We start from the raw sequence: 121,896 nt of genomic DNA, 5'->3' as shown, positions 1-121,896 counted from the left end.
TAAGCTTCAGCTACTTAAACCTCACCAGGTAGCCCTGGCTTCCCTTACAGTGAGGTCCAGCCATCTGCCTGGCTCTGGGTGAGCCTTAGATCCAAGTGAGGATGCCCCACGCTGAGCTGGTAGGCAGTTCTTTCTCTTTCAAATGTGAGCTTGGGCCGTGGGCATGCGCAGAGGCGCCTGGGAAAAATGGGTCCCTAGCACCTAGCTGAGAGGGGTGTAACTCCAGCCTGCTGCAGCTGCTGGCTCAGGCTTCTCACCAAGGTGCTCCTGGCCTGCTAGGGATTCCAGATCACCCCAGGAGGACAGTCTTCACTGTTAACCAGCCTAGAATGCCTCCTGAATGCCCCAGGGAAATTTGGGAAGACCTTGTCTTCTTTCATTTTCATTTAATCGGATTTGGTGGTGGGTCTTGTTGTTGCTGTTTGTGACAGAAGGTCCCACTGGGAAGCCAGGACTGTCCTAGACCTCGACCTGTACCAGGCTGGCCAAGAACGGACAGGGATCCACCTGCTTGAGCCTCCTGAGGGCTGAGAACCTAGGCAAGCACCAACAGGAGGGTGGAAATAACTCGGAATGCTCCCGCGACAGGCCAGTACACTCCAGAGGAGACAAGGTCCAGAACGCCCCATTCCAATGCTCACCACCACTACCCTCAGGCTGAACTCAAGGGAAAACCATTGTTCAGAACCTACCAGCAGGCTGATTCCAGGCAGCAGGAATGCATATGTTGAATTTCCCTGTCATGGGAGGTCACCCCAACAGAGGACCACACCTGAAGACAGGGTTCACCTGCCAGGATCTAGTTCCCATAGTCCAGCTCGGCCTGGAAGTACAGGCCAGCATTCTGCTGTCCACTTCCCCATGCTGGCTGTCTAGGCCAGTGCCAACTGTCCGGCCAAAGCTCCTTTGCCATGGTTCTAGATATCTACGGGTACCAGGAATAAGAACTTGGGATTGAACCTCACCCTCTTGGCCCTTTGCATCTCCAGTTGTGACCAAGATTCCCGAGAAGGCAGCCTATCTATAAGCCTCAGAGCGGCACAAAGCACAGGAGGTCAGACATGAACAGGTTCCAGCTGGCAGAGAAAAGGCCTTGGAGGCAGGATGACAGTGAGACCTCAGCCTCTGACCACTGAGAGCCAGTCTAGACTCTGGGAGGGGTCATCAGGACAGACAAGAGGCGTGGGAACCTTGTGGAATTTGTAGAACACCATAAGCTACCGTAAGACAAAATGCTCAAGACACAAGCTGGCTTGGACAGTGGGAGGCAGGTGTGCCATCTCTGCCTGTGTAGTCATGGCAGCTCAAACATCTCCTAGAAGGATGATGAGTGTGAGCTCCCTTTCCCAGGTGCCATGTTTCTCTTTGGTAGGAGGACAGCACAACCATGATATATGTGAGGTAAAGTACAAGGTGGTGTGACTCCACAGTCCTTTAGCTGTCTTTGACACAAGATTCATCCACAGGTGCCCAAGCCTCACGTGGAATTTTCCTGATGTGTATAGAGGCACTGGAATTCTTCCGTGAAGTGCATTGTGTGCCACACCTGTTCTACGGAATGACTGGCATGGTTTTGTACTTGTGTCTGAGAGGACTGAGTAAATATCATAACTGGATCCTCAGTCTTCTGTCACAGTTCAGGCATCAAGTTCATTTTTCTGAGACTGATCATGCCATACTTTTGAATAGCCTTAAAGGACAATCCATCTCCAATATCCCCAAATGCAAGGGTGAAATGTCTTGGTAATGTATCTACCATAGTCAGAATGTAGTAGACTAATTTGACTGAGCCACAGCTCAAATAATGACAATCCTGGGTCTCCCAGTCCTGCCAAAAACAGAAAAGCTGTAGCCTTTACTAATAACCCCTGACTAGCCTTGCCCATTAGAACATACTAGTATATTTGTCACTTGCTTAAACCAATCATATCAGTGGTGACCTAGCTGCCCTAGGATCTCCCCTTATCTGTGCTGAAAAGGAGTCTGCAATGTCCTCTCTGTGTAGTCACCATTTTGCCTTCATGTATGATGGTGGGCCCCATCATGCCTGAATCTTTCTTGATATAATAAACACTCTTGCTGATTGCATACATGGATCCTAATCTCCTGTGGGTCTTCTCAAGTTACCTATCAGAGATGTCTGTGACCTTGGGCCCAGCCAGTTCAACAAACTCCTCACAGGCAAAGCCAAGTTTCACGGTGAGACTAAGTCCACAAGGAAAAGCAGAAGTAACTCTGTGTGTTTCTCTATGCATTGAATGCCATGAGCTTCATTCAGAAACCTGGGGAAGGGAGAGAAATCAGTCTGGAGGTGAAGAGATGCCTTTGTCAGTGAGGGAGCATTCTGTGCAATCATGGGGAGCAGAGGTCTGACCTCAGCATCCATGTTTAATGCTTGCAAGTAACCTAGCAATGTCAAAGGCTGAAACTGGAGAACCAGAGGAGCAAGTTGCTGCCTCACATACCCTCCTGCAGTAAGCGGCAGGTTTTTTTTTTGATGTTGTTGTTTTGGTTTTTGTTTTTTTAGACAGGGTTTCTCTGTGTAGCTTTGCGCCTTTCCTGGAACTCACTTGGTAGCCCAGGCTGGCCTTGAACTCACAGAGATCCGCCTGGCTCTGCTTCCCAAGTGCTGGGATTAAAGCTGTGTAACACCATCGCCTGGCGGCAGTTTGTTTTTAAATGAGTTATTGGGCTGGGGAGATGACTCAGTGGGTTAAGAATGCCAACTGTGCTTCCAGAGGTCTGAGTTCAGTTCCCAGCACCTACATCAGGTGACTTCTAACTTCTGTTACTCCAGCCCTGTGGGATCCATGGGCACCGCTCAAACATGGTGCAAAGAAATACATGCAGGCAAATACTCATCACATAATTTTTAAAATGTCAGTTATGATAACATCACAATTCTAGGAAGTCATTATTAAGAAAATTGTATGTGAGCATGGTGGGGCATCCTATAATACCAGCCCTGGAGAGGTAGAGGCAGGTGGATCTGTGTGTTTTAGTCCAACCTGGACTACATTGTGTGTTTCAGGCCAGTCAGATCTACAAAAAGTCTCATGAAAAGGGAATCTTTACCTTGTATGAATTATTATAAATTGCTATGGTTCAAATATGGTCTTTCCTTGATCTCATGCAAGAGTTTAACGCCCAAAGTTTTATGTTAAAGGAATTAAGAGGTTTAAAAAAATGAATCACATGGTGGTTAGAGGTGCCGGCCTTTGGGAAGTGGTTAAGGTAGGATATAAGTTCACTGATGGGGCTTAGTGGCTGAAGCCTGAAGCCTTATATAAAACTAAGGAAAGACCAGACAGACAGACACACATCACGATGTAATGTGGCCTAGGAGAGTCCTCAACAGAGCCTTCACCATGCTGTTTCATCCTGAACTTCCAGACTATAAGCCAACATAAACCTCTGTTCTTTAAAAAGGAGCCTGCCTCATGTACTTTGTCATAGTAGCAAACCCAAACTAATTCATAACCCTTGCACATATTGTTATGCAGAAGTCAGTGTTTAGTCAACTGGTAAGTTTAGCAAGTTGGTCATCCAAAGAACTTGCCTGAAGTTAATCAGCACATTGGGAGAATCCTCACTGGGCTGTTATCTGCAGGCTCTTATCAGTAACTGACTCCTCTCCATAGAGAGTATATATATATATATATATATATATATATATATATATATATATATATATATATATATATATATATATATATGCAAAAGCCTGGTCTCCCCTGGACACTATGCAGGCCACCTACCCCCGATTCTTCCCAAATGGGCTGAGGCTGAGTCATCTCTGCACCACAGTCCAGGGCTTTTTGTATTTCCAAGATGAATCCAACAATCTAGACAGGAGCAGAAGCAGCTGATAGAGCAGAGAGGAAGTGTATCCCAGAGCCGCACAGTGGACCTCATGTTTCTCAACATCTCCGTGCTTCTGCTTGCCTGGTCATGGAAACAGGGAGAGCCCAGTATGCTCTTAGTTAGTGGTGGTAAGGCACAAAGCCTGGCTGTTGGCATATGCTTGTGGCGGCAGCGGAGACGGTGGTGGCGGTGGTGATGGTGTGTGTGTGAGTGTGTGTGTGTGTGTGTGTGTGTGTGTGTGTGTGTGTGTGTTGTGTGTTGATGTCTTCCTTTATCTGTCCCAACCTTGGTTTTTGAGACAGGATCACTTGCTGAACCTTGCTGATTCAGCTAAATGAGCCGGCTACTGAATGCCAAGGACCCTCAGTCTCTGTCTCCCCAGCACTGGGATTACAGATACATGCTTCCACATCTGGTCTTTTTAAAAAAAAGATTCTTTTTCTTTTTATATGTGTATGAGTGCTTTGACTGCATATTTATATGTGCACTTTGTGTGCATCTGGTGCCCACGGATACCAGAAAAGGGCACCTGATCCCCAGGAACTGGTGTGAGCTGTCATGTGGGTGCTGGAAGCCAAATCTGGATCCTCTTCAAGAGCAGTCAGGTTCTTAACTACTGAGCTATCTGTCCAGGCCTATCTTTACCTTTTAGATTTATTTTATGTGTGTGTGTGCATGTGTGTGCGTGTGTGTGTGTATGTGTGTGTGTGTGTGTGTGTGTGTGCGTGTGTTTGCCTTCATGTACACCACATGTGTGCTTTGTGCCTGAGGAGACTAGAAGCAATTAGATCCCCTGGAACTAGAGTTATAGATTCTCGTGAGTCACTGTGTAGGAGGTGGGAACTGAACCTGGGTCTTCTGAATGATTAGCCAGTGCTCTTAACCATTGAACCATCATTCCAGCACCAATGTTTCATGTTTCTAAGTTTTAAGTGAAGGCTTCCTGTGTAGGAACATCAGGAAACCCGAGCACCATCACAGGCACCTTGTTCTTTAGGTGACAACTTTTATTTATTGATCCATCTTGTCCCTGTCAGACCCCAAGTCAAAGCTCTTTTCTCTGCACCTGCTGTCTGTACTGTTCACCCCATGCATGGCACTTAGCCACTGTGGAGTCATAATTCTAAGTACCCTTCCATCCTGAGGCACCTTGGGGAGGAGTTCACTCACAGCCTTCTCTGAGATTCTAGAAATGGGCCAGTGCCAGCCTCTAAACCCAGCAGTAAAGTCCCCAAGATTCCCCGAGCCTGAGCATGGAGAGTGTCTCAGGATGCAAGGCAGAGTGAGAGGGGAACATTCTAGAAAACAGAAGTCATTTGAAAGGATACTTGTAAATTTGAGCAGACACCAGACAGGAGTCCTCTGTCAGGCTTTCATTTCCACCTGTTCCCTCACCCCGTGAGACTCAGAAAAGGAGGCACAAAGCAGTCATGGAACAGTACCCTTCCAAATGTCCTGTTTAAGGTAAGCATCTCATTTGGACAGAGCATGCACACAGGAACGCAGACACAAAAGACCAGCTTTTACAGGGGTTCCTACTTGCAACACGCATTGAGGCTTAACATTACACTTTAAAATATAAATCACAACCAGACTGTGGTGTAAGTAAAACTGGATGCTCTTGTGCCTTCAAAAGGATTCACTTAGCATGTGTGACTAGAAATCACACGGTCTCACAGAAAGAAACCACATTGTCCCTTCCGAAGGTCACCCTCTACGGACACAGATGTGCTCCATGCCAGCTGCTTGAGAAACTGTCACCTCTCTTGGTGAATACCATGAGTACTTGACAGGATGCATTATTATTATTTTTTTTCCTTTTCGGAGAAAACTGGTGACAAGGAGCTGGGACCACACAACTTTCTCATCCCCAGCTTCTCACAGGAATGTCAGGAGACATCAGGAAGCTCATCTCCCTGCTGGCTTCTCAGTTTCTCACGGCACAGACCGGACCTGCTCATGAGAGCCCCCTGGTGGAGCTTCCGAGAAACAAGCCTCTGGCCTTTATTTTGCTTTGCTTTTAAGACGCAACTGTTCAAAAACCACTTCCTCCTCCTGATTTTTGAGGTCAGTTCTTGTCACTGTGTGTTGTTGTTGTTGCTGCTGCTGCTGCTGCTGTTGTTACCATTTTAAGAGCCAGAAGGAATTAGGAGTTGAGAAGGATGGACTTGCAAGCTGCCTAATTTCCTAGCAACTCTGAGACACAGGTAAGGCAGGTTCCAGGGTGGGGCAGACCAGACAGCCCTGGAGAAAGCTGTAGGAGAGGCTCAGAAGAGCTGTGTTCTGAGAAGTGGTGGATGCAGTGGAATAGCTGCCATGCCTCTCCAGGTGACCCCTGGGAGGGGACAGCATCTGTGTGTATGTCTCTGCAGTCACATAGCTCTTGCTTGGGAATTCTCCGAGTTCAGGCTTACCCTCTAGAAGAACTCTGCCACACATTCCCCTGATTTGGTTACTAAGGAACTCACTCACATCACAGAGCCAGACTTCCCATGAGCACCTGAGACACCCACAGTTCCTGAGGGCCAGGCATACTCTGCCAGGTCGCTTCTTTCAAATATTCTGCTTTCTACCCGAAGTACAATCTTCCTGCCAACCACCGCCACCTGCTCTTCTTCTGACGGTCCCTGGGAATGCCTCCATACTGCTCAGCCCAAGATCTTAGATTCTATTCCCCAACGCCCAGGGCCCTAGTGACGCCCATGCTTTCTTCCTCTGGTTCCCTCTTGGACATCAGACGCTGTCCACCCACTATGTGGCATCCTCTTGCTGTGCCCTTAGGAGCGAATGTGCAGAATTTTCTTGAATGTCTTCTTGAAGTTCTCATTGCACAGGGGGTAGATGAGGGGGTTCAGCGTGGAGTTGATATAGCCCAGCCAGATGGTGAACATGTGCACGGGTTCGCTGCAGCAGCTGTTGCAGAAGGCAATGACCATGAAGAAGATGAAATAGGGAATCCAGCAGAGGATGAAGGCCGCCATGATAAAACCCAACTGTTTGGCCGCCTTCCGCTCTCGGTTCAAGTGCAGCCCAGACACATACTGTCTGGAATGTGAGCGGAACCTCTTCCAGGTGATCTTGATGTAATCGAGGCCACTGTTTGACCCGCTTCTCAGTTTGTCTCTGCCCAGCCCTGGCTCTATGCTGGTGTCAGAGTCTGTGGTCCGGGAGAAGGACTGTCGATCCACCAAGGTCTGGTCCTCTGATGTCTCACTGATCCGCCGGCAAGTATTCAGGTTCTGCTCATCCCTTTTGGGCTGGCTCAGGGCCTGGCCAATGGCCTCTGAGCCTCTGCCACCTTCCTCGGCCATGGTCTGTGTCTGCATGGTGTCTAGATGGAAACAGTGGTGTGTGACTATTTCCCTATCCTCCCCCTGGCTGAAGACAGTGGGTGAGTTTATCTTCTTGGGGTCTTCGGAGGTTGACTTCTGATCCATTCCTCCACTAGTGTCTCTTGATGGCCTTTTCAGGACCCCCCAGGGTGACTCTTTCCCAGGTTTCTTGGTACTCTCCTTGACATCCTCTGACTTCAGCTTGATTTCTAAGAAGGAAGGGAGGGAGCCATTGGTGAGCTGGCGGTGTTGACAGTGTCGCCGCACAGCCTTGTAGATCTTCACATAGAACCACAGCATGAGCACAGTGGGGAGGTAAAAGTTGATGATGGCGGTCATGATCTTGAACCACGTGACATTGTAGAAATCTGTCTCACACTTGTCTTCCCGAGGCTCTAAGGCCGGGGACATGAAGTGATGCCAGCCAAGAATGGGTATAACCCACAAGAAGGAGAGAAACCAGGCCCCCAGGATGGTGGCCGACGCCCGGGTCTTGGTTCGATACCTCAGGTACCGGAGGGGTTGCTGGACAGAGCGGTATCGATCAATGCACAAGATGAAGACACTGAAGATGGATGCTGTGCTGGCCACATAGTCCATAGAGAGCCAAAAGAGGCAGAGGGGGCGGCCCAGGGACCACTTGGTCATGATGAGATAAAGGATGTTCATGGGCATGACAACTGCACCTACGATCAGGTCTGCTACCGACAGGCTGACAATGTACAGGTTGCCCACGGTGTGCAGCTTACGCTCACTGTGTACGGCATACAGCACCAGCAGGTTGAGACCTACTGTGACCAGGGAGATGCTACTTAGAACCACCACCAGGGGCAGCAGCTGAGGGCTGGCCATGGCGGTCCTGTTCCCCTCACACATCTTGTCTTCAAAGGCTGAGGAGATGTTGGGAAGGCTCATTGGCGCAAGGGCAGCCTCTAACGATGGCTTCCGCCCTAGGAGAAAAGACATGAGATCAAAGTCAGCGATCACCTAAGATCAGGCTGGGAGATACTGGGGGCAGTGGATACCCACTCCGCCCTCAGGACACATGTATTCACTCTATGTCCTCACATTCCATCAGTGAGTAGTTGTTGATTCCTGGCATTATTCTGAATATCAGAGATTTTCGTGGAGTTTGCCTGCCAGAGTTCCTTGTGCAATCAGTACCTTGTGCAAGTCTTATTTCAAACACGTCCTGATTGACCTGAGCTTCGTCTTGTCTTCTATGTCCTCTTTGCTGGTTGCTGGTCCTGAGACAAAACTGTGGCCAGAAAGAGGGAGTGGGGCTCACAAAGCATTCTCTCTCTGTGACAGATGCCAAGCTATGAAAACCACGCTTTCCCCTCTGCTCTCTTCCTGGAAGGAAGTGAGGACGGGTGTTTCGAGAATGACAGTAGTTTGGAGGTGCTCAGGGAAATGTTAAGAGAACCTCAGAGGCTCCAATTTAGGGTTCAGTTGTTACTCAGCTGCTGAAGTGACCCCAGAATCTTGGTGAACACTAAAGTATAGCAGCTAAATTCTTTCTTTGCTTAGGTGACTACCCAGGGAGAACAGACCTGTAGCTATGAGCATCCCTGATTGGGTGAGATCCTGGGGGATGGGAGAGGTACAGAGACATGGGCTGAATCTAGCCTAGCCCCAAGAAGGAAGGTCCTTGCACTACGGATATAGTTCAGGGATAGAGGTGTGGCTAGCACCATCAGGGCCTTGGCTTCCATCCCAGCACCACAAACGAGATGTTTGTTTATTTACCTATCTATTCACCTATTTATTTACTTTTGTCTGTCTGTGTTTTGGAGACAAGATCTTGGTATAGGCATGAATGGTATGGAACTCTCTGTGTAGATCAAGCTGGCCTTGAACTTGCAGAATCCCCCTACTTCTGTCTCCCCAGTGCTGAACTGCAGGTATGAGCCACCATATCTTATTGGTTAAAATATTAAGGCAACTCCACATAGTTAAAAGGGAGGTTTATTTTGTGGGGTAACTTACAAGTGAAGGGATAGGTTACAGGGTCTGGGAAAGGTGTAGTGCGATCCGGCTGTGTTCTCTGGAGAACTCTGCTCAGTCTACCTCCAGTGTTCAGGGTCCAGGAACCAAGAGAGCTCCCCCATCAGGATCTCGGGTCTTCAGGGGTCCTCTCTCGGCTCCACCTTGTAGGCGTGACAGTTACTGAAGCCTCAGAAGGGGTGGTATTTCTAGGTCAAAGCTGGAACGGCTACCCACTACAATATCTGGCTTTAAAATGTCAATGTGCTTATTACTTTATGAATTGTAATAAGCAAATTAATATAAATTTTAATTTGCTTACTACATACAGTTCAATACAATTTTTTAAAAGGGGCTTAAATAGTCTAGGCTGGCCTCAAGTCACCAGGTAGATGAAGACGACTTTGAACTTCTGACCCTTCTGCCTCTATCCCTTGAGTGCTGAGATTAAAGGGTGTACCATGCCCGGCTGATGCATGCTGTGTTCTCCATCCCCCTTCCTCCTTCATATTTGTGGAATGTCTTTTATGCAAAGAAAGGAACAAAAGCTGCTTAGCATGCAGGGAAGCCTCACCTCCATCCTTAGCAAAAACCAAACCAAACCAAACCCACAAACCAATAAATGAATATGGTAGTATCAACTGTCAACCTGACAGACTCTAGAGTGGTTCTCGACCTGTGGGTTGCAACCCCTTTGGGGGCCGACTATCAGACATCCAGCATATCAGATATTTACATTACAATTCATAACAGTAGCAAAATTGCAGTTACAAAGTAGCAATGAAAATAACTTTATGGTTGGGATCACTACAACGTGAGTAACTGTATTAAAGGGTCCCAGCATTAGGAAGGTTGAGAACTGCTCCTCTGGAAACACAGGCCTCTGAGCATGCCTGTGAGGGATTATCTTCTTTAGATTAATGAATGTAGGAAAGCCTAGCTCCACAGAGGGTAGCCCATTCCCTGGGTAGGGGACCCTGGGCTGTGTAGAATGCAGAAAGCTATCTGAACACACATTCATTCATTGCTCTTGGCTTCTTGGCTGTAGATACAATGTGTTCAGCTGCTTCCAACTCCTGCTGCTGTGACCCACCCGCCCTGCCCCCAAAAGCTGAAAGCAAGAATTGTTGAGCCAAAATAAACCCTTTCTGTCTTAAATTGCTTTTGTTGGGGTATTTGTATCACGGAAACAGAAACTAAAAAGACAAATAACTGTATGTGAGATGAATGAATGAATGAATGAATGAATGAATGAATGAACGAATGAATGAATGGTAGTAGGATCTGGCTCAGTGGCAGTACACTTGCCTGGCATTCTCTATACCATCAAAAGTAATTGAATAGGGCTAGAGAGGCGGCTCCGTGGTTATGAGTGTGTGCTGCTCTTCCAGAGGACCAGAGTTCTGTTACCAACAACTACACTGGGTGGGTCGCAACCCCCTGTAACTCTAGCTCCAAGGGAACCAATGTCCTCTTCCGGCCTCTGAGGACACTGCACTCATGTGGACACACTACCCTCCATATATAATTAAAAAAATAAAATCCTTACAAATCAACAAAGAAAACAAAGGTGTAAGAGGCAGCATGCTGTGAAGCATTTTAGCTCGGAGAGCTTATTCATTCAGCAGCCCACACTGGTTGCTGTCGGGCTCCTTTACATCCTGCTGACCTAGCCCACAAGCAAGAAGGCTGCTTTGCCCTGCAAAGCTGCAGGCCTGGGAATAGAAGCTGTTGGGAGCTGAGTGTTTGGTGGGGAAGCTGTTGGAAGTAGGGGGCTGTGGGGGGCAGCTGCTGTTGGAAGTAGGGGGCTGTGGGGGGCAGCTGCTGTTGGGGGGAGCTGTTGTTGGGGGAGCTGTTGTTGGAGGAGCTGCTGTTGGGGGAAGCTGTTGTTGGGGGAGCTGTTGTTGGGGGGGCTGCTGTTGGGGGGAGCTGTTGTTGGGGGAGCTGTTGTTGGGGGAGCTGTTGTTGGGGGGGCTGCTGTTGGGGGAGCTGCTGTTGGGGGGAGCTGTTGTTGGGGGAGCTGTTGTTGGGGGAGCTGTTGTTGGGGGAGCTGTTGTTGGGGGAGCTGTTGTTGGGGGGGCTGCTGTTGGGGGAGCTGCTGTTGGGGGGAGCTGTTGTTGGGGGGAGCTGTTGTTGGGGGAGCTGCTGTTGGGGGGAAGCTGTTGTTGGGGGAGCTGTTGTTGGGGGAGCTGCTGTAGGGGGAGCTGTTGTTGGGGGGAGCTGTTGTTGGGGGAGCTGCTGTTGGGGGAGCTGTTGTTGGGGGGAGCTGTTGTTGGGGGGAGCTGCTGTAGGGGGAGCTGTTGTTGGGGGGAGCTGTTGTTGGGGGGAGCTGTTGTTGGGGGAGCTGCTGTTGGAGGAGCTGTTGTTGGGGGAGCTGCTGTTGCGGGGAGCTGCTGTTGGGGGGAGCTGTTGTTGGGGGAGCTGTTGTTGGGGGAGCTGTTGTTGGGGGAGCTGCTGTTGGGGGAGCTGTTGTTGGGGGGAGCTGTTGTTGGGGGGAGCTGCTGTAGGGGGAGCTGTTGTTGGGGGGAGCTGTTGTTGGGGGGAGCTGTTGTTGGGGGGAGCTGCTGTTGCGGGGAGCTGCTGTTGGGGGGAGCTGCTGTAGGGGGAGCTGTTGTTGGGGGGAGCTGTTGTTGGGGGAGCTGTTGTTGGAGGAGTTGCTGTTGTTGGGGGAGCTGCTGTAGGGGGAGCTGCTGTTGGGGGGAGCTGTTGTTGGGGGAGCTGCTGTTGGGGGAGCTGCTGTTGGGGGGAGCTGCTGTTGGGGGGAGCTGCTGTTGGGGGAGCTGTTGTTGGAGGAGTTGCTGTTGTTGGGGGAGCTGTTGGGAAGCATGTGCATGTGCATTTGCAGAGAAACCCCTGTGCTCAGCTCACCCTGAGGAATGCCTGCAGTTCCATGGAAGTGGGAAAGCCTTGGGGAACTCTGGGAGCCGGCTGGGAGCCCAGAAAAAACTGGCCACACAAGGAGCAGGGCAAACAGCACTGGCCCTGCACAGGCTGAGGCAATTCCAAGAAAGGAGGCGGAGCCTTAGGGACAGGCTTGAGGGATGCTGGGGACTTCTCAGGAAAAAGAGCTGCCTCACAGGCCCATGGACTCTAGGCCTGGGGTCTATGGTCACACAGGGAGCGCTGCAGAGGGCCCACAAGAGAGATTCCCTCTACTCCATGTCCCACTCAGGACCAGCTACTTTATTGGTAGTCCTAATAAAAATGAAAGAAAACAAAAGAAAAATGTTTTTTAATACTGGGGATCAAACATACAGCTTCACCCTTCCCGGGCAAATGCCCTAGCACCACGCCTCACAGCCCTAAATAAAAATGTTCAAATGATTGCAGAACATCCAGGCATCTGGGGATCATTCTGAGTGCAGGTGCTGGGCAGCTGCAGGGTCACAGGGTCACAGTGGCTGGGAAGTATCTGTGCTATATCCAGCCCTTAGACAGGATCCAGCTTGGAAATAACACATCAGTGTGCTTCTCCCCCCTTTTGGACCAGCAGTTTGAAGAGCAGATCCATAAGCAGTTTCTAAAAGAGGGCCAGACGCTTGTGACAAGAGGGTGAGACAGGCCAGCACAGCCCTCATCCAGCCTCACAGCCCACAAAGACTACAGAGAAGGTGGAAGGCACGACCCTATCCAGTCTTCCATCTCAAGAGAGACTGACAAGAGGGTGGGGGACACACAGAGCAGAGACCCCCATCTGGCCTCATATCCCACAGGGGACTGAAGAGAATGTGGGGGGCATGGGCTCCCATCTGACCTCACAGACCACAGGGGACTGAAGAGAAAGTGGGGACATGCAGAGACAGGGGCCCAGGGCCCATCAGGCCTCAGAGCTTACAGGGGACCGCAGAGAGGGCAGGGGAGGGGACTCGGATCCTTCACACCCTTATACACCCTCCTTCCCCAGTGCCCAGGAGACTGAGCAGCCTAGAGCTCTAGGAAGGCATCCTTATATTAAAAGCAGGAAAAATTGCCTCCCTCTTCCCTCTCCCCGCTTCCCTTCCTTTACTGCTAGGTGGGGGAGGCACGGAGCTGGTCAGCTGGTCTGGGCAATGAGGATCCAGGGAAAGGCAGCGGTGGGCACAGCGGACAGGGTGACATTCTTCTGAGTTACAGTGGTGGATACAGACCAAAGCCATCAGCAGGCGCAGGCTCTTTAGCCATCACAAACACTATGATCCAACCAAGTTCAAGTACTGTGAGACAAGCCCAGGGTCAAAGTTCCTTCCACACTCCAGACCACAGAGAGGAAGAAGCCAAGCTCTGGGCATCTCTCACACATCAGTTATATTAACCTGAGCAGCCCAAGCTCAGAGAGGCCAAGTAACTCACTTAAAGTCACACAGCTAGAGAGCAGCACTTCCTGAAGACTGTAGTCTAGGTCTGCTCCCTTTGGGTTTCTCGCCTGAGTACCACTAGCACTTGGGGGAGAGGCCGCTCTGTGGTGGGGGCTTCCCTGTGCCTGGCCTGTACAAACATCTCCAGCTTCTGTGCTTGGGACACCAGTAGCAGATACCTCCCAGCGTGACAACCACATGTCTGATGGCAGATGTTCCATGGGGGACAGAAGAAACTGTGACCAGAGCTATGACACATTTGTCTAACCTAGGACACAACATGCATCTCACAGTAAGGGGGACTTGCTTGCATTGTGGGTTTAAAAGGGTGTGTGTGTGTGTGTGTGTGTGTGTGTGTGTGTGTGTGTGTGTGTGCCACCCATGTGCAGGTACTCTCAGAGGCTAGAAGAGTATACTGGATCCCATGGAGCTGGCATTATGGGTAGTTGTGAACTGCTGGACTTGGGTGCTGGGATCCTCTGTAAGAGCAGTTCGTGCTTTTTGTCACTGAGCCACATATCTCCAGTCCTTGTTTCGTTTTTTGAGACAGGGGTTCATGTAACCCAGGCTAGCCTCCAACTAAACACCCTATATAGCCAAGGATGACTCTGAACTTCCGATCCTCTTATCTCATCACCGATGTGCTAGGATGTGCCACCATGCCCAGCTTTATGCGGTGCTGGGGACAGAACCCAGGGCTTTCTGACTGCTGCCAACTGAGCCCCATCCCCAACCCCAAGGTTGGCCTTTCTCAAGTCAGATCTTATCTAGCAGAGTAAAGAGTTACCTTGAGTGATCTAAGCTCCCTCTTCATGGGAAGCACATGACAAGCAGTAGCTTCCATCTGCTCTAAATTAAAAACCATCCATCTTTCTCAAGGCCAAGGATCTAACTAAAACCTGCAGATGGTGGTTTCAGGTGTAGCATTCAAGGCACCTAGTACTATGCCAGGTATATAGGAGGTGCTCAATTATTGCAACTTCTATATTTTCCAACAGCCAAGCTGCCCCAATCTAGCTAATGGGACCACCATTAGCTATAACAATAACTTCTTGTTATTACTGTGGCATTTTTCTATCTATCTATCTATCTATCTATCTATCTATCTATCTATCTATCTATTTATTTTAAAGGCAGAGTCTTACTATGTAGACCAGGCTGGCCTTAAACTCACAGAGATCTGCCTGCCTCTGTCTCCCAAGTGTTGGGCATGTGCCAGCACCAATTTGAACATTAGATATGATTTATCTTATTGATGAGTACTGTTCCATGCCTTTTAGACAATTTGTCTAGCCTTCCCTGGAAGCCTCAGAGTTAGAAATATGTTTCGCAGTAATCATCCACATGAACCAATAGGCCCAAGGTGGATAATCTCACCACCTTAAAGGTTGAGATGGGACAAGAGTTAAAGGTTATCTTTGGCTATTACATGACCTCAAAAAAAAAAAAAAAAATCCAAACCAAAACAAATCAACAAGCCTCTGAGCTGATAGCCACTGTGTTAGTCCCGGGGAAGACTGACTTGTGGCTGTGTGGTTTGGATATGGATGCAGGGCATCCTATAGGGGCTCCTAATTGCCAACATGGGGAGGAGCCTAGTAGGGTCTCCACCCCCTTGGGGGTGGGGGAAACTGCTTATCCTGGGTATCCAGGTAACTCTCTGGGACCTTCAAATCTTGGAAGAACAGGTTGGTACTGAAACTTGAACCTGACCCTGGCTTTCTCTGGCTTCCTATTTCACATGGTGTGGCTTTTACCTTCCACATGGGCTCCAAACCCATCCCCACCATCGGCCACCATACTGGGACTGCTGAACCTTGGCCTTTTGGTCACCTGAATTCTGAGCTGCATCATTTTTTTCCTTTATAGCTAACCTGCCCTGGACATTTTGTTACAGTAACTGCAGAAGAGAACATCACATAGTCACTGATACCCAATCTAAGACCACTCATGACAATATGGGAAAATCTTAGCACAAAATTAAATCTTCTCGATATTATCTGTACAGGCTGGTGCCAATTCTACTAACCAGAAGGCTCTGGGAGAGGGAGGACCTCTGTGTGCACACAACTTTCTCTAGGCTGTGGAAAATATTATCTTTTTTTTTTTTTTTTTTTTTTTTTTTTTTTTTTTTTTGGTTTTTCGAGACAGGGTTTCTCTGTGTAGCTTTGCGCCTTTCCTGGAACTCGCTTTGGAGACCAGGCTGGCCTCGAACTCACAGAGATCCGCCTGGCTCTGCCTCCCGAGTGCTGGGATTAAAGGCGTGCGCCACCACCGCCCGGCGGAAAATATTATCTTTAATAATACCTTTAACAGTAGGAGTCATGGATGAGATCTGCCTTAATAACAAGAAAAATAAAAACTTGTCAACCATGTTTGTTTTTAAAAACACAATAAAATAAATTTCATTAAAAAAATACTAAAGCAATGTTTTCACAGGTTTATTTTCTCTATAAGAAGTGAGAATTCAGGATTCCATTTTGGCACACTCCAAACAGCTCCCTATCCCAGCCTGCTCTCTTCATTTGTATAGATGCCACTTCTGGTTGAGTAAGCCAAAACATTAATTTCTTGGCTCCCACTCCAAGTAAAAAGCATGGCGGGCAAGGGTATGCCAAAGACAGCAGAGCCTTGTCAAGTCTGGGAGGGCATCATTTCCACAAAGCCCCAACCATGGCAATGCTACCTTCTGCGTCCACAGAGCAGATGCCAGTGGTGGATACCATTTGAGCTCTGACTCAACCTCAGTGGAAGAAGCAGTTGGCAGGTGTCCTTGAGCTTGGGCAGAGGCCCTCAGGGACCTTCTGAGGGTGCAGGTCTATATGCTGGTGTCTGGGGCTTGGAGAAATGGCTCAGTGGTTAAGAGTGTTTACTGCTCTCAAAGAGGACCTTAGTTCAGTTTCCAGCACCCACATGGAAGCTCAAACCATCCAGTTCCAGAGGATCCAACACCCTCTTCTGCCTCTGACAACACCAGGAACACACATGGTGCACATTTTCACACATGAAGGCTAAACAGCCATACACATAAAATTAAAATAAATAAATCTTTAAAGGAAATATACCATTTCTTAGATATTGTACTAAAGGCTCAAGCCTGAAAGAAGAAATTGGTATGCTGGATTTAAGAGTCCAACAAAGAGCCCAGCATGGTGTGGGGTGTTAGATTACACTAGATTGTGTAGCAGGAATCTTAGAAGGTCTTATTAATAAAATCAAACCTGAGGCCAGTTATTGGGGTGAATGCTGAAAGATCAGAGAAGCAGAACAAGCCACAGCTACCTCGCCTTGCCAATTCCTCAGCTGATCCTGTTTCCTCAGACTGGAAGCCTCTGAGTCCTCATCCAAATGGGTCTCAGCTGAACTGCTGCTCCAAAGCCTAAAAGCTTAACCAGCCAAATGCTTCTAGTTCCTGGTCTTCACGCCTTATATACCTTTCTGCTACCTGCCATCACTCCCTGGGATTAAAGGCGTGTGTCACCATGCCTGGCTGTTTCCAATGTGGCCTTGAACTCACAGAGATCCAGAGGGATTTCTACCTCTGGAATGCTAGGATTAAAGGTGTGAGTGCCACCATTTTCTGGCCTCTGTATCTAGTGGCTGTTCTGTTCTTTGACCCCAGATAAGTTTATTAGGGTGCACAATATTTTGGGGAACACAATACCACCACAATCTAGCACTCATAAGGCTGAGGCAGGATGATCACTATGAGTTCAAGGCCAGCCCGAGCTACATAGTGAGTGCCAAGCCAGCCCTGGAAAAATAAGGAGATCCGGTCTCAAACAATCATGGGAAACTCTGTGTTTCAAAAGAAAGTGTAAGGTTGCAGAATGGGAGAGGATACTTTATATTTGATCTGTATGTAATATATCCGGATATGCCCACAATTCACTGTGCCTGTGACCGTGGTCACATAGGAGTGTGTAGACAAGTGGTGGAACTGACCACTTTGGGCAAACATACCATACTCACATGAATGAAACCGCCTGACAAATCCTTTCTCAGACATCAACATCAGGAAGGAGCACATGATGACAAAAAGAACCCTTCCCACACAACCATGGGAAGATGAGAAACGATCCCATTTAAAAACCAGAAAAGGATCTGAACAGACATTCCACCAAAGAGATAGGATGTGCCTTAACACATGAAAATGTCTGCAACAGCGAGTCACCAGGGAAATGCAAAGCAGAACCAGAGTGACACACAGGGTTGTGTCTACTCTGCTGATTAATAATTAAGAACAGCGGCAAGTTCCGCACGTGGACAACTTCGCCTCCAGGGCTGCAGGGAAAACGTGAAGTGGCGCAGGTGCTGGGGGAGGCAGCTAGATGTTATACACAGCCCAGAGAAACCAAGACCGTGTCCGCAGGAAAGAAGCACACAAGCGCTCACAGCAGTACTCACAGTGGCCCGGAGAAACCCAAGGCCAGCAGCTCGTGACTGCATCCTGACCACACAGTCTGTCACGGAAAGGGTCACGGTATGCCAATCAGGGAGAGGGAACAAAACGGATAGGCTGAGCATGGTGGCACACACCTTTAATTCCAACACTTGGATGGCAGAAGCAGGCGGATCTGTTTGTGAGTTTGAGGACAGCCTGATCTACACAGCAAAGTTCCAGAAACCTTGTCTCAAAAACCAACCAACCAACCAACTAAACAAACAAACAAACAAAAAACCCACAAAAGAACAACAACAAAAAACCCACAGTGAAACACAAAGGCAGTGATTATCCAGAACCAGCAAATCAGAGACAGACAGACAGACAGAAAACAAGCAGAGACAGAGAGAGAGAGGAAGTTTGTAACCACTCCGAGTGGTCCGGGAACAGGAGGGAACTTTGGAGAATCATGGAGCATGCTGCCACTGACTCTGCTAATGAGAAACTGCGAAGTTGGTAACTGAATTTTTATTTTTAGATTAATGTTAATTTTAGGTGCAGGAGTGTCTATATGTGTGTGTGTGTGTGTATATATATATATATATATACACACACACACACACACATGTATATATGTGTAGTGTGTATGTGCCTGGTGCCTGGGAAGGTCGGAAGAGCACACCAGCTCCCTTGGAAATGGATTTAAAGATGGTTCTGAGCTCCCATGTCGGGGCTGGGAATGGAACGTGGGTCCTCCAAAAATCAGTCAGCACTCTTAACTGCTGAGCGATCTCGCCTAGTATTTGAACTGTATGCCTCACTTTATGAATGAGCGAATTTTATAGTATATAAATTATAACTCAATAACATTGTTGAAGAAAAATTTTTTAAATTCCTTGGAAGCAGAAGGATTGCAACTTCAAAGACAGCTTGGGCAATGTAGTAAGACCCTACCTCAAAATCAAAACCAAACCCAGAGAAATATCTTAACAAGTCAATGCTTAAGAAAGAGGCTGCAGGGCCAGGTGCAGAGGCATGCACCTGTTACCCCAGCCCTCAGGAGGCAGAGGCTGCCTGGGGCTCTAGATCTATGCATCTGTTAAAATCATCCTCTCCCTATCAGCGTGGAAAACGGTGGATTCTAATATTCTTAGGACCATTAATTTATTCATCTACTTAAACATTTTAAATTTGCATTTTATGTGTGTGAGTGTCTGCGAGTATGTACACCGTGTGTGCCTAGCCTGGGAAGATCAGAAGAGGATGCTGGATCCCCTGGAGCTACAGATGGCTGTGAGCCCCCATATGAGTGGCTGGATCCTCCGAGCCAAGGGTGAATGGGTGAAGACAGAATGAATGGACAGATGGATGAACACAAAACTGGGTGAATGAACATCAGCTGGCATCCATAGCCACACTGGTTCCCACTGCTGCATGTTCTTGGTTCTGAGCCAAACCTGGCGATGCTGAGGACCCCCAAGTGTGGGAGCAGGGTGACAGCCTGTTGGGCCCCAGGTTACTCGGCTGAGGGACACACACACGAGGGAGTAAAGACCTGGATCCTCTGGAAGAGCAGACAGTGCTCTTGCCTGCTGACCCATCTCTCCAGCCTCTCAGTACCATTTCAATGACAGCCAGCTCATTGGTTAGCAGGACGATAGCTTCAGCCAGTACCAAGACTTACCCGCTTCATGGGTAGTGGTAGAGCACATGAGCACATGCCTGGCACATGTGAGGTTCTGGGTCAAATCAAACAAATAAAGCACCTGTGTGTACACACACACACACACACACACACACACACACACACACACACACACACTTCATTAACCTCATAGCTTCCTGGTAAAGGGGACACAGTGAAATGTCACAGTTAACTTTTGAGTTACTCCTCAGAATTTCTCCAGTCTTCCCATGTCACGGTGATATAAGGGTTTAGGAGTTGGCAATTGTTTGCCTGTCTGGCCCATCCCCACAGTGACAGCTGAATGCTCAATTCAGCTGTTTCTTCCCCCTGTGTTTGGACATTAGTGATGGGAAGGCAGATGGACCCGCCAAGCTGGGGAAGGCCCTGTTTTCTCAACCCTCATTCTGCTAGTGGTCTCCCCTAAATCAAAGATGTAGAAACTGAGGCTGATAGAGCTTGATGCCAACACTAAGAGACCCAAGGTGGGGAGACAATGAGCTTGGGTGTGACTCAGCAACAGGGTGCTTGCTGAGTATCTGGGGCCCTGGGTTCCAGCCTCCAGCTTCAGAAATACAAAAGTCCAGCAGCCATGAGAGTAAGTTTCACTCGAAGGGCCACACCACAGCACGCCCATCTTCTCAGACCTTTTGGCGACCTTTGCTCCCCTCACTGCCAGACTTCCTTTTCCTTGGAAGAGAGAGAAGGAAGTAAATGCTTTAAATAAAAATATTAGGGAATGGAAAATATGAACATCTGTGCTAAGGTTAGGCAGAACCAGTGAATGCAACACGCAACCCAGCATGTGACTGTCATTTCAGGATGCAAGGAATGAGGTTTCCTTTTTTCTCAAATCCCTGAAGATTCAGTTTTGAGAAAGACACTTCCAAAAACCAAAATCACCCAGAATGTTCTCTGCTTCAGAGGAAAAACAATAACAATAAAACAAAACAAAAAACAGACTTACAAAACTGCAGTAAGAGAAAAGAGGTGGGGTGATGCTTAGGGACGTGCCTGGGATTAGGCACTCTCTCGTGTCTGTCTCCCTCAGCCGAGTAACCTGGGGCCCAACAGGCCGTCACCCTGCTCCCATGCTTGGGGGTCCTCAGCATCACCAGGCTTGGCTCAGAACCAAGAACATGCAGCAGTGGGAACCAGTGTGGCTATGGATGCCAGCTGATGTTCATTCACCCAGTTTTGCATTCATCCATCTGTCCATTCATTCTGCCTTCACCCATTCATTCACAAAACCTTTACTGAAGGAAATTTTCCTCATGAATAGATGGAAGAACATCTGAAAAGCAGACCCAGCTCCTGCTGTCCTGCAGTGGGCAGCTCTTACCAGTAGCTCCCACCCCTGCCTTCCCAGACTGCATCTCACTGTTCTGAACCTTCTACTTCCTGGTGATGGGGTGGACATGTTTCCCCCCCTTCTTTACTAAGCACAACTGGAACCCTCTGGACATGTTTGCAATGCTCCATTGTTCCAGCTACCTGGAAGGATGAGGCAGGGGCATCACTTGAGCCCAGCAGTGTGAGATCCATTGGGTAATATCATGAGATTCCATTTCAAAAGCAAATGAGCAAATAAACCAATCCCCAGAAATCACTCTATATTTTAGTCTTAATTATATGTACGAATATGTGGGGTATGTGCACCTAAGTGCAATTACTCAAGGAGGCCTGAAGGGGGCACTAAACTCCCTGGAGCTGGAGTTACATGTGGTTGTGAGTTGTCTGATAAAGTGCTAGGAACTGAACTTGGGTCCTTTGCAAGAACAGTACTCATTCTTAGCCACTGAGCCACCTCTCCAGCTCCAAGACACTGATTTTTTGTGTGTGTGTGTGTGTAGATTTTTTGTTTGTTGTTTTGTTTTGTTTTGTTTTTTGTTTTTTACACAGGGTCTCACTATTTTGCCCTGGCTGTCCTAAAACTTGCTACATAGGTCAGACTGACCTTGGACTCACAAAGATCTGCCTGCCTTTGCTTCCAGAGTGCTAAGATTAAAGGTGTACAATAGTACACCCTGTCCAGATATTCTTAAGATAAGCACAAGGCTGACAGGTCTCGGAGAGGCCAACTAACCATGAAAGTTGGAAGCCCAAGAGTGACCGGAGGATGAGTTCCCTGGACTCTTGCTTGGCCACACAAATAAAAGTATGAGGTACAGTCAGGAACCAGGGGTGCAAAGAGCATGAGAACTTCCAAGCAAAGCCCACTGTGTCTAGTCCAAGGCCCTAGAAAGGGAGAGTCTGGCAAAGTGGAGAAGCCTTCCAGTCATAATTGACTCTACTCCAGCCAAGCCCTGCAGAAGACCCTGAAACATACGCTCACTCTTGCCAGTAAAGAGACACCAACACAACTTAGCTCTTCCACATGGTTCTCTACTGTGGTGATTTGAATAAGAATGGCCCCCATTGGCTCATATATTTGAATGTTTAGTCATCAAGGTGTGGCACTACTTGGGAGGGGTTGGGAGGCATGGCCTTGTTGGAGGAAGTGTATTGCTGGCAGTGGGTTTTGAGGTTTCAAAAGTCCAAGCCAGGCCCAGAGTCTCTTTCTTCCTGCTGCCTGTGGATCTGGATATAGAACTCTCAGTGACCATGTCTGTTTGCACACCACCATGTTCCCCATCATGATGACAATAGACTAAACCTCTGAAACCGTAAGCCAGCCCCAATTGAATGCTTTCCTTTATAAGAGTTGTCATGGTCATGGTGTCTCTTCACTGCAATAGAACACCAACTACAACACCTACAGACACCACTAGAGAGCAGGTCTCTCATCTCCATTGGGGGTGACAACCCTGTACCCCCACAGTGGTGGCACTTGGGAGCAGGAGCCCTCAGTCTCTTCTAGTGTCAGCAGAAACTGAGTGGGGTGAGTTCACTTCCACCTGGAGCTAATGCAACACATCTCCCTGAAATGGCCCCTTCTGCCCTAACAGGGTCATATGAGACCAGAGTCAACAGAAGCCTGAAATGCGACCAGGGCCCCCTAACATAGTCCGGAACAGTGCCCACATTTTCATCAGCAATCACTTGTGGGGCAACTGCAAGTAAAAGTTTAAAAGGTAAAAGCCGGGCAGTGGTGGTGCACGCCTTTAATCCCAGCACTCGGGAGGCAGAGGTAAGCGGATCTCTGTGAGTTCGAGGCCAGCCTGGACTACAGAGTGAGTTCCAGGGAAGGTGCAAAGCTACACAGAGAAACCCTGTCTCAAAAACAAAACAAAAAAGATAAGAGCTGGGGTTGAAGAGATGGCTCAGATGATTAAGAGAACTTGCTGCTCTTGCAAAGCCCTGAGATTGGTTTCCAGCACCCACACTGGACATATTACAAATGGTTGTAATTCCAGTTCCAGGGGATCTAATGCCTTCTGTTGGCTTCTGTGAGTACCAGGCACATACATAATGCGCGTGCACACACACAATATGTGTGTACATATAGACAAAATGCATACACATAATATAAAAACAAATAGATCTTTCTATTTTTCTTTTGGCCATGGGCTGAGGACGTAACTTAGTTATTACAATGCTTGCCTAGCATTTGAGACCTGGGTTTGATCCTAGCACTACCTAAGTCAGGCATGGTGGTACAGGCCTGTAATCCTAATCCTGGTACTTTGGAGGTGGAGGCAGGATGATAAATTAGAATTTCAAGGTCATTGTTGACTACATGTGGGTTCAAGGACAGCCTGGAATACAGGAGACTCTCTTCCGGAAACAAGCAAACAAAAATGGGGGCCAGAGAGACGGCTCGCTGGTCAAGACTGCTTGCTCTTCTCTCAGAGGACCTGCATTCCTTTCCTAGCACTCATGTGGGGCAGCTCACAATCACCTGTAACTCCAGTTCCAGGGGATCTGACACCCTCTTCCAACTGCAAGTCCCTTCCAGGAACCTATACACACACACACACACACACACACACACACACACACACACACACACACTAAAAAATATTAAAAATTTAAAGAGACAATAAACAAGGAACAATAGAAAGATACAAAAGTCTCCCGATAGTCTGAATTTTTTTTTTTTAAGAATTGTCATAAAGTGTTTCAGGGTTCAAATGTGAACGTACTTGACATAAATACAAAAATATTATCAGGAAAAATAGAAAGTATAAGGAAGAGCTGGATGGAGATTTTAGGATAAAAATATTTGAAATGCAAACTCCACAGATGAGCTCATCAGCACAGTGGAGGGAACAGAGTAAAGACAGGGAACTGGCCGGGTAGCCATGTCTATAAACCGAGCACTTCAGAAGCAGAGGCAGAAGGACTGCCACAAGCTCAGGGCCAGTCCAATCTACCACAGGGAACCAAAACCAAACCAAAACAGAGAGAGTGAGTCAACTGGGAGATTAATCAATAGAAACCACTCCATTTCAACACCAGAAAGGAATCGACTACACTTAAAACAATGAAGCAAGCTCCACGGAGCCATGGAACTAATACAATAGATTTCATACTTATGTAATAACATTGAAAGGATATAAGACAGTAAAGATGAATTGTACCGGGGGGGGGGGGGGGGGAGGGAACCTGCTAGATTTTCCTAAATTGACAGATGATGCAGAATGCGTTCCTGAAACCTGACAGAAACAACTGATGGGAACAAGGTTTATTCTTGTTCACTGTTTTGAAGGGATTTCAGTCCATCAGAGCAGGGCAGGGGGGCATGATGGGACAGCTCCCTGGAGGGAGACCATATAAGCTCATCCCCATGGTGATGGACCGGTGGCCTCTTTCCACCAGGCAGGCTCCATTTCCTAAGGCTTCCAGTGTTGCAATGTGTGTGTGGGGGGGGAGACAAGCACTCGCTCTATAAGTTCACAGAGGACATGTTTACTACATGAGCCTGTGAGGGACACTTCAACTTCACATCATCACAGGTAGACCCAGCAAATCCAGACCCAAAGGGATCTTAGCCAGGACACAGCCCCAACAGCTCCTCAGCAGGACACAGGACAGTGAAATCACTGACAGCTAAGCACAGAGGGAAAATCTGGACAGAGCCCAGGGACATACAGTCTTGCCATAATGAGAGCATTACTTCTCATCAGAAAACACCAGAGAAGAGAGTGGTGGGCAGTGATGCTCAGAGGGTGACATGTGGAAGCTGGGAGCCCGGAATCTTAGAGATTGAAGGGAACCAACATGTCCTCAGATAAAGAGCTTAAACAAGACTTTCATGCTGGAACAGCCACATCATAATGAAAACAAACAAATAAATAAAGCTGTAAAGGAATGGAGACACCCAAAGCCCACAGATGAGGAGGCTCGGCACAGTGAACAGTTCCCCCAATGAGGTGTAGGTTTACTATAGTTACCCTCAGTTCACAGGAAGAAACCTTACTCATGTGGATAAGATTGCTGTAGGGCTGGGGAAATGGCTTGGTGGCCAAGAGTGCACTCTGCTCTTCCAGAGGATAGGAGTTTGGTTCCCAGCACCTAGGTCAGGCTATTCATAACCATCTGTGATTCCAACTCCAGGGAATCTGACGCCCTCTTCTGGCCTCAGCAGGCACTGCACTCATGCAAGCATAACTGCATGTGTGCGTACATGCAAGTACACATAATGACAAATAAAAATTAAATAAAAGGATTATTCTAACATGTATGTGGCAATGCAAAAGAACTAGAATAATGAAAACATTTAAAAGATTACACTATTTATTGATTGATTGTGTATGAGGGGTATGGGCATGCCACAGCATGTATGTGAATTCAGATGGTCAGGTTTCACATCACTTGTCTTTGCCCACTGAGCCATCTCACTGGCCAGGGTCTCATGTAGCTCAAGCTGGCCTTGAACTCACTAGGTAGCCGAGGTTGACCTTGAATTCTTCAGTCACCACCTGCCAAGTCCTGGGATTACAGGAATATGTGCTACCACACCTGGCTTGAATGAAACATTCTGAAAAAAATAAAACAAGAGAAACCTGCTCACCCAGTTTTGAGATGTCACAGGGCAGAACACTTATAACTCTGACACAGGTGGGGGAGCCATGAACAACGGAGCAGATCAGAGACCAGCAAGCAGACTCCAGACACGGCAGAGGAGCCGAGGCACCGAAGGAAGAGCAGAGGGGCTTTTAGCTAACGGTACTGAAGCATTCCCGAGCCCTCAGACAAGAGAGCATGAACCTTGACCTAAGCCTCATGTTGGTTTAGATATTAAACTGTAAAATACAAAACTATAAAATTTTTAGGCTAGGCTAGGGCATCTTAGACTTGATGCCAAAAGCAGGGCACAGGAGGAGAAAAAAAAAATGACAAAGTGGATCTTATCAAAATGCTAAACTTTGGAAAAGACCACGTTAAGAGGATGAAAAGCCGAGAACACAATGTGCCAACCGCATAGCTGCCAAGGACTACACTTGGTATACATAAAGAGCTCTTCCAAGGCACGGTGGCTCATGCCTGGTGGCTCAGCACTGGGGGAGTAAAGACAGGAGGATCACGCCGGGCGGTGGTGGCGCACGCCTTTAACCCCAGCACTCGGGAGGCAGAGCCAGGCGGATCTCTGTGAGTTCGAGGCCAGCCTGGGCTACCAAGTGAGTTCCAGGAAAGGCGCAAAGCTACACAGAGAAACCCTGTCTCGAAAAACCAAAAAAAAAAAAAAAAAAAAAAAAAAAAAAGACAGGAGGATCAAGTTCAGGGGCACTGAGAGTTTGAGATCAGTTTAGGTTACACGAGATCCTGCCTCATAAACCAAACCAAATCAAACCCCAAGCCAAACAGACTCTCAAAACTCCACAGTAAAGAAATCTGATTAGGAGACAGGGAAACACTGTGAGAAGATGTTTAACCAAGAGATAAACAGAGGGCCTATCACACACACACACACACACACACACACAGTGAGAAGATGTTAAACCAAGAGATAAACAGAGGGCCTATCACACACACACCCTGCACACACTCGTAAAAACACATTCAACACCACTGGCTACGAGGGAAATGCCACAAGGAGACCCCACTGCACACCTATTGAATGGATGAAATAAAGAACAATGGTACAAATGCTGCCAGGGTGCAGAGACGGTACCATGCTCATCTCATCTCCCAGTGGGGACAGGAAACGGTGCAGGCACACAGAAGAGAGTACAGCTGTGACCTAAGAGTCCTAAACGTGTGGCTCCCTACAGCTCAGCAACGCACCCCTGAGCATCTGTCCCAGAGAAAAGAAAGTGGTGTTCCCACAAAAACCCACTCGCCGATCATCCGGTGGCTGTGTTGCTAATAGTCCCCAAATGTAGCACAGCACAGAATACCACTCAGCAACAAGACAGGAGCTCGCGGCTTTGGGGGTAGCCCAGTGGTAGGCTGTATTCTTAGCTTCCCAGACGCCCTAGGCTCCATCCCCTCAGCAAAAGAAGACAGGCTGCTGATCGACACGCAACGTGAATGATGCCCCAGAGCATCCTGATGAGAGAAGCCAATCTCAAAAGGCTGCTTACTGCCTAATTCTGTTTATGTAACACCTCTGAAAGTAATAAAGATGCAGACAGCAGACGAGTGGCCTCCAGAGGCGAGGGATGGATGAAGGGTGTTGGAAAGCAGAAGAGCGGCTGCAGGATCCTGGCATGATGCACTCGGATGCAGTGACGTCAGGATGCTGGCTGTGGTGCTGGGCAAGAGCTTTGCAGGCAGCTCCCATGGAAGGAAACTGAGGAGAGAGACGTGAGATCATTCCGCATGCTTTCTTTGCTCCGTATTCATGAATTTATTTATTTAATGGGTACTGGGTCTCATGTTGGCCAGGCTGGCTTCCAATTCTTTCTGAGGATGACTTTTGAATTTCTGATCCTCCTGTCTCCACCTCCTAAGTGCTGGAAGGACAGGTGTGCACTAGCAGCCTGGCTTAAGCAAGTGCTTCATGTACACACAAACATTTTCTGAGGCTCAACTTAAAATGTCTCCTTCAGTCTGAGGCACCACCTAGACAATGTGGTAAGGCAGAATCTCATTGTTTTTAAAGATTCATTTATTTTATTTTACACGTATGAGTGTTGTGCCTGCATGCGTGTTTGGGCACTGTGTGCATGCAATACCCATAGAAGCCAGAAGAGGGTGTCAGATCCCTTGGAATTAGAGTTCTAGTGGGTGGTGAGCAGCCACGTGGGTACTGGGAATTGAACCTGGGTCCTCTGAAAGAGCAGACTGTGCTCTTAACTACTGAACCATCTCTCCAGCTTTCAAAATAACAAATTTTAAAAAGAGCACTTTGCCAGTATGCACAAAGACCTAGGTTTGAACCCCAGTACTGAAAGAAAATTAATGAATGAGTGAAAGAGAGAGAGAAGGAGAGGGAGGGAGGGAGGTGATAACAGGAAAGGGGAGAGGAGAAAGGAAGGGAAGGGAGGGGAGTGGAGTGGAGGGAAGGTGAGAGGAAAGGAGGAAAGGGGAGGGGAAGGGAGGAGAGGAGAGGAAAATAAAATTAAGACATGACAATCCTTTACCAGGCTGGAGAGACGCTTGGTGGGTGAGTGCTTGCTGCTGAAGCACAAGGACCTGAGTTCAGATCCCAAACACCCAAGTTGAAAAGCCAGGTGTGACTAGGCAACCCCAGTACTGAGAGTGCGGGCCAGCTGAGACAGAAGGATCGCTGGAGCCTACTGGCCAGCTAGCCTAGCAGGGGTGGGGGGCGTGAGTGCACTCCAGTGAGAGACTATCTTAAGGGGACCAGGTGGAGAGTGATGAGCAAGACACCTGGCACTCTCTTTTGGCCTCAGCACAGGTGCACATGTGTGAACTCACCTACACACACGTGTGCACGTACACACAGGTGCACAGACTCATACATCACTCAAGAGCAATAACAATTAAAATATTACTGCTAATAAAAGGTTCAAGAATAGCTCGATATGAGAATGTTTGCCAGACATGTGCAAACCCCTGTTCTCCAACGCTGCAGGGAAAAGATAAAGGAAGAGAGAGAGACACAGGGAAGAAGACATCCGTGGGCTTCTATTTATCTGACAAAACCCATCGTAAAAATTTCCTCCATTCATTTATTTGATGAACGTGTGTGTGTGTGTGTGTGTGTGTGTGTGTGTGTGTGTGTGTGAATGTTACATAGCACATGTGTCGTCAGAGGACAACTTGTCCATGGGCTCCCAGGGATTGAACTCAAGTCGTCAGGCCTGGCACCAAATGCCTTCACCTGCTGAGACACTTTGACGGCGCACCCACAGGGCCCATCTTCTAAGTTCCTTTCTCTTCAAAGCTTCCCTGTGCCCTTCAGCAGGCTCTGAAGTAGACTCAGAAGATGAGAGAAGTAAGCTATGGAAGAGAAGCATTCTCTCATGGTGCTATTTTCATACTCAAGTCAGAGTCCTGAGTGCTAGTCACTCTGCAATGGAATTCCAATTCTCTAGTCAGGCTTCTACACTCTGCTCTGCTGAATGAATGAATGAATGAATGAATGAATGAATGGAGTCTCATGGACTTTTGTCCTCACATGAGCAGGGGAAATGAGACATTTACTTGCATCTCCAGCACCTGGCCCAGTGGCTCTCAGCCTTGTCCGCTATTGAGGTTATACAGTGTGATGGTTTGAATAAAAATGGCCCCCAAAGGCTCACAGGGAGTGGCACTATTAGGAGGTGTAGCCTTGAAGGAGTAGATGTGGCTTTGTTGGAAGAAGTGTGTCACTAGGGGGTAGGATTTGAGGTCTAAATACTCTCATGCCAGGTCTAGTGTGACACTGGCTTCTGCTACCTGCCAATCAAGATGTAGAACTCTCAGCTCCTTCTCCAGCACCATGTCTGCCTGCATCCCACCACGCTTCCCACTACAATGATAATGGACTAAACCTCTGAACGATAAGCCAGCCCCAATGAAATGTTTTCCTGTTTAATGGCCATGGTGTCTCTTCACAGTGATAAAACTCAAACTAAGACACATGGGTGAGCTTTAAGGGGGACTGTGGCATGAGTCCTGCTTGGGACACAATTCTAACTTAGTGGGCCCAGGGTATAGTCTAGGACTTGGGGTCCTTAAAAACCCTCTGGATGACTCCAATGTAGCCCAAGACTGTGATCTGCCAACCTAACCCACCACACAGCAGGCCGAGAAGCCCAACAGTGATTCCCGCATTTGACTCATCCAGCGCTCATCCAATGACATCCATTACAGGGTTTCATGTTATGTTAATTCATTAATATATTCAGGAACTATTAATTAAGCAGTAACATGGTAGCAGGTGCTATGCTTGGCTGAGCTGCTGGAGATGGGGCCATAAACATGACGCCCACTTCTCTCCCTGCTCCCTTAAGCCTTAGGGAGCATGGGGGCCTTGTGCCACCCAGCTCTTCTAAGAACTTTCTGTCCTGCTGGTTAATTGGCCAGGCTCACCAGCCATCACTTCCCTGGCTACAGGCAGCCAACCTCACTCACTTTGGACTGTTAGCTCTTGCAAAGGTTATGTGAGGACAGACCATATTCACTTCAGGAGACAGGAGTTCCTGGATGCTGGACCAAATATAGAGCAGCTTAGCCCAGATGGACCCACAGGCTACAGTAAGATAGGTGAGTCAGATGCCAGGCTACAGCCCTGTGCAGCCAACAAATACCTCTCTCTGGGAGTGGGTTTACACAAAGAAATGTAAAGGTACCAGCAAAAGATCCAGATCTTAATTATCCCACAGGCTGAAGGACATTCCTGGCAGCAACTGTCTTGGTGCTCAGCCTTACTTGAAATCTCTACACATTAAGTTAAGTGCACCATGATCCCAGAACCCACCATGATCCCAGAGCCAGGAGCATTTCAAGTTCCAAACCATTCTGGGCTCCATAGGGAAGCCTTGCCTCAAAAAACCAAACCAAACCATAGGCAGCAAGCCTGGGTGCCTGGAGGACAGAGAGGCAGGCACCTGGCCCTCCCTACCAGCAGAGGGTGAAGCAAGGCCTTCCCTCAAATCCTCAGCTGCTTCCTCACTGGACTGCCCACCCCACCCATCCTCCACACAGAAACCGTGTCCTTACAGCCGTGGCTCTGTTCACCTTCGTCTACTGAGTCTTTTGGCTTTTCACTGTCAGGTTATAATGGAAACCCGGCTATATGTAAACGAAGGTGAGCATGTGAGGCAAGGTTGTCTGGGCTGCAGCCACTTCCCACCCCGGGTGTCAAGAGAACTGAAGTCCAACATCAAGTTATAAATATGCAGAGAGACACATATTTGTACTTATATATACAGATATATATATACATATATATATACATATATATACATACATACATATATATATATATATATATATATATATATATATATATACACATATACTTGAAGTCACTAAAATCTCTACTGGAGGGGCTGGAGAGATGCTCGACGGTTAATTTACTGCTCCTGCAGATGACCCAAGTTCAGTTCCCAGCACCTAAGTCTGGTGGCTCATCACTGCTTGTAACTCTAGCTCCAGGGGATCCAATGCCACCTTCTGCCCTTGGCAAGCACCTCCAATCACATACCCGCCCCCAGATTCACACATGTCATATACAATTAAAATAAAAACATAATTCTAAAACCTATTTAAAAAACCCTGCTGGGGACTCTTAAAGAGGTGGGACCCTGATGTCCTATAGGGGACCTCCCCATCGTGGGTCCCCCTCTACTCACTCTACCATCTGCTCGCCCTCAAACCTCCCTCCGTTCTCTTCAAACCTTCAGCCTGCCTCAGTGTGTCCCTTGGACTTTCTCTTCCCCTCCCCACTTCAGTCATTCTGATCCTTGGAAGGGCACCAAGTCATGTGTAAAATGAATCAACTTGGCTTTCCCCGAGCGCAGTCTCTTTTTCCGTTCTCTACTCCTATCCGCGACTTCAAGCCCCAAAGACAAGCATATGGACTCCACTCAGAGGAAGGGTCAAGGGCACAGAGAGGGGCTGCTCCCCCACAAACACTTTAGGTCACCTAAGCTTCCACTTCCCGTCCCATCAAGTGGACCTCGCCACCTACCTGTGTCTGTGCTGTCCTCTCTGCCAGGAACATCAAGGTCTTCCTGAGTTCCTAACCCCCAGCTCTGACATCACTTCCTGTTGGGTATGCCTTGACCTCCCAGGCTAGGTTCACCTACTTCCTTCTCTGGGGTTTTCTCGGTTCTGTATGCTTTCGGTTCTAAGCCTTGTCAAGCTGGGCCGTAATTGCTTAATTGCTAAGCAGACTTGCTCATAGTGTGTGGGTGTTGACTGGAGGGCTGAGTCATGTCTGGGTCCTCGATGCCAGGATCCCAGGAGGCTCTCCCTGGGGACTCCCGTGATCCCTGGTGGTGGCTTCACGGGCAGCCTGTACCCTGCAAGAATGTCCCTGTCTTCTCTTTCCTGCTCACTCTCTGGAGAGGCCTGTCCTGACCCAGGTGCCCACAGGCCTACTTCTCAGGTGGTTCTCAGCAGGCGGCCACCCCAGGGAGAAGAGGTAGTTTCCAGGTTACAAAAGTGGAAGTCAGGCCATCCTCTCACCATGCCTGATCCTGTCCATGACTCCAAGGAGAACCCTTGCTGAACCAAGTGAGCTCTGGGGTTCTGGTTTGGGGTGGCCCCCAAAGGCCTCAGAGGCACTGCTCTGACTCTGGCATGGTTCATTAACATTTTCAAGTGCTCCATCCTCCATACAGCTGGGCACGAGCAGGCACGGGGCTCTTCCACTCCATCCTCCCCTTATCTCCAAGGTCTAGAGTGAACAGTCACTTCTAAGAAGGCACAGAGCCAGACCGCTGTCCCCTCTTGCTTCCTTTGGTGCTGAGGATGGGACACAGGACCTCCTGTCTGATAGGTGAGCGTCCTGCCTCTGAGCCACATTCCCTGCTCAGCTTCATCCCCAGCCCCTGCATTATCTCTTCCTTAATTAACCCTCAGCCATATTTTCAGGGCCTCCCCCCCCCCCCCCCGCCCCTTGACTCTATGAACTGAAGCGGAGCTGCAGACCTCTATGCCTCTGACATATCCTTAACCTGAAAACTATACCAGAGAGGTGCTGAGCCCATACTCCTACTTGGGAGAGATACCTCCTCTCTCCCTGACCTAAACTGCAGGACAGCAAGTGATCAGGCCCCTGGCCAGGAGCAGTACCAGTTCATACCAGTTCATGCACACGGCTGCACTGTCCTTGCTCAGCTAGAAGAGTGCAGTAAGTACTAAATAGCCTCACACACTGCAGGGTCTCAGAGAGGAATCAAGATGGCAGAGGGGCATGGCTACTTCTGTCTCTGCTTATGTTAGGGCGAGGATGAATGGGGGCGGGGCTTCTCCGTCTGCTCACAGAGCCTCACGTTCCCCAGTGGCTGCAGAAGCACCAGCTCATAATTTTATCCCCTTCTTCCAAACTCTTTGTCGAACATGGCGAGAGACTTTTCCCCTCTCCCTCCCCTTTGTCTTGGTAGTGCTACTGGTGTTTCATGTCAATGTTTACCTAAAGCAGATGAACAAGGACCGCCAGGCTCAGAGGGCAGGGTTCGGAGCCCCGTGTTCTGGCTCGTCCCCACCTTCCTTGTCCTCTGCTCCCCAGAGAGCACTCGGAGCAGCTTAGGAACACTGAGAGGGGCTTTAAGGGTCCTCAGCACAGAGGGCGGCTCCCCCGGGACGCCTGCACTTCAGAGGACAGCCCTGGAAGTGGCTGTTCTTCCAGACCAAGCCTTGAAGTGCTTGAAGGGAGGCAGGCAAGGCAGCTTGCTGAGAAAGAACAGGCTGGGCTGACTCAGGAAGGAGGGAGGACTTGCCCAGTGCCTTCAGCTCATGCTGGGCAGGGGGCCACTCGTCCTGTCTTCTCCTTGAGTGGCATTTGGCTACAGAGCACATTGCAGTCAGCAGCTTGGGCCACTACACCTTCCTGCCTGCGGCTTTTGAAATAGGCAACCCAACTTTTCTCCATTTTTTCTGCTGCTTTCCCAAACTAATGAAAACCTCCAGTGGGTAAAAACAGTTTAAACCACATGGTGAACTCCCTGGGAGAGGTTCATAAGTGCATAGATTTGTGATAGGCAAACAGGCCATATTTGGATATTTTAAAACCTAACAAGACAGTGTGCTGTCCAACCACACAGTGACCATTCTGCCTCTTAGGGAAGTGGCTGCAGATGCCAGGAAGGGAAAAGTAATCATCCTTTTCACAAATGGCTCCCGGGAGAATCTCCCAGTGCAAAGAGTTACTACTTCAAATATCTAGCCTGTTAAAACCCCTTGTCCCAGCCCAGCCCAGCTGCCCTCACACAGGCCCCGCCTCCAGCTATCCTGGAACCTTCTAGTCTCTAAGCCATGGGCAGGGCTTAGGGAAGCTGCCAGCTGACTGCGGCACCTATTTGAGACACTTCCCTGGACTATCAGGTTACATAAGGATGACAGGATGGTTTTCTGGGATGTGCATGGAACCCAGGGCTTTGCAGCTAGGGAAGGACTCTACGACACAGCTACAGCTTTGAACTCTGAGAAAAACCACATACACGGCAGCGCCACTCACAGCAGCCAGATGGAGAAACAACCCACAAGTCCACGACAGACGAGATCGGTCCCAGTGTGGTTCCAACATACAGGATGTGATGGCCAACATTGACTGCCACCTCACAGGACCCAGAAACACCCAGGAAGCACACATCTGGGCACATCTGTCAGGGAGTTTCTAGATTAGGTTAACAGATACAGGAAGGCCCATCCTAACAGTATGTGTCACCACCCTGTGGTTTGGAGCCCCAGACCGGATAAAAAGGAGAAAGCCAGCTGAACATCGACATCCAACTCTCTCCACTCCAACGTAACCCGCTGCTTCACACCCCTGCCACTGCATCTCACTGTCAGGACACACCCAAATCTCAAAAACAAAGCCTCCCTTCCTTGAGCTGCTTTTGTCTTGGGTGGTGGGTCACAGGAAAAGTAACTCCTCCACGGTGGATTTGGTCTTACAAAAGAAAAGCTGTTCTGCTACAATGCAACAGCACAGAGGCCCTTGATCATACCATGCAGGGCCAACTGCACAGAGCTCAGTGGCAGAGCACCTGCTTAGCACATGCAAGGCCCGGAGTTTTAGCCCTTGCACCAACAAAAAGGAAAAAAAAAAAAAAAAAAGGCCAAGGACTAGATGAGTCCACCTTAAATTTTCTTTTATTTAAATTTTATGTGTCTGTCCGTGTGAATGTATACCACCTGTGTGCAGGTACCTGCAGAGGCCAGAGGGTGCCAGATCCCCTGAAACTGGAGTTACAGATGGCTATAAGCCATTCTCTGGGTGCTGGGAACAGAACTCAGGTTCCTCTGTAAGAGCAGCAAGTGCTCTTGACCACTGAGCCATCTCCCCAGACCCAACAGTCCACTTTCGTGGACTAATGAATTCTCGGAGAGAAAGATGGATGGATGCAGAAGGCCATTAGAAAGGGGATGCGGAGAATGGGGAGCTAGTGTCGGAGGGGACAGAGTTCAAATGTGAGAAGGAAAAGCAAATAGAGATGACCTGGGCAGGCAGCTGCATGTGAACACACCGCATGTCACTAAACCACACAGCTAAAGTCCTTAGGACCCTAAGTGTTGTGTTGCTCACGTTGAACCACAACTGCAGAGGCAGGAGAGGCCTGGCAGCATTGGAATGGGGCTTGGCTCCTCACACCGATGACATTATCAAGGTGAGGAAAATTCCTAGAATCCGGGGAAGCAGATTGCCAGGAACTAAGTGGATCCAGTATACCCCGGAGGCACTCACTATGCATGAATATACCCTGGAGGCACTGACGAACGCATGAAGTCACTCTCCCTGTATGCTAGACACTGTACCCACCCCAACCCTCCCACACACACCCTATCTCTCTTCTGCACTTAGGACCCAAGGCCTGGAAAACAGTCTCCTTGGGAGAAGGAGCATTCTGAATGAAATGCCAGCGTAAAATGTGAATGTTTTTGCTCTATTTTGTTTAACAACTGAGGTGGAGCCCTATTGAAAAATATGGCTCACGGGCTAGGGTACGGCTCCATGACAAAGGACTTGCCTCGCACACATGAGGTCCCAGATTCCATGCCCGAAGAGGACAGACAGCAAACGATGCATACAGACAGAAAATGGAAGCCGGTGAAATGGGATGGGAGCAGCAGGCAGCCATTCCCAAGTTGCTATAGTAACCTTGAACCGTCTGTTCTTAGCTTGCTATAGTGACCTTGAACTCATCTATTCCTTGGAGTTTGGCTCAGGCTGTGGGAGGGTGGAAACAGGGTTTGCAGTTTAAGATTAGGAGAGAGAAGCCAGCTTGACTTTGACACACAGGGTGACAGAAACCAATTTACTGTCTCCGCTGTGTGTCGAGCACATATTTTCACCTGCAGGTGCCCACAGGAGGCTGCACCACACAGCACCTTGCTTGTCGCCGCTTCCCCAGGAGATCAGCAGGCCACGGTTTATTCCTACGTGCTCCTGCTGCAGCGAGCAGGTCACTCAAACTCCGTATCTCTGCTCACGCTGGGGACCGGGGTCATCAATACAGAGGCACGTGACTTCAGACAGAGGCCACTCTACCAGGAGCGACACAGCATGTCACAGGTCAAGACTGGAGCTAAAGTGGTGTTGGTGACCTCATTGCCAAGTCCTCTTCCTGCCACCTCATTAGCGCTGCTTGCTTGGGGTCAGACACGGAGCCTAAGGTTTCTCTGCATTCTTATTAAGTTCCCACCACAATGCCAAGAGTTAATTACTGCCACAAATTACTCTTCCAGACAGGAAACAAGGTGTGAAGAGGTGAAGCAGCTTGCTGAAGGTCACGAAGCCGACAAGAGGGCCAAACGCGGATTGGGATCCAAGTCCTTGTGGTGACTGTTTGTGTTCAACACTTCCTTCCTTTACTCCAAAGGTTGCTCTTTTGTTTTCTTTAAGAAAAAAAAAATACAGAAATACTGCACAAATGTGGCATGAGCTTGTAGATTATTGTAAGATGAAGACCTGGGAAGAAATATTTGGCATCCACTCCCTCTCACCTATGGCTCCCACGAGTGGCAGTTATTCAGACTTTAAGGACCCCTAATGTCTGCAAAAATGCACCCCAAGGGACTGGAGAGATGGCTCAGTGTGTGAAGAGTTTGTTGTGTAAACTCAGGGACGCCAGCCTCCCAGAAAAGCCAGCTGTGGCGGTGTGCGCGCCTGTGATGCCCGTGCTGAGAGGGTGGAGGCAGGTGGATGTCTGGGGCTGTCTGGTTAGTGACTGGTGAGCTCCGGGTTCAACAAGAGACCCTGCCTCGAAAAATAAGGTGGGACGTGATAGAGGAAGACCCAACCTCAACCTCTGGCCTCCACACATGCCTATGCACACATATGACCAGGCACCCCACACACACAGGAGGGAGGGAGGGCAGGAAGGAAGGAGAGAGGGGACTCCAAGACTCTACATTCTTGCCTATTTATAAGACTTAATATGGCTTTTTAATGTTTGAGGTGCCAAGATAGAACCCAGGGCAGTGCTCAGACTGGGGAGGCAAGTCCTCTGCTGCTGAACTACATCTCAGCCTCTAACTTTTAAGTCAGACTTAAGAAAAAAAAAACAACTTAATAATGTGTGTGTGTGTGTGTGTGTGTGTGTGTGTGTGTGTGTGTGTGTGTGCAGTGCCCTTGGAGACCAGAAGAGGGCATCATAACCCTGGATCTGAGCTGCCATATGGTGGCTGGGAACTGAACTTGGGTTCTCTGGAAGAGCAGCAAGTGTCCTTACCCATGGGGTTTTATCTCTATCCCCTTTTCTGTCTGTTTTAACTTGTGGGGTTTTCTCTTCCATACATTTTACTTCCTTATTCTTTCTGGATGGGAAATGATGGGGTTTGAGAAGATGGAGATGATGGGGTCGGGCATGCAGGCTCTGCACCTGGCTCATTGTCACACACTGCCCTGTCCCCTGGGTGTTCTGCGGGTCGGCTCAGACTCAGGTCTGACACCTTGGGTAGGAGCTTGCCTTCTCTAGGAGACATGGGATGGCTGATTATATTATATTCCCATGCTCTTAGAAGCTGTTAGAGCTCTTAGAGTTGTCTTTTTCTTTAAAAACTTAAAAAAAAATTATAAAATGCTCGGCATCAAATGTGCCCTCCTCACCCTGCAATTGCTCGGTTCATCGATGTTACGTCTTCATAGTGTGCAGCCAGTTTCCAGAACCCTCCACCCTGAAGAACTGACATTCCATATTTATTAAACAATCCCCCATCCCCCGGCTCCTGGCAACGCCATTCTACTTTCCATCCCTGAGAACCTGACTACCTCATGCTGAGTCACACAATCCTTGTCCTCCTTGGGCTCACTGGCTTTATTATTTTTTACATGTATTTATGTGTGCGTGTGGTACCCCATGCCATAGAATATACGAGAGATCATGGGACGGAGGACATAGGTCAGTTCTCTCCTTCCACCCTGTGAGTCCCAGGGACTGAACTGGGGTTGGGAGCCTTGGCAGCCAGTGCCTTTACCTGCTGATCCGTCTCCCTGGCTGTGGCAGGCTGATTTTTACAGTCTACCCACTTTGCAGCTGTGGCAGGGTTTCCCGCCACTTAGAGCCTAAGGAGAGAGGTTTTACGAGAAGCCTCAGGAGGCTGAAGCAGGAAACTATAGGTCAAGGCCAACCTGGGCTACCGAGCAAAGACCCCGACTCAAAAAGAGCCCCCCACAACAACAAAACCAATAACTATGAACAAACAAAGAGAAACTGACATGTGAGTTCGTCTGGAGGTCCTGAGAGACAGGCTGAATGCTGGGGACAGGCAGTAAACAAGTGGAGGCGGACGGGACAGGGAGCCACCTGTAAAAGCCTGTCTGTGGTGTACATTGAAATACTACGTAAAAAGTAAGATGTGCATATGGATGATGCAACCAACTACCCAAGTGTCATGCCAATGAAAACACCAAATAAACCTTGAACAGTGAAAAAAAAAAAAAAAGCCTGGGGACAGCACTTCCTTGAAGGGACCTAGCTCATGGAGTTCTCACTCCGAGGCATCCATTCTCATCACATTCATTGTTCCGAATTTTCACAGCTCTCTACAGCGAGTTATTAGCCTCATCACACATGCCAATCGTGCGGAGTTAGGAAATTCTGCTCTTCTATGTTCCCCGGCAGGGGGGGAGCCTAGTGCAGGCAGAGGCCAGCTCACTGCTGCAAGGGCGGGGGTGGGGGTGGGGGTGGGGGTGGGGGGGTGAGCCACCGTCTCCCTGTCCTGCTTCCTAATGACAATCCCACCACCAGGTTCCTTCCTTCCGGGTCTGCACTGGGGGCTCAGAAACCTCCTCTGGGTGGCAAACCAACCGGAGCGGACACAAAACTGGAACCTACCAGAAATGGCCTCTTGCGGGTCTCTTCAATTAGAGACTTTTTCCCTCCAAGTAGAAAATGAAACATAGACCCTGGGGCAAGAGTGCTGAGCCTGGGATGCCCACCTGAACACACTGTTTTGGACACAGTAAGATGCTCCGTGTTGGCTGAGTAGATAAATGAATGGATGGCAAAGGCAGAGAACTTCTTCGTTCCTCTCGATTCCCTCGTGGACTGGCCTCCCAGGCTATAGAGCAGCAGCATGCCCAGCATGCCCGGCATGCCTGGTGCCCAGAAACACCACCAGCAGCAGCAACTGGTTTCTTCTGGATGTGAGACCTCATCCAGGGCTACTTGCAGGTGACCCCGGCATTACAACAACAAGCCTGTGGTGTTTTCTGCTCCCCTCCAAACGGGCTGTGACAGTGAGCAATGCGACAGTCAGCCTCGGCTTCCCTGCTGCGGAGCCCTCTGTTCTGAGGCTCAGAGCCACTCTGCCTCTTTGAGTTCTGTTGACTCTGCTTCCCAGAAGGCACCAGGGTCTTCTTTTCTCCCACAAAGAAAAGCATGCCTCCCTTCTCTCTCTGCTCCCTGCTCCTCGCGTTCTGGAAGTATTTCTGCCCAGCCCCACAGCACTCCCCCTTCTAAACCTCCTGTACCACCATCTCACATGCTGGGGGGAGGGGTCAGCTCAAATGCCACATCTACCCAGAGAAAGAAGCCTTTCCACTTGAGCACATGACCAGACCTCTGCCATCTCTCAACACCACAGTCCCCTGAGGGCCTCTTTCATTTTCCTTAGCATGTTCTGTCCTAGTTCACTGGTCTTTGTAATGACCTAATGACAGCATTTTCTGGGACTGAACATACTGAGCGCTGTGTAGCATGCTAGGATGTGTGTGCAGTCATCATTTGAACGTGTGCGTCCCTCCAGGCAGCCCAGCAGGAACTTAGATCCAATGGCATTCCGAAGTGGATCCAGGCTGGGGGGTGACTCAGTGGCAGAGCACATGCTTGGTGTGTTTGAGGCCCAGGGTTTGAGTCCCAGCACCAAGGACAATAACCGTGACAATGGTAAGATGACATGGCGCCCTTCAGAAGCAATGAGACCATGTCAACTCCTCCCTCGAGAACAGGAGCAGCAACTTTATAAACAAGGCTCAAGAAAGCTACTTGACCCTTTCACCCCTGTGCCACCTGAGGGCACCCAGGGTCACCTCTGAGAAAGGGGTCCAGATAGGAACTTGCCAACACCTTAACCCTGGCCTTACCAGCTCTACACTGTGAGAAATAAATTTCTGTTCTTATAAATGACCCAGCCTCAGGCATTTGGGGACAGCTATACAGAAAGATGGATACATTATATTGTCTGGTATGGAACCTCTCTAACCATGCCCATTTTATGATTGTACAGGCTGAGGATCAGAGATGCCAATGAGCCCAAGGTCACACAGCTAGTCAAGAGCAGAGCCAAGCATTCAGTCAGTCAGTCAGCCAAGCAACCCTGATTATGGTCCTACAGTGCATTAGACATATGGGAAAACAGGAGAGGCCCTACCTATAAGTGCTCTTATTCTAGTGGGGAGACACAGGCCACAGAGAAAAACTCAAGTAAATTAATGCCGGGTAGTGAGAAATGCTATGGGGTATTACTGATAGATTTAAGTGGTCAAGGTGAAATGGTGCCATCCAAACAGGGACCTAAGAAATGAGGAAGTTAATGATGCCAACAACTTTGGGGGAAAAAACATCCCAGAAAGAAGACACAGTAGGTGTAAAGGCCCTGGGGTGGACATGCCCTGGCATGTAAAAGGAACAGCAAGGAATTAGGTGTGGCTAGAGCTGAGAGCGAGGGGACTGGAGACATAGTAAGAACTTCGTTTTTGACCTGAGTGAGGTAAGGAGCCCCGGAAGACGATTCCCTGGATCCACGCTCTTGAGTGCTATATTCTGCTACTGACTGACTGTAAGCATGAAGATCAGAAGGAGCCTGGGGCCTCTTCTCATCAAAACCAGCAGGCTGGCGTCCTGAGAATTCCAGAGAAGCCAGATCTGAGCAAGCAAGGACCCTCCCCTCAGCTGCAGGAGTCTCCGTGGCCTTCCTTGCAGGGCTAGGTGGGGTTTTGTGGTAGCAGAGAATCAATTTCTCAGGACTGTCCCCTGGGACGTGTTCTGTGAAATCTGCCCTGTGCTAACATCTGCGGTGACTCACCAGAAAGGGATGAGAAGTGTGTCCAAGCTGGGAAAGAATCCATTTGAAAGTGACACATTTGCCTCAGAACAGACAGAAAGCCTTTTCTTTTTCCCTCCCCATTTGAAGGAAGGCAGAGCCCTGCAGACAATCGCCTCACAGCAGGCAGAAACTGGCTTCTGAGATTCCTGTTGCAAATCTCTCTGAGGCAAAAAATATAACTGTGGCCCTGTGGCTGCCACCAGGCTCACGATGAAGTGCCATTTGACGGCCAGATGCAGGCACGCGCCCTGGCGCTCCCCGGGGCAAATTCTTCTATTCTGATTGGCTGTCCACTTGACCCAGCCCTTCTCAAAATTTGTAGGGCGAGAGAACCCCCTGGGGTGGCCTGTGAAAGCTCAGAAGCCGTGTGGGTGGGCACATGTGCTAACCAGAGGGGTCGTCTTCAGTCCCTCTCCGCCTCACTTTTTCAGAGACAGTCTCTCACAAAACCTGGAGGTTGCCAGCCCGAAGGTTAGACAAGCTGGCCAGCAAGCCTGAGCTCCTCCCGGCTCTACCTCGCCAGTGCGGGGCTCACACTCAGCTCTTACATGGGTGCTGGAGATGGAACGCAGGTCCTCAGGCTTGCACAGCAAGCGCTCTACCATCAGGCTACCCCCACAGCCTGCTGCTTTTTTACATTTTTTTTTTTAATTTTTTTTTTAATTTTTCAGTGTTGAGGATGGAACCCAGGGCAAGCTCCTCCTACCAAGTGAAAAAACTCAGCTCAGCGGTGCTTGTTACATAAGTAGCCTCAGGCTGTCTGAGCGACGCTCCCCAAATCCCAACAGCCCCAGGAGCAGGAGGGTAGGTGCAGTCCGTATTCCACGTGTTTTTGGTTTATGTTTCCTAGCTTCTGATGGACTGGTCAGATGTGTCGCACCGCACAGGCACTTAGCTAATATTTACTGACTGACTGAGCGAGGAAGCCATGTGCTCTGAGAGCGCAGAGCCACACCTGTCTCCATGGTACCCTGCTCACTGGATCTAGGGGTCATCTTCGCCCTCTAAATGGATGGGACAAGATAATGGCAGTGCTTAATTTATACAAGCAGTGTTATCTCAGTCCTGAAGGCAGCTTGACAAGGTAGAGGTTAGCCCCATTTAAGAGGCAAGGAGACAGGGGCTGGCGAGATGCCTCAGCAGCTAAGAACACTTGCTGCCTTTGCAGAGGGCCTGTGTTCGTTTCTCAGCACCCACACCACAGCCCACAGCTACCTGAAACTCTAATACCAGGGGATCCACTGCCCTCTTCTGGCCTCTATGGGCACCAGGCACACACACACATACATGCAGGTAAAACACATACCCTTAAAATAAAATACATCTTTAAGAGAGACTGTTCAGTGGTTAAGAACACTTGATGCTCTTCCAGAGGACCCGGGTTTGGTTCCCACAGCCCATGGCAGGAGGCTCACACTCATCTGTAGGTCCAGCTCCAGGGGATCAGAAGTCTGGCTCCCACAGGCACCATCATTCACATGCATATGTCTACCTGCAAACACACACCTACACCCACAGAATTAAAAAATAATAAAGATAAATCAGAGAGCGAGAGTGTGTGTGTGTGTGTGTGTGTGAAAGAGAGAGAGAGAGAGAGAGAGAGAGAGAGAGAGAGAGAGAGAGAGAGAGAGAGAGGAAAAGAGCAAAGATGAAGACAGCCAGAAGGAGGCAGAGCTAGGATTCAAGCTAGCTCCCTCGTGCAGAGGTCATCACTCTATCGAACGACAGGTTTGGTGTGACACCTCGTGCAGACACTGGCGTGGGATTCGGGAGATCAAGCCAAGGTTCCAGTTAGAAATTCAGTCTTCCTGGACAGGAGAGCTGAGTGAGGAACAAGAGTGAACCTCTAAGGCTGTGCTCCTTCCCCTCCAGCTGAGCCCATGTTCTCTTCTGTAAAACAGAGCTAACAAGGCTTGCACATGGTGAGAAGCGGGCCTGTAAGGCTGGGTGGACCCACACTGAAGCCTGTTTACCTACCACAGAACCTGACGCATAGTAAATGCTCAATAAATAACCGGGCTCACTGGCTACCACTAGAGAGCCAAGACGCCCACCAAAGCGGAGAGTCGGCCCACTAGCTCTCAGACCCGCCCTGTGGACTGGATGCCATGACCCCTCCTTGCCAAACACACATGTTGTGCCCTGATCCTCCATGGGACAGCAGTCGGTGAGATCTTAAGGGAGACATCAGGCTTAGAGAAGATCGTTAGGTGGTCCCCTCTCAAGATTAGGCTCCTTGTAAGAAAAGGAAGCATTCATGAGCTTCTTCCACGGCCCTGTAAAGACGCAGCAGGAAGGAGACCACTGTAAGAGGCCCTTTCCAGATCTGCAATGGCACCTGATCATGAACTTCCAGCCTCCAGAAGTGTGCCAAGTGTCTGCTAAGCCACCCCCATGATGACACCTTGTTACAGTGAACCAAAGACCAAGGAGGAAGAATGTCTGGGAGCTGTGGGGCAGCCGCCAGCCGCCAGGAGGTGCAGACACGCTCAATTCTGTCCTACAAAGTGGTTTCGCTGTCAAGCACACAAAGAGGGAAGATTCTCTAGGCAATTAAAAATACCATCATAACCAATTACTTCCAAACCCCTCTCTTAATAAGTATCTCTGAACTGGGTGTTTTAAATTTTAGCATTTGGATGAGCAACACATGGCAGGGAGGGAGAGGGGGACAGGCTTCCACTACTCCCTGCAGGATGGCAGTCAGCGACTTTTATTTCAAAATGTAAAATGTGCCTGGCCTGTGGCCTCTCATGCCACACAGCACCAAAACATAGTCACCAGAGTGTCAGGATCTGACCTGAAGTTCTGAGACCAGGAGCACTCTGGATTTTAGACATTTTTGGATTTGGACTATTTGCATAATGAGATATCTTAAGGGATGGGACCCAGGTCTAAATCTGAGATTAACATGTGTCTCCCATGCACTATGTCTGTATGCACAGACTGTCATAGGTCTCCCATGCACTATGTCTGTATGCACAGACTGTCATGTGTCTCCCATGCACTATGCCTGTATGCACAGACTGTCATAGATCTCCCATGCACTATGCCTGTATGCAGACTGTCATAGGTCTCCCATGCACTATGCCTGTGGGCAGAAGACAGTTTTTATTCAATGTTCAAATGGACCAACATTGCTACTGCAACCTGAGAACAGGGACCTAGCTTTTGAGAGAAGCTTGTGTTTGGGGGTACTTCAGACTTACAGACTACTGGAAATAATATAGACAGCAGCCATCATGGGGCTGGGTGAAGAGCAGAATGGGAACAGCACACTACTGTAAGTATCTGTGTGGTTTCTCTAGTGACACAGGAAGGTGTTCGTGACAGTGTGCCTGTCAACTTGACAGGAGGCACCTAGGAGACAAGCCTGTGAGCAATTATTTAGATTAGGTTGACTCCTCTGAATGTGGGTGGCACCAGCCTATGGACCAAGGTCCCAGTCTGAATAAAATAGTGAAAGTGAGCCGATGAAGGTAACGTGACCAAGCAGGCTTCTGCTGCCATCGCGTCCCCATGAGGAACAGCGGAACTACATGCCAAATGAACTGCTCTTACATGGCTCACCAGGCATTTTGTCATAGCAGGAAGACAACACACATATTTCCGTGCACTTGCACGGGAGTGCCCGCTGACAGAAAGCCTACGGAATGTCCCCTAAGATATTAACAGTGGCTTTGTTTCCGTGGAACTATTTCAAGTGCTTTCTTCCAAAACTCTCTATAGTATGTCAGGGGGGAAAGCGAAGCAAGAAAATGAAGCAAGTCGACTGAAAATCTCTTTAAAGGAAAACGTTAAGGAAGCAACAGAACAGACAGGAAAAGATGTGCTAGAGCCAAGACGAGCTTGTCAGACACAGCTTTCAACTCTCCATCCTGCTCTTGCAAATATCCCACAGCATGGGCACACACCTTCTCTGTGAGAAAGCTCTGGATGGCTACGACAACCACCTTTCCCAATAGCTGTCAGGACCTGAACCAGAGGGACCATGGGGATGACCATGCCTCTTTCTTTGTATCTTTTCAAAAAAGATTTTAGTTTTTAAGTGCGTGTGTGTGTGTGTGTGTGTGTGTGTGTGTGTGTGTGTGTGTGTGTGTGTACACATGCAGCCATGCACCAGAGTGTCTGCAGTGTCTGCAGATGTCCAAAGAAGGCATTAGATGTCCTACAGCTCGGATTACAAATGGTTGTGAGCTGCCCAACATGGGTTCTGGGAACCAAACTCGCATCCTCTGCAAAGTCAGGATGCACTCTTAAATTGCCGAGCCAACACTCTAGCTCCCCCTTTTACTTCTGAGATAAGCTCAGGCAGCCTCAAACTCACCATGTAGTCCAAGATAGCTTCAAACCCCTGATCCTCCTGCTTTGGGTCCCTTTAACTCTTAAATGGATTTTCTTGTGTACATTTGGATTTCCAGCATAACCTTACAGGATGTATGTAGACAGTAACGCAGTTACTATAGTGACAGAGATTAATATATTCATCATTTCATAGTTACATCTTTTTCTGACAAGAGCAACTAAAGTCTACTTACAGAACAAAAGTCCTAATCCAGCGCACCTTTACGTCATGCTAGAGAGAAGGGTTCTGGCACCATTCACGATTCCATGCACACATCCTCTGCTCTCCCCGACACACTGCCTGTGATAACTGAAGTGTCCTTTGTTACCTCTGTGCGTCTCTCTTTGTCTCTGATGCAGTTTCTTATGCCATGTATAAGTGAGAGGATGCAGTGTCTGTCTGTCTGTCTGTCTGTGCCTGGCTTATTTCACTTGGCATAATGATGGGATACCTTCCTCTTAGGAGGGTGAGAGAGACATGGACATCTCCGAATGGCCGCCAACCAAGAGTTCTCATTTCATATTTGTTCATCTGTCCTAGGGTGTTCTCATGACTTGGCTGCCACGACAGTGCAGTGAGTATGGAGTACACACATCTTTCTAAGGTGGCCATCTTGCCCCCTGTGGTTCTCAGTCTCAAGGAGGTTCACCAAAGGCACAGGGTAGCTCTAATGTGTCACGTTTTGGCTTGTTTTGAGACAGGGTCTCTCTATGTCCTGGCTGTCTTAGAGGTCACTTATCGTAGACCAAACTGGTTTTGAACTCACAGAGATCCCCCTGCCTCTGCCTCCCCAGTGCTGGGACTAAAGGTGTGCACCACCCTGCCTGGCTTTATCATATATATATATATATTTTATAAGAGGTGGGGTATCCCTCTGTTGCCCAGGATGGCCTTGAACTCATGGGCTCAAGTGAGCCTCCTGACCCGATGCCTCTAGTAGCTGGGACTTCAGATGAGTGCCACCCTGCCTGGCTTTATTTTAAATGGCACGTGTTTTCCCATAATGGCTGTGCCTGTTTACTTCTCGAACCTTCCCCCCATTGTTCCCAACATTTATGCAACTGCTGCTTCCTGACTTTATACAATTTGGGTATTAACCTTCATCGGATGTGAGTTGCTGTTACTATTCTGCGTCTCCCATGCTGCCCTTTCACCTTGCCAACTCCTTCCTAAGATGGCCAGCGAGGTCAGCGGAGCATGGGTCAAGTGGCGGAGAGAGGTTGCTAGGGATACCTGAGGTCGCCTGCTCGCCCAGCAGGAGCAGCAGCAAGAAGCAGCACCAACTGACCCATCCACAGCTTGGCACCCCGGTGAAGCAGGGTACTCTAGGTGACTGTGGGCATGCGGAGCTGGGAGCCTGACCCCCCCAGTCGCCAGTCCCACTTGCCTTGGCCCCGGCCTCTGGCACAGACCCCAGCTCTGCTTCTGGTTTGCTACTTTGCCATTCTCCCCACAGCTCCCAAGCCCAGCAGCCTGCCCAGTCCTGGCAGGCTAGAGCCAGCCAATCAGGAAAGGGCAGATCCTACAAATCGCGCCCCCCCCTCCTTTTTTGATACATGCCTCGGCTTGCCCTGGCATGTCCAAAGATGCTACAGCCAATCAAATTTAAACTAGTGTAACTGTTGGCTTACATAGCCAATCGTGTTTGCTGGAGACAATCTGTCCCTGGAATTCCCCGAGCCATGTTTAAAAGAAGCCTGCCAGCTTCTCATGGGGTCGCTGCCATTTTGTTGTGTGGCTGACCCCTGTATACTAGAACTTGCTCTTGAGAAAAAAACCCTCTTGCAGATTGTATGTGTGAGTGGTGGTCTTTGTGGAGCGATCTGCAGACCCTAACAGTTCCCATGCTACACATAGCTTTAGTTGGATGTGATCCCGGGAACTGTCTGATTGACTTACTATAGGCTACTGTAGCCTGAGCCATGGCCAAGACCCACATTAAGGGACTTCCCCTACTCTCTCTTTGGGGAGTTGGGGTAGTTTCCCTGTGTGAGGGAGCTAAGGGCCAAATCCATTCACTTGCATGTGGAAATCAAGTCTCTCAGAGCCCCTTATGGACAAGACTACCCACTCTTCATAATGACATAGTCAAAAATCAGTTGAACGTGTATGTGTGAGTAGACTTCTACTCTCTAGTCCATTCCATTGATCTACATTTCTGTTCTTATGTATACGCCATGCTGTTTTTGTTTGTTTGGTTGGTTTTCTTTTGCTTTGCTTTGTTTGTTTGTTTTTGTTTTGTTTTGTTGAGACAGGGTTTCTCTTTGTAGCCCTGGTTGCCCCGTAACTCATGATGTAGACCAGGTTGGCCTCGAATTCACAGAGATCTGCTTGCCTCTGCCTTGAGAGTGCTGGGATTAGAGGCATGTACCACCACCACCCAGCTTGCCATGCTGTTTTGATTGCTATCACTTTGTAATATCTTCTAAATTAGAGAGGCAGTTATTCAGCCTGTTTTGTCTGAGTATTGTTTTGTTACTAGTGTTTTGTCTGTTTCATTTTGTTCTATTTTGGATAGCTCTCTATAGATTTGAAAGCTGTTTTTCTGTTTTAGTGCAGAATGCCTCTTCTGTGAATCTTGCAGTTGCTTGTTATGTCTTCAAAGTTAGGGGAGGGACAAATTATGTGACTGTACAGTTTCTCGTTTTTTGTTGTTGTTGTTTTTTGGTTTTTGGTTTTTTGGTGTTTCAAGACAGGGTTTCTCTGTGTAGCTTTGGCACCTGGAGCTGACTCTGTAGCCCAGGCTGGCCTCGAACTCACAGAGATCCGCTTGCCTCTGCCTCCCGAGTGCTGGGATTAAAGGTGTGTGCCACCACTGCTCAGCTGTACAATCTCTTTGTACAGAGATTGGCTAATGTTTCCTCATACATCTTCCCAACCATCCCAAGAGAGAGGGCCTCTCAATTAACCCCAGATAGCCTGTTGATAAAGAAACAAGGTTCAGGGAGGTAAAGGGTTTTGTCCAAGGTCATGTAGCAAGGAAGTGGAGGAGCACAGAGTTGGATCCAGGCTTTTGTGATTCTAGAACCCACCACCCTAACCCTCCAACAAAAGTTCTGCCTGAGGCTGCCTTCTGCCCAGCCTGATCTGGCCCCCGGTCTACTTCTACTGCCTCCTTTCACTGTCACCCCCAACTATCCTGAGGCCCCAGTCACTAAACTGCCACACAACTGAACATCTCAGCCCTGCCTGCCCTGCGGACATTCTTCCCTTTTGCAAACCTTCCACGGTCTCTCCCTCCCACAACACTAAGGCCAAGGGTAGCTTTGTTGGCCCTTTCTTCTTTTGGCTCTTCCCTGGGAGGACAAAGGTGTCGCAGCAATGATCCCACAGGCCCTCCGCCCCCAGGCTCTCTTCTGCAGCTCTTCAACCCCTTCTGCCCACTCCCACATGTCTGCAGGCTTCTCCTTTGCCACACTGCTAGGCACAGGACCTCCAGAGACAGGTTCCAGAGACAGGGGTCTCTGGAAAGCTGCCACTGAGCAATAGGCTCCTGGGAACCAGAAACCATGTTGACTAGGAGGCTTGAAAACGTGTCTGGGAACCAAACAAGCTTGGTGTAAGTTTCAATTTGGCATCTCTCCAGCTGTGTGACTCTGGGCAAGTCACTCTACCCCTCTGAGCCTTAGTGACTCCAAACCATGAGGATGAAGCGCCATCATAGGGAAAGTACTGGGCACAATAAATATGTCACAAGTACTGGCTAGGATAACAATGCCAATTCAGTGATTTACTTAGAGACAAAAATGGCTGCTGTGGCAGGAAAGGAGGTAAGTGAGGCTCTGGAAGTGCTTCTGGCCAGGGGGTCAGCTTTGGCAGTCAAAAATGTGAGAAACCACTATCCAAAGGTGGCAATACAGAAGTCAGCTCCTGGACAAGCTTAGAGCCATAGCCAGGCACACTGCAGGGACAGGGCTACCAGGACAAACTCCAAATGACAGACCTCAGGGGACACCGGTGAGCCTGGGGCTGGAAGACAGTACCAGCCTCGGGGAATGCAGGGGCCTGGCAGAGCCAGGCAATGATCCCTAAGCACAATGATCTCTAATGACAATGATCCCTAAGCACACACCAGATTGCTGCTAAGTGTTTTACACACATAATCACATTTCATCTCCACAGCTGTCTTCTAGGGATGTGCTACTAAATATCCCATTTCACAGAGGAAATCAAGGCCCAGAAAGGTTCATAAACTTGCCCGAGGAAGCACAGATAGAATGTGGTAGGGCTGGGACTCGAGTCCAGGACGTCTGATTCCAGAGCTGCCAATCATCTTACCCCACATTGGGGTCTGGAGCAGGCAGACCCTGCAGGTATGAAGAGGCCACAGCTGGGTGAGCCTCACCCCAGAGAGGATGTGAACAGGCTGTTTCTGCACAGTGTCCTCCTCTGATGGGAAGAATTCCTCCCTAGGGACAGGCCAGACGTGGTCTGTGGTGGTGGTGCGCTCATCTCCCAACCTCCCCACAGAGAAGAGAAGCCGATGAGAGACCTGGCCTGGCCAAATTGCCTCCAAATTGCTTCCTTCATTCACTGTACAAATCTGCATCTTAATTAGGCTTAATGAATCCAATTACCAGGCCCCATACTTCCCTCTGGGGTCCTAAGCAAGGATGCCACCAAGACGGGCCAGAGGCCAAAAGAATGGCCTGGGAGGAGTGGGCTGGGCTGGCCCTGCAGGCCACCTCACACTTGGGAAGGGAGGGGTGAGGGCGGCAGTAGGGGCTGCAGCTGGTGCTGTGGGGTGCTGAGCTGGGGCTTTGACCAAGTGCAGGAGGAAAGCCTGGTTCTGCTGCCACCAGCGCCTCTGAGCCTCCACCTTCTTGTGTGTTGGATGGCGACTGGGATGGCGGATTGGTGGCAATGGGGACTGCTGAAATCATGTGCACCAGCATCCCGTGAAGCCTCTAGCATGCGCTTTGTTCTCTTTCTCTGTGCCCTCCCTTATGTCTTCAATCCCACAGGGCCATGAAGAGCCAAGTCCACATCCTCCCTCAGGGTTGCAATGACCTTATCTTGCTCATCCTCCCACCCATGCTCTGGCCACATACACCCCTGAATCTCCGGATAGCTCTGAGCTCCAAAAGCTCTAAGCTCCTCCCGGTCCCAAGGGATAAACTTAGAGCCCCTGACCCTTCTCCACCTGGTCCACATTAACCCATCTCAGCTCAACAGTGCCACCTACAGGAAGATTCCCAGGCCCCGCCCAAACATCCCACGTCCTCCACCTGTGGGCAATGTCCTTAGTGGCTCTCTGCCTCCTACACAGTAAGCTCCAAGAGCGTGAGGAACAGTGCTATGTCACTGGTGTAGCTCTAGCTCCTGGCTTTGGGCTTAGCAGAGAGGAAATTCACCTCCGGATCCTGCGAACACCTGCCCCCAGGTAGTAGAGAGGGATCACCCAATTTGGGGCACACAGCAGACTCTTGATAGACAATCTCCCCACTCTCCCTTTCTTTTTGCATGAGGAGAGCTGTATACAGGAGTATAGCCACTTTGAAAGGCAACTCTGACCCTAACCAATGTAGCTCCACATTCACAAAAGAGAAGTCACAGCTTCTTAGAATACCAGTTGTTCCCAACACATCTATAGATGTAACAAAACCCCAGTCGAAATTATAGCAAGCTGCTGTGTGAATTTATACACACTGACCCTAAGTCTTCTGTGAGGAGGGAAATCCCCAGAACATGGCATTAAAGAAGGGCAGAGCTTCTGCCCGTGGAGTCACTCTTCTAGGAATTTCTGTCTACTGTAGACTAAAATCTGCTCCAACCGAATCAAAGCAAATCCTGCCTCCCTTAAGTAGTTTCTGTGGGGTGTTTTTGTTATAACAACACAAAAATGACCAGAACAGAAAACTGCTATCAGGAGTGGGGTTGTTGCTACAACTAGACTTCATTGTGTAGTTCTTAGGGCTCTGGAACTAACTGTCTTGCAGGAGAAATGTGGAGGAGTTTGGTGTGGGCTAGAGAGGCCCCAGAATGCTGTCAGCTCTGGGGTGAGATTTGTGGGGTTTCAGAGTGCAGACAGAAAAGCTGGATGGTAGAAAGTATGCTCAAAAGGTTCCAGATGGGAATGAAGAGTCTACTGGGAACTGGACTACAGGGCACATGCACTGCAAGGGGCAGGGCTGGAGGGGTGGACTGCCCATCACAATGCCATGCACCCCACAAGTCCATGTTTGCTGGACTTCAGTTCTGCGTGTGTCCAATCTTTCCTTGCTATACTCCAGTCCTGTCTTTTGGAGTAGAATGGTTGCTTTACACCATTTTTATCTTACAGGGTCTCACAGCTAAGAGCTGGCCTCATGTTCCATAACAGATTTTGAATTTTTTAAAGATTTGTTTACTTTTATTTTATGTACATAGGTGTTTTGCCTACAGGGATGTATGGGAACCATGTGAATTCACACCCACAGAGACCAAAAGGAGTCACTGAATCCCCTGGAACTGGAGTTACAGACAGTTGTGAGCTGCCATATGGGTGCTGGGAATCAAACCTGAGTCCTCTGTAAGAGAAGCAAGGACACCAATGGGCAACCTCTCCAGGTTCCTGAAGTTGGAAATTTTGAACAGTGTGGAGATTGGGGGGACTCAAAGCTGAACGGAATGCATTCTGCAGGATATGCTGGCCAGAGTGGAATGTGACAGTCTGAATCCGAAATGTCATCATAGGCTCAGGTCTGGAATGCTTTCTCCCCTTTATTTTGGGAGTGCTACTATTGGGGGAGGCTGAGGGGGAGGGGCTTAGATGGAAGAAATGGGCCAGTGGGGCTAGATCTTTTTTTTTTTTTTTTGGTTTTTCGAGACAGGGTTTCTCTGTGTAGCTTTGCGCCTTTCCTGGAACTCACTTGGTAGCCCAGGCTGGCCTCGAACTCACAGAGATCCACCTGGCTCTGCCTCCCGAGTGCGGGGCTAGATCTTTGAAGGTTACAGCTGAGCCCCTGGTTCCTCAGACCTCTGTGCTTCCTGGCCTGCCATGATGTGAGGAAACAGCTACATGCTTCTGCCGCCATGAACTCTGCCTCCTGCCTGCCCCACCCACAATGGAGCCAACTCCACCACGCTTTCTGACTATGACAGACCACAATGTCCTCAGACTGGTGGGGAAGAAAAGATCTTTCCCTCTTCGATTGTTCTGTGTCAAGTATTTGATCACTGTAAGGCACAGCAATGCAGAGGCTACCCTGAGGGACTACCTGCCATGCTTCAGCCCCTCCCCCCTCCCCATTCAGGCCTGGGGCTGCCTGATCCTTGACTGCCTTGCTTCCAGTCTGTGGCTTGTCCTCAGATGGACCCTCTTGCTGCTAGCCCCAGGCTCCTCTCTCCTTAGTGAGCCCCACTCCACAGCACTCATATCAAGTAGCACCATAAACAGAAGTGAGGGAAGAGAGAGTGCGGACACATTTGATGATGGGCTGTGGCTGTGACCAGGGTCCTGTAGAAATGGCCCAGCAGCCAGCTCAGTGGGAGAATAGGTCATGAGACCAGGTGAAGAGAAATGAACATGAAGACATGTCCCCCTCCCCTGCAGAGCACAGAGCTAAGTACTCTTTCACAGAGAAGCAGCCATCATCCATCCACTCAGGACATCTGAGATGGAGGTCTCAGCGCCTGGGCCTCCACCAGTCCAAGATGCCACTCTCCCTAGAGTGATGGCCGCTGTCTTGAAGCAGTCACCCTGGCCTGCAGGGAGATGGTAGCACATTACAGGGCCTCTTCTATCTGGAGACCTGAGTGGGCCATAGGCCTAGAGCTTAGGGAAATTAACGCCTGAAAAAGAACATTCACTCAGCTTTGGCGGGTCAGTTTTCAGGCACGGCCCATGCTTTCCTTAGTGGTCAGCAGCATACCATGGCTCAGCTACTCAGCTAATGACATCAGCCCCCCGGGGACCCAGCAACTTCCTGAGTGTCTAATTCCCTCTGCTCTCAGACCGTATGCCCCAGTTTCCAGTGACCTTGAGTCAAAGCGGTCAACAGTTTTTAAGCCCTCAGTTCTACAAGAGACTAAAATGCTCTCTAGCAAACTCACACCCATAAACCCAGGGAAGAGGCTATCAGCTTTGCCCTTCTTTGCCCTGCAGCCTGGTCATTTCTACACAGTGCAAAGGTAAGGGGGTCCCTCTTTCCCAGAGCTCTGTGGTGCCCTGGCAGGAGCAGAAGCCTTTGGGTTTAACTATCCACTCCCTTCAGTCGCCCCCTCCATGGGGACAGTGACACAGCTGTTTAGACATCTGATACAGCGTAGGTGTCCTTCAATGGTGGAGGAGCCAGTTCTGGAGCCTCAGGTGGAGTGGCCTCTCAGAGCCTTTCCAAACCATGTAAGACTGCTGCCCTTGTGGTGATGTACGCTGGCTCCATATGTACGGCATCCAGCTTCGTGGAAACAACGGCTAGCATGCACACGCACACACACATGCACACATGCACGCATGCACGCACGGTCTGAGCATGATACACAGACCAGCATCACCTTGGCTTGTTAGGAATGGAGAACCTAAGATCTGACCACAATCCACCTCTTCTGGACTCTGCCCAAGAGGTGTGTAGACATCAGCCTTTGTCAAGCTGCAGACAAGAACCACCTTCTGGAAGCTTCTGTACCACCCCCTCTGCTTCTTTCCATTTGTGCCTGTCTCTTTGGCGTGGGGTACCTCTCCTTTCTTCAAGGTTGCAAGCTTCCAGAAGGCTGGGAGGCTAGGATGTGTTCCCCAACCCCCAAACTCCAACACCTGTCATATAAAGGCAAAGATTTATTTTTCTCTAAAATTATCCCCAGGGAAAGGGTCAACCCTGTCTTCAATAATACATAAAGCCCACAAAACAGCAAGTTATATTATGGAAAGTGACATTAGCCACATGGACAGCATGAACGGGTCTAGTCCTGCAGCTTGCCGAAAGTTGGAAAAAGGCTGAAGACATGGCTAGGGGGTAAATCCTCTAGAGGCCTCTTTAGAAGTCCTCGTGGAGGGTGGGAGATCATGGGAGATGCAAGAGGGTGAAGCCGAGACCAGCAGCTCGGAGGCTGATTTCTGTGTGGTACTGTCACATGGCCTGCATGGTTCCTTGTAGATGTAACCAACCGTCTTTTTAGATAAGAAACACAGAACCAATGCAAAGAAGAAAGCCAAGAGGTCAGAGCTAAGAGCTAAAACCTTACCCTTCCTCCTGCGGTGGTCCTACCTCTCCGAACCAGAGCTACCCCTGTGTTAAAGTCCTTATATAGAATTTCTGTTCTGCCATCTCATTGGTTGTAAACCCAACCACATGACCGCCTCGTCACGGCCTGTCTGTATAGGCCTCCAGGTTTTCCATGATTGGTATTGAGATTAAAGGCATGTGTATCCAATAATGGCTGTATCCCTGAACACACAGAGACTTACCCAGCTCTGCCTACCAAGTGCTGGAATTACAAGCTTACGCCACCACTGCCCTGCTTTCCTATGGCTTGCTAATAGCTCTGACCCCCGGGCAACTTTATTTATTAACATACAAATAACATTTTAATACAAATAAAATATCACCAGAGTTCCTGCCTTCTGGAAGCCACGCCCGCCCCATGGAATCCTCTTCTGTTAGTGTGAGCCAGACACATGGTGGTCTTCTGACAATCAAGACATGACAATGTGGCAGGGTGTCACTTGTACTCTTCTATCACATGTGCATCTCCTCCCTTGCTGGCTTTAATGATGGTGGCTGTGGCAGAGAGCGCCACATGGCCAGGAAGGACCTCAGGGCCATCCCTGCTAATCTCCACAGAAGAACTGAGGCCTCGTTTCATAATCCACCAGAAACAACATCCTACTGACAATCTTATCAGCTGTGCCCTTAGAAGCAAGCCCTTCCTTGCTCAGAGGAGCCTGGCCCTAGCCACTACCTTGACTCCAGCCAGCTCTTTGAACAGCTAAGGAACAGTGTCTTCCCTGGAAGCCATGCCTGGGACTCTGCACCCACAGAAACCCAAATTTCAAATGGGCATGAGCTAAGTTACCACAAATACATCCATTAATTAGTTGAATTAAATTTTAAAAGCTGGGGTCAGGGACGTTTAGCAGAGTGTTTAGCAGCATGTGTGAGGCCTTGGCTCAATCCTGAGCTCCAGAAGAAATAAACACAGAAATTTGGTAATGACCTCAGTGCTGATTTGGATATCTACTGTGGTCACATAACTGACACACTAAAAATAAGTAAATAGATGCAGTCCAATTTAGAAGCATGTCTGGAAATGTGACTTAAAAGCTCTTGGCTGGAGGTCACTGCAAACATGGTCTGAAGACCGCCTGTGAGAGCATTACTGTACATGCTTGTACTGAGGCTTACGAAACACATCACAGAACCCACTTACAAAGAAGGGAGACGGCTCATCACAGGCTCCCCTGCCTGTATGCCTTCCTGTCACCACAGCAGCCACCTCAGAGCTTGCTGGGAAGCCCATGGGTGGCAGCTCTGTGACTGGCAAGTCCCTAGTTCATTCATGGTATTAGGCCAAACATTTGGGCAAATGCAGGAACGGCTGGGACAGCCTCCCACAGTGGAGGCCGTGGGACGGCCTGAGTCTTGTACCAGCTCACGATTTGCCCCGTGCCTCTCAGCTCATTTCTCACGTGGTAATGAGGGCTCAGCCCTCTGACTCTGCTGGCCGCCGGATATCACTCATCCCACCACCTAACTGAGGTGTCCAGTGACCTGTGGCCCTGTCTGACCCCGGTACCTTCAGCTATTCTCAAGCCATGCTCCCCTTTTTAACCCTTGTCGTATAGAGACCTAGAATCCCCAGTCAGGGCTTTTTCACAGCCTCAAGACAGTGACAGACATCTACAGCCAAGCCACTCTCAGCCTCCATACTGCCTGCGCTGGCACACCATCCACTCGGCCCCACAGGCTTGCCCACCGCTCTCGTGTGTTTTTCCTCCCCCACCTACAGCCCCGCCAGCTTCCAGTCCCAGCCCGCTGACCCATGCTCCACACGTTCTTCCCTTTCTCTCTCCAACTGCCATCTCCCCAAGGCCCCGCTGCCAGGATTTTCTTTACTGAAGGAACGAAAGGAAAGGGGCATTAGGAATGGCCAGGAGACCTATCTCTCATTGTTCAAATAATGACCGCTATTTATGAGCCACTGTTTGGGGCTTGGATTGGACTTGGATATGGGTGGCGGGGCTGTTCTCTGCAGAGAGACAGAATAGGACATTGAGGGCTTTAAGGCACAAATTGCCGACCTAGGGACAGGAGCTGTGGTTCAGTGAATGAGTACCTGCCTAGCATGCATGAGGCCCTGGGTTCCATCTCTAGCATTGTACAAAAGTAAAGAGTGAGCAGGTTTATGCAGGAGACACCCCAGCCCTGAACCCACTCTAACATCTGGGGGCCCAAGGCAAGACAGAGCATAAACGGAGTGTGGCTTGAGTTGCGGGTTTGGGGATTGAGGCTGTGGAATACAACAGCTGGTGAAGGGTTCAGGGACAGGGCTGGAGGATTGGACCGGCGTCCTGGGCAAATCCCTTCAACAAAACATAAAGCATTGGTGGGCTGAGACCAGAGACAGGCGAGGCAGATGTGGCGGGAAGAAATCGTAGTGTTCCCATGGGGACACTAAAGCCATAACTAAAGCAGAGAAATGAGAACAGGAGTCAGGACGTGTATTAGTCAAGGTTCTCTAGAGTCACAGAACTTACGGAATGAATCTCTCTATACATTTATAAAAAGGGAATTGATTGGAATGACTTACAGGCTGCCATCCAACAACAGCTAGCCGTGAAAGGGAAAGTCCAAGTCTCTTCTGTATATGCTGGAACCCTGAAGAAGTAGACTCCAATACCAGTGAAGAAATGGATATGCTAGCAAGGCAAGGGCAAAGCAGGCAGAGAACAGAATCTTCCTTCTTCCACACCCTTATAGAAGCTTCCAGCAGAAGGTGTGGCCCAGATTAAAGGCATGTCTTCCCACCTCATGATCCAGATCAAGGGTGTGTCTTCCTACCTCAAAGGTCTGAACTAAAAGTGGACTCACCCACATCAAACAACGCAGAGAATTTCTCACAAGTGTGTTCTCCATTTCTGAATTGTAGTTCATTCTGGATATAGTCAAGCTGACAACCAAGAATAGCCATCACAGGACGGATGTGGGAGAAGTTCCCAAGACAAAGGGTGGGATTGGGGCTACAGAGAACACTTGAACTATCCCTGTGTCAGAGGTATGTGGCTAAGGGGGACCCATTGCTGGCACAGGTCGCCAGGAGGAGGCCAAGCTAACGGTCACCGTGTGGAGAGCTGTCAGGAGGTGATGAACACTGGCAGACATGGGCTGAGGAGAAAGTCGCTGCATGACCAAAGCAGGGACATAGATCCTGGGTTCACTGCCCGGCTAAGAGATGACGGCAACTTGAACTAGAAACTGTGGCAGAAAGATCTAGAAGCACAGGTGGGATGGAGAAGACAGTGCTCCGAAAGATCAGCTCTTTGTTCCTGGAAAGAGGCGGTGCAGCTTAGGGAGATACAAGGACCTGGCCTGGGCTCTGCCAAAGTCAGGCTGGAGCAAGGATGCAGGTGTGAGCCATCTAGCTGGGAGGCAGCCATAGCGCGCAGCGAGCCAGGGATTGGGAGATCAGGTCGGGGTGCACTACAGAACTCTCTATGTAGACCAGGCTGGCCTCGAAGTCACAGAGGTCATCTGCTCCTGCTTCCTGAGTGCTGGGATTAAAGGCAAATGCCACCACACCTGGCTAAACAGTACCTTTTTAATAAACTGAACTTAGGGTCCAGTTCACGGGGGGGGGGGGGGGGGGGACGGGACAATGTGGTTTTAACAAGGGCAGTGGTCTGCCATTTTATAGCAGAGATGACCCAGGAGGTCCCAGAGGGCCCCCGCATTAGCTCTACCACCAACTGAGGAGTACCTACTATGTGCCAGGTCACTAAGCAGACATGCCACAGTCCCTGTGGAGGGAACTGCTGAAGGGAGTGGACAGTAAAATCCGCAGACTCCTGGGGACACTGGCAAAGCACACCTGTGGCAAATGCTGTGTGGACTGTGAATGGCAGCGTGTGAGGAAAGGAAGACTCCTGGAAGAGGCCATGCCGGGCCCAAGTGTGGCTGAGGAAGGAGGCCACACTGGTCCCAGGCAAGGCCACTGGCAACTCAGGCTGCAAAGCCAGGCAACATGCAGGTCAGGCAGGGCCTGGGGAGACCTGTGTTCATTCAGAGAGAGCCTGTGCACTGCAGAGTGCTAGGGAGGAAGCCACCCCCCCCCCCATAACTTTGTACCGTGCACAGATGGCCAGGCTGCAAAGCGAAGAAGGAGAGGGAAGACTAGGGTGTGCAGCTCCTTTCCCAGACTTGTGGGTGTGAGCTTGCTAAAGAGAGCATTTCGGTCTCCTGGGGGCGGGAGACTTGAAAGCCGTTGACCACTTTGTGACACCAGGTCACCGGAGACTGGGGCATAAGGTCTGAGAGCAGAGAGGAAATTAGACACCCAGGAAGTCCCTGGGGGCTGGGACTGCAGCCAGTTATAGCAGAGGGCCTGCCTAGCACACACGAGGTCCTGGGTGGATTGGCACCAGAGGGCAGCCTCTGGTCTCAGCTCCGCGTGAGGCTTTTCACTGCTACATTGATTTCCTCGTGATGCATCTCCATTCGTGAAGAGCTCTTCGGACGAGACAGTTTCTTACAGCTCAGAGAGCCCTGGGGAACTCCTCAGTACCCCAAACCGCTGCAATCACAATGTGAAAGTTCTAGGTCAGAAGCTCCAGACGCCCTGAGATGGGCTCCATCGCCACAGTGGTCACTTGGCTCTGCTCAGCCTCCACAGGAGCATGTGAGGTGGCTGGTCTCACCTTAGGTGGGATGGGGTAGAAATGCTGGCCGGAGCAGGGTAGGGGAGTGGGCATGGGTGGTGGGGAGAGCACATGGTAGGCAGGCCCACCCATAGCCCGCTTTGATTATCTAATTCTCCCTTCACACGGCTGTCGATACACAAGTCTCATGCCAGGGCGGGGCTCGGATGTGATCTATGAGCAGCTCAGGCAAATGAGACTCTTTCCAGAAAGAAAACCCAGACCAGAAAGATGGCACCGGAGGTGAAGCCACGTGCCTTCTAGCCCAACCATACGGTGGAAGGAAAGAATTGACTGCCAAAAGCTGGCCTCTGACCTCCACACCCATGTTGTGGCACACATCCAAATACGCACTAAACACATAAAACATCATTTCAAAAAGAAGCAGAAAACACCCCCCTCAGAAGCCGCTTGTTCCCAGGAAGCACTTGTGAAGATGTTTTCCTCATTTTTTGGCTACAGGCCCGATGAAGATTCAGGAAACAAAAGACTTCTCTTCAAAGGAAATTGTCTCGGAGAATGTCAAAGTGACCTCACTGAGGTTCCGGCTGGACGCGCAGTGTTGGCAGGAAAACCCACTGCCCATGCTTTGGTGGTGGGGAGGGCAGGGCCCCCCTGCGCAGGGGCAAGTGTGGAGGTGACACCACGAATCCCAGCAGTTTCTCTAACTCAGAAGTTGTTATTTTAGGAGTAATACAGTAATTCAGGAGTTATTAGAGAGAGAGAACACACATCACTGTGAACCCGTGTCTAACTAGTAATTCAGCAGCTCTTAGTGCTCAGCACGAGACACCTAAATAGAGGGAGAGCTGGCTCAGAAGGTTATTAAATAAGTCACAGTGTGGCGAGAGTTAAACAAAACACTGCGAAACTTGTGATTAAGCTCTACAGTTTGGACCTGGGGTGTCCTGTAAAGCCTTCTGTGCTAGGCTCTGAGTTCCCTGCTTGGCACTGTCAGGGGGTGGGGAGTACAGCGGAATCTTTAAGAGGTGGGGCTTCATGGGAGGCCTTCAGGCCATGAGGAGGTCTGCTGGCCTCATGGAAGGTCTTCAGGCCATGAGGAAGTCTGCAGGCCATGAGGAGGTCTGCTGGCCTCATGGGAGGTCTTCAGGCCATGAGCATTGAAGGGGATACGGGACCCTGGTCTTTTTCCCCCACTCATTACCTCATTACCACGAGGTGAGCAGCTTTGCTCTCAGACACTTCCACCATGATGCTCTGCCACACCACAGCTATAAAGCAATAAACTGATGGGCCGTGAACAGAAAGCTCTGAAGCTGAGAGCCCAAATAATGCTTTTCCTCTTGTGAGGTGGTTAGCACAGGTGTTCGGTACATGATGGAAAGCTGACTCATATGGTAGGCGTCTGGCCCAGCATGGGACAGTCGGAGCCCAATGCGGTAGCCATCATTTCATACATGCTTCATTATCTTTAATTATTCCAATAAGCTGGGAAGGAGATACCTAAACAAAACAAAAAAACCAGGCATGGAGCTAGGGAGATGGCTCTGGGTAAGAGGACTTCTGGGTAAGCATGATGCCCTGTGTTAGAATCCTCAGCACCCACATGAGCCAGGCATGGCAGTGTGTGCCTGTAACCAGAAAGTTGGGGAGTGGAGATGGGGGATCCTGGGGCTTGCTAAGAGCCAGCCTAGTCAAAACAGCGAGCGTCAGTGGGAGACCCTGCCTCAAAGCAGTGAGGCTGAGACTGACAGAGGAAGACACACAGTCGTACATACATGTCTACATAAACGTACACACTAAACGCACATGGTGGGGGGAGAGAGGAGAGATGGGGGGGAAACAACTTGCCCAAGTGCACGGAATCAGAAGGGTTAAATTAGAATTTGAACCCAGCTCTGTTTCCCTTTGACCTTCTCAGTCTCCAACTGCACCATGCTCTCCTCGACACAAACCATCCCTCCTCCCCTAGAAAAATGTCCTTCACCTGGACACCTCATGAGGACACCTCCTCTTTCCCCAGTTTGGGCATGGCCATTTTATCCCTGTATGTGTACTGTGAATGCACATGTATTTGCATGGTCCAGGGATAGCCAATCACAGAAACTGAGAAAGTTCAAAACCAGAAGGGTTCGCCCTTCCTCACAAAGTCCTGAGAAGGGAACATGTCTCTGCTGAGCAGAAAACTCACCACTGTAGCCATCCGAGGTGATACCTGAAGAGACTTCCCTGAGCCTTTCCTCCTTGCTCCCACCCTGCTGCTATGGCCTGAATATTTGCATCTCCTACATTCCTAGTTGAAATCCCCCTGCAATAACATTTGGAGGTGGGACCTTCGGAGAAAAAGGATGAAACCCTCAGAATAGGATTAGTGGCTGCAGTGGTCTGAATGAGAAGGTCCTCCACAGACTCTTTGAACTTTGGTCCCCAGCTGGTGGTACTATTTGGGGAGGGCTAGGAGGTGTCACTTTGTTGGAGGAAGTATGTCACTGAGGGTGGGCTTTGAGGTTTCACAGGGCCATTCCCTGTGCGTGAGTACACTGTGGCACTCTCCTATTTCCTTCCTCTTCCCCCCTCTCCCTCTACTTCACACTTAGGGTTTAATATGAGCTCAGAGCTTGCTGCTTTAGCTCACTGCCACACTTCCCCTCGCACGGTGATGGACTCTTATCCTTCTGAAACCATAAGCTCAAATAAACGCTTCCTTCAATAAGTCATCTTGGCCTTGGTGCTTCAGCACAGCAACAGAAGAGTAACTAATAAAGTACCTTGTGAAGAGGTCCAAGGGAAGCCATCTTATCCTTTCTGTTATGTGGGGACACAGGAAGAAAGAGCCCTTTGTGGACACCAAACATGCCACCACCTTGAACTCAGACTTCTTGGCCTCTAAAAGTGTGGCAAAGAAATCTCTCACTTTTAAAAGCTGTCGAGCTTACAGGGTTTTGTTACAGCAGCCTGAACAGATTAAGAAACCTACTTAAAAAGTACAGAACTCCAGCCATAACACAGGAATCTCGGAGTAGAACATCAGTAGCTTGCAACCTGCTATGAGCATCATTGGCATGCAAATCAGAGAGTTTAAAATTCTCTTTGCATGCTGGGCATAGTGGCACACGCCTTTAATCCCAGCACTCTGGAGACAGAAGCAGACAGATCTCTGTGAGTTCAGGGCAGCCTGGTCTACATAGCAAGCTCCAGGACAGCCAGGGATCCATAGGAAAACCCTGTCTAATAAATAAAGGAATGAATAGAACAAAACACTTTGCAACTATTTTCACTTAAGAAAGAGGAAAAGAACTCACCAGCTTATCTACAGGACGCTTCTAAAATGATTTTGCCATAATTAGCTTGCCCTCAGGAAGAGTAGGTTGTGGGTCGTACACACATTAATATTTATATGTTGATCTTCTCAGCCTTTAATATGTAAGTTAGGGAAAACTGTAGTAGTCAGACCAATCAGGGAACAGGCTTGCTCTACCTCCTCTTTATGGCGGGCTTATGAAACACCCTTGGTAACGCTGCAGCCAATAGTAACAGGGCCATGGCTCCTCTGGCGGATTTAAGAGCGAACCAAGCCAATGAAAATTAGCTCCTACCTCTGACAGCCCTTGGAGAGAAGAACACAGCCAGCAAGGCCCAGATGGGATGCAGGAGGGGACAGAGGACCAGAAGGGTGTGCTCCCTGCAGAGCAGGCCATCTCCTGAGAGACCATCTCACTGCTCAGTTTGGAGACCTGACTGGACCACTGTGATTTCTCTCCAAAAACGACACAAAAACCAAGTGTCTACCACCCAACAAAGAAGTGTATGTACCTTCACCCAAAGACCCAGAGTGTTCCGGTAGCTCCACTTCACACCTTAGAACTGGAGAAGCACAATTCAGTATACACCATTAGAGACAGCATTAACAGTTCCACAGACGAAAGAAGCAACCCAACAATGACAACAAGCTGGACAAATCCACAAGGTTATACAGTAGTCATGGCCGCCCTGGAGAGGCCATGCCCCCAACCCCCGACAGAGGGGGCAGGGTTCGCTTCCTCCTTCTGGATGGTCGCTAGCTACACAGCGTGAGTAATTGGTTAAAACTCAACTTGCCTGCAGATGGATGCCTTTATGTGTGCCATAGGTCATTAAAGAGTGTCACCGTTATGACTAGGGGCCCCATGAACTGGGGCCTCACTACATGCAACAGAGAATTTGGGGTTGTGATAGTTGAGAGGGCATTTGAAGGAACAGGAAGGTCCAAACACTCCATCTTTGTTCACTGCTTGACAAGCTGGCCTCTTTCCTCTGTAGGAAGAGGTTAACAGCACTCACTGCCCCCCTGTGGGGGGCACTTGGGGATCATTTGTGGCTCTGGCCTAGCACTGCTGTCGTAGCCAGTGGTGACACCACCAATACCTAGGCCTCTGGGGCTCCTCAGAGGCAAGTTTCCCACACCAGTCCTTTTCCAGACTTGCGCTCCAACCCACAGCCATGATCTGTTTCGTAGTGAGTAGCTTGGGAAGGGGCAGAAACAGGGAGCTGTCAGAGGCCCTACTGTGTTAGAGACTCATATGGCTCATCTTTGGCATGTGATGACCAAGGACCTGCTCCCAGCTTCCCCCGCTCCCTGGTCTTCCATGGACTTGGACCATAGGGCCTTTGCACTGAATTAAAGGGAATAATTTTAGGGAGTGTAATCCAAACGTGCCCACATTTCTATTCCCTACACATCCTCTAAGCCACACAAGGCATCAGAAGCATGAGACAGCTCAAGGGCTAAAGTGCCTGCCACTCAAGCTGGAGAAACTGAGTTAGGACCCGCCCACCCTCTTAAAACCTAGGATCGGTAATGTGTGCCCTGTTAGGTCAGGGCAGAGTCGGGTGGACACATGAGGATCCTGCTACTCTAGCCCAATCGGTGAGTTTCAGGTTGGAAGAAGAAACTTTGCCTCAAAAAAAAAAAAAAAAAAAAAAAAAAAAGGTAAAAGAGGACACCTATGTTCCTCTAGCTCAGTGTTCTCAACCTTCCTAATGCTGCACAACCCTTTAATACAGTGCCTCAGCCGAGCAGCGGTGGCACACGCCTTTAATCCCAGACTCGGGAGGCAGAGCCAGGCAGATCTCTGCGAGTTTGAGGCTAGCCTGGTCTACAGAGCGAGATCCAGGAAAGGTGCAAAGCTACACAGAGAAACCCTGTCTCGAAAAACCAAAACAACAACAACAACAAAAAAAAAATACAGTTCCTCATGTTGTGGTGACCCCCACCCACCATAAAATATTTTCGTTGCTACTTTATAACTGTAATTTTGCTACTCTTATCAATCGTAAATATCTAAGTTTTCCAATGACCTTAGACAACCCCGGTGAAAGGGTCATTTGACCCCTCCCAAGGGGGTCTTGACCAACAGGTTAAGAACCACTGGTCTAGTTCATTGTCACAGCTGGAGTCATCTGGGGAAAAGGAACCTCAACTAAGGAAGTGCCTCCATCAGACTGGCCTGTAGGAAAGTCTGTGGGCCACTTTCTTGGTTAAGGATTGATGTGTGAGAGAAGGCCTAACCCACTGTGGGTGATGCTACCCCTGGGCAGGTGGCCCTGGGTTGTCCAAGAAAGCAGGCTGCGTGAGTCATGGGCGCAAGCCAGCAAGCCGTGCTCCTCCAGGGTCTCTGCTTCAGTTCTGCCTCCAGGTTCCTGCCCTGAGTTCCTGTGCTGACTTCCCTCAGTGGTGGACAGTGACGTGCAAAGGTAAGCCAAATAAACCACTTTCCACTCCAAGTGGCCTTGGTCATGGTGTTTTTATCTCAGCCATAGAAAACAAACTATGACAATACCTAACATTGATTTCTGGTATATATGCACATACACATGTGTATGTGCCCCCTTTCCCATACACGTGCACACATGAACACATAGACATGCATATACCACATTCACCAACTTTTTGAAGTTCTATGGAGTTTGAACTCCACTGTCCTCATTAGCTACTAGGCCTGGGGCGGAGCATGGAGACTGCTCGTGAACACTGCTCTTCATGTAATGTTGGCCCACATTTTAGCTGCTGTGGAGCCCCACATGCATTCTCTATGGCACCATCCCATGTGTGTTAGAGAAATGAAGACATGAAGAAAGCTCCTCTGGTGATGTTCAGATGTTCCAGCCAATTGCTGTTTGCTGTATCATCCTGAAATTTATAACCACGATAAGTGTTTCAGGCCTTCATGAGTCCATCTTTATGTCAAGGAAGCGTGCAAGACACCCTGGGCCATCCCAGGTCATGTCTAGGCCACACTTGGGAAGGGGACATAGAGCAACAGAAAGGTCTGCCAAGCACAAGATGACAAGATGTTTGCATCTTTGGACACTTAGTTCCCGCTCCTCCCCCATGAGCCATAGTCATTGGGGGTCGGTGGGTGGCCCACGGCTGTGGATATCAATGGAGGAGATCAGTGTGGAAGCTTGAGGACCCCAGTCAAGAGCAGATCAGCACCCTTTGTACACTTCCTCCCGCCCAGATCCTGGCATTCCACCCACACTCTTTCCTCTTCGCCCATTTAAAGAAAATTCCCTGAGAGGCACCACATATCTGGTACATCCACCCCAGAGAACTCTCGACGATCCTTCCGGCCCTGGGTGCAGAAAGCAAGGGTTCAGGAAGAGGCATCGCCCGTGGCCACGAGCTCCCAAGAGCTTACAGACGTGTTCTGCCCTGGCTTTTGCCACTGTGTCACATTTCAGCACCTCCTGTGGACTTTACTCACCCTTCAGTTGCTCAACAAGCATCGAGTGTTGGGCTAAACTGTGCAGGGGAACAGCCCTGAGCTTGACTTTGAGGCATAGGGTAGGGCAGGGGTCACAGATCCAGCTTGAGGGATTTGAAATCCTCAGAGGTGTTTCAGTTTCCAAGTTCTCTAGATTAGGGAATTATGTATATCGAGAAGCATCCTTGTGAATGGAACCCAAGTCTAAACACAAAGCTCAGTTATGATTCCTAGGCAGTTTATACACAGGCCAAAGGTAATTCATCTGTGCCTTGTTTATGGTGCATTCGAGATGGGACTGGGACCCGTGATACGAGGTCAGGCATGGAGCTCTGCACCAGTGGCATCATGGGGATCATGATGTTCTGGACTTGGGGGCCCAGCATCTTCAAACTCTTGCTCTGCACTCTCAGGCCAGCTGGCTGCATGCAGACAATGGGGACAGTAGGAACGGTCAACTGCGAGACCATGGCAACTGGTGGGACAGCTGCCTCCCAGCACTGCCCAGTGTGCCAAAGGGATGCACACCCGCTGCTGGCCATCACTGCTGTGTCTTCAAGAGCATGAGAAACAAAATCTCCCGTGAAACTGGAGCAGCCAAGCCAAGTTCATCTATCCAATTCTTTTAGGCCATGGAGCGCCCATCTGCAGCTCCTGGTGAGAGTTCATGGCTAAGGCATCACCAGATGATAAAATTATACAATAATATATTTGGTCTGAAAATCTGGTTTGAAAAAAATGTGACCAGGATTTTAAAAACGTGTATTGTTTTACTCAAATATAAGTATGGTTATAGAAAAGAGGAAAAAAATGGCATAAATCAGAAAATTAAAATAGCTTTGAATCCGTGTAACCCTATTTTCAGAGGCAAACGTTTGAATACACTTTGGTGTATTTCCTCTATGTTCATTATAGAAATAGTGGTATCTCTGTGTGTAATTATCTAAAGCACACCTGTCAGCATGGCCTTTCAAGGTCTCAGTTTTATATCCTCTGCTTTCCATTCAAAGGCACTGTGAGCTTCTCCCCACCACAGGGCTTTTTCTACAAAATCTATTTTCATAGTTATATCAAAATGTCATCGTGTAGATTTACCATAATTTATATAAACATCACCTCACTATTGAGCATTTAAAGGCATCATCATCATCATCATCATCATCATCATCATCATCATCATTGAAACAGGGTCTCCTTGTAGCCCACATTTGCCTGGAACTCAAGGGCTTCCCACCTCAGCCTCCCCAGTGCTGGGAACATACTCAGGACAGGAACTGGGGAAACAGGAGCCAGGAAACTGAAGGCCCCCTATGTTTCTTCAATCAAAAGCAGCAGCGGTGGGTGAAGGCTGTAAATATGGGAGGTGCTTTTTCTATTTCCCTTTCTCCCTCCACCCCTGGAATGTTTTCCAATTCTATTCTACGGCCTTTGTTGCTAAAGGATACTCAAAGGGCATGTTTTTCCATTGATTTTCCAAGTGAGTCATCCCAGTTTCTCAGGAGCCCCCTCATCCTTTACAAAAACATCCAGGAAAATGAAAGACTTTGGTTTTTCAAGCAATTCTGTCCAGCAGAGGAAAAAATGTCTATGTTGTAAGTGGGGAGTGGAGACCCAAGATTGGATTATTTCGGGCCTTGGGATGCCTTCTGCCTAATCCCAAATTTTGAGAAGCAAACAGGCCTGGAGTTGGACAGACCTGATAAAATTGTAGTCTTGAGGGGCTCCCAGAAGAACTGGGGAGGGTTGGAAAGCCCCTGAGAGAACAAGCAGTCAGGAACCACCCAACATTAGATCCAGATGTCTTACTTTACAGGGAGCAAACTGAGGCCCAGACAGGGAGAAATCTTGTCATTAGGGTAAGAAGCTGGTCCTTCTGGCATTATGGAGCTATCTCATACTGGATAAGCAAATATTGCCGAAGCTAGAGAATTCGAAAATCTGAAACACCTCTCTCAACATTTGGGGTGAGGGATCCTTGCCACCAGGAGACATCAGACCCTGTTGGCACACAACGATTGCCTCTGATCCTCACTGCGACCTGGAAAGGGGAGCAGGCTCAAGATTCAGCATGCAGAAGGAGAAACTAAGGCTAGCCAAGGGAGGGGGGAATAGATACAGTAAGCACATCCCATGCGTCTGCCTTTTTTTTTTAAATCCACTCATTCAAGGCACAGGGTTAGAGAAAAAGATTCCCCAGCTGAGGTTGGGGTGAGGGGTCTGATTCCTGGATGCATGTGACCACAGACCAGTGTCTCCTCAGGGCATTCCTATCCGCACCCAAGCACGTGAACACTGATAAGCTCTTGCTTCTAATTTACTACCCATACCCATGTATATGAACACATGGGTTCTAACCCCTTTCCTCCACCTTGTTTCCTCTTTCTTTACTACTGTTCTGTGACTTTCTCCCCTTTCCCCTTCTCTCTTTCTCCTTCTAAGGAAGGCGCTTTCCTTATGCATCTGTTCACACTCATTGGCTTCATCCTCTTCCACAGCTGCCCAGTGACAATCACAGGGTAAATGAGCCTTTGCTTAAGAAGAACCTGCAGTGCATACTTACAGTGTCTCCCGCACACCGACACCGCTTCACACACTCACAGGGCTATCTGCAGGACAGACCTTCAGGAGCAGGGAACTTCTGGGTCACAGATCCGGTATTTTTAAGGCTGTGCTAGTCCCGGTGCCCTCTGTGAACAAGCCTGTACTATTTTTGTAGCACTGGCATTTGCAACAGTGTTTACTGCTGCACAACCTCAGAATCAGAATGTCTCAGTTAACTTTTCAATCTTTCGCAATCCCTGGAGATTAGAATCGTGTCTCACTGTCCTCTAGTTGCTGCTCCTTATAACAAGAGAGGTGGGACATCCATGAGAGACATCCTTCACTTTCTTTCCTGTCCCAGTTCTTTGATCATTTTCTCCATGGGAATGGGGAAGATCCTTTGTTGATTGGCAGGGACTCTTCTTACACCTTAAGAAATTTAACTCATGTCTCATCTGCATTTATGATTATTTTCTCCAAGTGACTCATCTGTCTTTTGACTTTGCTGATAGTATGTGATGAAGACACTTAAATGTTAAGTTTTGAAGCTTATAAAAAAAGTTTGGGTTTTGGATCGTATGTCATACTTGAGGCCCGCAAGCACAGGAAATAGTTTAGCTCCGGATTCTGCAACTGCTCTTCCCTTGCAATGGTGCACTTGGAAGCTTATCCCTGCAGGTGCTGTGCTTACACATCCATCTCCAAGCAACGCGCCTAGGTGAGCCAGGCTTTTTCTTTTGGGTGACCAATCAGCTCCCAAATCATGACACAGAAACTTACTATTAGTTATAAATGCTTGGCCTGGCCTGGTTAGCTTTTAACTTAATCTGTTTCTCTTTATCTACATTTTGTCTCAGAACTTTGTTTTGTTTTGGTTTGCTTTGCTCTTTTCAAGACAGGGTTTTTCTGTAGCTTTGCGGTGTGTCCTGGAACTCACTCTATAGACTAGACTGGCCTCAAATTCACAGAAATCCACCTGTCTCTGCCCCCCAAGTGCTGGGATTAAAGGCATGCACCACCACCACCCAGCTACTTTTTACCTTCTTTTTTTCTGCATATCTTACTTTCCTGTTATCTCTATGTCTGTCTGGCTTCTGGCCCCGGGCATGTCTCTCTCTTTCTTTCCTCCTACTTCTTCTCTTGTTCCTCCTGTTCTTCTCCAGGGCCTAGATTTCTCCTACCTATTCTCTCTGTTCACCAGATGTAGCTCCCGTCCGTCCACTTGCTGAGCATCTCTCCTACATGTGTATCTATGATCCACCTGTCTACCTGCCTGCCTCTCTAGCTCAGAGCCAGGCACCTTCACAATGACCATATTAACCTGCAACAAGCCTGTGACATGGGAGAGACCAGAATACTTTCATTGTAAATGTGGCCATGGGCTCCTAATTCTGGGCAAGAGATGGAGCGGTGTCTTCCTGCTCCCCCAGGCCAAGAAGAACCACCACTTGCAAGCAGTAAAACCCAGGTCCTTCCTCCTTCTCTGAGTCAGGGAATGGTCCAGTCCACTCTGAACTGGACCCAGCCTTCTCCGGACTGAAAAGTTTTGCGCTTAGCTAACTCAGCTTGCTTCTCCGTGCCTCAGTTTCTCCAACAATGAAATAGTAATTGTAGCAATATTGCCACATTCCAAACATTTAGTCACCAGATGCTGGGCAGGAGTAATGAGAAGTGACAGTGGCCCCGCCAGCCTCCCTCATGCTGAGGCACATAATGTCTATCCCTTCAGCTACACTTGGCAGGAAATAAACTACTCAGCTCCTTGACAGCCCTAATAAATCTAAAGTTCTAGTGGCCACACCCCAAGCACATATATCTCATGTGGCAGGAGAAGGAAAGGGTGGGACTCTCCCAAGCCCTGCTAGACCTCAGATCCCCAGGGTAGAAAAGGCCTTAAAATAGGGCTAGGTCTTGCTTGGGAGGGGCTGGAACTCAGGCTCTGTGGTTCTGGAAGCTTTAGGGAGGCTGGGTAGAGAAGGAAGCCCCCAAGGGTGGCAGGATGTGGGCAGAAGTCCAACCTGCTACAAGGTGCTGAACACATCAGACTCTAGACCAGCAGGTACACTGTGTGTGTGTGTGGGGGGGGGTGCAGAGCTAAGTGCCCATCTGTTTGTCTTAGTGTTCAGTGAACACTCCTGGGGTACAACTTCACATCCAGCAGGCTCATGGCAGGTACTAGGGACAGAGAAGCAGATGAAACAGTTATTGCTCCAAAGGTCCCAATACACAAACTGTCTGCAGTGCCCAATGTGGTGGGAGTCGGAGAAGAAGCCATTAACTCCTTTGAAGAATGAACCTGAATGGTGACCGTGATGACCAAGTGGGGATGATCCAAATGTCCATCAGTGGATGGATGAATGGTCCAAAAGGGACGTAGCCATGTGATGGACTATTATTCCATCACATAAAGGAATGTAGTTCTGGTGAATGCTATACTGGATGGGCCTCAAGAAAATGGTGCTAAGACCTTTATAAAACTAAATCCATCAACAGTTCATCATGGTTGGGTTTGGGTTCATAAGGTCTCACAACCCCTCAGAACTGACCAGTAGCTAATGGTTGCTTTGAGGGGGGCGGGTTATACTCCTGGTGGTATAGGCACAGGTAGGTTGCCCTTGATTAAGTTAATGATCCCCCCCTCAAGGCTCATGCGGACAACTCTAACTAAATGCATTGGAAACAAAAAACAGACGTGGAGTGCTGTGGGATGTTCTGTATGTCAAATGTGTTGCTGATTAGTCAATAATTAAAACACTGATTGGCCATTGGCTAGGCAGGAAGTGTAGGCGGGACAAGGAGGAGAATAAAGCTGGGAAGTGGAAGGCTGAGTCAGAGAGACACTGCCAGCCGCCACGATGAGAAACAGCATGTGAAGATGCCGGTAAGCCACGAGCCATGTGGCAAGGTATAGATTTATAAAAATGGATTAATTTAAGCTGAAAGAACAGTTAGCAAGAAGCCTGCCATGGCCATACAGTTTGAAACCAATACAAGTCTCTGTGTTTACTTGGTCGGGTCTGACGGCTGTGGGACTGGCAGGTAAGAGAGATTTGCCCTGACTGTGGGCCAGGCAGGAAAACTCTACCTACAGTGGAGTAAGGGGGTTTCAGGAGGAAGAAGGGTTTTGGCAAGACGGGGGAGTAAATGAGTGTAATGGGGGGAAATGATCAAATAAATGGATATAAGTTAAAAGTAAGTAATAAAACAGAAGGCTGGGCCAAGTGACTGAAGCCCTGGGCCATGACGCACCTCATGCTGTGTGACTCTCCTCATGTGAACCATTCAGAGCAGGCAGATCTGTCTCAATGACTGGCATAGATCGGCAGCTGCCGCGGGCAGGGTAGGGTGGTGCAGGAGTTAAGGGTAGCTGCAGTGAATGGGAGCACTTTTGGGGTGATGAAATGTTCTATTAGATGGTGTTTGAGGTCACATTATCACTGTGAACAAACTGAAAACCACCACACCACACACCTTAAACGGAAGAGCAGTTGGGTGTGTGATCTACACCTTAAAACAACTGCTGAGTAGAAAGAACTCTACGGAGTAGAGACTTATCTAAGGACAGGGGGTGTATTTACAATGAAGTTGAGACTCACAATTCCCCAGGCCGATGCCTGACTAAGTGACCCCCTGAGAGAGGACACATGGCAGGAGCCTGGAGAAGCTGGGGACCATTCGTAAGTGACATGACATTTAAGTTGGGTGTTGAGGGATGCAGAGGAGTTTACCAGCAAAAGGGTAAGAAAAGCGTCATTCCAGGTCATGCTCAGGACAATGGGCAACACTATCTCCACACTTCCATCTCATTGGCTGGCCTCTAACTCATAGCAATCCTTCTACTTGAGTCTCTTAAAGTGTTAGGGTCCTGAACATGAGCCACCACATGCAGCTGAATCCCTTTCAAGCCAGCTAGCCCGGTAGGAATTGAGGCATCATTTGAGGCCACATAACTTTGGGTCCAGAGGAGGGCAGATACTCAGGCCTCTTCGTCCTTCCCAGTCCCAAGAGGGCCTGAGATGCCAGTGCCTTCAGCTCAGGGAAGAAAGCAGTCACAGGCTGGCCAACCCTGCTTGCTCTCCCCTGATAGCCTCACAGAACGGGTCTCAGGGGTGTGGGGCTCCATGCCTTCTCTGTGGGTCTGTAAATGGCCAGAGCTGCTATTTTGAATTGCCACAATGATTGGGGGCTACAGATGGCTCCCAGTGAATTTCCACATAACAAAGAACTGTGTGCCCACCAGTGTTACCTGGCCATATATAGGTAGAACTACAAACCTGTAGTTTTCTGAATCCAGAACCCCAATTCTATTTACATGTAGCCGCAGACATGCCACACAGAACATCTGAGATAGCTCTTGTTGATTGGTGGAAAGCCTGAGTGTGGTAGGGATCCCCGACTCTGTGAGGCTATAGGCCTCAAATGGCTGTAGAGTATGAGGTGTGGGCACGCCACCATTCATACAGTGAAGCAGGTTACTTCATGATGGATGGTTTCCTTCTGCCCTCCTTAACCAGTGGGCACCATATCACTGCCACTTCTGCAGGGTGTGGTCTGCAGGTAGCTGGGAGAGACACTGGATGCATCTTGGGAGGATGGCACAAATCATACCATGGAAAGGGACGTGGTCTGAAGCAGAAGAGCTGGCACTGTCTGCGTTGGGAGTCTACCTACTTCCCGTGGTGACAAGCACGGAGCCTCATGCTGTGGGATGATGCTCTTGGATGCTGTAAAGATTTGTCACTCGAATTGGTCTAATAAAGCACTGATTGGCTGGTAGCTGGGCAGGAAGTTAGGCAGAAAAGCCAAACTGAGAATGCGGGGAAGAGGAAGGGTGGAGTCAGGAGTCGCCAGCCAGACACAGAGGAAGCAAGATGCGAACGCTACACTGAGAAAAGGTACCAAGCCACGTGGCTAAACATAGATAAGAATTATGGGCTAATTTCAGTGTAAGAGCTAGTCAGTAATAAGCCTGAGCTACCAGCCAAACAGTTTGTAATTAATATTAAGCTTCCGAGTCAATTATTTGGTAAGTGGCTGCTGGGTATTTGGGAGTTGTTGGCAGGACAGATACCTCTGCCTACAGCCTCAAGGTCAGGAGCCATGACTGCAAGCTGGACAGACCCAGCCTGGGGCTTACTAGCTAAACACTCTGGGGACTTTGGCTGACTATGATGACCCTGAGCTGTCTCATGTAACAACATGGGCTACCATGGGCCCTTGGAGGCTTGTAGATGGGATGCAAGAGTTGACCCCATGTTGCTACAGGAACCAAGATTAAGTTTCAATGTCTTTGTTTTTCCAGTAATCCTACCCTGACCTGACCAGGCCATAGTATCCCCTTGGTTCTTGCTCACTGGGTGTCTAAGGGGGAAGAGTTTGGCCCAGATGGGCCAGGGGGCTGAAACATCTGTACTGGGGGCTTCTTGGCTCCAGCAGAACCAGGTACAGCTCCTGGCTGCATGCTGGGATGGAGGGTGTAGGCAAAAGGCATCTACCACCCAGGAGCTCCCTAGACTCCATATTGTTTCCTGAGTCACCCACAACTATCAGGCCTTAGAAAGCCCAGGGCTAATCCTTGGGCTTCAGCTTGTGGGGTTGCCTCTCAGGATTCTGCACTGATCTGGGAGCCCTTTGGATGGCCAGGTTCCTACCCACAAGGCCCAGTCTGACCCTCAACACAGGAGGCCATGTCATCCCTGGGACTGAACCTCCATGGACCTCCATCTGGCTCAGACAAGCCTCCAGACTTAGAGCTCATGGCACATGGGCTTCGGAGCAGACAGGAATGGCTTGTCTTCACATTTGAGGTCTCTGCCCATTGTCACACAGCTGTTCTCCTTCCTAAACAAGCCCAGGCTGAGAGCAGCCCCAGTGGGATTTACCTCCTGCCATGGGTGGCACACTCCAAGGTCATGCTCCTTTCCTCGGGGCCACAGGAGCAGAGGATGGCTACTCAAGGCTCAGGGCACCCTGAACTTCCCCCTCATCCTCTGACCTCCAGCTAAGACATGAGCAGTCCCTGAACAGTAACAAAATCTGTTCTCCATCAAGAGCTGGCTGAGATCCTTAGGATAACACCATGCTCCTGCCCTGAGGAGTTCATGGTCCTGCCAGGGTAACATCATGTGACTGGTTCAGTGTAGTGTGTGTTGAGACTGTGCCAGAGGCCTTGACCCTTTGGGCAAGGAAGGCCAACCAATTCTGCCTAGGCAAGATGTGAAACTGCAAATGAGAGTTAACACTGGGATTAGGTACTGACTGGGCTAGACCCTGGATTCTCCCCTTCAACGCCTCAGCTAATAATTCTTCCTTTCTTCCCGAGTGACAGTCTCTAGAAAAGAGGAAAGAGGAAGGATCAAGGATGAAACATGACTCCCACTTGGACTGAATCTGGACCCAAAGACAATGGCTTCCCCAGACTGTTTCCAAAGCTTTATTGTCTTCCCAAATGAGCATCACAGAGGGTGAATTTCCCAGGCCCCCCTGGATGTTATACAACAGAAAACAATCCCAAATCAAAGTAGATTTCAGAAATGCATGGTCAAGTAAAGCAAAGTGGTTTTATGACAGCACTTCTCAGAGCCTTTAGATGAAACAAAACGTAATTTATGTATTCTAAATGCATTTTTTAAATAAAAATGTCATAGCAAGTATTTAACATATAGTGACTTGACAGCTGTCCCCTGAGCATTTCCTGTTGTGTATGGTCTCATAAATTCTCATAACTTCAGGTCAATAGTACTGTCATTGTTCCCATTTTACAGACAAGAAGAGCAAGTCAGCCCAAGGAAAGTTCCACTACCATGTGTCAATCCAATGATACATGGTAGAGTTGAGATTCAAAACCAAGCTCGGTCCAACCAGGTCCCACTCTTAATGGGGTGAGGGGACCCTGAGAGGAGTATTTCCAGGCTATTTATTCAGCAGGGAACCCCTTTCCGCTCATGCTCCACAGAGCATCTGTGGGAAACCCTGCTCCAGGTCACTTCTAGAAGTCTCTCTAAAAGCCACAAAAGGCATCTCAGGACCCTGCTTTTCTTTCTTCTTCCCTACCTGTGCCTGTAATCAATCACCCACCAACACAGAGGAAGGTGGATTTGGGCTCACAGCTTTGAAACTCCAATCAGAACCAGGTGGTGCTGTTGTTTTGGGTCTGAGGTGGGGCTGAAGGCTGGAGCAAGTGGCAGCATAAACACATTCACCCTTGCCCAGGAAGCAAAACAGAAAGAAGGGAAAGTTGCCATGGTCCCTCGATCCCCTTCCAGGCATAGCTTCCAAATGGCCTACAGATCTCCCACTAGGCTCTACCTCTTAAAGGACATCATAGTTTTCCCAAGGGCATCACAGTTTTCCCAACGACATTATAGTTTACAGACAAGCCTTCAAGACACAGGCCTTGAGGAGGGATCCCTACCCAACACATGAGCACTGGGGTAGCTCCCAAACTCACGGCAATGGAGAGATTGTAGGTTAGATGAGGGGAGGGGACGGCACAGTCTTAATTCCAAGTCCGGCAGCAGCAGGTCCCAGGTTGTCCCTCTAGGTTTGCCCTCCTGCACCCTCTGCCCTCAGCCTTGACTCCAGCACAACCTCGTTTCTTCTGCTGTCTTGGACACACCACACTACTGCCAGCCACTGTGCCTCTCTTACCTCCTGGGACCCCCCACGTCCTCCAAGAAGTGTGCTCAGGTTCCCTCGGCTGAGCTACAAGCCCAGACTCTGCACCTGCAGCCTGCCATTCTTCTGGACCGTATCACAAAGCTTGTCCTGAAGAGACTATGGAGATGGTGCGCATCAGATTTGCCTGTCCCATCAAGCAGCAAACCCCAAAGCATGAGTCGCACGTGTTCCCTTTGTCCCCCAGTGCCTAAAAAGAACCTGGTGTGAGGCTGGCACCGTCTCCCCAAAGGAAGGGGAGATTCAATTTGGAAGATTCATTCCACCTCACTGAGAAATGATTGATTCACCAACAAAGCCTGTGGAGGAGCCCCATCCCCCGCCTCCATCGTTGTTGTGGAGTTTTGAAAGGTGAGTGAGATGGTGATCTTGACTGTCAAACTGAATGAATTTAGAGTTGCCTAGGAGACATTGCTCTGTGAGTGTCTATGGATGTGTCAAGAGAGGTCTGGCTGAGGTGTAATGTGCGTGGCACCATCCCAGAGACTAAGATCAGGTCGGAATAAAAAGGGAAAGGGGGGGGGGCAGTGAAACTTCTCTAGGGGTGACTCGCTCTTGTCTCTCTGCTTCCTGATTGTCTTGGACTTTCCCCCCTGTTGCTGTGATAAAACATTCTGACAAAAGCAACTTCAGGAAGAAGGGAGTTTATTTCAGTCCCCAGTCCCTGGTGCAGCCCACCATGGCAGGGAGTCGGGCTGCAGGGCCACATCAGGTCACGGTCAGAAGCAGAGAGCATCAAATGCTGCTGCTCAGGCCCCTCTTGCCTCTTCATTCAGTCCAGGACCTAGCCCTGGAGTAGTAATAGTGCCACTCACCTCTCAGGTGAGTCAATTAACCAGCACAGGGCACAGGGGTGGGGGGTGGGATGTTGATGACATGGACAGACAGGTAGTTTCCTTTCTGCTGATATGATTAGACTCTGACCCAAGCACTTTAGAGGAGGAAAGGGTTCACTTGGCTTACACTTCCAGGTCACAGTTGATCAAGGAAGGAAGTCAGGGCAGAAGCCCAAGGCAGGAGCTGGAAGCAGAAGCCATGGAGGAGGATGCTTGCTGGCTCACTCAGGCTCATGCTGAGCTAGCTTTCCATACACAGGACTACCTGCCTAGGGATGTTTCTACCCACAGTGGGCCGGTCCTCCTGCATCATTTAATAAACAAGACATTCCCCCACAGACCCAGCCACAGTTCAATCTGATCTAGGCAAGTCCTTAATCGAGGTTTTCCTCTCAGATGACTCTAGGATGTGTAAAGTTGACAAAGCTAACTAAGACAGACAGACACACAAACATACACACACTAATAAACAAATAGATATGTTTTTTAAAGTCTTAAAAAAAGAAAATCCCTCAAACATACCCATAGGCCAACTTAATCTAGACCACCCCTTCCTAAGACTTCCTCTCATATGTTCCAGATCCTGTAAAGCAGACAGCTGAAATTACCACCACACTGGCTGAGGACAGGATGTGGCCTGCTGCCACGCCTTCCCACCATGATGGCAGCCTAAATAAACCTGCCTTCCTTAAATGACTTTTGTCAGGAATTTTTGTCTCATTAATGGGAAAAGAACAACATACAGCGAGTAACAGTAACACAGGGCTGCATCTGAGTGAACCCACTGAGTCCTACCAGGACGGTCCAAGAACCCCAATCCCTTGAACAGATCAGAAAACTGAAGCTCAGAGAAGCCATTCTGTCCCACAGCTCAAGGTCCCAACATGGCCTTGGGGGACTCAAAGCCCAGGTGTCCTGCTGGGTTCTAGGGGCTGCAAAGCTTGAAGTTGGTTTCTTAAATACACAAGGACACACACAGGAAGGAAGCAGCGAAGCCATGCGATGGGTTGGTGTAGAGAAGGGGAAACACTTTTTGCTAGAACGAGGTGCCAGAAAACGAGGTACAGAAGGATGCTTGGCTGAGGGGAGCAGGTGATAGCACAGAACAGCTCTTGTCTGCACACTGTGGCAAGGGACTGGAGGATCCGAAACTTTGACTCAACGACATGTTGAAGGTGTCCTAGGGAAGGGACTGCACAGGCAGATGGTCAAGGGTCACCAAATGAGTCACATCCTGGCACCAGTCTGCCTGAGTCCCGGGAAGCCTACGACAAAGCTCTGCCTGACCTGATCGGGGGATGCCCGGGTCCCTATACGCCCCAGTTCATTCAGCATCCTTTGTCTTCTCCATAACTCCATCTGCCTGCCCCAACTTGGTTCCTCAGAGCTGTCACCTGGTATAATGAGCTGGTGAGAGCGGGCCACAGGGTGAGCAAGAGAATGACATCACTCCCACCCCCATCCCTCCTCCGGGCCTCTCCTGTTTCCCCATCTCTTCGTTTCCATGACAGCATCTGGCAACGAGATATCTACTTCAGAATGTTGGCAGGGATGGCACACAGGAGTAGAGGGCAGTCTAACCTGGACACCCACTGTGTGGGTGCCCCCTGAGACTTTACAGCCACCATCCCAACTCCTTCTCCAGCCGGGAGAGGACAGGTGATTCAGAGAGGCATCCACGCCCTCCGTTCCGCCTACAGAACATGTCAGAAGCCCATCCCTTCCCACTGCCTCTGGTCCCACGCTGGTCTTTGCCCTGACTGCCTGGCTGGGGGAGGGGGGGACAGCACGATGTCCCACAGAGTCACTCTGTCACTCTTTGCTTCCTTTCTTCACTGTTACAGATGAATAGAGCCAGAGTGACGCTTGTCACACCACCTTTGGTCCCGTAGCTGGTGGCCCAGAGTCCCCCGGTGGCTCTCAGGGTCATCTGAACAAAAGTGAAGGCATCAGGATGGCCAGGAATGTCCTCCACACCAGGCTTGCTCTCCCCAGTCGCTGTTACTCACTATGCTTATTCACTCGCATCTTCTTACTCTCTTTGGAACGTTCCCAACTGCTTCCATCCCAAGGTCTTTTTCTATTCCTCTTTCCAGAATATTCTTCTTCAGGAGTGTACCTCCAGGCTTCACTCTATCCAAATGCCCACTTCTCACTCTTAGGTAAAGGGACCCTCTTGTCCTCACATCTGCCTTTTGACAACAATCTCCACATTTCTGGCCCCATGGAAATGACTCTCTGCTCTTTAAGCAGCACGGGACCCTGGATAGGCAGATGGTGCTGGACTTGGAGGGTGAAAAGGGACTTCCCAAGCCTGCTCTGACTGTGTTTAGAAGACCTCTGACCCTTTGCTATCTCCCAGGGTCCTTGGTGACACTTGATCACCTCTTGCAAGATGAAGTGGGACATAGGAACTTATCTGTCTTAATGACTCCCTAGAGGATACTCATGCCTGTTTCTTATCGAACAGTCTCTGGAGAAATGCTGTTGGGAGAACAGTGCAGGAGCTGGGGAGGGGCTCCTTGAATACTCTGTGAGATGCTCATTTCTAAGGACAGGGACCCAAGACCTTGGTGTTCTGTGCCTCACAGTACAGGCCACTCATCTATTCTGGTGCAGGGACCCTCTGGTCCTCATGCCTGCTGCCCACGCCCCTGAGTGTTATCCTGTACACTCACTGAGGGCCTCCTTCTCACCCCCAGCCCTGCATGCACACGCACACATCCAGGAGCAAAGCCCTAGGCAGGCAGGACCACTTGTCTAATCTGCTCTTGTATCTCATCACCCAGAATGGTCTCCAACACCAAGGGGGGTGAAATAGTCTCCACTGCTGAAGTCTGTTGAATGAGTAAATGAGGCCTGTTGGTCACAAGGCTCCTCTGGAGGACAGCTGAGCACATGACTCTGTCACCCTCCTTATTGGGGACAGTACTAGTCACAGTCATCCACTGGTTCTGCATGGTGTGGTTGGGGTAAACTGTGTGTCCAAGTGATCCCTGGCTACCAAAACCAAGCAGGAGGGAAAACCAGAGCAGAGATACAGAGCTATGGGGCTGCAGAGCCACAGGGCCGTGGACTATGACAAAGAGACATCACAGACAGCAGATGTCCACGATGAAACATCTCATGGGCCAGTAGAAGAGAGGACAAAGATATCAAGGGCCAAGAAGGGAAAGGACTAAAGATGTTGCAGGCCTGTAGAAGCCAGGGGACAACAGGAACTATGAGACAAGAAAAGCCACAGAGCAGCAATGACAGCCGGTTAGAATCTGCTTTGGGGAGAGCCTTTCCGCCTCTTGCAGGGAGCCCAGGAGCCGGAATAGGGGCGGACAGGCAGGGCAGGAACTCAGCACACAGGTGTGGAGTGATGGAACGTATGACAGGAGCAGAGGGCTGGGCAGCCAATGCTCTTCTCATTGTCCCTTCCCTGGCACTGGAGAGGGAAACTATGCCTTACTGTGGAGGGGTGTCAGGACAACAGGTCTTGGGGGGCTGCCTGGCTGCAAATACACCCTTAGCTCCCCACAGGGTCTGCCATGTGTGATAACACTGTGTTCGGTCTTGCTCATGTCCCCACATCTGGACAACCAGCACTTCCCCAAGCCTAAGGCATGCTTGTGGCTATTCCCAATCCCAGCAAGCAGAATCCGCCTGCCTTGCTGGGCCACGGCAGGGGACACCTGGCCGGAGTCTTCATCTGGGCTTTTCATTGGTGTTAAGCAGTTTTGATTAGATATAAATCATATCCCCACAACATTTACCATTTATTTTAGCAGGGGATGGTTGTCTTATTACTCTACCATAGGCTAGTCTCAAACTCATGATCCTCCTGCCTCCGCCTCCAGGGCGTTGCAAGTGCAGCTATGGACCATTTGACAACATTCACCCACTTTATATAAATTTCATCACAATAAAAATATTTTTAAAATCACTGTTTGAAGTATGCAGTGATACGGGAACATGAGAGGTGAGTGGGCAGAGAAGGTGGGAAGCCACACAGGCAACAGAGACACGGAGCTAAGGATGGAGTCCAGCCACAGCAGGGGAGAGCTCGCTGTCCAGGCAAGCAAGCAAATGGTACCCAGGCCAGCCTTCACTGAACTCCAGACTTTACCTGGCACACCTGAGAGAGAGCACAAGAGTGAGTGGCCTTAGAGGTCAGGGGACCGGGACCCCAGAGTTAGCACTGCCACCAGGAGGTGACATGCCCCGGAGAACTTACTCTCTGTGGTAGTTAGCTTCCCATCGCTGTGACAAAAGAGCAGGGGCAACCAGATTAAAGTGGACAAGGGATATTTGGGCTCACAGAGGTGTTAGTCCGTGGTCATTTGGCCCTGAGCTTTAGACCTGTGTTGACACTGTACATCATGACATACATTCTGTCACTTCAGAGTCACTGTCTATTCACCTCATAGCAGCCAGGAAGCAGAGGTGGAGAGGGAGAGGAAGGGGCTTGGGGTCCTACTGCCTCTTCAAGAGCATGTCCCCTGATGGCCTAACTTCCTCTTATCAGGCACCAACTCCCAAAGGTTCTATGGCTCCCAATAGCAGCACAGGCTGGGGCCAAGTCTTAACATGCAAACCTTTGAGGTGGCGCGTACTGATGATGCAACTCTTTCAGCTCCCAGCTCATCTCAAAGATGCAGATAACAGCCATCCCAACCTCACAGAGTTGCTCAGAGGGTGGACCAAGGCGACACTCAAATGCCCAGCATCATGCCCGACTCCCAGCAGATGCTCAGCACACACCATTACCAACCCGCCTTGGGTCAGGTGATGCTGGCGAGACTGATGAGGGCAATTTCCCCAGGAAGCACGGATGTGGAGATGCTCAACTTGAAAACAAGTGTTCTCAGAATGGCATTCAGAGCCCGACACACAGCTCTGCATCTGAGATAAAAAAGGACAGGGCACATTCAGCAGAAATGCTCGCTTCTGCGGGGCTTTCTCCCCAAACCAATCACAGAGAAGCATGGGACTGGCCACTGAGGTCACCCTTAGCTCTTGACATCAATAGAACAAGCCAGCCCAGTGTCAGTCCAGAGACTGTCGTCTGCGTCTGTCACTCACCCCAAGGCGGCACTTCCACCCAGTGCTCAGTATTTGGTTTTACTTGGTCTGTGCAGGCTTTTTCCCCGACCTGCTTCTAACAAAAGTCTCAGGGAACGATCAACATCAGGCTCCCCCAGAATCCAGCCTGGAGCTCAGGAGACAGGGCACACACACAGCTCCTGCAAACATCCACTCTTCATTGTTAGGAGAGAGTTAGGTGATGAAAGCAGCTTGACCTCCCACATGAAGACCTGTAAGGACTGGCTAAATGTGGCCATTCCCATGCTGTCCCAGGCCTGTGGCATCGAACTCCAAGTTGCTCTGCGGCACAGTGGAAGGGGGCCCGAAGACCCCAGCTCAAACTCTAGCCTGGCTACACATTAGCTGTATGCTGCAGAATGAGTCACTCAGTCTCTCTGAGTCTGCCTTCACACTGTCCCCTCCCTATGTCCTTATAACTTGTCCACCTTGTACCTGTCAGGATAGCAGGCCACAGCTGCACAGTGTTCTCAGTATACAGAATTTCATGATATCCATAAACAACCTCCAACTCCTGTTCAACCTCGGTGAGCCTCGGCTGCTGGCCCAGGCACTGTCTTTCCTGCTGCTTTTAGACAAGCGGGATTCTGTTTGGTCCCAAGAACTTCACAGGGAAGTTTCCTGTACACGCGCCCATCAAAAGACCTGTGTTGGTGTCTAACTCCTCCATCTGAGGTCTCCACAGAGGAAGCAAGTTGGGGGAAAGAGTCCATCTGAAGGGAAGCCATATAATTTTTACTCCTGCAGGGACTGAGCGACAGCTGCAGGGCCTCCTCATCAACATGCACTGCACACCCTCTGCCTGCCTGCAGCCCTTTGTGGTGAGGAAGTGCAAGGGGAAGAGCAGTGAACAGCACATTTCGGTGCATGCGAAGATGTTCTGGAGAAAACCAACCACTCAACGGTACCTCCAGTTTCCACCTCTGGAACACTATAGTCTGGCCCTGGAAGGAGTCAAGACGGTTGCTCCCTCACCTCAGAAACAATTCATGGTGTGACAGAGGCATTCAGCAAGACCCCCGGGGTCAGGCAGAAGTGAAGGACTCCTCCTCAGCCCCTCCCACCCTCCATTAAGCCCACCCCATCACAGCCACACTCCTTTCACTACACAAAGCATCCCTGCCTGTCCCGTCTTGTTCCCTTTCGTTACTTCCTGCTAAGATCCCGGGTCACCCTCCGAGGGAACACCTGGTCATACACCCTTGCTGGAGTACACCCTTCCAACTGCCCTCTCTGCCTAGAATGTCCCATCTCCTCAGCTCTACCCACGGCCGTCTTAAGTTCCAAAGCCCTGCTCACCTTCACTCGTCACTCACTCACTCACTCACTCTTTCATTAAACAACCTCCTAGCTATTACTCTATCTCCTGCACTGTGATGGATGACAGACAGAGAACAAGGGATCAGTCACAGCCCTGTATCCTCAGACAGCTCAGACCCTAGGGAGACAGATGGCGACAATAAGAAATAACGTGTGTGGCAGACGCAGGTTCTGGAGTGCTGTGAGGCCAGAGAAGACCCTAACCCAGGCTGAGCATGATCAGGGTGGGCTTCCTGGAAGAGGACACATGTACCCTGAGTCCTAGAGCTGGAAAGTGGGAGAAAGTGTGTATGTATGTGTCGTGTGGCTGGATAAGAGCTAACAGGGGTGCTACATGTCCCCAGCATGAGCTGGCAGTGTAGACCACAGAACGTCTGCCACCCATCCAGCTCCAAGAGGTGTAGACTCCTTTTTGTTCCACAGGTGAGAGTGCTGAGTAGAGACGGGTTAAGTACTTTCTCCTGTGCACAGTTATCAAGCGGCCTGGTCAGAGTGGGCCCAAGCCATGCTGTGCCCAGGGCACTCTGCTGTCTATGATCTCAGTCCTAGGTAAGCTTTCTATTGCAGTGATAAAGCACTGTGACCATAACACTGTTCCCAGGGAGGAAAGACTTTATTTCAGCTTATAGCTTGTAATCCATCACTGAGGGAACCAGGGCAAGAGCTCAAGGTGGGAAGCTAGAGGTAGGAACTGAAACAGAAGCCGTGGAGGATCACTGTTTACTGGCTTGCTTCCCATGGCTTGCTCAGCCTGCTTTCTCAAACACGCAGGACCACCTGGCCAGGGTGGCACCACCCACGTTGGGCTGGGCACTCCCATATCAATCAATTAAGAAAATGCCCCCACAGACTTGCTCACAGGCAAACTGGTGTAGGCATTTTTCTCAATTGACAGTCCCTCTTCCCGGATGACCCTAGCCTGTGTCAAACTGACCGAACTAACTGGGACACTGTGCGTGAATCCATGTGATTCTGACATTTGCTCTCCTGCCAGAGCATTCATCAGAGATGTCTTTCTTGGTTCAACCTAGGGCTCATTCCTTAGAATAGCCCTAGACATCATCCCTGGGTTTGGAGCAGGAGGTGACATGGTCAGATTCTACCAGAGAATGATCTCAGGTGATAACAATGGGCTTTGGGAGGTGGTGGGACAGCTATCAGGGGTCCCGTAAAGGGAAGATGAGGTCTATGCTAAAGTTAGGGCAGGGAGTGTGTCGGGAATGGGCTTGGCAATCAGTGGGATGCTGCCACCTGTCACCTATGGGGACTGAAGTGCAGAAAGGATGTCTCGGGATGTCTACCATACCTCTTAGGGGCCCAAGCCCATTTGTCCAGCCCATGGCAGCCCTCCAGACTCCACTCCCTAAGCACACTCCAGCATATGCTCCAGCCGAGTGAGAGAGTGCCACTCCTAGCTCCCCCCAAAGTGGGCACATGGCACTGTGCCTGCAGAACTCTGAATTCCCTGCAGAGGCTCCACCCATGAGGAGAATGTCTATTCTACCCTAAGTCCAAAATCAAAACCCCACAACTGAGTCCCCACAATGAAGAACAAGATCAGCACAGTGAGCTATCCGAGAACACAGCTTCAGCACTGCCTCCAACCAGGGCTGCGGGCCCATGCCACCTGCCCAGTGCCCATTCACTGGCTCCTAAGAGCCACCGGGCTTCCTTCTCTCCACAGCAGTCTCCTCTTGCTCGGACCCTCCACCACAGCTTTCCAAAGTCAACCAGAACCTTCAGCCTCAACGCTCACCTCCTTGGGTGGCTGAGCAACAGGATGACCTCAGGAAGGAAAGGCTCTACTGTGCAGTGCCCAGAGCTCAGCTCCTTGTCTGTCAGTAGGATGGGAGCCCCCAAAAGCCAGTGACCTGTTTCTTCCATCCTCTGCTTACACAGGTAATAAGCCAGTACCCAACACCCTGGACTGGCACGCCTCCCTGCCCGAGCTAAGCCCGACTATCTTTTCTACCTCTTTCCACACAATTGGACACACACACACACACACACACACACACACACACACACACACAGATCTAAAAGGAATTGTGCAAACAGACCCAGTCAGAGCTAGCTAGGTAGACAGCCTACATGCTGCCAGACTCTCCCCAAGGAAGGAGGGGGGCTGCCCGGCCAGCGGCCAGCACCGCACCTGGGCAGGAACCCAGCCAGCTCTGCCTTCCAGCCACACTCGCTCTCGAGCCACGCTGACTGACAATCACAGTGACATTTTGTTCTCCAGCTGCCTTGCCTTTTATCTTCATTCAGCTGGACAGAGCCAGGGGGGCTGGGCAGAGCCGACTATTCACCCAGCCCCCCCTGTAGGAGGGACCACGGGAGGAAACACCATCTATCTCTGTCTCGTGTTCCTAACTTGCTAATGGAGGGCCTCAGTCAAGCCCGGTGCCAGGTGCTGTGAGAATCAATCGATAAATTACCGACAAATATTTATTGAGCTCCCGAGGCAATAGTGAAAACAGCTTGTCTCTGTCCAGGGTTTCCTACTCCCGGCCATTCAGCTCCTCAGTCTGAGTGGCCCAGGGCCAGCCCTGCATTAAACAGAGACACTGTGGTGGGCTGTGCAGCCACGTATTACCTTTTAGCTTGCACTGGGTAGGTTTTTATTGTGCACCTACTAGGTGCCAGCTGCTAATAAAGTCACTGCAGATGGAAGGGATGCCAGCAGATATGTTCCTATCCTATAGGTTGCTGGGAGTTGTGCAGACAGTCAAAGAGAGAAGGATCAGATCATGGGGTGGGGGTGAAGCAGAGCAGGCCTCCCTGAGGAGAAGACAGCTGGGGACTGAGAGATGGGAAGATGCAAGCCTTTATAGGACCTGGGACACTAGGCTCTCAATAATGCTGGCAGATGAGTATCACTGTTATATCCCTCTTCCAGATGAAGAAACTGGGGCCAGGGAGATTAAAATGCTTCCTTGCAAGCTAAAGACTGGAGTTCAGGAGCTGGGGAGATGGCTCAGTGGTTAAGAGCACTTAACCAAAGGATTCCCAACACCCATATATAAGCTCACAACCATCCACTTCCAGGGGATTTGATGCTCTCCGTCTGTGAGCACCAGCACACACATGCATGCATGCAGTCAAAACATGTCCAGGATAAGACTCGGAAACCCCAGTGATGACCACCAAACCCACCCGCCCCTAGGTTCTAGCATGCCTTACTAGAGCCTTCCCCTAGGGAACCTCAGTAACACAGCCAGTAGCACTCTTCCAGCAGCTCAGTCTCTGATGACATTTCCCTGACATTCAGGGACAGGGCCATACCACTACAAATGAAAAACCCAACAAAATGATGGCTGACTTCCTGGCGGGGGCGGGGGTGTTCCATGCAGCTGTTCATTAATCAGCTTATTTAATATACGTACACCCCTGTTGCAGATGCTTTTCACATACTCTCTCAAGCTGCATGACTCATTTAATACTCATAAACGATCCTGGCAGTAAATTGCTGGGTGTCACTGAGTGACAGGGATGTGGCAGCATTCATTATCGGACACATGTTGTAAGGCTGTTCCACTGCTGTATGAACACACCAGAGTGTCAGAGGCAGCAGCACACCCAGGCTATACGGCATGAACTGTTGCCCCTGGCTACAAGTCAGCACAGCCTGGAGTGTTCCAAATACCACAGGTGACAGTGATACAACTGTAAGTATTCAGGCATCTGGACGTGTCTAAGCTAATGTGGTTGGTGGTTGCACACCCGGAATCCTAGCACTTGGGAAGCTGAGGCGGGGCAACACAACAAGTTCCAGACCATCCTGAGCTACAGAGTGAGACTCTATCTTTTTTAAAAAAGATCATAAATAGGAGCTGGAAAGCTGGATCAGTAAGTTAAGAGCATTGGCTGCTCTTGCAGGGAGCCTGGGTTCAATTCCCAACACCCACATGGCAGCTTACAATCTTCAGCAACTCCAGTCCCAGGGGATCTGATGCCCTCTTCTGGCCTCCTCTAGTACTGCACACATGAATATACATACAGGTAAAATTTCAAAACACATAAACACTTTTTTTAAGGAAAAAAATTAATCATAAATAAATAATTGGAAAAATCCAGATATAAAAAGGTGCAGGCAAAATATGGGAAACAGGATAAAAACATGGGTCACCTGCTCTTGCTCTTACAGTGGGTGGATCCTACATTGCAGAGGCTACTCTGTGTCATCGACTGTAAAGCCTACGGAAAGATCTATTCACTTCCACAGACATCAGAAATATTGTACATGCAGTCTCTGTAAAACTGGTTATCACGTTTAGAAAGTTATTTATTTTATGTGTATGGATGCGCTTACATGTAGCCTGTGTACCATGTACTTGCCTAGTGACCATGGAGGCCAGAAGAGGGCATCAGATCCCTCTGGAACTGGAGTTACAGGATGTGGGGAGCCACCACATGAGTGCTGGGGACTGAAGCCAGGTCTTCTGCAAGAGCAGCCAATACTCTTAACCACTGAGCCATTTCTCTAGCCGTGTGTGTGTGTGTGTGTGTGTGTGTGTGTGTGTGTGTGTGTGTATGTGTTTAATTGGCGGTGGAGGTTGTTGGGTTTTTTTGTTTGTTTGTTCACTTTTGAGGCAGGGTCTCGTGTCTCCCAGGCTAACCTCATACTTATTACATCACTAGCCAGTGATGACCATGAACTCCTGATTCTCCTACCTCCAGCAGCTAGTGCTGGTGTCACAAGCACGTGCTATCATACCTGGGCCTCTTGATTATCATTATTATTATTGCTGTTGTTATTTTACTTTTTAAACACTTTGCTAGAACTTAAGGCATAAACACATTCATTAGCTGAGGCCTTGCATTCTCTCATCATGTCTGTCTGCCCCACTGGAAAGTCTGATGGCAGGGACACACCTGCAACTGTCACCTCCTGTGATGACAGTGTCTACTCGGCCTCACTGTCATCTATGAGACGCCGGCCGACCATCTTTGCCTTCAGTTCATCTTTGCCCAAAATATCATATGGCACGAGACTACTGTCACACAGCCCATAATACAGGGAGGGAATCAAGACAGACAAGCCAAGGCATTTGACCCGGACACCATCTGGAGGGTCATGGGACCAACACAGAGCTCTATGTCCCCAGTCCTGACCCTTGGCTGGATTGGCAAGTGGCACTGTACAGCTGAATCTGTGTATGCGACAGTCTCTCTGGCCTTTTCTGCCTCAAATGTTCTTGTTCTCAGGGAGAGATGGGAATGGCCTGATTTAAATGCAGGATCATCCTTCCCCCAGATTCATACAGGGAGCCTTGGGAAACACTAGAAAGAGCAGGGTTGCCTGCAGCCCTCCAGGGAGCCTGGAGCCAAGTTACCCAGAGTGAGACCCCTGAAGAGGGGTCCCATTCAAAGCCTTAGGGCCATGAGTGTGGCCCAGCCATGGCTCTGTGCTTCACATGAGCCCAGGTCAAGGGACAGCAGTGTGCATTTACTTAATGAGGATCAGCGAGCCTCTTCAAGAACAGAGAAACGCCAGTGAGCAAATGAAAGACGCCCAGCTGAATGAAGAAACCACATGGAAATTGCCTAGAAAAGCGGGCAGCTGCTAGCTTAAAATACATTCGGTAGCTATAAAATACATCTGGGTAGGCATTTGGTAGCTATAAAATACATTTGGTAGCTATAAAATACACACTATACAAATAGCCCTCAAATGTGCGGCTCAGTCCCCACTCCTCCACACCCCCTCTGTGCCTGCACGGACCTCGGAAGGCTAACCTTCCGTCTGCTCATCCACCAGTCTGCCTGTTCCCTGCCAGCAGTGGCCACTTGCAGGAGAAAATAGAATGGGTGTTCCTTGCCTAACTCCTTCCCTACCTTGCCCCTGAGGGTGGCTGAGGGTGACTGAGGGTGGCTGAGGGTGGCTGAGGGTGACTGAGGGTGGCTGAGGGTGGCTGAGGGTGGCTGCATGTTCAGGTTCTGTGCTGTGTGTGTTTGTTCCTCGAAAAACAACACCCTTCTCTCACCCAGGCTTACGGGTAGGACGAAAACAAACAAACAAAAACCCTGCTCGCCTCTCCCTGATGCTTGAGGCAACAGTCCCTTGGTCAAGCTCCCCTTGGCCAGGCTCTTTGCAGCCACCCCGTTTCCCGCCTCTGCTGACTTCTCAAGCCAGTGGGACAACATACAACACCCCAGCCCAGACAGAAGCCTGCAGCCAGTGTCCAGTGCGGCCCATGCCGGCGGTGTTCTCCGGAGCGGCGTAGCGGTCCGTCTGTAGCTCTGCCTCCCCAGAGTGATCCGGTTCTGACACGTGAAGCAAGAGAGGGAAGAAAAGGAAGCAAGAAAGAGAGGAAGGAAGATTCCATAAACAGAACGGGGAGCCTAAAGGAAACCTGCTTTAAATAGGTAAGAAGCAAATCATCTCACTGTGAAACATGAAACCACTGAGGATAATCAACTAGAACCTTTGCTTTTCCTCATCTGGGAGAAGTAGGTAGTAACCCCCCACAGTGTTGTCACAGTGACTAAGAAAGATGATCCGAATTAGTACAGGGCCTGGCACGTCTATCTAAGAAGACCAAGAGAAGATTCCAGCTGGGAAACTTGGCCCTATCTAGCTACCCAGAGGAGTGGGAGGGGGTGTGGAAGTGAAGTCAGGAGCAGACACAGTAGTGGGTCATTAGGTGCGGGGGGGACTGGCAGAGGGGTCCTGCAAACACTAACACGCTAGGAAGAGAGGCCCTGCCACCAGCTGGAAGAGGATGGATGCGGGAGGAAGTCAAGTTCCTCAGTCTCTGGCCACGGGAGAATGATGAATCACCAGCACACAGCCTGTCACAGCAGCAGGCTCAGGAGGAGACTCAAGCGCAGCCCACAAGCATTGGGTTTCACCTGGGGCTGAGTCTCCTCCCTCTGGGGCCCTGGGTTGGCAGACCCCCTCATTCAGTGTGCATGGCTGGGCTCTCCCCATGCCACTCAGGCAGCCTCTGGGCATTTCTGCCCTAGGCAGTTGGAGCCTCTCAGTGCTGGAAAGTTCCTCTCAGACTTGGCTGAGTGGCTGGCTTCCCCACCCTCCTCTTGTGTCTCACTGATGACCTCCAGCTTGGCTTTCTTCCCCACCCTCCAACTGTGGCCTCACTGGTGACCTCTAGCAAACACCCCAGGAAGAACAACACCCTGCTTCAGCAACTGCTTCCAGCACAGAAGAAAGTTAAACCAGCCAAAGTCTGATAAATACGCTTCAATATGTAAATCACCAGGAATTTCACTCGTGCACTCACATTCCAATCCTATGCTAAAAGATCGTCTGCAGAGATGCTGCAGGATGACACAAGGTGCGTTTATGCCAAAGAAGCAAAAATCAAGGCTTATCAGGCCACAAGAGTGGGGAAAAGATTATATGATCATCCAGGCTGATGTAGGAAAAGCATCCTTAAAATGTCTACTTCCATTTACTAAGAAGAACAGAAAACTAGACACTGGGAATGAGAGGGACTTCTTCAACCTGACAGAGTGATTTACCACAAACCTAGAGTCAAACTATATTTAGTCTTCAAATTAGAACAGCTCCTGCACTGCCCCAGCAAGAGGCACAATGCCCATAGACACTTTAATTCACCACACTGAAGTCTTAGGAGGAACAAGAGAATTAGAAAGAAAGAGATGAAATTGCTCATTGTATCTTCTACCATTGTATATGCCATGCTTTCTAAAGAATCTACTAGGGCAGTTTTTAATTAGTAAGAGGTTTGGCAAATATTTCTGGATGCAAAATTAATTTGCAAAATGCAAATGTAGTTCCCTAACAAGAAACTAACAGAACTTTAATTTAAAATATATAAATGTCCAACAAATACAACAGCCTCAAACTATCAAGTACCTGGGAATATAGCTAACAAAAGATGTATTGAGTCATCAGGAGAAAATTAAGAACTCACACTATGAGCTGTTAAAAACGGTTACCGAAACCCTCCATTGAAAAGAGGTACAATGTTCATGGAAGACTAAACACTACACCTTCTGTCCTCTAGAGGGCAACAGAGGGCTTGGCAGTAACAACTGGGACTTGGAAATTGGAGTAACCTGTGTCCTCTTCCACCAGGGGCAATGCTCTGGGGGGAGCTGGGGAGCTTTGGATGGAAGGTCCAGCCAGCCCTGAGTCACAGCAGGATATCAACATGGGATTCCTGTAAGAAGTTACTCAGTGGCAGCGACCCACCCAAGGAGACCTATTGGAGGCAGAAGCAGGGGTGCTGTGGCCCATTGCCTAGTACCTCCTGTTTATCGCCACTGCTGCCAGCCACAGCGCAGAAGGACCCGAGGTTCCATTTCATATTGCTTTTAGACTCTGGCTTTGGTGTGTATTAATCATGTTTGTAGAAATCACTAAGATCATTTACACTGTTGCGTCAACCTCGGTTTCCTCACCTGTAAAGCAAGGACAGGGATTCCTGCCTCAGCGTCAGAAGGAAACGGACGTGAAAACACTCTTGTAGTGCTAGCTAAATACAGGACCTTCTTCTGGCTAGTACTATTGCTTCTTTGTAGTTCGGGGGTCAGAGACTAATGTTCTGTTTCTTAGCCTGGACAACAGTGTCCTCCCTTCTGTCCATCTATCTGTCATCAAAGGCATCACAGAGTCCTTACTCTGGTCATAACATTTCTTCGATCAATTCTCATAGCAACCCCTAGGGAAGGTGTTGTTCTATCTGGCTCCGTTCTACAGATGGGAAAGTCAAGGTTCAGTTCTTCACCAGGCATCCGTAGGTGCCTTTCGTGGAACGGGGGTACTTACCAAGACGGACACAGTCCCTGCTCTACAAGAGTCATCCTCTAGTTGGGAACCCATCCAAACCTCACTAACAAACTGGAAGAAGAGCCCACATCCAAACTCAGCTCCACTGGACACCAGCGGCTACACTTTGAACTCATCCCCGGAACTGCTATCATCTCCCCACTTCCACTCCTCATCTTTAACGGTACAGTGGTTGCTAACACACATTCTTCTCGCAGCAACAAGGTGCAAGAGCCCCTCCCTCACCATGCAAGCAAGCCACTGGGGCCAAGCGAGAGCTGTCTGCTTCAGTCCGTGTGATCCTCCTGCAGGATCATCAGAGAATTACCGTGGGGTTGATGAGTGCATAAAAGAGGGGAGGCATCCTCCAGCCCCCACCCTGGACAGCATCAGCAGCATTGTTTCCTGAGAGAGAGCCACTGAGTCTTCTGCCACCGTTAATGGCAGAAGTGAGTCACTTATAAGATACAGCTTTGTTATAATTACCTCCTGAGATTCAGCAATGCTCCGAGTCACCGTGAAAGAGAGGGCAGCGGGTGACTGGGGCTTGAAGGATCCTCTGCCAGGTACGGCTTTCAGACAAAGCATCTTGGATCAGGAGCAATTATAGCTAATGCCCAGTCTGAATGCTAATGAGAATTATTTACAATTGCATGTAATTCTTTGCCATTTATACACTCAGCTGGTTTTTCTTTTCTTTTCTTTGCCTGTCTATCTCTGAGTTAAATCTGAGGAACAGGATTACTGGTAGTAAGGAAGATTCATGGCCATTTCACAGATGAGAATACTGGAGTCCATGGTCATTTGGTTCTCAGGGACAGAAATGGGTTTCAACCATGTGTGTCCTTGCCTGGGAGAGGGCCTGCAGACCTCTGAAGGCACTCTCCTTGATCAGAAGGCATGCAGCAGCATCACCACAGCCAGCTGCACACTCTCAGAGGCAGTGGCTGGTGTCCTCTGTTGGGACAGCTGTGTGTCCTCTGTTGGGACAGCTGTGGGCAGATCTTGTGAAACAGACCTCACGCATGCCCTTTAACCCTGTAATTGTCAAGAGACTCTTGCCTCTCCATGGGGAACCCAAGCAATGACCACAGGGTTCAAATCCAGGCTGAGAGACAGGAAACACCTTCTTCGGCCCTCCAACTGGAGACTCCCCAAGTCCCTCCTAGCCTGGCCACTTCCTTTTAGAAAACATCTGCTTGAAAACTACCCTGGATCCAAACCACGCAAGAGCATAAAGTTCAAGCTGCAAGGTGAAAGCGACAGGCCCGGGGATGCGGCGACAAGGGCAGCAATACCTGGGGCTTCCCTAGGACCTGGCGCAGGGCTGGCTGGGCGAGGAGTCTTCTGCCTGTTAGAGGCTGAGGAGGACTTTTGAGGCAGGCAGCCTCTAACTAGATTGGCCCCATTTTGCAGGTGAGAAAGCAGGGGTAGGGGGTGGGGATCTAGAGATGTAGCTCAGTGGTCCAGTGTTTGCCTAGCATGAACAAGGCTCTTGTTAATGTTAATAAAAATCAAAGCATCAAGCATCCCAGTGGCCAGGAGCTCACAGGCTTGCTGTGCTGAGGCCGCCAGAGCGTCAGAGTGACAACAGCCGCACTTACATGGCACTCTGGTAAATTACAAGGCACCGTTACAGTGCCTTGTCAACGTGAACACAGTTAATTCTCTCACCAGCCCAGGGAGGAAGGAACCATGAATACCTCCATTCAAAAAGTGGGAAATGGAAAGAGGTAAAGCAGCTTGTGACAGCACATGAGAGACAGCATGGTGACCGGACCCAGAAATGCACCTACGACCTCTCTGCCATGCCTTAGTACTGAGGGAAAACCACTGTGTTTCTGCCAGGCACTCCTTGACTATAGAAAGGAAGGTGTGCAGGTGAGAAATTCACATACAAAATACCTCCTCACCACACTCAAATCAGGGCTGGGGACTCCTTCCAAGCCAGGACTGCCCAGGACTGTTCTGAGGGTGGAGGGTGCTAGGGACCCTGGCAGGCAGCTCTGGGCTCTGCACAGCTCTGAAGTTATAGATGGGTGGTACCCAGCTACCTGCTGGCTCTTCAGGTCTTTGTCATATTTGAAAACAGCATCAGGCAAACCCTGTACTTCACCAGGGGCAATGTTCTGGGGGCAGCTAGGTGGCCATGGACTGAAGGTCCAGCAAGCCCCAAGTCACAGCACGATATCAACATGGGTGAGCAGGGATTCCTGTAAGAAGTTACTCAGTGGCAGCGACCCACCCAAAGAGACCTGTTGGAGGCAGAAGCAGGGGTGCTGTGACCCCTGTTGCCTAGCATCCCTCTACTGTTTATCTCCACTGCTGCCAGCCACAGCGCAGAAGGACCTGAGGTTCCATCTGCCACCTGAGCTTCACTGATAGTCCAAGACACAGGCAAGATTGGTACTCAATCCCCACTCCACCACGGACCAGCTGGCCAACTCTAGGCAATCTAGTTAACCTCTTCGAGTCTCCACCTATTGCTCAATAATGGTGCCTTGCACGGCTGCTGTATAAACTATGTTAATCCACAATCATCTCCCGTGGGCTCTTGCTGTCTCCAAGGATTGCTAGTGACCCCCAGGAATAAAGCCAAGGGTGGGGAATTCAAGCCCTCCCTGTCAGATCCCCACCTCCCTTCTCCTTCATGTTCCAGTGACACACTTCACTTGCGCTCAGGTTCCTGCCCTCCCTCTCCCCGCCCCCCAACATCGGAATGTACTCTCCAAGCGCCCCAGCCTGGGGATCTTCTAGCGGGATACTACCGGGATACAGCTCCAGTCGGTCTGAGGTAGGAGCCCCCTGCCGGAGGACAGCAACCCTGCCTGGAGCATCCCTTTGTGCTCTGGTTCCAGAGCAACCCAGCGTAAATTCCAGAATTTTGTATCTCCCAACCCTCGTCCCGAAACGGCAGCCCCCACGGACCTCTGCCACCAGAATCCACATCCTGGTCACAGCATCCACTCCCCCCCCGCCCCCGAAAGGATCCCTTCTAGTACAGCAGCCAGAAGAAGATGGTACAGCCAGCTGGGAAAGAAGCGAGCGCGTTCTGATGCCTTTCATACCCAGACACCTGGTTTGGGTTCCACCTACCTAAGTAGCCTGGATTCATCCAATTTAGGTTGGAGGCGCTTCTCTGCGGCACAACTTTCCCTCCCCGAGCCTCAGTTTAATCCTCTGTAAAGTGGGTATATTAGTACCTGGGTCCTGGGAATTCAGGAGGATTTGAAAGATAGTGGATGCCCGCAGCTTGGCACGGAGATCGCACCTCCACCCAGGGGCTGGGTTCACCGTTTGCATCAAAGTCAGACCCCGAGGAAGCTCGGGGGGCCCCAGAAGCGGCCCTCTGGCCCAGGAGTCGAGAGGCCCACGTGGATCGGCGCGCCTGGCCCAAGCCGGAGGAAGCCACAGGTGTTTGTGCGTCCGGGCGCAGTAGCCACAGCTCCGCCATCCTACCCAGGCCGCCGGCGTCGCCAAGGCACCCGGCGCGCCCACCTCGTGCGGCCACCTGCGGGGTGTCCCCGCCGCCCTGCGGGGGCGAGGACCTCAGAGCCCGGTCTGAGCGCATCCTCGCCCGCCGCCCGGTTCCCGCCCCTGCCCGCGCCGCGCTCCGACTCACCCGCGCCGGCTCCGGGGAAAGTTTGGCCGCGGCTGCCAGGCTGCTCGGTGCGGTTGGCGGAGGCCTCGGGGGTGGCGGGAGCACGCGGAGGCGGGCGCGGGGGAGGAGCCGCCGAGGGGCCCGCCCACCACCAGCCCCAGGGCACCCTCCCTTGCCCGGCTTCCACCGCCGCGCCCCGGGTCCATGGCCGAGCGCTGCTCTGGGCAAGAGGCCAGGGATGAGTCGGAAGCCTGGTGATGGCACTGCTACCTGCACGCGCACCCGAGCGCACGCAGAGCCACAGACCAGACTCAGATGCGGAGGAGCAGACAGGATGCTCCACAAATTCAACCACAAGTGGACGGAGGAAGACACTAGAGGGATCAGTTTAAAAAAAAAAAAAAAAAAAAAAAGTGTAGCCGGGAGGTGGTGGTGGCGCACGCCTTTAATCTCAGCACTCAGGAGGCAAAGGCAGGCAGATCTCTGTGAGTTCGAGGCCAGCCTGGTCTACAGAGTGAGTTCCAGTACAGCCAAGACTGCACAGAGAAACCCTGTTATGGGGAGAAAAAAAAAGTGTAACAGTGAGACTCCCGAGGTTTAAAACCACGCACCCTTCTGTTTCTCTCTAGGCCCTGAAGAATGAGGTCTGTCTGCCCCCCTCCTTCCCTTCCCCCTCTCTCCTCAACCTGCAAGTGCAGAGCTGGAATCCAGAGCCTTGCTCTGAGCTACTCAAGCGAGTTCAACTTTCACTGTACCATCTCACTTAGGAAGAGGGGATGGACGTGTGTGTGTGTGTGTGTGTGTGTGTGTGTGTGTGTGTGTGTGTGTGTGTGTGCGCGCGCGCGCGCAGGTCTCCAGTGTGGAACTTGTACTGTTTTCATTTTCTGAGCTGGGAGAGGGCATTTTTCCTTTCTTTGTCCGCCTCAGGAAAGCCGGTTTAATGTACAGTAATGACTTCAGATGGGAACGCTCAGCAACCGGAGGGCAGCCGAGGGAGGGAAGAGACTCCTCCTTGCTATGACAGCCTGCCTCCTAGAAGGGGCTCATCCTCCTGTAGTAGTGAGTGCTCATGGGAATGCAGGCTCAGCATTCCCCAGGGGGCTCATTTCCACAGACCTGCACGGTAGCCTTAGCCCCGTTTCTGTCCTGTGGGCCCATCTCTGTTCCCAGCACTACAGGTGTGCCTTGTTTAAACCTCACACCACATGAGAGGAAAGGAACAGTCATCATCCCTGTTTACAGACAAGGAAACGGAGGCCTAGAGTGGCTCTGTAGCATCTCCGGGGTCACAGAGAGAACTGCACTTCTATCCCACCCAGCCTGAGCCCAAGGGCCAAGGCCAAGCCAATCTTCATCTCAGTGGGGCTACTGGCAAGTTCGGTGATGTCATCTACACGCAAGGCTTACTTGGTACAAACCTCACTGTAGCCCTAGCCCCTGAGCCTGTCTGTGCCTGTCTGCAAAGTGGGGGCTCCAGATTCGTTAGAAATGCCATTAGGAACCCAGAGACATGTGACTGAATTCAGGACAGCTGTTGGGCCTGGGTACCAACCCTGCCTGACTGGTGTGATTCAGAGAAAAGAGTTCCCCTCTCTGACCTGTACCTTAGAAGACCCAGGAGCGCAGGAATCCACAGCAAGTTCCTCCCACTTCCAGGCTACTCTCGGGCCTTGGTATTTACACTTTGTGGGACTAATGCACCCTTTGGAACTGAGTGAGCGACTATGTTGCACCTGTTATAAACTGTAAGGCAAGATATTTCCTCCCCACAGCTGTAGGGAGTGCAGAAGTCAGGGGGAGCCTCGGAAATGGTGGGGTTCCTGTCATCTCTCTGCTTTCTGAAAGTCAGCAAAGGCCTGATAACTTGGAATTCTCTCAAGGAGGTTTCACTTCCTAAGGCCTACTTAGGCCTGCTCTACACAGGGGCAATTTTAGGAAAATCAGCATTTTAGAAACAATGTGTTAAGACGTTATTTGAAGCCTCTGGTGATTTTTTTTTTTAATCTTTGCTGTGGCATTTGTGACTGACAGATCACATTGTAACCTGGGCCGTGTCTGTCTAGGGTCAACCACCTAGCAAGAGGCAGGTCGCAGGTGAAAAACTAAGGCTAGCCCTCCTGTCCTCTGTCCTGTGGAGACTTTGGCCTGAGAGCTTTGCTTGGTTAATGGGCCTATTTCTCACAGCAGTTCTAGGAGGCGGCTCTGTCTTCATCTGAGGGCTCAGGATGATGCACACACCTGTAGTCACACACTTGGGAGGTAGAGGGAGCAGGGGTTTGAGTTTAAGGCAACCTAGACCACACAGTGAGATCTTCGTTTTTTTGTTTCATTGGTTGGTTGGTTGGTTGGTTGGTTGGTTGGTTGGTTGGTTGGTTGATTTTCAAGACAGGGTTTCTTTGTACTGGCTCTTAGACCAGGCTGGCCTCAAACTCACAGAGATCCCTATCTCTGCCTCTCGAGTGCTGGGATTAAAGGCGTGCGCCACCATTGCCGGAGAGATTTTGTTTTTTTTAAAGTTCAGTTGGCTATTAAGTCCTTCCAAGACCAGAGAGGAAGTCCTAAGCCAGATCTGGAACCTGAGTGGCTCTGGCTTCTGTACTTTGTGGAAGAAAGTGAGAGAAGGGAAACTGAGTCCCAGAGTAGCAGTTGGAGGGAGGGAAGGGAGAGTCCATTAAGCATCCCTCCTGTGTCACTGGCCACCTCTGCATTTACTTTGCATCTTAGGGCCTCAGTTTCCCTACCTGTAGGTAAAATGAGAACAATTCCCAGGTCGTAGACAGAATTTGGGTGACAATTCTTTTTGCTGCAGGCAACAGTAGCCAGTAATAATAACTCCCCCGCTGGCCTGGCCTGAACCACATACCCAGCTCTGAAATTACAACAGTTGTTCTGATTGGCCAAGCCTGAGTCACAGGCCGATGGCTGGTCTGGGGTGGGATCAGTCACTCTTTAGCCACTGGGGTCGAGAAGAGGGCAAGGGCTGAGTCCCCAGACTCAGGTGTGATGAGAGACGAGAGGAATCTGGAAGTTGCAGGTGTCCCCTCCCTCCAGAACCGTTGCTGGGATCTAGTCATGTGTGTGTGTGGAGGCCAGAGCAGCACTTGGCTCTGGTGGGTGCTCAGTAACCGAGTCTCCTCCCTTCCTTCCTCTTCTGGAAAGCAGGAACTGTAGCTCACCAAAGCCAAGCCAACTTCTTCCTGTTCACGTAGGGAAACTGAGGAAGATCCACAGCCGAGAAGGGACTTGTCCAAGGTGCAGTTTGTCAGCCACCAAACCGTGTCTGACTGGGGAACAAATCCCAGGGGAGTCAGCTGGAATCAGCTGGCATCTACTGATGAGGAGGGAGATGGCTGCCTGCTGCATAGACGAGACTGGAAACTCTCGAAGCCTTCCCAACCCAGAGGAAGTGAGTGCCACTTACGTTGGGCTGTCAAGTCATGCTACAAGCTGTAGACAATGCGTAGGTCTGGGCAGAGTGCCCATTCAGCTCCCCACCCATTGCAGCTGAAGTCAGCCAGTTCCTCAAGGACAGCGCACTCTGGGTGCTAAGAGATCCCCAAGGTTGTTTTTATGAAACTGCCCCCAAAGCCACCAAAGACAAGATGGCTCTTTGCTGAGTTCTTTCCTGCTTGGGTTGAGAGAGCAAATGCATGCTCTGGGACCAGAGTGGAGAGGGGGCAGGCTGCCCTTTAATCACCAAAGCCAGCCTTTCGGTTGGCTCTCGGCCAGATCCAAGTTCCTGGTCTCAGACGGTGTCATAGTTTGGATCTGGACAGTCCTCAAGGGCTCATGTGTTCAAGCCTTGGTCCCCAGCTGGTGACATTTTGGGGGAGGAGCCAGGGGGTGGGGCCTAGTGGGAGGAAGCAGGCCACCGGGAACATGATCAGATAGTTGTATTTTAGCCTCTGCTCCTTCTTTATCTCTCCCTCTCTCTTGGCTTTCTGGTCACCATGATAGAAGTAGCCTCTGCCTCCCCCATGAACTTCTGTTGCCGTAGCTTCTGCTCCAAATAATGGAGCAAACCTCGGAAGCTGTAAGTTAGAACAACCTTCTCATCACAAAGGCTGATTTTCTCAGGTGTTCAGTCACAGTGATGGAAAGCTAACTAATGCTGAAAGTCTGATTCTTCCATTTCAAAGTTGGCTAGATACACAGCGTGAAGTAAGTCTGTCTGTCTGTCTGTCTCTCTGGGGGGGGGAGAGAGAGAGAGAGAGAGAGAGAGAGAAAGAGAGAGAGAGAGGGATCTGAAGGTGCTGGGGATGAACCCAGGTCCTTGGACATGAATGGCAGGTACCACATTGGGATGACTAGGCGTCTCCCCTCTCTTCCGTCCTAAGCGCACAGTTTTGGTGCGAACTCTGTGACGGGAGGTAAGGGAGAAGGTTTCATGCAGCGGAGGTCACCAGGAGCAGGGCCCAGGGCTGGGGGAAAACATAGACTGTGGTGTTGAGCTGCCTGCACCCAGATCCCAGCAGGACCCTGGGAAAGCACGGGGCCACTCTGCACATAAGCCTCTCCATCCCCAGATGAAGACGATGGCTCCAGGCTCGCTGCAAGTAGAAATGGTTATGTGAAGTCAGTTCCACAGGACGGAATGGCTTTGCACAACGTGAGGGCTCTGTGAACACAGGCTGTTGTGTGCTTACCTAGATGGTGGGGCACATACGCATGATCATTGTCCTGGTGATCTTTGTGCACCATACAACAGGACTTCACACATGTGGGTGCGCGCCCATGTCTCTCCTGCCTTTCTCTGCTTCCCTCAAGGCCCTTACAGTTGGTATAGAATAAAGTTTCCCCAGTCCCTACTCTGCTGGGCCCTGGGGCAGAAGCTGCTGACTCCAGGGAGACTCAGACTCTGCTTACATCTGACCCACAGTCCAAAGCCTTAGGTGAGCCAAAGTGGCAGCTTAGTTTAGGGGAAGCCGTCCCAGGCCTGCAGAGACCCCATCACTCGCTAAGAGACTGATCTCAGGCAGCTAATTCTAAGGGAAAAGTACCCAGGACTGTATGTAACCACATTGGTATCTGTGGAGACATCTTTGTTCCCATCCACACAGGTCACTGCTAAGTTGTCCCTTGTTCTTTCCCCAGCAGTCTCGAGGACACATCTCAAGGTCCCCCGGGGAAACTGTTCAACTCCGTGGCAGCTGGAGCACAGAGGACTCTTAGAAACAGGAGGCTCCTCTGTGTAGCCACATGCTACTGCCTGAGGAGAGGGGTACTGTTCTCTACATTCTGATTTCTTGAGACTTGTCTAAGATGCTGGAGTCTCTCCCCAAACTCAGGTCATGCGTGAGGGCCCGACAGCAAGGGAGGCTGCAGATGGAAGCCTCGCACACCTGGGGAGGCTCTCAAGAGTGCTGATCAGTTTGGAACTTGGAAGAGATGGCCCTGGAGGGGGTAAGGAGATGGTGGGGGGGGGGCTTTAATAGCCCAGGAGATGGGGGTGGGTCCTGTGGAGCCAGGCAAGGAACAGTTGGGGACTGGTATGAGGAGAGAGGAGAGTCAGAAAGGCTTTGGGAGCTGGCTCTGTTAAGCAGCAGGGGAGGGGACAGTTGAAGAGATTCCTGCCAACATGAAGCCATTTACTAAGAAAAGACTGGGGGGAGGGACATTTGCAAGTGTCAGAGTGGTGAGCAATCTGTTGTATCTGCCAATTCCCACTGCTGTTCCCCTTATCCTTGAGGAAGAACCCGTGTGCTATAGAGAACCATGCTATGTAGTCATTGGACTGCAGGACACAGGACTCTGTTCTGGCCCAATCAGCATGTTCCAGCTCTCTGGTCCCAAGGCCAGGTTCAGGGGCTAGCATGCAACCAATACTGAGCCAAAGGGAATCAGTCCTAGGAAGCGCCAGTGTTCTAGGTAGTGAAGTCTTTGTCTTCTCTGAGGGTTTGCTGAACATCAGGGTGAAAACCTGAGCTGCCAATGGCCATCAAGGCAGGGCGGGCCAGCACTTGAACGAGCAGAAATCAAAGGATGGGTGAGCACATGTGGGTGTTCCTGTTTGGTGCCTAGATCCGGCCATGCCTGGAACCAACGAAGACTTTTCGTGAACTGACACATTATCATCTTAGAGCAGTCCTGTTTAGACCGGGGTTTCTCTCTTAACTGAGAGTGTGCTAATGAATACAGACCCCATTAAAAAGCTTTTATGTGATCACCGAGCCTTTGCATGAGAGAATATGAACATTCTGGAAGTGGGCAGCAGGTGATGGCTGTGCCACACCGGGGTTTTGTTTATGCTGTAAAGCATATGCTTAAATGGTGAAAATGCTAAGTTCTTACTTTCCCACAATTCGAAATACATTCTTTAAAAGCTTTTATGATGAATGTAAGAGAAACAAGCTTAAGGGCCCATGAAATGGCTTTGTAGAGACATTATTCTGAGACGGCTTTTGAAAGACACCAGACCAAAAAAAAAACTGATTGGGCACGGAAAAGCTGGATTTCAGGTGGAGCGAAGCCATGTAGGCAGGAAAGGAAGGGGGCCACTGCAGGAATGTTGAGGGGCCAGGCTGACCTTACCAGGCAAGAGGAGTGGGAGAGGAGTGTAGAAGGGAGAGCAGAGAGCTAGCGATGTGCCTTTTGGTGGCAGAGTCATCTGAGGTTCCTACAGAGCTGGATGGATGTGAGCTCAGAGACTGGCAGATGGTTCCAGGATGCAGCTTCATGATGTCCCTTCCTCTCCTTTCCTAAGTCATACAGCCTCCCCACACTGGGACATCTGGCAGTCTGGACCAAAAATAAGCTATCAGCACCAGGACCTTGCCCTCTGTAACCCACTCCCCACACAGCAGAACAAGGACCCTGCAGCCGACAGCACTCCTACAAACCCCAGAGGTAAGACCACACACTCCCAAGGACCATGGGGTCCCATGTCATCTGCTCTTGTGCCCACTCTGCCCTTGTCTCAACCTGGGAATCTCAGACCTCTCAGCCATGCCCACAAACACCTCATCAACGTTAATCCCTCCTCGCCTGGCACTTGGTGGGTTTGTAGAGTCCTCTGTGTCTGTCTCTGTGCCTTCCAGGGTCTCCTGGCTGGCTAGAGTCCAGCTGAGTATTTTACTCCATCTGAGTGTGGGTGACTCTTAGGCAGGTGCTCTGTCTTTATCCACAGCAGGTGCTTAGCAAATGGCAATGGAAGGAACAGTTTGCCCGTACAGTACAAGGTCTTTAGAGACACCTGGGAAGTTAGACCTGGAAAAGGGAAGGGACTTACCAAGGGCATCCTGAAGTCAGTGCCAGAGGTTCGGCCCTAGCTCTAAAGCCCGTTAGTTTTCTATAGTTCTTCCCACGTTTTTCTGTGGAAGGATTTGCCAGGCTCTTTGATGGTAGTTCTTCTCTGCAGGGTAGAAAGAGCAAAGAACTGGCAGGCAGAGGATCTGGGAGCTGGCTGGGGCTCTGGCACTGTGTACCTTGTAGCTGCCAGCTCCCTCCCATTGGTGCTCAGCCAGTGAATGTGCAATGGCTTCCATGAAGACGGTGGGTACCACATAGGTAATGCTTTTGAGTTCAGGGTCTGGGCTGAGCAACCTGACTTCAAATCCTGCCGCGCCAGTGGTCAGTGGCTCTCCACCTGGTCTCAGGCAATGAAAGAAACCAGCCTTGCCTGAGGCAGCTCATCTCTAAGATGGTGCAATGTCCTTCGCCTCCCTCCCACTTCTTACGTGTTTGTGGAGCCCATGGTGAATGGGGATGACCTGTGTGGTAAAAGAACACTTCAGAGTGACAGCATGTGATGTCTGCATTCTAAATCATAACCGAAGACTCTTAGTAGCTTCATTGAAATGAAATGAACCAAGGCCTCCTGCCAACATTTAGCACCAACCTGAGGGCCAGTGAGTGAGCCATCGCAACAGGTCTCTTCAGTCAACTTAACCCTTCAAAGGCCAGAAGGCAAAAGCATGAGACACTTCTAGAAGCGCCCAGCACGGCTGCTTCTGAAATACCAACTACCCAAACTATGAGAGGTCAGATATCACCATGACTGCTGTGAGTCACTGTGTACTGCAATGATTCAACAAGCAGCCCAGGTATCAGGCATCCTCATCTTCATTGTGGGCGCTTAGCGAGAGCTTCCTATGTAGCTTCTCAGTTAACCTCTTAGAAGGATTTGCAATCCCCATTTCACAAGCAAGGGCTGCTGGGTTTGGAGGGGCGTAGTCTCCCCCTGCAGAGGCCCTGGCTTGAGGCTTTTGTAGTCATTGTCAGATACCTATGACTGGGACTCTGGCTGGCCTGGGCATGGTGAACATGGCTCTGGCAGGCCTTGCCCTTCTCTCCCATTCCCTCTGCCTTGCTAAAAACCTTTATATTACATTCCTAAAGCTAGCCACCAAGGTCTGTTCCCTTTTTGGGCACTTCCTCCTCCTGAGGCTGACTACCAAGGTCCAGCTATCAAAGTATTGAAATCCAACAATCAAAAGCCCGATTTGGCTCACCTAATTAGCATATTTAACCAATTAAAATTAAACACCTCATCCTAACACAGGGTTTTCCCTTGTACCGTTATAAGCTGCCATTTGCCTACAGGCCACATCTGTCTCCTCTCTACCAGAGGCAGTCTTTTGTCTCGCCCCCACCCCACCCCCAGGAAAATACCCCTTCCCCCTCTCCCTTGTTCCCTTCCCCTCCTCCCTCCTCCTCTATCTCCTGTCTTTGTGTCTTAATCCTGCCCTCTGTCCCTCTGGGGCAAATAAATCTCCTTTATGCTGAAAACTTGGTCTTGGGGGGTCCTGAACTGATACTTTTCCATTGCTTTCTTTTTTCTTTTTTTTGGCTTTTTTCAAGACAGGGTTTCTCTGTGTAGCTTTGTGCCGGTCCTGAATCTCACTCTGTAGACCAGGCTGGCCTCGAACTCACAGAGATCTGCCTGGCTCTGCTTCCCAAGTGCTGGGATTAAAGCTCTAGGAGTCCAAGAGGGAGAGAGAAATTTTGGAGTCTGGCTTCCAATAACTGGTTTCATAGCCTGGAATGATAAGAGAATGTATTAGAGATAGCAAACATCTCCCTTACCTGGGAGACCTGACAATTCCTGGGGAGCTCGCTTTCTTGCAGAGAAACAGGCCAGCCTACACAGTAGTAGAACCTTCCATCAGAACATGACACTTTGCCCTTAGGAAGTTTCGAGATTTCTAAAGACAGGGAGGTGAAACAGGAGGATGGTCTAAGGCAGCAGTTTCTCAACCTGTGAGTCATGACCATCAGAAAACATGTTTCTGATGCTTTTAGATACTGAGATACCACTCAGTAACAAGATTACAGTTATGAAGTAGCAACGAAAATAATTTTATGGTTGGGGATCACCACAACATAAGGAACTATATTAAAGGATCACAGCATTAGGAGGGTTGAGAACCACCGCTCTAAGGGGAAGTGAAATGAAGGGAAGCTCCTTAAGGCAGGAAGCAAAGAATCCAATCAGCTACAGGAAGTCCTTGAAGCCGATTGATTCACTGGGCTCCATCCACCCTCCCCAAGAGTATCTAAACAGTAAAGACTACAGAAAGTCTCAGATAAGCCCAGTTGCTTGGAAGAAGACAAGTCCAGCCTAGAAAATACAAAGACCAGCAGAGGTGCCTGGAGGAGGCCAACCGAGGCACCTGGAAAGGACACTCCTCACCCTGTTAAGCTTCCTGCAGGCTGTGCAGCTCTTGTGAGCTGTCACCTATGCTGGGGTGGCTTTGGTGATGTTGCTGTCTTTGCGTCATTCTTGCTCCTGTAAGTAACCCCAATAAAACTCATTGGTTTACTAAGCTGGACTTTGATGCAATCGTGACTTTGGCCTGTTGTGGGGCTCCCCATTTGGGGGTGAGTAGACATATGTATCTTGCATCTCCCCAGGAAAACTGTATCACACAACAAGAAGTTTCTTGTGTGATAGGGAAACTGAGGCTGGAAAAGCTGTGTGACTCTGGCAGAGCCATGCAGCCTGTAAGGGCATCACCCAGTAAAAGTCATGCCTTTTTGTTTTGCCAATCAGTCAGGACAGAGGGGAGGCAGATGGGGTTCCTCCAAGTAGGGAGGGGGTGCTGGAAGAACAGAATGAGGAGTGGAGTTTTGAAATGAAGGCTACTTTGGGGCACATGATCATGAAAGGGTCTGAGAGGGACAGAGGACGTTGCTGATGCTCCCAGGGCTTGCTGGAGCACAGAGGGTGGACATTACTGGAATAGAAAGACTGAATAAGCTGGGTGTGTGGCAGAGGTGTGGCTAGAGATAGATGCTAAGGGTTAGTTGGAACTGCAGCTGCAGGGCGTGTGCAGGAGAGAACTTTGAGCCTGGGCCCAAAGTCAACTCTGCACAGAGCGGGAAGACAGGGCTTATTTTCCTTGTTGAGTAGAAACCATTCCCGTTAGTTATTCTGTTCTCTCTGGGGGACAGGTGGGGTTTCACTAGCTTCGGCAAAAGCATTTGGTCTACCATCCCTCTTCTGTGAGATAGGCTAACAGAAGTCCAGGTATAGGTGGAAACCTTGACGACCCACCTCTGGTTACCAGCAACACCAGAGCTGTTCACTGCACACAGGCACTAGTCCAAAGGGGCTAAACCTCAGCCTGACTCTCCTAGCAGTATAGTCTGCAAGGCTGCACCTCCCAGAGGGATTGCTGCTGTTTTTCTTTTATTGCTTAGAAAAATAAAGTTTTATGAGTACTTTAATTCACAGCACTTAAAATCTATGATTGAAAATACTTTCAAGCATAAATTAAATGGCTTTGGTTTAGTCACATTGCTGAGCAACTGTCACCACTCTCCATTTGTAGAATATTTCCATCACCCCCCTAAACAATTCTGTAACTCTTATGCTGCCTGCCCTGTGTCTTGACATCCAAGGATCTGCCTCATTAGGGCAGATCTCCTCTTTCCACACTTATATGTGGATAGTATCCTCTGGTTTGTGGTGTTTCGGGGCTGCTTCTTTCATTTAACATGGTGTTTTTTCCCATGCCATATCATGAATCTGCACCTCATTCCACTGTAAGGATGTTCTACTTTTTGTGAATGCATCCATTGGCTGATGGACTTCTGGGCTGTGCCCACTGTTGCTATGAATAAGGATGTTATAGACCTATGGGCAGGCTTTTGTGTGAACTTGTATTCCCTCCTTTGGGGTGTAGAGCTGGGGATGGAGAGGGTTTAGATAATCTTGTAATTCTGGTTAACTTGGTGAGTCACCAAATTCTGTTCCAAAGGAACCACTTTGTCGGCCGTACATTCCACACAAAGCAATGTTTAAGGTACCCATTTCTCTATACCTTGTCAATATCTGTTCTTTATGGTAGTTTGAATAAAATGCCCCCCCCCCAGGCTCATCTATTTGAATGTTTAGTCATTAGACAGTGGAACTATTTGAGAAGGATTAGAATGATTAGGAGGTGTGACCATGTTGGAGTAGGTGTGCCCTTGTTGGAGTAAGTGTGTCACTGGAGGTGGGCTCTGAGGTTTCAGAAGCCCAGGCCAGATCCATTTCCTCTCTCTTGGCCTGTGGGTCACAATGGAGCCCTCAATTGCATCTCCAGCACCACATCTGCATGCTGCCATGCTCCCTGCCATAATGATAATGGACTAAGCCTCTGAAACTGTAAGCAAGCCCCCAATGAAGTGCTTTCTTTAAAGAGTTGCCTTGGTCATGGTGACTCTTCACAGCAATAAAACAGTGACTAAGACATCTGTCTTCCTCACTTAGCCTTCTAGTGGGTGTGGAGAAACCACTGTGGTTTCGATTTGCACTTTCCTAGTAGCTAATCATCTTGGGCATTTCCATACGCTTACCAACCACCATAGAGCTCCTGTTTAAAAAAAAAAAGTACCTATTTATACCCCTTGCCCATGTTTGAGCTGTCTTTTGAACCCTGAATTATATGGGTTCTTTAGAGGTGCTGGCTGCTGGATCAGCAGATAGCTCCTCACATTCGGTGGAGACTGCTGTTCTCTACTTCACTCCAGGGAAGTGGAAACAGTCTGCACAGCAACTTCGGGGTTGTGGGAACCTTAATTCAGTATGCTGGACATTCTCCTGCCATGCAAGCAGAAAGGCTCTCAAAGGCCTTACCCCTTGGTTCCTTTTCAGATGGCCCACTGTTCCTAGGTCCGGGAGTCAGACTCTGAAGATAATGGGGCCCCTCTGCTCCTCCTGAGTGATACCAGCTATTGCTCAGACAGGTGCAGAAATCAGAATTACCATATTGATACTTGAATTCCTCCCTCATGCCCCCACCATCCAGTCACTGCTGTGGGCCAGCACCCCTTCCTCCCCCTCCCTTCCAACCCACCTCCTATTGCGTCAGGTCATTGGCTTTGTGGCTGTCACCAGGCTGCTTCCCACTGTCTCCTCCTCCCTCTGCACAGGAACGTGACTTTTCAGAAATGAGCATCCTCTCATGGAGAGACTGACAACTTCACAATCATGCCAAGAACAAAAACTCACACGGATGCTGTGTTGATTAGCTAACCCGACACAGCTAGAGTTATCAGGAAGAGGGAACCTCAACTGAGAAAAATGCCTCACCAGATCGGCCTGTAGGAAAGTCTGTGGAGGCATTTTCTTGGTTGATAATTGATGTGGGAGGACCCAGCCCATTGTGGGCAGTGCCACCCCTGGGCTGGTGGTTATGGATGCTATAAGAAAGCGGGCTGAAAAGGCCATGTGGAACAAGCCAGTCAGCAGCATCCCTCAGTGGCCTCTTCTTCAGTTCCTGCCTGGCGGTACCTGCCTTGAGTTTCCTGTCCTGACTTCTCTTCAAGACAAACTACAACTGTAAACTGGAATTCTTTCCTTCCCAAGTTGTTTGTGGTCATGATCTTTAGCACACCAATAGAAAGCAAACTAAAAGAGATGTCCCATGTCACAGTGTATAGAGTTGCTCCCCCTCTTGGGACTGATACACCTGGCTGGCTGAACTCTCTCTCACTTTCCCCACTGCCCCACCTTCAAGCTGAACAAGCATCTCAGACTCTGAACAAGGGTAAAGATATGGCTGTCTGTACCACAGCCTTAGCATCAGGTAGACAGGCAGATGCTTGGAGTATGTGGAGGGACCATGGGGGTGACAGAGGAGGGAGCCTGGATTATGAATGTGCAGTTACAGGCTTGGATAGGCACCCAAGTCATCTCTCAGAAGGTGTGTCCAGGACAGGCTCCCAGGATATGAACTCGAGTCACTCCCTAAAGCAGCAGTTCTCAACCTGTGGGTCGAGACCCCCTGGGGAAAACCAACCCTTTCATAGGGGGCCACATATCAGACATCCTGCATGTCAGATATTTACATTACAATCCACAGTAGTAGCAAAATTACAGTTATGAAGTAGCAGCAAAATAATTTTATGGTTGGGGGCCACCACAGCATGAGGACCTGTGTTAAAGGGTCGCAGCACTAGGAAGGTTGAGAACCACTGCCCTAAGGGCTTAGAAGCAAATTCAGCTGGCCTGCTTGGATTGTCACAGGATCCTCAAATTCAAATGCTGGGAACGACTTTTAGGCATGGAAGTACATGGCTGTAATCCCAGCAGTTGGGTAGTAGAGGCAGGAGGGGCATCAGGAATTAAAAGTGATCTTTGTGTACAAAGCAAGTTCGAGTCCAGCCTGGGCTAAGCAAGACTGTCTTAAAAAGGCAAAAGAAAGAAAGAAAGAAAGAAAGAAAGAAAGAAAGAAAGAAAGAAAGAAAGAAAGAAAGAAAGAAAGGTGATACTAATCAGGGGAGCTGACTTCAGCCTCCCCTGGAGACACTGTTGGGAGGCAGGTGTGGGAAGTGGACTCTCAGGCACACCTCCCGTCACAGGGTCCCTGAAGTGCAGCCTGTGTGTGGCCACCCTCCCTGTTTTCCCTGTCTGGAAGCCAAAGCCTGGCTTTCTTGCTGCCAAATTGCTGGGAACGCACCCTTCTGACCACTGTGGTTTTGACTTGGCTACTAAGAAGGCTCTAGAAAGAAGGAACTTGGAGCTTGGACAAGCAGGCGGCTTGCTGACCTCCAGGAAAAGGGAGGATTAGGGAGCAAGAAGGGTACAGGGAGAGGCCAGCAGAACTGAGAGCAAATAAAAACAGGAGCTAGGTCAGCCACTGGTGAGGTGGGCATTCCAGCTGTCCCCTCCATCTCCTGGTGCCCGGGCCACCACGGCTACCTGAAGATCTCCATGCTGAAGGGCCGTTGTAGAACCCTTGTTTAAAACATGGCTGTTTCCTTCGTCTTTCTTCTCCTCTCCCTCCCTTTCTTTCCTGGGCTGCACCATAACCTCACCCCACCCCCACTCCCATCTTCAGCTTTTCATCAAGGTTACATTTTTCTAGGGTCTTTATCGCATCACATCTCACTTCCGCTTTTGTGCTTGTTCGGTAAAACCACATCTCTGGTCACATCTCTCTTTCATAACCTTGTCCGTGCACCCTTGTACTTGCTTATAGCTGAAAATAAGCCATCTTTTTGTTTTTGTTTTGTTTTATCTTTTTTCCCTATTAGCTTTTTCAAAACCACCCGGGTTCACTTAAGATTCATAACCTTGTATAAAGGTTCAAGAATCCCCCACACTACTTCTCCAGCTCTGGTGTGTGAACACACACACACACACACACACACACACACACACACACACACACACACTTGCTGATGCAACCTGAATGCTGTCTCTCTAGGTCTTACTCACCACTTCCTACTTGCAGGAAATGGAAGCAAGCATATGTCCCTGGACTCCAAGGTATGCCTGCCACTCTGCCTTCAATGTGTCTTCCCAAATTCCCTGCTTTGGAATTAAGGAAATGCAGTCCTCAAAAGCAGACATTCAAGGAATTAGAAAGTAGAGCCTTTGAGAGGTCATGAGGTAAGGTCCCTAGGATGGCATCAGTGATGTCACAAGGTAAGGCCCCCATGATGGCATCTGTGACTTTGTTAGAAAGACGTGAGCTAGTTTCATCAGGTTCTACAGAGGAGGAGGGACTTTACCCCATGCTGGAACTTTGATATTGGACTTCCCAGTCTCCAAAACCATGCCCCAAACAAACTTCCATTTTTATAAACTGCATGGCTATGTTCAGCTACAGCAACAACTGGAGACAGATGAAGACCCCCTCCCTCTTATACTCTGCCTTGTACCCATTGCGAAAGGTGAACTGACCATGTGTTTGTGTATCTGTCCCTGGGCCTTACACCACCCCATCCTTCTCATCACTCCGATGATTCTCTCTCTCTCTCTCTCTCTCTCTCTCTCTCTCTCTCTCTCTCTCTCTCTCTCCACACCTTTGTTTTTTGTTTTTCATTTTTAAACCCCTGGGTCATTCTTAGCAAGCACACAATCATGCTGCCGTTGCTCCAAGCTTTGACTGTCACATCAGTGAAAATCCTTTTGACAAAGATCTTCCCAAATCCTCCTCCATTTCTCTGTTTGGGGTCATTTACTGTTGAATCTGTAATAATGGCTTTAAAACAACTCTCACTTTATTCTGCCTCCAGTGTGGTGTTCTGGCAGGGCTCAGCTGCGTGGCTATTCTAATTCATGTGGTGTCAGTGGGGTATGGCTTTCTGGGGCTCTACTGGGCCAGACTGGTGCTGGCTGGTGGCTGGAGTTCAGCTGGAGTTGTTGACCTGAGGCTTTCTATGGCCCTCTTTAGGTTGCGGCATGTTAGAGTATGCTTAGAGTACGGTGCCCCTGTCCAAGACTGCAGATGCTGCTAGATCTTCTCAAGCTTTAACTTTGAAGCACGCTGTTGTTTTGCTACACTCTTCTGGTGAAAACCAATTGCAGGCGTGGCTCAGATTCAACAGCAAGGGGCTACCATAGTCCTAGAACACCAGGAGGTGAGATTTGTCAAGGCCACTGAGTGTCACATTACCCTCGTGCCCTCTGCGGCAGAACTTCGTCAGAAAACTACCATCCTCAGTCTTTTCGGTTCCCTCCCTCCCAGTTTTCTTAAACTCACGCCAGTGAGTTATTCACTTCCCCTTTGAACAACAATGCCCTTTGTTGAGGTTGCCAGAAGCTACCAGATGGCAAGATCCATCATCAATCCTCAGCACCGTTGAGTGCTTCCCTCTTTGCTGGTCTCAGGACCCCAGTGTCTCTACCTTTTCCTTCTGTGTCAACAGTCTAACCTTCCCAGCTGGCTTTTCTTGTTCCCTCCTCTGCCAACCTCTCAATGTTGGGGTGACTCAACTCTTCACGCCTTTCTCTCGGCCAGTCCCACCACTGCTTTAAATTCTACTCACAGCCATGTACTGCATAACAATATTTGGTCAAAGTCTCAGTTTACGTTCTATTGCCATGACAAACACTGTGGCCAAAAGCAACTTGAGAAGAAAGGATTCACTTGACCTATACATCCGAAGTCACAGTCCAGCACTGAGGGAAGTCTGGGCAGGAACTCCAGTCAGGAACCTGGAGGCAGGAACAAACAGTTGCCATGGAGGAACACTGCTCACTGGCTTGCTTCCTATGGTTTGCTCAGCCTGCTTTCTTATGTATCCCAAGACCAACTGCCCAGGGGTGGCCCCACCCATAGTGGGATGGGCCCTCCCCGCACCAATCATCAATCAAGACTTGGGTCAGTCTGATGGAGGCATTTTCTCAACTGAGGTTCTCTCTTCTCAAGTGACCCACCCTGGAGTGGTCCCAGAAGACTGTCATAGAGGTAAGAATCTCCTGTCATCTGGTGTCATTGTGGCCATGTCAATGTCACAACACAATTCATTCTTCCTATGTTTATAGTGGCACTGGTATAAACAGACCTACTATATAGGCTGCATAGTGGTGCTTGGCACTTGGAATTGATAAGCAATTAAGTTAGAGAGTTATGCAAGAGTGCAATCCCTTGACTTACAACAAAAGTTGACTATAAAGCTGAAGCCATGTGATGGCAGCAGCAGCCTTAAGCACCCTGTTTAATGTCCCTCTTGATTGCTTCAGAAGGCCACCCCAAAAGAGTGACATAGGCCATCTAGGTCTGAGGAAGTATCCTCTGAGATGTTCACCAATGATGAAATCAGCTGTGACGTGTTCCTTAGAACACAGTCCAGATGTTATTGCCACATTCACGTCTGTAGCCTGGAGTCCTCCCTTGAGTTCTAACAACCCCTACTGTCTTCCTGACTGCGCTGGTTATTTTTATTTTATTTTTGTCAGCTCGACACAAGCTAGGATCATCTAGGAAGAAGGAGTGTCAATTGAGGAACTGCCTCCATCAGATTGGCCTGCAGGCATGTCTGCGAGGCATGTTCTTGATTAATGATTGATGGGGGAGGACCCAGCCTTCTGAGGGTGGTGCCACCCTGGGCAGGTGGTCCTGGGGTGTGTAAGGAAGCAGGCTGAGCAAGCCACAGCGAGCAATCCAGGCAGCAGTGGTTTCCCATGGCCTCTGCTTCAGCCTCGGCCTTGAACTCCTGTCCTGACTTCCCCCAGCGATGGAGTGTGACCTGCTGGCAGTTGTGAGATGAAATAAACCCTTTCCTCCCCAGGCTGCTTTCTGGCCATTGTTGTTCTCACAGGAATAGAAACCCTAAGACAGAAATCGGCGCCAGAGAATGGGCTACTGCTGTGACAGACTTGACCACATTGTTTTGGCCTCACCTCAGAAGGGTCCATCTGACCCTCCAAGGGTGTGACATGACATCACTGTTTCTAATAAGATTCTAGGGATTCTGGCGTGCAGCTGGGCTAGAGGCGTCTCATCACTGTCCCTTATCGGCTGCATCGATCATGAACATTGCAGCTGCTGAAGAGCAGATTTAATTAGAGGAGGCGGAACATTTGGGGTGAGTGGATGACAACGTCTGGACACGGCCAAGGGTTTCGCAAGTCCCATCTCTCCCGTTGTCTTGGCCCGACTTGTTTTCAATTTAACTGATGTCACTGGTTCAAATCATGTCTATAAGGCTGAGTTTTGTGGGGGTGGGGTGGGGGTGGGGAGTGGGGGGAGCAAAATTCAAGAGGGCAAAAAGGAGATAAGAGACAGATTAAAAACTCCCAAAGGTTGAGAGCCACAGGGAGGAACTGAGGGCTTGGGGGTGGGAAAGAGAGCAAATGATGTTTTCTTGAATGGACTGGGCAAGAGAAGATAGAAAAGAATGGTCAAGGATGAGATTCAAGGAAACTGGAGAACTCAGAAAGATGGTATTGCATTGCTGTGAACCGGGGAGGAACGTCTGGGTAGGGGCTGCTTCCTAATGGAAGGGACAAGAGAACCAGATTCAGCCCTCCTCCTCCAGGACCAGGTGGACAATAGGAATTATTGGTCCAGCCCCTGTGGGCAGTGAAAACCAGAGCCAGCACCCAACTGGAACCTTTGATTACGTGTGAATGATGGTTGTCACCTGCACAGGAGGGGACAGGGAGGGGCTTGTTAGGAACAGCCTAAAACTTCTGTCTAGGGCTAAATCCCAGTCACACTGAAGGAAGCCCCATAGCACAGGCTGGGTAGTAGAGGGCCTGGCAGGGAACCAGAGGTCTGGTTCTCTACTGCCAGAGTAAGCTGGAGTGGTGGGACCATGAAGCAACATCTGGATACTGGCAGCAAGTGCTCCCAGTTCAGCAGAGCATCTCACCAGGCAGCTCCACAGCAACCCCTATATACTGATACACAAACCAGAATGTTCAGCCAATGATTGAACTAGCACTGTACAGTAGAGAATAAGTCAGGCATGCCCCAGGCTTCCAGGAGCAGGGTAGGCACGCCACACCATGTGTGCCTCAGTTACAGCTGTGAACCTCTCGGAGAGTCTCCAGGAAGTGAGTTGTAGTGTGACTTAACATCCAAAGCAGGACCCTTTGGGGAGTGAAAGTGGACAGCATTTACAGCTTTGCTTGAACAACTAATTAGCACTCACTGGGGCTGCCCTTGGCCAACAGCACACACAGAGAGGCACCAGCTCTTCCTGAAATCAAGGCGGGCTTCCTCTAAGAAGGGACATTTGAACTAAGACTTAACAGATGTGTAGAAGCTGCCTATCTACTCAGACTGACTTTGCACATTGTCAGCCTGTGGACTCCTCCTGGACAGCTGTCATCGTTATATTGGTGGGTGATTGGATGGCTGATTTTTCAATGTCATAATAAGTCCCTCATGGGGACTGTCACCCTTGTCTGACAGCTCTGCCTGGGATTCTTGTCAGGGCACCACTTGGAAGCATGGGTCAACTGGCACATCTGCCTCTTGTCATGTTGCTCAGAGCAGAAGCTGAGAGCCCTGGTGGCTTCCCACCCTAACTCATTATCCGATCTTTCTCTGAGATTTGATGCATCTGTTTTACTCTAACCTTTTATTCTGATAAACATACGTAATATAAAATTAACCACTTCTAGGCACAGAGCGCCACGGCATTAATTGCTGCAGCCAACACCACCATCAGTCTCAGAATTTTTCATCTTCCCAAACAGAAACTGCCCACATTAAACTCCCTCTCATCCTCCTCCGGACCTTGGCACCCACCATGCTGTCTCTTTGCATGTGGTTTTCTAAGGACCTTATACAAATGGAATCGTGCAATGTTTATCCTCTCGTAACTGCATTGTTTGGCAAAGCAGAGCATCCTCATCCATGCTGTAGCGTGTGTGTCAAACTCCTTCCTTTTCAAGGATGCATAGTAGTCCGTGTGTAGTCCGTGTGACTACAGGACATTGTATCCACCTGCCCATCAACAGTCACCTGGGTTGCTTCTGTCTCTAGCTGTTATGCACAATGTTGCTGTGAGCAGGTCTCTGCTTTGTGTACTTTCCTGTGGCTGCAACCAAATCCCCGAGAAAGCCAGCTGAAGGGAGGAAAGGCTTGCTGTGGCTCCCGGCCTGGGAGGCTTCAGTCCAGCGGCATCAGACTCCATTGTTTCTGGACCTGTGGTGAGAAGATGCAGGACACCATAGCAGTGGGACAGTCACTGACTCCATGGGGTTCAAGTAGTAAATAGAGATGGAGGTGTGGGGACAAGTATGGACCCAGTGACCGACTTTCTCCAACTGAGCTCTGCTTACTGATAAGCGATGTCAATGGATGAATCCATTGATGAGGTTAGCACCCTCATGATGTAATCACCTCTCAGTGGAACCACCAGGTCTTCCATCGGTGAGCCCTGGAGTGGGGGGCGGGGGGACCACTTCATATCCAAACCTCAACACCTGGTTTCAGTTTACTCAGGTTTAAGCTCACAGTGTGACTGACAAATTATGGCGTGAGTCCACTGAGCTTTTCCCGGCAAGGGTTGTGCTGTTTCCCATGCTAGCAACTGTTATTGGGTTCTTTCACCTTTTGTAGGGACCTGTATTGGTCAAGATTTTCTAGGGTAACAGAACTTATAGAATGAATCTGTGTTTATGTATCTATATGCATATATGTGTATGTATATATATGTATATATATAGAGAGAGACAGAGAGAGACAGACAGACAGTCAGACAGATGGAGGGAGAGAGGGAGAGGAGGGAGAGTGGAGGGAGAGAGAGAGAGAGAGAGAGAGAGAGAGAGAGAGAGAGAGAGAGAGAAAGGGGATTTACTAGAATGACTTAGAGGCTTTGGTCTAGCTAATCCAACAATGGCTGCCAGTGAATGGAAGGTCCCAGAATCTAGTAGCTGTTCAGTCCATGAGGTTGAATGTCTCAACTGGTCTTCAGTAGTCATTGGAATTCCAAAGAAGTTGGCATGGATGCCAGTGAAGGGATGGACTTGCTAGTGAGGTGAGGGCAAGCAGGCAAAGAGCAAGAGCTTCCTTCTCCCAGGTCCTTATATAGGCTGCCAGGAGAGGGCGTGGCCCAGATGAGAGGTGTGTCTTCCCACCTCAAAGATCTGGATCAGAAGTGGATCTTCCCACTTCAAATGATCTAACTAAGCATAATCCCTCACAGATGTTCCCAACCATTTTTTAGTTTTGTTTAATTCCAGATATAGTCAAGTTACTGACCAAGAATAGCCATCACAGGACCTATTTTTTTTCCAATTTTCTAGAGGATTATTGATTCTATGTAGCTGCTTTCACACAGCATCCCTGCATTGTCCAGCCATTTTCCATCAACACAACATCACAAGCATAATCCTGGCATTCGAGCAAGTGCTGGCCTCATTCAGTGCTTATAAATATACGTGTGTGTATGTGTGTGTGTGTGTGTGTGTGTGTGTGTGTGTGTGTGTGTGTGTGTGTATGTGCATGTGTGTGTATGTGTGTGTGTGCATGTAGATTTTTCAGTTTCATCACACTCATAGATTCAGGCGACGACCACGTCAGCTAACATTCCCCAAATAAATGTTTTAAAAATCTCAAGCATGTGGGTAAATTGTTAATTACACAAAACTAAAGCTCGTGGTAATAAACACCCGAGCACTGCCCTCCAGAGTCAACTCTCAGCATTGGTTTCCTCTTGGTCTCCTCTCAGCTCCTTGACTCTGCAGTATCTGGAAGGCTTTTCATCCTTCCATCTGTAGCCATGCAGAAAGGCTGTGGAAGACTGGGCAGAATTGGCACAGCGCCCTTAAGCGCATCCCCCTGCTCACAGGCAACAATAACCCCTAGATGTTCCCACCCAAACACCCACCCACCCTCGACACCTGCCACTTCCTAGGAGAGGGGAGCACAGATTGGAGGTATTTACTTGGGGTGGTAGACAAAAGCCACAGTTTCATGCTCTGTAGACCAAACCATTCAAAGTCCTGTTTGGGCTGGAGAGATGGCACTTGCTCCTCTTGCACTGGACCCAGCACCCACATGGTGGCTCATCACCATCCATAACTCCAGTTTCTGAGGATGCCTTATTCTGACTTCTGAGGCCACCAGGCACACATGCAGTGCAATACATACATACAGGCAAAACACTGAAATGCATTAAATAAACACTAAAGAAGTAGAAAGTCTTGTCCCTTTACCTTCCAAACAGAGTCTTCCCACAGCTACTCCATGCCCTGTTAGTTTCCCATGGCTATCACCAAATGGCTGAGGAAATAACCTAAGGGAAGAAAGGTTTGTTGTGGCTCCTACCTCCAGAGGTTTCTATTCACTGGAAGCAGGCTCCATTGTTTCTGGGCCCGTAGTGAGGAGGTTCATTCATCTGGCTCTTGTCTCAGCCTCTAGAATCTCCATCTGAACCTCTGCAGCAGCGTCTAGTCTGGCACGCTGCCCACCTCTGCCTGGCTGCAGCTCAGAAGAGACCCCATTGCAATCCTAGTTGCCACACCCCTTATCTGTCAGAACTTCTGGCATTCAAAAGCCCACGTCAGGGGTCCTCCCCATGTTTTCACTACCTTTTGACTTCGTTCTCTTTCCCACTAGGGACATCCAGGTACCTCCTGATTTCTGGGCCTTAGCAGTCTGAGCCCTCTGTCTGGGATGCTCATCTCCAGGTGTCATATATTCTACCGGCTGCCTCCTTCTTGTCTAGGCTCAGATATCATGTGGGAAAACAAATATACCTTGCTATGCATTGGGGATTGGTTCCAGGACCCCCTTGACTCCCTCGAGTGCTCTCAGAGGCTCATGTCCCATCTATAATATGGTATAGCATTCTTAGAGCCATATACACACTCTCATATAATTTTTAATTTAAATTAAATGTGTTTAATTTCTTTGGAGAGCTTTTTTGTGCTGTATTCACATCATTTTGACCCCTTCCTCTCCCCTACAGCTTCTCCTGTGTCCTCCCCACCCCCTCTCAAATTCATAACCTCTGTAATTATTATTGTTACACATACACGCGCACACCCACCACCTACTGAGTCCGTTCACTGTGGCTTGTATGTACACGTGTTTAGGACTGACCACTTGGGACTGGATAGCCTCTCAGGGAGCTCATCTCTGGCGAAGGCTGAGTCTCCCTTTCTCAGCAGCTGTCATTGCCTGTAGGTCTTGACCTAGGGACGGGGCACTGTGAGATTCCCCCGCCCACACTGGCACGTTAATTCATGTTGTCATCTTACTTAGGTGATAATGTTGTTGAGAATTCACAGGCACAGCTTTGCTCTCATGTGTAGAAGACACTGTCTAGAAGCAGATGCCCTGGTCCCCTGGCTCTTGCAGCCTTTCCGCCCTCTCTTCTGTGATGTTACTAGGTGTAGGGGTTTGTTGTCGATGGACCAGTTGGGGTTGGGCTCCTGTGGTCTGTTCTCTGCATTTTGACCAGCTGTGGGTCTCTGGGATGGTCTCCATTTGCTTCAGAAAGAAGCTTCTTTGATGAGGGGTGAGAGCCACACTTACCAGGGAAAGTGGGTGCAGGTGCCCTTGGAGCTAGGCCTGTGAGTGTGGAGACCATGGGGGCAGGCTTGGTGCTGAGGCCTCTCTTATACTCTAAAGATTCTCCTGGAGACTGCCTAGACCGATACAATAGAAATCCTCTGAAAACATTCACTGAAGCTCATGGGAGCAGGCCTGCACAGCGCAGATGGGGGTTTAATTTTCAGAACAGTTCCTATCTGAGGTTGGCTGGACCTGGGGATGTGGAAACAGGACATGGGGCCCCACCACATCTCTACCTCCCACTGCATCTCCTTGGTACCTTGCTCCCTGTTGCTGGTGCTGATGGACAAGAGGCACAAAACTGGTGATCCATGAACTGGACCGATGAGGGCGCCCTGCTCGACTGATAGAGAGGGAGTGAGGCCAGATTCCTGCTCATCCTCCCTCTGGCCACAATCACCATTTCAACACTGCAAACTCTCCTTCAGGACCCCACTCTTGCTAGGAGCCTGACCCTCCGCTGCTCTTGTTGCTCAGCTCTCCCCAGTCACTCTGGCTCCTCCTCCACGCCCGTATTCTCTCTGCATTCATTCCCTGTGTCGTCCTCATTATTGTCACCTTCTCGTGTGGTACACGCTGCATCTTCCAGTGTTTGTCATCTGTGTCCGCTACCTGGGGCAGCCCTGTCCTGTTGCACAAGCTCTGTGTCTTACAACCCCAGAGGTCTTTGTTCACAGACTGTGACGTGACACAGCAAAGGGGACACGTGGTCCTGTCACTTAAAGGAGTGAAAGCCATTTTTTCCCCCTGCTGTCTCCCAAATGCTTCGAAATGTGCTCGGCTCACTCTGATTCTCACAAAATTTTCTTTAAGAACTGTCAGTCTCTTGGATCCTTACCTAGAGGTATTGAGAGCTCTTAGGAAGTCCTTGAGGGTACTGTGATGGCTAGTTTTGTCAGCGTCACACAAACTGGACTTATCTGAAAGGAGGGAACCTCCTTAACTGAGAAAATGCCTCCATAAGATGGAGCTGTAGGCAAGCCTATAGGGCATTTTCTTAATTAGTAATTGATAAGGAGGTCCCAGTCCATTTCGGGTGGTGCCATCCTTGGACTGGTGGTCCTGGGTTCTATAAGAAAGCAGGCTGAGCAAGCCACGAAGAAAGAGCTAATAAGCAGCACCCCTCCATGTCCCCTGCATGAGCTCCTGCCTCCAGGTTCCTGCCCTGTTTGAGTTCCTGTTCTAACTTTCTTTGATGATGGACAGTGATTTGGAAATGTAAGCCAAATAAAACCCTTCCTCCCCAGTTTGCTTTGGCTGTGGTGTTTCATCATAGGAATAGTAACCGTCACTGAGATAGGTAGCCACTGTATCTTATTAGTTACCCAATGTTGTGGTTGCTGTCTGTATGTCTGTCTATGCTAAGTCCTGACCTATCCATACAGGAACATCTGGCATGAGGGCTCCTGCCTGACATGCCAGATAGGACCTACTCAGTGGTGCCATAGTGGGCCTAGGCTGATGGCAGCCCCAATCCCTCAGAAGTCATGTGTGCCTTTGGCTCCCACCCACAGACAGGACTTTTCCTGTGAGTCTGGAGAGGTGCCTGACCAAGGATGTTCCCAGGCAATACTTTTGAGTGATCAGAGAGGTCCAAATGAATTGCCTTTCCACTTCCATGCCCCCTTCGCCCTATATAACCCAGGACAAGTTGGCCTTGATCCTGAACTAATTTCCCCAGAGGGCAGGTGGGATGATGACGTTCATCAAGTTGACCCTGAGGACTCAGGAGAGGCCAGCACTAGATGTTGGCATTCAGGATGCAGCAGGCAAAGCAGGAGGCTCCTTCATGTCCTGACTTCCCTGAATTTTCCCTGGCAGCCTTTCAAGCTGCCACAGCAGCTCCCTTGCCCTGCCCTGCCCTGTGTGGCTCTTTTGTTCTCATCAGATGTTCAGTCCAGTCTGGCCAGCCAGCTCACTGGCTATCTCTTGGTGGGGTGGCTTTCTGTGCCATGCTCCCCCCAGGGGCTAGGGCACAGAAGCATCCGTGGATGCTCTTTGCTTAATTGAAAGTGCTGTGGGAAGCAGGAGGGACTTCAGAAAGGACAGTGATGAGAGGAGCCATTAGGTATGAATGCCACCCGCCATCGCTGCACGGCCTGGCTGGCTTCTCTCGGGCCAGCTGGGTTGGGGTTAATTAGCTTCTGGACTTCTTAGCTGTGGGGTGTCTCCTTAATCATCTGCCACCTGCCCTGCTTGGGTGAAGCAGGAATCAAGCGCCAGTAGCAGGAACTGACCTAGGGCCAGTGGTCCAAGGGCAAGGCTCCCAGAGCTAAAGCCACATGCCTCAATGGCCCTACTGCCCACCTGCCTGCTCCTCTGGGGAAACTGAGGCCCACAGAGGTGGAGACTGATCCAGAGCCATATTACAGCCTGACTTTCTTGCATTTGGGTCTCAGGCTGTCTGCCTCAAAATGCCTTTATCCACACTATAAACAGATCCCCACCGCACTGGGTTAAGAGGCTGAGGCTTTCATGGATGACTAAGTTGGAAGGAGTCCCTCCTCCCGTGGGCTCACTCTGCAGTGGAGGACACCCCACTGCAAAGGCTAGCAGCCAAATAAGAGGGTGATGGCCGAGTGTGGAAGGATGACAGTCTGGATGCTGAGGATGACCCTGGACTGCCTTACACAGGGAGTGTGGTTTGGATGCATTTTGCTTCATGCTGAGAATTGATTGTCAATGCAATGGCATTAAGGAGATCACAGGGCACCACCTTCATGGACAGACTAGTATTGTTCTCTGAGACATAGAGCTGGTCATCATGGGCATAGGTTATTCTCACAAGAGCCGGTCCGTGCAGAGGGGGCCTGGCACCTCCCCTTGGTCTCTGGCACACGTGCTGACTGCTCTTTATTCAGTTTTCCTACCATGCAGGGATCTACACAAGTTCACATCAGAAACGGGATCTG

The 121,896-nt window shown here is 49.7% G+C and overlaps 1 protein-coding gene across 7 annotated transcripts; it reads right to left on the bottom strand.

Annotated features, from left to right (window-relative positions):
- Positions 1 to 5,222: 5,222 nt before the first annotated feature.
- Hrh1 (histamine receptor H1) lies at positions 5,223 to 96,160 on the bottom strand. 7 transcript variants are annotated; one of them, XM_052720850.1, is made up of 2 exons: positions 95,811 to 96,160; positions 5,223 to 8,146 (listed from the first exon to the last, which is right to left on the bottom strand). In XM_052720850.1, exon 2 carries the CDS (start codon positions 8,109 to 8,111, stop codon positions 6,642 to 6,644), a length of 1,470 nt encoding a protein of 489 aa, XP_052576810.1. In that variant the 5' UTR covers positions 8,112 to 8,146; positions 95,811 to 96,160; the 3' UTR covers positions 5,223 to 6,641. The 7 variants fall into 7 exon arrangements, with proteins under 7 accessions (XP_052576810.1, XP_052576808.1, XP_052576809.1 ...); XM_052720848.1 differs by lacking the exon at positions 95,811 to 96,160 and adding an exon at positions 95,392 to 95,788; XM_052720849.1 differs by lacking the exon at positions 95,811 to 96,160 and adding an exon at positions 95,285 to 95,356.
- Positions 96,161 to 121,896: the final 25,736 nt, after the last annotated feature.

The sequence above is a fragment of the Peromyscus californicus genome, unplaced genomic scaffold (assembly GCF_007827085.1).
Source record: "Peromyscus californicus insignis strain IS unplaced genomic scaffold, ASM782708v3 Scaffold_6__1_contigs__length_162567912, whole genome shotgun sequence".
Classification (NCBI taxonomy): domain Eukaryota; kingdom Metazoa; phylum Chordata; class Mammalia; order Rodentia; family Cricetidae; genus Peromyscus; species Peromyscus californicus.
Note: the sequence above shows the minus strand (reverse complement) of the source record. Positions and strands in the feature narration are given on the sequence as shown.

Bases quoted from the DNA above. Each gene is read 5' to 3' on its own strand.
- Hrh1 (XM_052720848.1), bottom strand. From the start codon at position 95,491: ATGCAAACGGTGAACCCAGCCCCTGGGTGGAGGTGCGATCTCCGTGCC. The intron at 8,147-95,391 runs GTACTAATATAC...CTTTTCTCCTAG, and splicing joins CCTGAATTCCCAGGACCCAG to GGCGGAAGCCATCGTTAGAG.